Source organism: Drosophila sulfurigaster, chromosome 3, assembly GCF_023558435.1.
Source record: "Drosophila sulfurigaster albostrigata strain 15112-1811.04 chromosome 3, ASM2355843v2, whole genome shotgun sequence".
Taxonomy (NCBI): Eukaryota; Metazoa; Arthropoda; class Insecta; order Diptera; family Drosophilidae; genus Drosophila; species Drosophila sulfurigaster.
In genome coordinates this window covers 15,376,331-15,503,386 of record NC_084883.1, presented here as the reverse complement: position 1 = coordinate 15,503,386, position 127,056 = coordinate 15,376,331, and the positions used below count along the sequence as shown (strand labels likewise).

At 38.9% G+C, this 127,056-nt stretch overlaps 19 protein-coding genes across 23 annotated transcripts; 10 read left to right on the top strand and 9 right to left on the bottom strand.

The window, feature by feature from the left end:
• Nucleotides 1–4,077: 4,077 nt before the first annotated feature.
• Nucleotides 4,078–9,226, top strand: LOC133843362 (uncharacterized). Of its 2 annotated transcripts, none has more exons than XM_062276870.1 (3): nucleotides 4,078–4,497; nucleotides 7,765–7,938; nucleotides 8,044–9,226. In XM_062276870.1, exons 1-3 carry the CDS (start codon nucleotides 4,437–4,439, stop codon nucleotides 8,331–8,333), a joined length of 525 nt encoding a protein of 174 aa, XP_062132854.1. In that variant the 5' UTR covers nucleotides 4,078–4,436; the 3' UTR covers nucleotides 8,334–9,226. The 2 variants fall into 2 exon arrangements, with proteins under 2 accessions (XP_062132854.1, XP_062132852.1); XM_062276868.1 differs by having other exon boundaries at nucleotides 4,079–4,497; nucleotides 7,759–7,938.
• Nucleotides 9,227–11,852: 2,626 nt separating this feature from the next.
• On the bottom strand, nucleotides 11,853–13,526 carry LOC133845260 (KH domain-containing, RNA-binding, signal transduction-associated protein 3). The gene is made up of 6 exons (XM_062279660.1): nucleotides 13,280–13,526; nucleotides 13,101–13,222; nucleotides 12,671–13,035; nucleotides 12,530–12,616; nucleotides 12,298–12,383; nucleotides 11,853–12,057 (listed from the first exon to the last, which is right to left on the bottom strand). Exons 1-6 carry the CDS (start codon nucleotides 13,434–13,436, stop codon nucleotides 11,918–11,920), a joined length of 957 nt encoding a protein of 318 aa, XP_062135644.1. The 5' UTR covers nucleotides 13,437–13,526; the 3' UTR covers nucleotides 11,853–11,917.
• A 99-nt stretch (nucleotides 13,527–13,625) lies between these two features.
• Nucleotides 13,626–14,857, top strand: LOC133845264 (DNA polymerase epsilon subunit 4). The gene is made up of 2 exons (XM_062279663.1): nucleotides 13,626–13,890; nucleotides 13,960–14,857. The coding sequence occupies exons 1-2, from the start codon at nucleotides 13,698–13,700 to the stop codon at nucleotides 14,247–14,249; spliced, it is 483 nt and encodes a 160-aa protein (XP_062135647.1). The 5' UTR covers nucleotides 13,626–13,697; the 3' UTR covers nucleotides 14,250–14,857.
• A 173-nt stretch (nucleotides 14,858–15,030) lies between these two features.
• LOC133845257 (KH domain-containing, RNA-binding, signal transduction-associated protein 2) lies at nucleotides 15,031–17,779 on the bottom strand. The gene is given in 6 exon segments (XM_062279657.1): nucleotides 15,031–15,548; nucleotides 16,284–16,468; nucleotides 16,542–16,643; nucleotides 16,757–16,995; nucleotides 16,997–17,262; nucleotides 17,316–17,779. Coding segments are annotated over 6 exon segments (1,203 nt in total). The 5' UTR covers nucleotides 17,581–17,779; the 3' UTR covers nucleotides 15,031–15,402.
• Nucleotides 17,780–17,918: 139 nt separating this feature from the next.
• On the top strand, nucleotides 17,919–20,625 carry LOC133845259 (KH domain-containing, RNA-binding, signal transduction-associated protein 1). Its single transcript, XM_062279659.1, is given in 5 exon segments — nucleotides 17,919–18,397; nucleotides 18,522–18,682; nucleotides 18,684–19,105; nucleotides 19,166–19,275; nucleotides 19,343–20,625. Coding segments are annotated over 5 exon segments (1,197 nt in total). The 5' UTR covers nucleotides 17,919–18,135; the 3' UTR covers nucleotides 19,585–20,625.
• A 977-nt stretch (nucleotides 20,626–21,602) lies between these two features.
• On the bottom strand, nucleotides 21,603–22,978 carry LOC133845258 (small ribosomal subunit protein mS29). Its single transcript, XM_062279658.1, has one exon. The coding sequence runs from the start codon at nucleotides 22,896–22,898 to the stop codon at nucleotides 21,696–21,698; it is 1,203 nt and encodes a 400-aa protein (XP_062135642.1). The 5' UTR covers nucleotides 22,899–22,978; the 3' UTR covers nucleotides 21,603–21,695.
• A 420-nt stretch (nucleotides 22,979–23,398) lies between these two features.
• On the top strand, nucleotides 23,399–24,021 carry LOC133845265 (uncharacterized). 3 transcript variants are annotated; one of them, XM_062279666.1, is made up of 2 exons: nucleotides 23,399–23,715; nucleotides 23,772–24,021. In XM_062279666.1, exons 1-2 carry the CDS (start codon nucleotides 23,536–23,538, stop codon nucleotides 23,967–23,969), a joined length of 378 nt encoding a protein of 125 aa, XP_062135650.1. In that variant the 5' UTR covers nucleotides 23,399–23,535; the 3' UTR covers nucleotides 23,970–24,021. The 3 variants fall into 3 exon arrangements, with proteins under 3 accessions (XP_062135650.1, XP_062135649.1, XP_062135651.1); XM_062279665.1 differs by having other exon boundaries at nucleotides 23,411–23,715; nucleotides 23,766–24,021; XM_062279667.1 differs by having other exon boundaries at nucleotides 23,417–23,715; nucleotides 23,783–24,021.
• On the bottom strand, nucleotides 23,815–26,801 carry LOC133845752 (uncharacterized). The gene is made up of 5 exons (XM_062280312.1): nucleotides 26,773–26,801; nucleotides 25,784–26,010; nucleotides 25,175–25,725; nucleotides 24,681–24,798; nucleotides 23,815–24,625 (listed from the first exon to the last, which is right to left on the bottom strand). Exons 1-5 carry the CDS (start codon nucleotides 26,799–26,801, stop codon nucleotides 24,030–24,032), a joined length of 1,521 nt encoding a protein of 506 aa, XP_062136296.1. The 3' UTR covers nucleotides 23,815–24,029.
• On the bottom strand, nucleotides 26,574–28,515 carry LOC133845262 (probable palmitoyltransferase ZDHHC24). Its single transcript, XM_062279661.1, has 3 exons — nucleotides 27,824–28,515; nucleotides 26,773–27,764; nucleotides 26,574–26,715 (listed from the first exon to the last, which is right to left on the bottom strand). The coding sequence occupies exons 1-2, from the start codon at nucleotides 28,053–28,055 to the stop codon at nucleotides 27,154–27,156; spliced, it is 843 nt and encodes a 280-aa protein (XP_062135645.1). The 5' UTR covers nucleotides 28,056–28,515; the 3' UTR covers nucleotides 26,574–26,715; nucleotides 26,773–27,153.
• Nucleotides 28,516–28,631: 116 nt separating this feature from the next.
• LOC133845252 (pickpocket protein 28) lies at nucleotides 28,632–31,799 on the top strand. Its single transcript, XM_062279654.1, has 8 exons — nucleotides 28,632–28,892; nucleotides 28,944–29,200; nucleotides 29,253–29,453; nucleotides 29,506–29,796; nucleotides 30,239–30,345; nucleotides 30,402–30,490; nucleotides 30,558–31,143; nucleotides 31,217–31,799. Exons 2-8 carry the CDS (start codon nucleotides 29,061–29,063, stop codon nucleotides 31,525–31,527), a joined length of 1,725 nt encoding a protein of 574 aa, XP_062135638.1. The 5' UTR covers nucleotides 28,632–28,892; nucleotides 28,944–29,060; the 3' UTR covers nucleotides 31,528–31,799.
• Nucleotides 31,800–43,801: 12,002 nt separating this feature from the next.
• Nucleotides 43,802–44,677, top strand: LOC133842073 (transcription initiation factor TFIID subunit 7-like). 2 transcript variants are annotated; one of them, XM_062274987.1, is made up of 3 exons: nucleotides 43,802–44,084; nucleotides 44,140–44,268; nucleotides 44,329–44,677. In XM_062274987.1, exons 1-3 carry the CDS (start codon nucleotides 43,986–43,988, stop codon nucleotides 44,662–44,664), a joined length of 564 nt encoding a protein of 187 aa, XP_062130971.1. In that variant the 5' UTR covers nucleotides 43,802–43,985; the 3' UTR covers nucleotides 44,665–44,677. The 2 variants fall into 2 exon arrangements, with proteins under 2 accessions (XP_062130971.1, XP_062130970.1); XM_062274986.1 differs by having other exon boundaries at nucleotides 43,818–44,084; nucleotides 44,140–44,677.
• A 24,788-nt stretch (nucleotides 44,678–69,465) lies between these two features.
• Nucleotides 69,466–92,814, top strand: LOC133840210 (RNA-binding protein asd-2). The gene is made up of 8 exons (XM_062271910.1): nucleotides 69,466–70,586; nucleotides 77,782–77,857; nucleotides 84,686–84,771; nucleotides 84,858–85,121; nucleotides 88,346–88,823; nucleotides 90,493–90,750; nucleotides 90,841–90,997; nucleotides 91,081–92,814. The coding sequence occupies exons 2-8, from the start codon at nucleotides 77,803–77,805 to the stop codon at nucleotides 91,178–91,180; spliced, it is 1,398 nt and encodes a 465-aa protein (XP_062127894.1). The 5' UTR covers nucleotides 69,466–70,586; nucleotides 77,782–77,802; the 3' UTR covers nucleotides 91,181–92,814.
• Nucleotides 92,815–93,962: 1,148 nt separating this feature from the next.
• Nucleotides 93,963–96,745, top strand: LOC133840207 (probable chitinase 10). Its single transcript, XM_062271908.1, has 4 exons — nucleotides 93,963–94,167; nucleotides 94,223–94,402; nucleotides 94,457–94,721; nucleotides 94,784–96,745. Exons 1-4 carry the CDS (start codon nucleotides 94,098–94,100, stop codon nucleotides 95,685–95,687), a joined length of 1,419 nt encoding a protein of 472 aa, XP_062127892.1. The 5' UTR covers nucleotides 93,963–94,097; the 3' UTR covers nucleotides 95,688–96,745.
• LOC133840209 (chitinase-3-like protein 1) lies at nucleotides 95,381–97,241 on the bottom strand. Its single transcript, XM_062271909.1, has 2 exons — nucleotides 97,132–97,241; nucleotides 95,381–97,072 (listed from the first exon to the last, which is right to left on the bottom strand). The coding sequence occupies exons 1-2, from the start codon at nucleotides 97,199–97,201 to the stop codon at nucleotides 95,745–95,747; spliced, it is 1,398 nt and encodes a 465-aa protein (XP_062127893.1). The 5' UTR covers nucleotides 97,202–97,241; the 3' UTR covers nucleotides 95,381–95,744.
• Nucleotides 97,242–97,328: 87 nt separating this feature from the next.
• Nucleotides 97,329–97,913, bottom strand: LOC133840213 (large ribosomal subunit protein mL54). The gene is made up of 2 exons (XM_062271914.1): nucleotides 97,760–97,913; nucleotides 97,329–97,695 (listed from the first exon to the last, which is right to left on the bottom strand). The coding sequence occupies exons 1-2, from the start codon at nucleotides 97,853–97,855 to the stop codon at nucleotides 97,534–97,536; spliced, it is 258 nt and encodes an 85-aa protein (XP_062127898.1). The 5' UTR covers nucleotides 97,856–97,913; the 3' UTR covers nucleotides 97,329–97,533.
• A 57-nt stretch (nucleotides 97,914–97,970) lies between these two features.
• On the top strand, nucleotides 97,971–99,080 carry LOC133840212 (uncharacterized). Its single transcript, XM_062271913.1, has 2 exons — nucleotides 97,971–98,475; nucleotides 98,531–99,080. The coding sequence occupies exons 1-2, from the start codon at nucleotides 98,304–98,306 to the stop codon at nucleotides 98,962–98,964; spliced, it is 606 nt and encodes a 201-aa protein (XP_062127897.1). The 5' UTR covers nucleotides 97,971–98,303; the 3' UTR covers nucleotides 98,965–99,080.
• A 544-nt stretch (nucleotides 99,081–99,624) lies between these two features.
• LOC133840211 (F-actin-capping protein subunit alpha) lies at nucleotides 99,625–101,668 on the bottom strand. Its single transcript, XM_062271911.1, has 3 exons — nucleotides 101,164–101,668; nucleotides 100,459–100,628; nucleotides 99,625–100,394 (listed from the first exon to the last, which is right to left on the bottom strand). Exons 1-3 carry the CDS (start codon nucleotides 101,402–101,404, stop codon nucleotides 99,945–99,947), a joined length of 861 nt encoding a protein of 286 aa, XP_062127895.1. The 5' UTR covers nucleotides 101,405–101,668; the 3' UTR covers nucleotides 99,625–99,944.
• Nucleotides 101,669–102,475: 807 nt separating this feature from the next.
• LOC133840534 (DE-cadherin) lies at nucleotides 102,476–110,776 on the top strand. The gene is made up of 2 exons (XM_062272420.1): nucleotides 102,476–104,313; nucleotides 105,778–110,776. Exons 1-2 carry the CDS (start codon nucleotides 103,585–103,587, stop codon nucleotides 109,687–109,689), a joined length of 4,641 nt encoding a protein of 1,546 aa, XP_062128404.1. The 5' UTR covers nucleotides 102,476–103,584; the 3' UTR covers nucleotides 109,690–110,776.
• A 7,425-nt stretch (nucleotides 110,777–118,201) lies between these two features.
• On the bottom strand, nucleotides 118,202–119,369 carry LOC133843587 (probable transaldolase). Its single transcript, XM_062277208.1, has one exon. It carries the CDS (start codon nucleotides 119,267–119,269, stop codon nucleotides 118,208–118,210), a length of 1,062 nt encoding a protein of 353 aa, XP_062133192.1. The 5' UTR covers nucleotides 119,270–119,369; the 3' UTR covers nucleotides 118,202–118,207.
• Nucleotides 119,370–127,056: the final 7,687 nt, after the last annotated feature.

Below are 127,056 nucleotides of genomic sequence, written 5' to 3'. Positions count from 1 at the left end.
TGCTTGGAAATATACTCAAAATACATTTTAAATGTTTTTTAACAAAATCATGTGCTAGGAACTGAAATTAAAATTGCCAAATTTTAAGTATTATTAGCATACTACACAAAAATGGAAAGATCTCGAATTTCGATAGCGAAAGATCTCGAAAGTAAAATGAGAATTGAATTCAAATAAAATTGAAATTGAAATATCAATATCTTAACCCCATTTTCTTTTTTGTTTTCGTTCTCGGTTTTTCTAATTCAGGGAAGTCAAATTATATTCGTTGGATTTGCAATTTGCTGTTTCTTGAATTTGAAAATGTGTGAAGTTTGGCAAAAATAATAATTTTGAAAAAAACGCAACTTAACAAAATTCATTTCACTTCATTCATTTAATATTTTAAGAAGTTTGTTGCTTGAAACAAATAAACAGTCTCAAGAACGCAAAACCCAAATCCCGCATCGTTAGCTTTTTAATGATTTTATAAGGTCTACGCGGTCCAAGGTATAAATCTATAAATAAATATAAAATAAATAATATAATATAAAGCTATAAATCTGAATTCGTACAAAAACCAAAATTTTTACAAAGCAAAACTTTACCATTAAGAGATAAGAAAAATCAATAATATTTTATTAAAAATTTCAAAGATTGCAAATGTGTCATAAATTAAATACTTTAAGAATGTTCTACAATAGAATTTTATATTTTGTAAACAATTCTTGGAAATATATTAAGAGTCTATTAAAAAAAAAAATTGAATAGTATTGTGATTAGAATTGAAATTGCATAAATCTAAATATATAGTATTCACATAAATATATAAAAATATGTAAATAAGATAATACACAATGCAAGTGAATTGTATTAAATGAAATAAGTATTCTCCTCACACAAATGAATAATTAATTAGCCGCAGTTAAGTTAAGAATGCAACTGTATCTTTGGTTGTAATACTCGAACACACCCATAAACTCACACTCAGAAAGACTCAAAAAGATTCATATCCATGCGAAGCATATGTAGGTTAAATTTGAGGCAATCGGTTAGCAATTAATTTGGCATTCAACTCGAAATGGCATAAGAAATGTAATTATATCATGTTTATCTCATTTCAGCATTCTTGTGCTAAATTCTTTGTATTGGGTATTGGGCAGCGCCTCCCATTCAGTGTGCAAATATGGAATCGTCTCATGCTCGTTAACTCCACATGCTGCATCTCTGTGACTCCTACTCCGCCTTCTCCTTCTCCTCTTACTTTCTCAGAATGTCTGCAGCATCCCGAGATACATTTTCCAGTTGACGATGAAGTCGCAGATACTGTTGCAGTTGTAGATGCAGTTTGAGCATTTGCTTAATGAAATCGCGACGTTCCCAGCGATTTGTATGGGAAGCCCGTTGATTGCCTTTGGTAAGCACTGTGATTTACTTACAAAAAACTGGAGTGGCATGGCGTCTGTGTGGTTGACTCTGCGGTTTGCCGTTGACGTTGTTCATTTAGGGGTCGTTTTGTTGTTGTAAACGCATCCTACGGATACGAGAGTGCACTTGCAGCGGCAAGATATGACGCTGACAGTGGCAACAACAGCAGCAGCAACAGCGAATTGTTTGTGCTCATGTGGACACATGTAATGTGCAACATGCAACATTTGCTGATATGTTCAACGCTGAAGCGAGACAAACAAACAATTAAAATTAATCTACGACCATAAAACAAAGTGTGTATTGTACGAATGCGAGTATTTCTCTCCTTCCTCAGCTTGCATTATGCATTATGAATTCACACACACACACACACACACACACATTTAGAGTGTGTGTTGTTTGTGTTGTCTTCTGCTTAGGGGGGGCAACTGGTTGAATGGCTGAGTTGGCTGCGCTTGGGTGCCAAGTTTGTAAACATCCGCAAATGCAGATTTGGGGTCCACGTCTGGCCAGCGGCAGAGATTGTCTGAGATTTGTGGCAGACGAAGACGGAGACGAAGAGACGTTGCACAGTGCACAGTGCACATGTTGCATGTTCGCGCCTGCAGCTCCAGCAATCCAGAGGATATTAATCAAATATTTATATTTACACGTAGACAACAAGCAACAACCACACATTCACATTGTTGGGAGGCGACGGCGGCACTCACCAAATTTCCCAGAATTTTCTTTACAACTTTGGAAACAAATTAATCAAACAAACAACAACGACAATTTGTGTATGAAAGTGTGTGTGTGTATACGGGTGTGTGCGTGTGTGCTTGTGAGTTAAAAGCTGCGCGCTGTCAGCATTAAGAACCCAACACAGATCTGTATCTGCATCTGCATCTAGTACGTTTGCCTTTTCATCTTAGTCGTCGCGCAGACTCCATTTGTATCACATTCCCCCCCTCGCCATGCCCCCTGCTGTAATCAGCAGCAAAGAGAGCGCAGCATTGTTAAGAGAGCGACAGTCGGCAATATTCGGCATAGTTGGCAACGCGACGCAGCCACATCTCTTTTTGTGTGTGGGTGCTTTTGGTCGGGGGTTGTTTTGTCTGCGGCTTCCGCGAATTGAGCAGTTCGTGATGAGTGGAAAACAGGAGCCATCGTCAACGACGACACCGCCATGGCAACGTCAACTAATTTAATTGCTTGGAATTTGAAGTGTTGGCAAATGCGCCAAAGCATTTTAAATCTCCCACTGAAAAACAAACACACACACACATACATTTTCCATTCACATAATTCGAAGAGAACAATTATCGTGTGATTAACGAACTGGAAATACGCTGCTAATGCTGATTGTGACAGGTTCAAGCTGTCATAAACTATTTAATAATCGAGCTGGTTTTCTTGTTTAAATAATTAAGCACTATATCGATAAATATGGTATTATAGTAATTATTTTACTAGGAAATGCATCATATAATTCAACCTTGAAGAGAATAAATTTAATTTAGTTATTTGTACCTTATTTATTCTTTTATTATTATAATAATAGTAATACGGTTGATTCTCTTTTATTTATTTATTACAGCAATTTTGGTAATAAGCTTATTTTTCTTTAATGATTTTAATTATATTTATATTAAAACAAGTATTTTTCTAAAAAAATTTATCATCTAATATAAAGCTTATCAAGGTTAAACTCCATCTTAAGAAGAATCGTATTTCTTTAATAATAATCTGTTTCTAGGAAACTGGGGAACAATTTTTATTTATTATGTTATACTAAATTTTTCATTTTAAATACTAATTTTTGAATATTTCAATATTATAATGTGTAAAAGAGAAATCTTCATTTCATAATTTGCTCTTGTATTTATAAGCAAATTTATTAACTATGAATATTAAATAATTTTACCTAAGTCCTTTAAATCTTTATATTCTATAAAATATCATACATTGTCTGCAGCCTGGCATTGTTGAAGCATCACTTTACAGAAACATTCTGCAAATTAAGTATTTTTCCCTAATGGGGTCTTTAATTTCCTCGAAACTCTATAAATATAATCAAATGATTTCTTTTAAATAGAACCCGATAATATGCTATCGCATTGACCTAGGCGTCACACAATACGAGAATTTAAAGTATGTGAGTTTGTGAGTATGTTATATGTGAATACTCTTCATAAGTTAAAAGTTTTACGACATTTAGGCCACGGACTGGCTGGGGACATGTTGATTGCTGTTGTTGTTGTTGCTGCTGTTATTTTTCGCTTGCATCGCGACTTTAACTTCATTTTGTGGCTCCCTTTCTTTATGCTTGTTTTCTTTTCTGTTTTTTTTTTCGCTTGTCGATGGAATCATTTGCGCATGGGCATGCGGTGAATACGAAATGGGGAAGCTAAAATGCGATTGTCGAATGAGTGAGAACATTTAGAGCGCGACGCGACGCGAAAGAGACTGAGTGAGAAAATGAAAATAGCTGTGCATCTCCAATATCCTGAACACATGGTTGGAGCTGAAAATGCGCCAAATTTCCAATTGGGCAGCAAGTCTGCGAGCGCGCGCTGTGCTGTGTGAGTCATCGTCATCATCCATTCGCATAGTTTTCGTTTATTTCCTTTTTCTGTGTATGTGTGTGTTGTGTTGTGTTGTTATGCTGCTCCTCGAGTTCATTTGGCATTCGCGAGCAGTCAGTACAACACGGTTCGTGGTCCGCTCCGCTGCTGCTGCTCTCTAAAAGGCAAAAGCATCAACATCGGCAACATCATCATCGGCAACGGCAACTGCAACAGCAACAGCAACAGTCGCACACAACCCACGCACAGTTTTTAGTGTCTCAGTGTCGCTGAGTGTGAACGGGTTTCTCTCGTCTCTCGGTTCTTGTTTCGCACAAAACGACAACGAAAAATAAAAGAAAAAAGCATAACAACAACAGAGCGGAAAAGTGAAAAGAAAAGAATTTCGATTTGGACACTACACGACATTATCATAATTACATTTCTGCCATCTATATTATCTGGCCCCAAACAAACAAAATGCCGACAATGAAGCATCTGCTGCTGTTGTCAGTTATCATCGCATCCCTGCATCTGGCAGGTATGAAGTGAAGAACATCCTCAAATTACATTTTAGATAGAGTTGAACTGATTAATACATAACTCATCATTTCATATACACTTAAAATCTGTTTAATATTCTCGAATCTCATCGGCATTAATTTTAGAATTATTCAAGCATACTGCAAGTCCAATCGCTCGCTCACGCACAAACATTCATGCGAACACTCATACGCACTCGTTCGTATTTATAGCAGCATCTGTTTTCGGGTTTTGGCATTCAGACTTTTTGCGACTATATAGATTAACTTTGGCTACATCTGGAACCAAAACAAAACACATAGCAACTATATTCATATAGAAAATCATTGAACAAATTGGGATCAACAGCCATTTGGTTTGTTTTTTCTGATTAACAATTAACATGCCACGCATAATGAGATGAACACCCATTTTTAGCTTATCAATCATACGTCACGTTGACAGATCAACCAATTGGACAACGAGTTCTGTTATGTTCTGTTCAAATCTCTGTCAAGAGTGAATCTAATAAAATGTGTTTGATGTGTGTGGCTTTCTATAGCCATAGTGAACATAGACTTTGTGATTTTCTTTATCCAACAATGCATACGCATTGTATAATCTCAAGATTACAGCTAAGCGATATAGAAAAAATGAGAGTCCTTAAACCAAGTGGCTACTTTTTATACATATAAGCCATTTGTAGCACATGCATTCCATACAAACTGCTGACTGTGCAACGCTCAAGAAATCGATGGATTAACCCTGCCCTGCCTATGGCTTTAACCCTGCTGCTGTCAGAGCCAAAAAACCAACTACACTGCACTTTATGCATATTTCTCGTATTTACATTTGAGATAAAGATGACAGTCTTTGATAGTGTGTTTGCTTACTCAAGTTTAAAGCATTGTTGGCTAGGAATTAAAGATGTGTTAAAGTAAATAAGCTGTAAAGCAAAATCAGGTCAACTGATCTTTGGAGCATCCACAAAAAAGTGTTGCATACTTTTGGGTGCCATATTAAATTTGCCTAATACAAGTCAAGTATAATTATCTACTACTTCCTTTTGCTACGGTGACTAATCACCTCGACTATAAACGCGCCTATAATAATAAGCATAAATTATAATATCGTTTGACATTAATAGGCACAACGTCTTCGACGTGTCTTGGACTCACAAATTTCGCATAGTTTATTAGAATAGCTATGAATAAGCATTCAAATAATGCTTATGCATGCATATAAAGTTACATATTCGCCATTCCGTATGGCTCGAGATCCAAAAAACACTTATCTACATCATGGTCACGTACTTGGGAGCCACAAGTGAAGAGACTTTCCTTACAAACCCGCCGCAAACATGAGCCCAACATAACAACAACGATGATGGGAAACGCGTCTTGGCAGCCGAATGACAATTTTTTTTATTTTTTTTATTCTTTTTATTATATTTGGAACCCACTTGTAGCTGCCACTGTTGTACATTGTTATGTGTATCTATTGTGTGTAATTGTGAGTTTATGCGTGTGTGTGTGAGTATAGACAAATTAGTGCCAACGACAGAATCATCCATGGAATGGGGCAATGAGCACATTGTTAAAAATATCAACATGATTAAAGTGGCTTTGAATAATTAAGCCATAGGGAGACCCAACCGGAGCTGACCAAATGAGTACGCATCCGAAACGGGGGTTATCCAACAAGAATGAATATCTTTACGAGTTAATTGCTATTCACTAATAACTTCTACTCAATGTCTTCATCATTGAAGTGATAATTTCTTCGTCAATTGACTTTGACATTGCACTAGATATCCTAAGTTGCATGTAAAGAAATTGAAAATAAGTTGCACTATTAATTAGAGAAATTTATGTTAGAATTATGCTTTATTCAGAAAAGATATATAAAATTTAATGAAGTGCGGCAAAAAGGATTAGAATCTGACTAAGACAATAAATATGTGAATTGAATTAGTCGATTTCCTTAATTATCCAATTTAAAGAAAGTGGTAGGTGTATAAAATTAGCCAGCAGAAGCTTCACGGAAGAATAAAATGCTATTCATCAGCAGTTTTCCAAGTTTTTAGAAAATGGATAGATGCAAAATATTGCTATAATAATGTTAATATAAAAGTTGAACTTATAATATTAATAGTTTGCATAGACTTTCAATCAGAGAAGTTCACTAAGAAAGCTCTTTCATGTGTATTTTAATGATTAATTTATGGAAAACATATTAAAAATAATAAATATGAAAATGTCATTCACAAAATGCGAAATGGTCCATAAAGTAAACACCTTAAAGGTTATTTCATTTAATCTTATTATCTTAAATTGGCAAGGAAACCCATAAACTAAGACGGTATAGTTAAGGAACAGTTTTGTCTATCTGTTGACTTGGCCAATAGCTGAGCCACTGACCCAATTCAATACGTGTGCATGTGTGAGTGTCTTAATAAACTAAACTAATAACCACAAAATGGCACGCTGTGTGTGTGTGTGTGTGTGTGTGTGTTATAAACGTTTGCCAATTTGTGGGGACCAAGAGGCGATGATGGACTAAAAGTGCAAATGACGCAAGCAATTCGAATACATACGGGTGAATTCTTCAATGTGAGTTCTGAATACTCGCGTCGCTGAAGAACCTTGGCGTAAATCAATAGAATATCCACACAGTGTCCGTGTCCATGTCTATGTCCGTGTCGACAATGGGGGAGTGTGCCCCAATGTCCAATGTCCGTTGTCCGATGAAATCCCGAAAACTCCTGACTGACAATTCCCGTGTGTTGAAGCTGTTATTCCATAAACGAATGGTGACCTCGAAGCGCTGTGACATGGCATGTGAAGACACGGGAATATTCGAGTGAGTGAGAGCTAGTGAGTGTATTCGAGTATACTCGAATACCCGCAATACAAATGGGCGTTGACACGCTGTGGAGCTGCCACTTGGAGCTGCGCCCTTTTCCTAATGGTTTTATGTTGTCGTCTTCGTCGTCGTCGTCGTCGTAGGGGGGCGAGTCAGGGAAGTGGAAGTGGTAGCCAAAGCTTAGGCCCAGTTCTGATATATGGGGGTTAAGCTCGATTATCGCGCGGCACGAAAATCTCTGGATTTGTTCAAAATGTTTGTAGAGTGGTTTTCCCAATGCATAATTGGGCCTTAATTACGCCGAATCCGAGGTGGACGGACAGCTATCTCTCGTGTGTTGACCTTGCCTCGCCCAGTTCGTTCAGCTACCGCCAATATAAACTAATCCATACTTCCCTCTCTCTCTCACACACAGTTTCAGCCCATACTAGCGAAGATTATTACGATGACACTGAAGCACCGCAACAGCCCGGAAATTTGGAAAAGGTAACAGAGGCCCCCATAAAACCCTTCTTTAAGGAGGGGCACGCCATTGTCTATGCGAATCGCAGTGCGGAACGTGTGAAACTCGATTGCCCAGTTCAAAACTATGATGGTAGGATACGCAAAATTCAATGGGTGTTGCTCATCACCCGCCTCCAAATTAGACTTTTGACACTGATTACGACATTTCGTGCTTTTGTGTTTTTGACTCATTCAGGCAATCATCATGTGATTATGTGGTATCAGGATGGATCGGCGATTTCCAGTGGCAACAAGTCGATGGCCAAAGACATCACCATCGACGATCGCTTCACCCTCACCGTACCCCTGGAGAATGCCACCCATTACAACTTTTCCTGTCTAGTTCAACCGCACGAAGTGCGACGATATGTCACCATTCAGTACCAGACCGCAAGTGGTGCTTCATCCATAAGCTGGCCAGCTGTGATGGGTTGCATATTTGTGGTTGCCACGGCGTTCCTGCATCCTGCAACACCTCGCTACTGAAGCGCTTGCATGTGGCACACATTTAACCAACAACCAACTGCACCACCGGCACTTGAACTACCTTGCAGTAGGATTAGACTAACTATGATCTATGTATTGTAATTACTTGGAACTGCGCACAGTCAGAGGCGAGCTTGGAGCTTCAGTTGTTGTTCGGCCTGTTTTCGAGTTCGAGTTCGATTCGAATTCCTTGGTTGTCCTTCAGTGGGACTTCAGACGATGGCTTATCTAGTTAAATGTTAGGTGTTGCTTTATTACTAGTAGTTTAGACCTAAGAGATCATATATACATATATACTCCAATATATATAGTATGTTTCTAATTTTAGATGGTTTGTATGTGTATATAGTATACGAGTCCAGACATCTCTATGTTTATGTTCATGTTAAAGCTACTACTTTTCCGACTCTCAAAGGTATTATCTTATTTCCACTCTTTATATCAAATTTCTAAACTGCTCTCAAAGCTACAAAGCTACAATACATTTCTGCAAGCCTAACCAAATATATAACGCAACAAATCGGCCTTAAAACATATAAATATTTGCCTTAGAATTCAAAGAATATAAAACATATTTAACTAAAAAAAAGTTTAAGATAATAAAGCTAGAATGAATGATCAAATTTACTGCAGCATTTTTAAAGTTCAATTATAGAAAGGATGCCTTGAAGGTCTTCTAAATCATTGAAAGAACCCATAACAAAGATCTTTGGTTTAGAATAATCAGTTAAAGAGCAACGAAGATTCAAAAAAGTATCTCAAGCAAGTTTATGCTAAGCTTTAAGTTGTATTCATACATACATAGTATTTTGTTGAACAGTTTTTTAGTGTCTTACAAGTAACTTTGCAATTCCCTAAAAGAGTATAATAAAAATGAGCTTCTATAAACAAGATCTGCTGTCTTATTGAATTATCCTTTATCCGTTTAGCTGGGCTACTGAAGATGCAGACTGCTGATGAGCTAATGAGTGAACTGTTTGTGTTGCAATCAATGCAGAACGAACATTTCAGTTCTCATATTGTTGTGTTTCTTCAATGTGTTGCAATCGGCACTGCGAACCCACCCTTATATAGGGGCTATAGAAATCCATAGGGCACGCTGTGTTCTTCGCTGACAACCGAAATGAATAGGGGCGGCTGAAGACGAAAAAACACCCGCCGCGTTGCAAGCGAGAGGGGAAGCAGCTCGACGTACTCTGTCGCACACGTGCTGAAGGTTCTTTAGCCAGCTGCAGCTTGTGGGTAGGAATTCCGCAATGTGCGCAGGACATGCCAGCCATATGGCAACGGAGGCAAACACAATGGGCCACGACCACTAAGAGAAGCAGAAGCAGAAACAGAACCAGAGAACCACAACTCTGCCAGGGTGGTGGAACCGACCGACTGAGACAGCGACTGCGGCAGCGACACAAGCCAAGCGCGGCTCAGAAACATGTTTCATTTCCTGCAGGCGACAGTCGAGAACGGAACTGCAGCCAGGACACACTTCTAGTCATCGATCCAAAAATCTGTGCAGCTGCATTTAAGCAAGGTAATTACACATTTCACACAGCACGAATTCAGATCATTCAACACAACTCCACTGCAGATGATTCCACAAACTGAAGACATTGAAACTGCGCCGGTTTATCTACAGAGTGGCAAGAGCGACTGTGAAGAAAGTCGCTGTAATCAGCTGCAGACAGCAGCAGAAGTTTATCGCAGAATCCTAGAGAGATTGCAGAGGGAGCAACAATATCAGAATGCACAAACCCAACACGAGGAAACTCTCAAACAGATCTGGATCGCAAGTTTTACAGGAGGCAATATATATTATCGGGCATAGCACGATATAAAGAAGAAAGGAGTAATGCCCACATATGAAGTTTTGAATTTTATACAATTATCAATTTAGTTTTAAGATATTCAGCTAAAAGAACCAAATGAAAATGTTATTGTAATATAAGAAACAAGTATTTTATTTTATTAAAGATATATTTTATTGCTAAACTACTTGTAAACTATTTTTATACCCGCTACCCATAGGATAGAAAGGAAATGTATATAACAGGCAGAAGTCTTGACTAACAGCCGACTATGCATAGAGATGTCCATCTGTCCGTACGAAATACTAGATCGCAGAGTCTATAAGCCATAAAGCAATAACAGCAGTTGTTATTATCAACACAGATTAAGTTTTTATGTTTTGCCTCGCCCACGCACGATTTTTGGTTCATACAACAAGACAGTCTATAATTCGTGAAATGTTTTCGATCCGCTTAAAATTATAGATAATTTTAAAAATGATTCCATATAACAAAAAACGGGGTCTTCTTTAATTATCTTGCCAAATGTAATTGTACTCTATGGTATATATTGAATGACATAGTATATCGAAGTACCAAAAATAATGTTAATTTGAGATACTTGACTGTTTTGCTTTTATTGAAAATTATTAACGGATAGCTCATAGTCGAGCACACTCAAAATGTGTATGCTTCAATTATAAAACCTTAATTCTAAAATCAAAGTCAAAGATGTGAATATTTTGTTTAATTCAGATTTTATTAAAAATGCAGTTTTTTTATTTAATCAATTACAATAACGTACGTACCTTTCTCCTTTACCTTGACGGTATTAAATACATAAATTATCATAACGCCCATTACTTGCAATAACTGGCTGAGATCTTAAGTGTGATTATCCTTGGCAACTTGCTGTTCTCAACAAATGATCTCAGCTAGCTGGAAAAGTAATTAGTTGGGTCAAAAACTATTACATTGAATATAAAATAATTGTTATTGTGCTGAGCATGTTATTTATTCACTCAAATTTAATAGTTTTATAAATGTTTATTAACTTATTGTAATATGCGCATATTTTTGTTTGTTATTAACTTTAACTTTTTCATTGATAATTCAATATATTTAAAGTGATCAGAAAATCATTTGGTTTATAAACAATTTGGGTAAACAGGGCTCAGTTATATAATTTATATATTTCAGTTTATATTTTCTATTGCTAGTGACAAAAATCATGTGAGGGGCTTTTATTTAAGTATCTATTATAATCAAATATATTTATAGCTGCTTTAAATATTTTATTTGATATTGTTTTTTTTTCGATTGTTTTTATTTTACTTATTTATATAATTTGAAAGTAATAAAGTAATGGATTGGCTTTTGGATTTTGCTCACGACGCTTAAGGGACAGAAATATGAGAAATACTTACAGTGTCTGAGATAATGAGCGGAACGTGAACATTTCATATTTTCATATTGAATTGGAAGTCAATTAAAAACTTTTATAAGTATGTATATTCCATTTCATTTATGTATTATTATTGATATTTTTTTAGCATTGGGCATGGGTAATTCTTTTCAAAATTGTTTTCGTCCAAGGCCAAAACAAATTGAAACGATTTTTTCGTATAAATTATTCATTAATATTATTATTCTTAATAGATTTTTTTTTGTTGTTGTTGTTTTTTTATTTTTTTTTTAACTATTACATCATTTTGTTTGTAGTATTATCATTAGGTTTATTGTATGTATATGTAATTTCATATTTAATTTGTTTTTTTTTTTGTCTCTGATCACTTGCGTTTATTTATACTTCTTGAGTATGGTATACGTATTGGGTTTATAAGATTTGATGGGCGGTTCGCGCATACGTTTCATGTCAGTTTGATAGGGCTGAGGCCGTTTATATGCAGCTGCGTTTGTTGGTATTATTGATGGGCGTGCTATAAAATTTATGCATTTTTTTTATATTATATTATACGAGATTAGAATCGAGTAGGTATACATGAAGTTATAAATAGAAAATTTGTTATGGTAAAATTAATTGTAGTCATTCAGTTGAAATGTATATTTAATATTTGATCAGCTTTATTTGTGTTTACCCCAAAAGCCCAAATAAAAGATATAATATCTACATATATAAGGACATCTAAATGGAAAGATTGGTTAATTAATTGACTTACGTTTAGTGTATTCATATCCAGATGGAGCCCCACGCTTGGCCATTCTATGATCGTATTCGTAGGCCACCTCCTCAGCCTCTTCCGCTCTAGAAATAACAACAAGAAATCAACAATCGAGGAAAATTTAAACGAAAGGCGAAAGCTCAAATATTGTCGACGCTGCAGCGAGTTCAAATCGTTATCCGTGGCATTCAAAATAATTATTTAAAATTATACTTTACAAGTAACTTACTCGGGCGGATTTTCCGCTGTTCTCTTGATGAGATTCAAGTATTTTGGTGCACCGCTGCTGCCGCCGAACTTTTTATCGAAAACCGATCTGTAATTCCAAATATGATTACTATATTGTCATTAATAGATCAACAATGCTTACCTGTAAGCCTCCAGGTTGGGCCCGTGTATGTTTTTGGCAGATTCCGGATCCATTTCCATCAGTTCACGCAACTGTTCGTGGGAGACTTCGTCGTTTTTGTCTGGAATTAGATACTTACGGATCTCGGCGAGAGCGTACGCTATGCGAGCATAGCACTCGGCTGGCGTTGCCACTGTGCTCACCTCGAGGAAGAGATCCTTCTGCAGATGGGCATAGCGAGGATCCCCGGAATTTCGCAGCTGTTCCTCCTTGCTGCGATCACGTATCGAGCTGCGTCCTTTGATGGCAATCTTGCATTGTGTTTCATCCTGCAGGCGTCGCAATGAATTGCCTTTGGGCCCCAAGATTTTGCCAGTGAAATTGAACTACAAACAAAATATGTAAAATTCATTCAACAAATTCGTAGTCATGCTGCGTCTTTGACATTTACCTTTGGATACTGTTTAACAGGTACGAACACTTTCTGCGTGATTTTCATGGGCTTCTGCTTGTAGACATCTGCGTAGAATTCACGGCCAGGAATACGACCAGTACAGTAAACACGATCCACAGCTGCAAGCAATTTTAATTAATCACAATAGCCTGTTGTTGTTTGTTCACAAATCGCACCTTCGTCAATCAACAGGGCGCACAATGGAAACTCGGCGGACAAACGTTGACGCTCCTCGTCTAAATCGGCCAAGAACTTTTGGGCCACTTCGTTTAAACGTGGCTGATGCTCATGTGGAGCTGGTTTCTCATTAAATTCACTATTTGAACTATCCATAATGATAAAACGTTTTAATAAAAATTCAAGTGAAAATTCTGTATAATAGTTTGCAACGCACTCTGCTTCTTCGCACAAAATTTATCATGCTATCGAAAATGGCTTCGACAAACGATACTTTTTGATTTACTATTCTTATCGATTGACGGTGTGGTGTAGTAGAGTAATATATCGATACTTTTGGCGCCGGCAAAACAGTCTGCGTTGTTTCTCTAGCGCATAAAGGAGCGAAATAAAAAACAATTATTGTCAATCAACAAAATGGCAAGTGAAGATTTATTTCCAAATGAGTTAACGGAGGAGACTGACTTGGCACAGGAGTTGCAAGGGAGTGAAGAGTTGATGGACCACGAAAACGGCAACAACGACGACTACGATGATGATGAGAAAGCGACTGACGAAGATGGCACAACAACAAATGTGGCCACCAATGGCAAAGAATTGAGTAAAACAAGTTAGTAGATATCTCAAAGTGTCTATCAGATGTGAGCTTCATATTAATTGAACGTATGTTCTATTTTAGCTACGAACGGTGGCAAGTCAGCTGAACACGAACATGAAGCAAAATTAACCCAGTTGCCTATGGCTCGCATTCGCAACATAATGAAACTCGATCCAGACCTGCAAATCGCATCGAATGAAGCTGTTTTCGCCGTAACCCGGGCTGTAGAATTATTTATCGAGTCCTTGGCGCGCGAGTCCTTCTCATATACGGCACAGTCGAAGAAGAAGACTGTGCAGAAAAGAGACGTCGAACTAGCGATATCCGCCGTCGATAGTCTTATGTTCCTGGATGGTGCCATGAATTTTTAAATACAATTCGCTTATTTTAGTTATGTGATAATAAAGTTGTTTATAAGAAAAGGCCATGTTTAGTTTGGTTGAATTATAATTGGTATTTATTTGGGATAGTGTCTGTTGTTCCACGAACAGTGAGAGAGAGAAGTATGTAGAATTAAAATAAGTATTAAATTTTATTCATTCTATTGTGAATGCGCACATTGAGGGTTATAATTTATAAATAATAATTAAGTATGTAGTATATTAAACAATTATAGATTATCATCATTGATCAGTTACCGACGTTACAACATTCAAATACGCATTTATATTTTGTGTACAACGTTGAACGCTCTGAATTTACAACGAAGCCGGGAGAAAATTGGGTTTTTCTTTAAATTTATGTTTCTTCATTTTTGTTTTTGTTTTGCATGTTTTATTTTTATTGAAGCCGTTTTTCATACTTACTTTGTCGTTGGGCGTTTCTGTTATTTATGCTTTATTGTTTATTTAATTTGTTCTGCTCATAAACTTATTTGAAAAATAATTCCAAAACTTACGCTAACATTTCTTTAGAATAATTATAGGATTTGTTTACTTTTCTTATATGGGGGTGTGTGAGTGTGTATAATGATTTGTTGTCTTTTGTCTAAAAGTTTTCTGATTGTAAAATTGGTTAACTAATTTATTGTGAATTGCATTTAACGATGTTTTGACAAATACTTTAAACTTTGCTTTTTTGTATTTAATTTTTTTTTTCGTTTCCTATGTTTGTTGCATTATTATTATTTGTTGTTTGTGGGTTTGAATTGCGTTTTGTTTTTCTTTTCTTTTTGTTTTTTTTTGGTTTGAACACAAATTAAATATTTTGAAACATGGTACTATAAAATAGGTTTTGCTTTATCATTTTGTTTTGGATTTCGATTATAGTAGATATTTATAAGTAAGTGTATGCATAGATTTGATGTATTATTGGTTGGATTATTAGACATTAAACATTTTTGTAGTTTGGGTGTTTTTTCTTATTTTTGTTTTCGCATTGATTTTAAATGGAATTTTTTTTTTTGTTGTTGTCGCAGTTGGTGCTGGAAAGACTAACTCTTAACTTTGTTGATTGGTTGTTTGTTTTTACTTTTTTTCTTGTTTTTGTTTTTGCTTTGTGAAATATATATATATAGTATGTGAATTAGCGCATTTTTGGGTATGGAGCCGAGCGATAACGCACGCTTTCACGAGAACGTGATCCAGTTTCATAGTGAGCCGATGAATGTGATCCCGAGCCCGATGTTGTTGGTCTATATGACGATGAAGAACGACCGTTGCTTGGTTTTGCTATTTTGGAAAGAATTTTTATTGTTGTTTAGATTTTTTCAGTGTCTGTTTGTCTCTGTGCTTGATTTCTTTTTTTTTTTAATTTGAATTGGTTAAATTTTCTTTTGTTTTCATAGTTGTCTTAAGATACATAAAAAAAATAAAAATATTTTGTTGTTTAACCGGTTTTGAATGCACTACCCCCAGTAAATAGTTAATTCATTTGATTTGGTACTTTTTTTCTCTTTGTTTTGCATATAAAATTGTCAATTACAATTAGAATTTGATGTGTTATCACAGTTGGTTTTGAAGTAGGTAAGATTGGTATTTATTTTGATGGATGAGTATTGGATAGTATTGCATTAAATGTGTGTTTGAAATGCTTTTGTACGAATGTTTGTTAGTAGTAATAGTTTGAGTTTGAGATTGATATTGATATCGAGATTGTGATTTTCGGTCGTAATATAATTAAGTTGATCGCCAGCTCTTTAGGCATAGTGCATTTAAAATCTTGTTAAATATATATAGAGGACAGGCTTCTTCCGTTTGAATTTGAATTTCGAGTCGCGTTTTAACTTTTTTGTATTTAATTTGGTTTTACATTTTTTTTTTTGTATTTTTTACTCTTTTTAATTCTTTTTTGTTGCTGTAAAATGGTTTTTGGTTTCAACAGTTGCGCGCGGATTATTTATGAGTCGTTTGAAAACAGTCCTGCTGCGGGAAAGATATGAATTAACTTAATACGACTGCGCTTACCTGGATAGGCCGCCGGGTAGGATGAGGAAGACGAGTGTGGATGATACTCACGGCGGTAATCCCTCTCATACGAACTGCTGTCGTACTGAGCGTGATGACTCGAGTGCTTCGACGATTGCGTCGGTGGCGGGGTCGCATATCGATCATACTCCCCATGGTGATCATATAATTCATGGTCCCGCGATCTAAACATTTTTTGAGAAGTCGCATTGTGTTAGACATGTACAAGATAGCTACAATTGATCTTTGCTAGCTTACCTATGAGCTTTAACAATGCCATAGTTGGGATCGTCCATAACATATCGCGCTTTTTCGAGAATCGAATATACCTTCGGCTTAGATGTCGCTGGCGGAGGTGTGCTTTAATAAATCGGAAATAATGGAAAACGAATAAATTTAAAATTAAATTCTTAAATATCTATCTAATTGGAATTGGATTATTCCTTAAATAAACAAATATTTATGCAATTTACCGAGTACTGTAAGCGCCGTGCTCGCCGTATGATTTGGAGTAGTGATGAGATTTCTTATACATACGCTCCTTGCCGTCCATTTCGCGCAGTTGCTCAAGACGAATGTCGTCATTGGCATCAGGTATCATGAATTTGCGTATTTCACACAGGGCATAACCAAGGCGGTGATATGCCTCAGCTGGTGGTGCCACTGTGGATATCTCTACGTGCAGATCTCTGCTGAGATGTGCATACTTTGGGATTACCCGAGCTGCGCAGCTCCTCCTCCTTGCCATGATCTCGCATGGAGTTGCGTCCCATGACGACCATCTTGCAGAGCGTTTCCTCTTGCAGCTGTCGCAGTGTATTGCCCTTGGGACCCAGTATTTTGCCGACAAAATTGAATTTTGGATACTCTTTGATGGGGAAGAGGACTTTCTGAGCCACTCTTATTGGCTTTTCACTATACACATTAGCGTATATCTCAGGTTTTGGAATGCGACCGCTCACCAGTATTTTTTCAACCTCTGCCAAATAACCGTATTAGGGATGTATAGAATCTTACGATTTTCTAACTTACCATCGTCCAGCAGACGCTTTGTTATAATGTTCTTTTTCTCTAGCGTCTTCTTCTCCATCAAACATTCCTGCAGGTACGCATTGGTTTTCTCATTCAGCTGTGGCGTATCGTGCAACGGCGTGTGACTCGTTGCATGTCCATGGCTGCCGTCGACTTCTGGGGCATCTGCTGCACTGCCGGTGCCGGCGGCTTCATCATCACGTCGCTTGCGCTTGTAGTCGGCAGCGGTGTCTTCATTGTAGTCTCTGTCATAGTCTCGCGGCATTTTAGTTCAATTTCTTGTTAATTCTAAGTGGAAATGTGCGAAACACTCAACAAATGCTTGGCAAAAACTTTGGTCAACACGTATTAATTCAATGCACAAATTTAATTTGTTGTTTTTTTTATTGTTTTATATTAGGGCGAAAAAAATTTTCTTTTCTCTATGGGGAGGTCAGGGTGACCGCAGTAGAATTTACCAAACGTACTAACTTAAGATGCACAATATACCAAATATACTGTCTATCGCTGCTATCGTTCGATAGATATGCAAATTTGTAGTTGCTAAATTGGGCTTGTCAGGGCTGGGCAAGCATTGCGATGGAAAGAAGCTAGCGCGTTTTTCCCACTTTTGCTAGATATGTACACACTTTGATGGAAAAAGAGAGAAAAAATTAGGGCCACAAAGAGGTTGCAAACATATTTGATAAATTCAAATTGAATTGACTGCTCGGCGACGAGGCCATTTAGATAAAAACGCGCCACGCACTGTGCCGACACCAATTTTGGTAAGATTCGTCGCATCAATTAACTACGGGCGCCGTTAGGGAAAGCAGGACAAATGGCGGAAAACGGAATGCGTGTGGGCCCAGGGTCATCGTCGGCGGCAGCAGCGGCGGCAGCAGCAGTCAGTGTAAATGCAGGTGCCAGCAATGGTGAGCATGAGAATGAACAACACAATGCGACGACTGCTTCTGGTGAGAACGAGAAGACTCAGCCGGCGCGCCTAAATGAGTCGGCTCAGAAATATATGCAGGAACTGATGAGCGAGCGATCGCGCATGGAGAATCAGTTTCCATTGGCCGTAAAACTAATTGACGAAGGTAATGAAATCGATTTGCCAACATCTCAGTGTGTGTACACACTGATTGTAATGTGTGTGTGTGTGTGTGTGTGTGTGTAATTATATACTAAATAGTTTGTGTACACATTAAAATGATCTTGCAGCTTTGGAGCGAGTGCAGCTAAATGGTCGCATACCAACGAGAGATCAATATGCCGATGTGTATCAGCAGCGAACGATCAAATTGTCGCAGAAGGTGCACGTGCCTATCAAGGATAAGAAATTCAACTATGTTGGCAAACTGCTTGGCCCCAAGGGCAACTCCCCTGCGCCGGCTGCAGGAGGAGACGCAGTGTAAAATCGTCATACTCGGCCGCTTCTCCATGAAGGATCGTGCCCGCGAGGAGGAGCTGCGCAACTCAGCGGACGCCAAATATGCCCACCTGAATCTTCCGCTCCACGTTGAGGTGTCGACAATTGCGCCACCCGCCGAGGCCTATGCCCGTGTTGCCTACGCCCTGGCCGAGATTAGGCGCTATTTAATACCCGACAAGCACGATGACATACGTCAGGAGCAGTACAGGGAGCTTATGGAAGACCCGGAGGCTGCTAAGAAGTTGACACTGCGCCAGTTGCAGCAGCAACAACAGCAGCAGCAGCAACAACAACAGCATCAGCAGCAGCAACAACAATCGGCTGCTGCTGGTGGCAATGGCAATGGAAACAATCGTTCTGGCGGCAACTACAGGTGAGTGTCCATCTAATCACACTTCAAGTGCCAAACTCATGTTTGTGTCTTCGCTCGTAGACAAAAGTTTCAGCAGCAATCGCACTATCATCACAACGACGAGACTGTCTATTATCGTTCACACAACACACACAATAACACTTACCACCAGCCAAAGCCCTATGTGCCAGGTGAGTGCATTCAATCTAACTACTTACATCCTTGTAGAACACTTCTAATCGAAGCTTTGTCTTACAGCTGCCCAGAGGGGCAACGCCATGCATACTACATTGCCGCCACAGGCAATTGTTCGGGCATCGCCGCCCGGCATGGTGGTGAGTGCGGCCAGTTTTAATGGACGCAATGCCGGCATGGGAAATGCCGGCGGTGGCATCATGACGAACAGCATTGTAGCTGCCACGGGAGGCGGTATTGGTGGCGCTGTGCCGCCCATACGACACTATCGCCCTGCCGCCCCCTATCAATTTGTCAAGAAATAATACAGAAGCAATGCTGCACCGACTGCCGCTCGCTGTTTGTTCACCATATTGTCATCGTCATCATTAACTCATCCAAATGCATGCCCCGCCTAGCAAATGTTGCATACATACCATGTTTAATGCATCTGCATGCGACGCCATCTGATTTGGGCTTTGATCATCGATTTAGGTGCAAGCCAAATCACTCACACAACACACACACACACACTGCTCCAAAGGTAGATGTAATAATTATAAATACAAAACACACATACACATTGATTTGTAACACGATTTGGAAAAGTGGAAAACCAACAGATAAAAAACCAAAACTGATCGAAACGAAAAACTAAAAAACAAAATGAGTAATGAGAATGTACGTATAAGAAACTAGCCTAAGTAGACGAATGCTCCAAATGAACAGACACCACACACACACACACACAATATACACCATACACACACTGCACACTATAAACACCAATACTAAGATTGGACTTTCGATTGAAAGAGGACACTCGTTAGATGCCATTTGCTATGATTAACTGTTTCCCTCAATTCATTCTTTTGAGCTGTGTGTTGGGCTCTGCGAGCATTTTGTGAATTGGTCATTCAGACGGACCCCAAGGTGTCTTGAGTTTTTAAATTTGTTTTGTTTTATTTAATAATAATCACACCTGACGCATTTCATTTCATATTTATACATATAATACTATAACATATTTAGTGCATACGTACGAATCAACTTGAAATATTTACTCTCATTCTACAATCAATATTTTAATTTCTTTCGTTAATGATGAGGAGGCTTTTTAATTTGTTACGTTGCACAATCGAAAAAACTGCAAATATTTTGTATTTTCTCTTTATTTTTTTTTTTGTATTTATGATTTTGAATGATTTGTATTTGCGTGTAGTTGAATATGATGTATCACATCCACACCGAGGCACATACAAAAAAAAAACATATACCTACATACATATAATCAAGCATACAATACATATTTACATAAATATAAACCAAAAACAAAAAAAAACAAGAAAAGGCAAAAAAATAAATAATGCAAACATGAATCTACACATATATCGGCGAAAGCCCGATCATATGACTACGATAATACAGCATCAAATAGCTTAGCATTATCACATCATACAAAAATAAATGAAAAATCAAGAAAATTAACTCCACATAAAAGCAAATAATATGAAAACGAAAATACATACATATAAAAATACATTTAATGAAAAACATGATAAGAAAGAATGCAAACCCACACATTATTGTTATTGTTGTTGAAAGCAACTAAAATTGTAATAGAATTATGCAAATATACATACAAAATATGATGACAATGTTAAATTGCAGCTTAGTTATTATTTGTGAACGAGACGCAAGATAAACCTACTATTTATACTTATACTTTTCAACTTCCGCACACCAAAAAATATTGCCTAAGATACGATTTGCATACCTCGAAGCTCGAAGTATCGAAAATCGTTTTTGCTTTATGCATTTCCCTAATGACAAATGAAAACAAACCAATCCTAACTATCATTGTATGTCGTAAGCACTCACAACATGTGTGAGATCTTTTTTTTTTTTGGTACTGTGTGTTCAGCGAGCTTCTGAAGCGCTAAAAACATAAAATTTCTATTCATTTGATGCATACAAACATCAACACATAAAGAAAGAAAACACACATCTATGCATAACACACACACATTATATTTTACAGTGCATTATTATATATTGCTGATTATCGTTAAATAAATTCCCAATTTGAATTGAATATATGTTGAATAAACTTTGATGAGAATCATTTTTTATTTCTTATACAGCCCGCACTCAAATTGATCGCAATTCAAATCTAAAATGGACACACAAGCATGTTAAATATATATATACAAGATATTTGTAAACTATTCCATTGGATTCAACAGGTACACAAAAAAGTTGAAAGTACTCGGAATAAGACAATAAAATATAGGTAGACTGCCGCAATCTTTTCTTCAGTTGAACAACAATACACATTCAGTGATTAATTTTACGATTTCGTTTATTTTATTTAATTACAGAGTGTATAAACTAATAACAAGTATCATAGATGATGACAAAGTCACTCTTAATCCATCTACAATCCTCTCACAAGCTGCATCAATGTGTAAGGATTCATATTGCTCATGAACTTGAGCTGCTTCTCAAAGCCTGGCGGCGTCTTCGAGATCCAGTGGCGATCCAAGTAGTAGTTGATGTAGCTCATGAATTCCTTCTCGGTGTAGTTCTCCACATGGATGGGCACAAATGGATCCAAATGCTCAAAGCCTTCCTTGCCCAGCAAATAGCGTGGCATATACGAATCCATGTAGCCCTCTGTCATTGCGATCTTATCCACGGACAGAATGCACACACCGTTCGTCCAGTCGTAATTGGTGATGTCGAGGAAGGGCTGTGTGAGCGTGATGCGATCCGGCGACACACGCTGCTTGTTGTCCGAGAAGATGCGTGTGATGGGATGGAAGAAGGCATTGAAACCATCGATGGCCACCATTATCTTGCATTGGTTGTTGGTGGCCAGTTGTTTCAGCTCCGCGATCAGCGCAGCTGTCGTTTCAGAGGCATACTTAATGCGAGCAATGCCATGCTCGATCAGCTCAATGAGCGAAGCTCCAGCTGGCGTGCTCTCTCGCTTACTCCACACGTATTCCTTGCTCGTCTTCAGCTGTAATTTCTGTAGTAATTGTGCGTTCTGATTCTTGAAATGCACCAGCCAAGCGGCCGCATCGAAAGGCAGATCAATGAAGCCTTCCTGGCCAGATGCATTGGCCGCCTCCTTGGGTCGTTTCATCCAATTGGGTGCCCAGGGTACGTGAACCAGCACAAAGTCGTTTAGGGCGCCATAATGCAGCACGTGGGCCATGGTCAGAGTCTTGCCTACACCATTCTCGCCATAGAGCACGTAACGCACAGCAGGCTTACTTAGATCAGCGTTCTTGATATACTGCAGCAGTTCCAGGGCAGGAGATCGCACCATGAGGCACGTTTCAGTAAAGGTCTTAATCTGTTGCTCGTACTGTTTTGGCAGGCCACCGCCCGTAAAGATCTGCTTCTTCTGCTCCACAGGTATCGTGTAGAACTTGGCCGACTGCAGCGCCGAGTGCTCGCCAGGATTGGCAACAGCTGTGCGAAATTCATCGAGGGCAGCTGCATCCAAAGCCGGTGCTACATTCGTAGACATCTCAGCGGTGCGACTGGCTGCTCCACTTACTATGGCATTTCGTTGAAGTTGCGTCGATATCCGCGAGAGGCTTCCAAGCTGTTTGCGAAACATTTTCATTAACAATTTACAGCTAAAGTTGTGGAGGAGCTCGCGGAACGTGTGTTATTTAATAATAAAAAGAGCGACTAGAGATGGCACTATAGATGCAATAATGTGAACATATAAATTGTATCGATACGAAGAGAAGAATATCGATGCAACGATATTTAAATTGTTAAGTGGACAAGTTGGGTGTTAACGTCAAAGTTACATAAACTTTACAACTTAAAAAAAAATTAGAGACTGCTTACAATAGCATTTTTTTTAAAATATGAAATGGAATAGTACTTTGCGGTAATTAAATACGGACATATCGATAACAATAACAAAACCGTCGATAATGCTATCAAAATAATCAATTAATGGTGTGTAGCGAAGTATGCTGCTTATATTCAAAAAGTTGGCCATAACGGACGTTTAAAATTTGAATTATTGAGTTGCATCATATATATGAGTATGATATTAAATGTGCCCATATTACACATTCTTCTTAATTAGAAGGAGTATTTTGAGGCAGTTCAATTTAATTAATTAAATTCATTCTTCCCTTATCTGTTTAAGAAACACAAAATGTTTGAGTATCGCAAAATTAGCAGAATTGATAAGAATAACTATTCTGCTTCAATTGAAAGTTAGATTCTTTATTGTAACTAGAATGTCTCCTGTGATACTTCTGTCAATTTGCATCATTTATTTATTTGAATTTGTTGCTAAAATTGATGGTTTCTCCATTCAGTTTGGTTATCAGCATCCGGCTGCAGTGCCCATCCATGAAGTGGAGATTCGTTGGAAGAGTGGTGTGTACTATATGGACTTCGTTGACAATGCTAAACAAGTAAGTAAATTTTCCTATTTGTACGCATGCATATTTAACCCAATGACAAGAACAAGTTCAATTTTAGAATTAATCTGATATTGGTCTTTGATGAGAGTCAATTGGGATCTGGTGTTTTGACGGAGATAATGCGAGGTGGCATTGGCTTTAACTTTACAACATTGCGCTTGCGAAGCTTTTATTCCGATGGGTCGAAAGTAAAAAGTGCAAAGGTAACAGTTCTCATTTATGGGCTAGAGGAATCTCATGTATGATTTGTTTACAATTATCTTATAAATATATGCTCTCTGTTACTTTATTGCTGTTTGCAAAGTTTATTTTATAATTAGTCCCCCCAACTGAACTTGTTTTAACTGTGGGTTCCAGGAGTAACCATCTTCAGGCAGCTTGCTTTTGATAGTAGGAAACAACCAAGCCACATGCATTCGTTCTCCCAGCACAGTTCTCAAATTTCGATTGACTCCGAAATTATATTTATTTTGTAGATTCTTATTATGTTCACCAGATACTTCACCTGACATCATCATGGGCACATAATTCCAAAGTGCAGCAAATGCGAGAGTCAATAAAATTAAGTTGAGGACATAGAAAATCGTTACAAGCGAATCCAACAAATTGCTTATTAGGCTAAGAAATATGAACTTAAAGCCAGTAATTCTCCAAAGATAGATTGAATAATAGACGGTGGAATAGATTGATGCAACCATCAGATGGAACAAGAAACACATGAAATATCTATGATTTTGATGGCCAATGCAATAGCCAGAGAACATGCAGTGATGATCACGTCTCAAGATGCAGACACCACACAAATTACAGTGCCAGGATCTGGGAGGAGCCAAGCGATCGCAGCGATTGCAATGCTTCCAATCTTTAAAGTTTCCATTTGTTGCTTCCTTCACACGATCAGCTAAGAAATGACAATGTATTAGATTTTATCTCCTTTAATTTGAATACTAACTCACGATCTACACTGGTGTCGATGATCATGCATGCAATTAGGTTGCCCTCTATGTTGAGTACCAGAAAAATGCCCATTAGCAGATTAAAGACATATGCGAAGGTCCCTTTTTTCATGAATCGCTGGCAACAAATAGATTATCTCGTAGACGAAGATAATAGGCAGAAGAAGGCCTACGGCAAGGAAGCACAAACCTTCTTCAAGTTGTTGAGGTAAAGGATTCCGACGAAGCTTCATGCTTCAGGTATAAAGTATTTTAGTAGATTTTCTCAAAAATTTCTTAAATTTTGACAATGTGTTTGACTTTTTATTTATTTATTTGAGAATGCGTTTGAAGTGTAGCTTAAGTTTTATGTTATCTATCTTGCTAGAGATAACTGATGAAAATAATATTAATATATTTAATACAGACATCAATGTTATCAATCTTCAGTGTTTTTCCTGGAGTCTCCATGTGCAACCTTTTCCCAGTTATAACCATCCTCGGGTAATGGGCTATTGATGTAGGGAAAAAGCCAAGCGACGTGCATGCGTAGCCCAAAAAACGCTTTTCAAATTGTTAACAACTCTATTATGGTATTTCAACTCCACTTCCTTGTGACAACAGACATCACTGCGCCATAAAGTAGATGCATTCATAGATAGAATAGCTATGGAAAGGGTCACCAAAAGGAAGTTGAGTCCAAAGACAACAATCTGCAGAATTTCCCAAAATGTAAAATCAAACCAAGTCATAATAATCGATTGCCAGAAATTGAAATAGATTTTGCTATAGACTGATCCATTAAGTCTCCACATGTAAATCGCATTGTAGATCAACGAATGAACAGATCCAATGACTGTGTACAACACAAAGCACAAAAAGTATCTTTGATTCTGATGGCCCACACAATACCCTGTAAAGCCGCAGTGATGATGCCGTTTCAATATACACACACCGCAGGATTTGCAATGTCGAGATTTAGGAGGTGCTAACTTATCGCATATGTCGCAATGCTTCCACTCCAGACGCTCTTCGGTGCCATCAGGAGGAGGCACGGCGGTTTCAACTAAGGAAACTTATTCATAAGGAATGACTTCAGTGATTATATTCATTTAAATTCTTACAATCAACACTGGTATCCGTCATCATGCTGGCCAAAAAGTTGCCCTCAATATTAACTAACAGAAAGATGGCCAGTAAGCAAGTAAAAGTATGTGGAAGCCCGCCTGGTTCATGAATTGCTGGAAGAACAATCCAAATATCGTAGATCCAGCCAAGAGGCACAAGTACGGTCAGAGTTAGAAATAAAAAGAGAGAGGATCGTTTTTTGGGGAAATGGATTGCGACGGAGCTTCATGACGATTTATACTTTTGCGAAATTTATTTAGAAATATGTATAATTTGAGTGATTTTCTTTTATTGAGTTTACAGTCAAAAGTGAATGAAAACTTGATTAGAAGATCTAAAGTTTCCTCTACTTCGGAGAATTCGATGTCCAACTATAGCCATTATCAGGCAGTTCGCTTTTAACCAACGGCGACAGCAAAACCAAATGCATTCGATTGCCAAAAAACAGTTTGCAAATTGCGAATCACTCCATTATCATATGAAAATGATGGATTCTCTTTCTCTGCACACACTGCACCACGCAATATTATGGGACAATGATAGGATAATGCCATGACTGGGAAGATGAAAGCCATAAAGTGTAACATATAAACGCAGAGCTGCAAATTAATCCAAAGGTGACTGAGAAGTAAAATGGGACTCTTTATCACATTCCGGAAATCTTGATAGTTAATCACAATATAGCTCGTACTATAGATCGTTGCGAGGAATGCAATGATCGCCATGTTCAGCACAAAACAGAAGAAATATCGCTGATTCTGATGACCAATGCAACAACCCGAGAAAGAGCAATGATGATCGCGTTTTAATATACAAACTCCACATGCTTTACAATGCCAAGATCTGGGTGGTCCCAAGCGATTGCAGGCATCGCAATGTCGCCACTTGAGACGCTCTGAAGATTCTTCTGATGGTGGCTTTACGAGTTCTAATGCAGTGGACACAAGTGTGTTAATATGATTCTTTTACTCGGTGTGCTACTTACCATCTACACTGGTGTCCACCAGCATGCATGCCAAGAGATTACCTTCTACGTTAAATAACAGAAAGAGACCCGTTAAAATAGTGAAGAAATAGCCGAAGCTTCCTGGTTCATGGATTGCAGGAAGTACAATAATGATATCGTAAATGAAAACAACAGGCACGAGAAAACTTATTAAAAAGTAGCAAAAGAGTTCTTCTAGGCGTTGCGGCATAAAAGTTCGGCGAAATTCCATTCTTCTAAAGAGTTTATTCACGCAACAAAATACATATAATTTCGATGGTACATCAAAGTTGTTAAAGAATTCGCTTAAATTAGTGTTACAATCTTAACTTGTATTTTCAGTCTATCAGAAAATATATTGAAATTTTCCAATTTCCACAGCTAGCTGTTCTTTTTAGTTTCCGTACTCCAGCTGTAGCCATCGCTCGGCAGTTCGCTTTTGACCAACGGAGAGATCAAAACCAAGTGCATTCGCTTGCCAAAAACACTTTGCAAATTTGCATAGACTCCCTTATTATAATTGTGCTCCTTTCCGCTCTCCGCACAGACTTCGCCACGCATTACAATGGGCACATGATAGATCAATATAACAATCGAGTAAAGTAGAGCTAGAATGTTCAGGCTATAGAAGAGCAACTGTAGGTTCGACCAGAAGTTGCCTATGACCAGCATGAACATGGGACAAATGAGCTTAATCGCTGTTAACCATGTGCAATAGGTGGCGCCATTGAGCACCCACATGTAGTATGAGTTATAACTCAATGCATAGACTGATCCCACAAATAGGTAGAAGGTGAAGCACATGAAGAACCGATGATTATGTTGGCCAATGCAACAGGCTGTGAAGAGGCAATGATGATCACGCTTCAGTATGCAAACGCGGCACACTTTGCAGTGCCACGATCTGGGAGGTGCTAAACGGTCGCAGGTGCTGCAATGCCGCCAACCGTGTCGCTCCACAGCGCCCTCTGGCGGAGCTTTCCTGCGTTCACCTAGAATGGGGTCAGTGCAATGATTGATTGACTTTTTTAGTACTTTGACTTTTACTCACTATCGACGCTTGTGTCAATCACCATGCACGCAATCATGTTGGACTTGATGTTGAATAACAGAAACATTGCCATGAGGAAAGTGTAGGTGTGCAAAAAACCACCCGGCTCATGGATCGCTGGCAGCACAACAATAATTTCGAATATGAAAACAATTGGCAAAAATACGCCGATCACAAGGTAGCACAATGCATCGACCAAACGCCGGGGCAGCGGATTGCGTCGCACCTTCATGGTGAACCGACTCGAGTGGAACTGAAGCAGCTGATATTCATCCAATTCGGCACTCTCACAAACCGGTCGAACGTCACGTGTAGCTAACAGCTTTGAGCTTCCCAACGTGAGCTTTTTTTTTTTTTATCAATAAGTCAAAATAAAGTTGAGCGATATTGTGTCATATAAACAATTACGAATAATGTGTGAATTGCTCATAACTATCAGATATTCAATTATTCAATTATTGAGATGATTTTGTTGGCTGAAGAATATCGTTGAAATATTCTATTTTTATATTTCACATTCTTGATCAAAGTGGAAGAAACTACAACCATTTAAGCTTAATGATAAGCACTTGAGTAACCTTAAGAACTTTTCTTATCACAAAAATAACCCACATGTGAGCATAATGGGTTTCTTGCTCTACTTGTATTCTTGTTAGGGAATTATAAAATATATTTATTTGAAGTTGAAATGTCACACTAGATGCTTTGATAGTCTGATACGAGTAAATAGATAAAGTTCTGATATATAAATCATTTGGAAATACTAAACATATTAGCAATATATTTCAATTTAGAAATAATACCATAATTATTACTCATACTTAACAAGTAGTTCACTCTGTGGAATTAATAAACAAATCTGCAAAGTAATTGGAAATTAATGTGCTTAACATATTGGCATATTTGCGAATTTACCTCTAAAGTGTAGAGCAACTAATCCATAGTATTAGCTCGTAGACAGCTCAAACGTTAATTCTACTTGTATTATGCCAGGGTAAATAATAGGCTTAGCATAGGAGCCAAACATCAAGGAGATAAGTCAGTGCAAATGAAACCACAAATTAATCAGGTAAATTGCTGAAAGCATTTCAATCAATCGATTGCTCTAATTGTTTTCCAGAATACTCACACTTTAATTAGACGCAGTTAATTAGTTGGTGTAAAATGTTATTGCTTTACTGCTTAATACTGGTATATAAGCAGGACCTCTACAGAATAGACGTGCTTAGTTGTCGTCATGGCAGGCAAAGATAACAAACAAAAGACGTATTTGTTCTTGCTAAACAGTTTTCAGAATAGTTTGATAGTTTTCCTTAAGGAAACTGGACTTCACGGACTTAAGTTTGTGGGCGATGCGACGCTCAGCATCTGGGAGAGGTAATTGCATTTAATCAGTATTTATTTTTTATCGTTAATTGAAATTCTTCAGGTCGTTCTTTTTGATTGCTTTTGTGGTGGCTTTTGTGCTGACTTTCCAATTGATATCCAACATATACGATAAGTGGAACAGCACTCCAGTCATCATAGGCATTAGTCCACATGCCACATCTATACTAAGAGTGCCTTTTCCTGCCATCACCATATGCAACATGAACCAGGTGCAGCGCAGCAAAGTGTTTCAATACAGGGAGTAAGATGTGTTTTACTCGTAGATAGTTTTATAACCTTTAATTTTTATTTAGTGGCTCACAAGAGAGTGATCTGCTAAAAGTGCTATGCAGCGATGAGATGGAGGACACCGAAGAAACTACTGATGCGGAAAAGCTTGCCTTTTATGCTTCTTTGGCAAACAACACCTTGAAAATATCTGAATTTGTGACGAATCATTCACAGACTTGTGAACAGATGTTACGCTATTGCAGATTCAGTGCCATTGAATATAAGTGTTTGGAGTTATTTCGCCCGATTGTCACAGACGAAGGCCTTTGCTGTGTCTTTAATTTTCTGCCACCCGAGCGACTCTATAAGCGACAGTAAGTAATAACACGTATTTTTTTTACTAATTATAAGTAAAAAACAAGTATGTATTTGTAAAAACTTAACAGGCATCTATCTAAAAATGGTAATTAACATATATTTTATTGTCTAATAATTAACGAAGTCAACTTCTTTTGTACAGCTGATAATTGAAAACTTTCTTCAGACTTTGCCGGAATCTACACTAAAAACAGACCAGTTACAATCAAGAATATTCACTTAAAAATTATGTTCCAAAAATAAGACAATTTCAGGAACAAATTACAAAAACTAAGAACATTAGTCTGAAAAATAACAAATTCTCGAAATAAGAACGAAATATTAGCTTAGGTTTTAAGTTATATCTGAAATATTTAGCTACCATATTAAGTTGATTAACATTTAACAAAGTATCTTAAGTATCTAGCTAAGAATTTAATTTTTCATACCTTAAAATAGAGGCAGAAATTTAAGCTCCCGGGTTGGCAATGAGTCTGTGCCCTGGGATCCAGAGATTGGCTATCCCAAAGATTTGCCCAATCGTTATTATCCACGTCCTGCTGTGGGTAAGTGCATTGATATGCATATAACGCACGATGGTATTACTCTGGTTTCCCTTAAGGATCTGGAATAACAATGGGCTTTAGTGTTGTGCTCGATGCCCAATTGAATGAATACTTTTGTTCCTCCACGAATGGACCCGGCTTCAAGGTCTGTCAATAAACTGGTTGGACAATCGTTAAATATATACAATTTAATTTATGCTGCACGTTTTAAGCTGTTGTTTCACAACCCCATCACAACGCCCGATATGAAGGACGAAGGACTTGTCGTTGGCATTGGCTACGAGATGAACTTTCGCCTGGAGGTCAGCAGGTCAGAGGCCATGCCAAGCATTCGCTCCATTGCCATCAACAGTCGACAGTGCATTTTTATGGACGAGAGGAAGTTGCTGTATCACAACCATTACTCGCGCCGCAACTGCGAGAACGAATGCTATGCCAAGTTCCTTTACGAGGCGTGCGCCTGCATTCCCCACAAATATCCCCACATCTATCGGAATGCCAGTGTTTGCGCCGTGGGCGATACGATCTGTATTCGGCGGGCAATGCGACTCGAGAATGCCGCCCAAGCCGCCAAGTGTCGCAAGCAATGTTTGCCGGGCTGCTTTGATCTGTCCTACCTGGCGGATGCGTTATATTTTCCCCTTGCCAAGCGGGACTTTCGCATTGCCAATTCACTTGTTGCCTCCATGAACAAATCGTATTTGCTGGACAACATTGCGGTCGTGAACTTGTACTACAGGGAGTCAGCCTATTACGGCAGCATGAAGAACGTCTATATTGGATTGACCGAGTTCTTGTGTACGTAAGAGATTGCTGTTCTTGTAGTGTTTATGTGATGAGATGATATTAATAGTTTTGCTTGCATTTCCAGCAAATATCGGTGGTGTTATGGGACTGTTTATGGGATTCAGCGTCATCTCGTTAGCGGAAATGTTTTATTTCCTTATTTTGAAGCCCATCTCAGAGTTTATAGCCTGGAAACGTGGCAAATTGGTGGAAACGAAAGAGAATACCTTCGATGTGAATGCTGTTCAAGAGCTGACGAAGCAAAACCAAAACATCTGGCATACTAGAGAACTCTATCCCAAGGGATTCATGTCAAAGGCCATAGATGTCAGTGGTCAGTCAACAAAAGATGTATTCAAGCCAAGAAAACTCAAGTTACACAGAGCTTTCTACTAAATTGAATATTAAATTAAACACTACTATTTGTGTGTTGTCCGAGAAACTAGAATCTGCAGCATCATCGGTATAAATATTTGTTGCTTAACCCACAACGAAATAGGTCATCGTAGAAGCACATTTAAATGTCATGCTTGAGGTTGCAAGTGTCCCCGAGTTAATGGCGAAATCTATAATTATAATGAGTTTGCATTCTTGTGTTTATTAAAATCAACTACGCAATCCTACGCAATCCTAGCATATAAATTATTAAAGTTAAAGTTATTAAAGAATCTTGGCCTGAAAGTTGGGAAACTATCGATCCTTGCCCTTGGTTAATACTCGTACTCGTAGAAGAGAACTGTAAGTAATTTGTGTGAGCCAGCAGCTGTTCCAAATGATAACTACTTGTAAAAGAAGCGGAATACTGATTTCAATTAAGAGTTCCGAGATTAAATAAGCAGCCTTTTCCCCTTTTGTTTCCGTGCTCAACATTTTCGAGGTACTTGATGCGAGTAGTTGGCATTTGGTCTATGTACTCGTCCTTTGGTTATTTATTATATTTTATGCCAATAAGCGCATTTAGCTAAATTGCTTTTCTGTAACTAGAAGTTCTCTTTTCCACTTCAGCAGTATCTACGGCACTGAGTGCGCTTTGGTGCGCTCTTAAAGTTGCCAATTTTGCTTTAGATACACACGAATATACCACACAGCAAAACACACAGCACACTTTTACGACTTGAAATTGTGGAGCTTCACATATGGAGTCTAGTATTGTGTATGTGCTAGAGTACAGACGCGCTACAATACATACAGTTATGCTCGCACTTGGAACATTTTTACAATTTTCTCAAACATGGCACATTTCATACTTACGCTTCGGCTTTAATTGCTGACCTACACACAAAGTGACTAATTTTGTTCATGCATAACATACTTAGACTGCAGCGAGGGTGGCTCGATGAGTACTTAATCAATTGCGAAAGGAGTTGATCAAGAAGTTAATTTAAATTCTGTTGACTCTTTCAGCTACTACCTATATAATTATAGAATATGCTAGGTAAAAAAGTGTCATTCATTATCATTGTTATTGAAAATATGCATTGAAAATGAAGTAAATAATTATGAGCTGCATTTTAATACCAGGAATCGGGTCTTAATTGTTTTGGGTCTAAATTGGTTTAGCTGTCAATATGGTATATTTTGTACTCTATGGTATATTTTCAATATATTACAATATCGATATACCAAATATAGCCTTCTGTTTGTTACTTTGTTGTATATTTTCGATATATGTATTTGTAGAATATAGTTTTGTTGAAAATGGTTATCGCACAGTCGTGCATACTCGCCTATAGCTTTGTTTATAATTTTAAAATTGTATATAAAACTTTAAAATTAATTTTGTTGCAGAAATTATAGCATTATATCAACATAAAATATCACATCGTAATCATTCTTTATATTACCATTACCATAAATATTGCATTTGAATAAATTAAATTTGTTTTTGATTTTAAATAATATCATTTTGGTTATTTATACTTACAAAATTATACAATTTATGTTAAATTGCCTTAAGGTTTGAAAATTGTCATTTTATGCGACTTAAATATTTATGTATTTGTTTGAAGTCCACTATTTTAAATTTAAAAATAGCATAATATTAATAACTTTAAAGAATCTTGTAGTTAACAATATTAAATTAACAATTGTAAATTCTTAAAAAATTATAAATTAATAATGAAAAATTTAAAACTCATAATTAAAACATATTTGTTTTGCATACCTCAAGATATACTTGGTACTTGCAATTATTTAAAATTGCATCTTTGAGCTACCCTCGTTACTATATGATTTGTGTCTCTGTAAATTTGTGAAGCTCGCTCAGCCCACTTTCATAATTTTGGGTAGCAGACGCCTGCGGTGCAGAGGCAGCAGCAGCAGTGCGTGTTGGCGATGGGCAACTGGGAGGCGAAAAGGCGGTTTGGTTCATAAGTATGAGGATGAGGAGGCAGACTGCTGCTAAAAATAGAGGGAGGCGACTGGAGATGGTTACAGAGTGGGTTAAAGGGTGGGGGGGTTGGTGTTGGGCAAACCGAATGAAATGCATTCTTGCATTTCAAGACAATTTGCGAAATTGCAACGCTTGATGCTTCCACGTGCATTGCATCTGTTTTTTGCTCGGTGTTTTTATGGCAAGTCAACAATGTGGCCAAGATACGAATGAGAACAACAACTACAACAACAGCAACAACAATAACGGGCAAGTACAAGATAAAAACAACGACAACGACAGACGGCAACAAATAAGAAGAACTAGAGCTGATGTAGCTGGCGAGGCGAATGTGTATGGGGTTAGCGCATGGGTTAGGGTGAGGATAAGGATTTGAGGTTGGGGTTGGGGTTGGGTTAGGGGACTTGGCGAAACTAAAGTAAAATAAAGTAAAGTAAACGAAGGACAGGCAACTCAGCTTTCAGCTTTCAACGATGACAACTAGTGTAAATGATTACGACGTGTTCACGGAATTCTATACATCCTGCAGGGCAGCGCCATAAGTGTCAGGAACAGAACTGGATTCAATTCTTTATGGCGTTGTTATCGAGCCAATGGCAGTTACCCAGTTTGCTAGTTGCCACTAGCCAGTTAGCAGTTCTTCCCTCCCCCACTTTGGGGGAACGGACAGGGAAAGCTTTGGCTTTAAATGAAAAATGATCACATTAAACTTGCAGAGAACTGAAGCAAGAAACAAAATAGCAAAGCGTATTTCAACTAGTTGGTTAAATGAAATATTTATATTATCGTATATAATATTATTACACCCATCCACCCACACCCAAAGCGAGAGCGAGAGAGAGAGAGGGAGAGAAGGCAGACGGATATGGGGCAAATACACACACACGAGTTGTAGTAATTAACATCCAATTTCCAAGTAAAGTTGTCAAGTTAACAATGAAGTTTTGTGCCACACACACACACACACACACACAGACACAACAGGAGCTGGAGCATAGAAGGCGAAGCCAGAACAGTTCAACAACTAGACGGAGGTCGGGTTTGATTAAGGTATAAATAATTTATGCTGGTTTTGTTATGCTGCATGGCATCATTCAGTAGTTGGATGTGTGGCCCGGGGACGCCTGTAAGCCTTAAGCATTGTCAACTTTATGACATTCCAGCTGCTGTGTCTCCTTTATGGCTTGCTTATGCACACACACACATACATACACACACACACATCCTCGACTACATATTCATCAAAGTTGTTGTGCAGTTGGGAGCATGTCTTCTTAAATATGACTGCTGCACAACAATCTTGTAAGTGTGTGTGTGTGAGTGCCCTAAACACGTTGCTAGTTCAAATTCTACTTAGGTGCTTCTACTGCCTCTGCTGCTGCTGCTGTTGCAAGCGCCCAGAAGTTGCATGCGGAAAAGCAATTAAAACTTCTCGACTTCGGAAATGTTCTTTCATATTTCATGATGTCTTTTCCTCAATAATGATACTCATTCCCCGATTGTACATGTCAAAACACTTTCCTTCGTCACCTAATCTTATGAGCAACTTGCTAGCAAACACTTCAAGGTCCTCATTAATAATCCAACACAGTTGTGAAATGTGTTCAAATTCAAAAATATAATTTTACGTTAGTTTCCGAAAATCCTTGACATAAGCGTAAAAGCTTATCATTTTCAAAAATGTTTTGATCCTGTCGACTTATAAGTATAATTAACAAAATATTTAACGAGGTACATTTTGTGCATTTGCACTAATTATTACATTCGGTTTGTAAGGATTAGCTCAGATTATAAGATTATATAAGCCACGAGGTCATCTAAGGATTGCACATTTCGAACACTTTTATCAGATGAAAAAAAAGTAATCTGCAGTTGAGTGACCTCGAATGTGAGATAATCACCACTCGCTTTCATCTTAAAATAAACGAAATAAATATACCAAAAAATATACCAAAGGCTATATATGGTATACTGATATACCATTACATATACCATAAAGTAAGCAACTAAGATTTGATAGGTGAAGTGACTAAAAGTCATATAAAATTGTTTTTTCAATAACGTATAAGATTTCTAAAATATATATACTTTATGGGGTCGGAGATGTTACATACGTTTTATTTAGTGAACAAATTATAAAACCCTTACACCAAATATGCAGCGAATAAATACTAAAATGTAGATCGCGAAATAAGAATAAAGTTTTCCATATTAATTAAATCACTAATGCAAATTCAAAAGTTCTTGGAAGAAGCAAAAGCTACATGTTAGATCCTAACTTTTGTTCCCAACTTCTGTGAATGACAAACTAGCCAAACACCTAATACAAAAAAAGTTTCTCTGAACTTTATCAGAGATTGATAATTTCATTAATTTAATTTAATTTTATTTTGTTCTCATTGACGCAATTTAAGTTTCAATGTGAAGTGGATTAAATTACGCTTTTGCTAATTTGACTTAATTGTATTTTAAAACAATTTATTCATACTTATGTAGACACGTTGGCGAGTTTGAAATTGCATTAATCTTCAAATAAATCGAATGCAGTTAAATTTAAAGCACTTTGCAGCAGTAAAAACTAGTATAAATATCATATAATTATTTGCCCCCTGGGAAAATTGACCATAATTTTGTTGTGCGTTGCAAAATTTACGATGCGAATAATGGATAAACTGTTGAGTGGTGATTTTCAGCGCTTGGAAGGGGAAATGGCAGCGAAAAAAAAATTGATGCTCATTTCTCTATTTTGGCATATTTGTTAAGTGAAGAAACTTGTTCGGTGCACTCCTTGGAAGGTAACTTTGATCACAACATTGAATTTAATGGCAACCACTTAGGGCGTAATATTCGCCATATGAGTGTGAGTGTTGGGTGTTAGGAGTATGAGTGGGAGGACGAATACCCGTATCTACTCGTAACATTTGGCTAATGGAACCTTCGAGCGAACGCTTGCTGTTTGCCCTCCATCACGGCTATAAAACGACAGCAATAACAGGTTGGCATACCAAACCCAAAACCAGCCACACAGACCCCAAACAGCTCCCAGTTGCCACCCATGTGTAATATTTTGCAGGTGAGCCAATGCCAAAGCTAACGCCAAAGCCCCGAAAAAAGGGTTGTAAGAATGCGACGAAGCCCCCCGAGGCAACGTTTAAATATTCGTAGAAAATATGCAAATTTGTCGTTGCAGCCACGCCCACCTCCTCCCACTTACCGCCTAATGCAGCAAATTGCATTTCAAATAAGGTAATTTTACACATGCACAGAGATATAACTATATATACATAGAGCGAGAGAGATAGAGAGAGAGAGAGAGCTCTAGCCTGGGGCAACCAAAATGTATTTCGGTTCGAATAGCACAGATAAAATTCATCGCAGTGTTTGCAGTTGGTTTCAGAGGAATAGAGGAGGCGAACGATGACGACACGAAGTTGGACAACTGGTAAGCCTGTCAGGCTGAATAATCATGACCATCAATCAGACGGTCAGTGGGTGCCCTGCACACCTCATTAGGCTAATCCCACAATTGCGCACGGACGCACAGACGGACAGACGGACACTCGAGCTCCTGCTCCTGCTCTGGCTGCTGCTCCTGCTCTGGCTCCTGTTACAAGTGAGTCGCATGAATCGGAAGCATTAGAGTAAAGGGGTAACGCAATTTCCCATGCGCTTAATAATATTTCATTATTACGAGTTGACTTGTGGCTGGGCATTTCAAATTGGCTGAGTGACTGTCTGCCCAAAACTGGGAGCGAAGATTGATCGTCAACTCTGTTAATTATCAGCCGAATTATCTGCAATGCACACTTGGCCTTTGCCCTGACCACACAAACAGTTAGTCAGTCAGACAGACAGACAGACAGACAGACAGACAAAGAGATAGCAAAGGTCAAAACTGTTCCCACACAAAAACTGTTCCCAGTTTTCCCAAGCGCAGACTCCGAGACTCGCTCGCTGCAGAAACGAGCACAGCATCCACACTCTTCAGAATGTGGCACACATAACTGTGCCCCCCAACTGGTAACAGTTCAGTGTGGCGATGCTATCGCAATGAACATGTTGTACTTGCCACCGCCGCTCGCCAACAGGTTGCAAGGCGCTGAAAAGTACGTAATTATCGAAGAGCCCTGCGAAACACTTGGTGAAAATGTTCTGCTTAAGATGCTTCCCGACTTAATTGACCCATAAATGCAGAAGTTGAGTGGTCAGAAGTACTACGATGCAGTAGAGACAGGCTTTTAATTTCTGACTTGCTGATTTCGGGTTTTCAGTATTCAGTTTTATGTACAAGCTTCCTTTCGACGTGTTTCAAATTGGTTTTCGCTTGAATCCCCATCAGTAACATCCGAACGTAATAGATAAAGTTATTGTTATAGTTTGCATGCACTGAAATTGATAACAATTGCTTATAAACAATTAATCAAAATGGTTTCTAGCAATTTCACAAAGTTTTTCACTTTGCCAAGCTCTTTTCTAGTTTAATCAAAAAGTTTTGTTGTTCTCTTTTTTGTGTGATTTTATCATGGATTATTTAAATTGGTTGTTGGTTGATTTTATTTGAGGAGTCATGCAAATATATAGAACTTTTGCATATATTATATGATTATGCATTGATCCAGAGAGAGTTATTTAAGTTTTACGACTCTCAACGTGCAAAATATTAACTTTATTTTATGTTTGCCGATTGCGTAGGCAAAGCTAGTTAAATATTCGCATATTTTTCGTGTTTACTGAACCGATTTTATTATTCCCATAACCATCCCAAAACATGCTATCGCAATTAAAAATACATCTCAATATTGTTAGATTCGCAGCAAATATGAATGATTTTATTCACCATTTGTATTTGTAGTTACATCTATTATTAATTTTCAATGTGTGTGTGCTCTTTAAATACACGCATTCTATAATAAACAATTTATCGCATTATTAACTATGGAAATTCGAATGGCTAAATGCCATGTCAATGACTCAGTTATGCGTGTCTCTTCAAATGTACTATAGGAGTACAAAAGTCGGCTTAAATTCGGCAATTTGACGGCTAATTAAATGAAATGCGAAGTGGACTGCAATTAAGGCAATTTCGGATTTTTGCTGCCCAAACGCGTGAAAGCCATAAAGCAAAAAGCAAGAGCAAAAAGGAAAATGGCAGACGGGAAAAGGCAGAAGGCAGAAGACAGAAAGCAAATGGAAAAGCTACTTCAATCGCTGGCACAATCAGAATCACAGATTTGTCCTAATCTCTTTGCTTTATCCTGCGTAGTAATAACTACTCGTACTTCTTGGCTTCAGTTTTGGCTTTTCCGCCTTTTTTCTTTGTGATGTACCCTGTACTCGCAAGTGTGTTAACTGAGGGGTATGCACAGCCTTCAATTTGTATTAATTTAATTCGCAGGGTAGTCACACACAAGGCCAGACTCACAACACGGTCTTTTGCCTTGCGTGACAGCTCATGTCTTGTTTATCTAAATCATCCGACTGTGTAAATGCCAAGCCTCGCATCCTGCCGTTGCTCTCCTCTATCCTCACTCCTCTGTTCCTTTGGCTGTGCTCGCACTCGAGAAGCGTGCGCCTGTCGGCATATGGCAATGAGCGGTGAATGACTCGTCGACTCTTCGCTGTGCAGCCCGTGAAGCTATGCAAAAATCTGTCAAACGTCACTTTGGCAACAATGCTGCTGCTGCTGCTGTGGCTGCTGCTGTTGCTGGTAGCTAGTGCTATGTTGAAGTGGATCTCGGTGCTCGTCACTTGCTACTTGGTACTCGGTTCTCTTGGCTGGGGTAATTACGGTTAGTACACAGCATCGTTGCACAATTTTGTAGCGAATGAGCAGTTGGCCTTGTTACTTGACTTGTTTGTGCAACATTTGACCTATCTACGGAGCGTGTGTTGCTTCTTTTGTCTACCACATTCCGCTATGCTATGCAACCTAAATCGGAAATTGATCAGAAATGCACAACAAACAGAGGAAACTTTACCCACAACGTTTCAGCGTTACGACAGTAGCGGACTAAGAGCTGTGAAGGTAGTTCGGGAAATTTAAATTAAATTCTAGTTAAGCGAAGTTATGGCAAACTACTTTTTTTTTTGCCATCACATTATGATGTTTTATTTTGTTGTGGTCTCTTTTTGATTTATAAATTTAGTGCGCCCCTGGGCTGATGTATCGCTATTTATCGGAAATTGCTTCAACTTGAGACAATGCCATCATATTGATGGCATTCTTTTTTGCCACAGTCAGCTAGCCCGAAGCCACGAATATAAGGATATAAGTTTATATAGTATGTAGAGAAGAGAGAGGCGGGCGTAAAAAAAATGAACGAGGAGACAAAACGAATATTACAAACTTTGTGAGCATCGCGGCACGTGCTTCGTGTTAAGGCAATCGAGAAAGTTTTGCGCGCTCGCACAATTTTTCGGGGGCTTCCCCCGGAACAAGACCAGAAGCTAAATAGCCAGCGGCTAAATTGACAGCTGTCTATGTAAACATGTGTAGAGTGAGAGTGTGAGAGAGCATCGTGGCAAAGCGATTATCACTATCGATACGTTCAGATTACTGGAAAATGACTGTCACATAGTTATGAAGTAAGTATTATATCAGAATCCGATTAAATGCGCTCTTGTCAGCGAGTTATTATGATGAGTTACACTTGAAATATGTTTAACTAGATTGAGTTACCAACTTTTACTACATTTGTTATGCGTGTGATATACTGTGTGTGTGTGTAATACCTGTGCTCAAATGCCGTTTAAACGCGCGTTTTCTCTCAAGGCTTTTGGGCAATTTCGTTGCGCTTTCTTCGTAATGATTCCCCAGTGTCTCTTTGCGCCGCAGGAAGCAAGCCAAATCAAATAATGGCCGGCGTTTAACAGTGCGTATGTATAGCTTGCCGCATGCCACATGCCGCATGCCACATGTGCCTCGTGTGTGACGCATACGCATTTGACTTTTGGGGATTACAGAGCTCAGCTTTTGACTAAGCTGCTTCCTGTTCTTGTTTTTGTTATTCTTGCTGCTTAGATCAGAGACAACGGGTCATAAAATGGGATCTAGGAAATCATCTCAGTTTGATTTGTGTTACACGATTATGATTTGTATTTCGAACTGTGCGCGCTTCTCTCACTTGCCTCGCCTCGTTAATCTTGATGCCATTTTACTTTATGGCCAGAGCGATTGCCGTGTTAACGCGATTGGACTGGCACAGTGGTATAAAATTTATATTCGGACTGTCGGAAACTAGCATCATGCTTCGGTTGAATTCTAAAGAGAGAAACAATCAATAATTAAAGTAAATAACTTTGTTGTGCTGCTCTGTGTAAACTTGCCAGCAATTTATTTCCCAATTCGCTTTTCAATTTCCCCCATCAATATTAAAATACCGTTTTCGTATGGCAGACAAACAACGGAAATTTGGTAAGTTAAATATTTAGTACCTTGTAGATTCAGTTCAGTTGAAGAAAATGTCGAAAGCTAATTACGGAATTCAGTTAACAGGCGATTTTATCAACGACTTTAAGCTAAGGAATCATAAGCACGAGTGCACTCAATTGAAGCTGTCTTACGAACAATTCTAGCTACAAATTCCTTGGTGTATTCACTGCATTCACCGCACACTTACACTCGCACTCACACCCACAATCGCAACCACACACTCGCACAATCAGAGACTAACGCTTACATTCACAATCACATTCAATTTTCGTCTATTCGGTGCTACTGTGCCGTGGGATCAATAAACCGAGCAGCGCTCGTGTGAAATGCTCCAAGCAATAAAGGCATCAAATGTTTGCTTACACATACGAGTATACTCGTTCATGAATAACACACTCACACACACTCACACACACACACACACACATCCGCATGTTTTCCTTTGTAGACTCGTAGTAGAAAAAAGAAAATATTTAGGTCCATCGTTTGTATGCAAATGCGGAGAACTGAAACGTGGCAAACCAGTCAAAATAAAAAAAATACAGAAAAGGGAAAGAAAAGAGCTGAGCAATTTGTGCAACGATGCCATTTCCATATAAATCTTCAATAATTTCTATTATTATGCATAATTGAAATTGATTTTGTTCTCAAATTGGAACACACGTCCTTCCTCCAACCGCCAATATTGGCAATTGGTCAGCTGGTCAGTCTGTAAATCCAAAATCCGGATACAGGAAACTTGCCAACATCTTGAAAAGATATGAGGAGGCAGAGGAAGGAGAGAAGGGAGGCGACCAGTGATAGATGACAGCTCCATTGAGTCAAGGAACAGCTGGCTGTTGTGTGTAGAGCTTGTTAGCCTGATTGATATTTAGCCGCAGGCTACCTGTAATCAAATGCCTTCTACACCACATTTTGCCGAGATTCCTTAAAGCAAGCAAACAGCAAAAAACAGAGGCATTAAAGCATCAGCAGCGGCATTAGCATTAGCGAAAATTTGTGAGAAGTTTTCATTTGTCAATTGCGGGCTGAAGGCAACGTCTATCCCGTTTCCTGTCCACTTGCCGCTGAGTGGCAACTTTTCAATATACGGAATGCGGCAGGCTACTTTACGACCACCGGGAAAATCCCCATGGCTGGCGCCATTGGCCTCATTCTGTCGGCAAATAATAGCAATCAAATGCCAGGGCTTCCCAACTGCCGTATACCGTATAGCGCATTTCGTATTCTATATATTTCGTATTCAAATGCTACTGCAAATTTAATAACAAATATAAATCATTTCCAGAGCTGACAGCTAAAGCACGCCCACATCCCAGTTCGCTCTCTTCTCTTTGTTTCTCTCTCTCTCTCTCTGCGTTTCTTTAGCTATCTATCTGGTCTCCATCTCGGCTTTCTCACCTCAAGTGTGCGGATGTGGGCTGCGGGACATTTGGCACTGCGTCCAAGACGGACGCACTAATGGCAGTGGCAGACACCAATAAGAGGCAATTTCTCATCTCGCCAGCTACACTTGAAGTGTTTGTTGCCCTGAAGAAGAGTGGAGATGGAGAAGGTGGCGGGGGGAATGTGTGTAAGTATTTTGGACGCCCCGAGGGGCGGACCAAAGTTCTCTTGCTGTCGTGTTAATTTTTTATCACTTTGAAATTAAAAAACAACACTTGGGAGTGGAATGGAGTGGAGTGGCGTGTCGTCCTTGTTGTCCTTTTTGGCCAGGCGGCTCCTGTCGCCACTGTTTCTTTTATTCTTTTTCAGTTTCTTTTTTTTTTTTTTGTAGCTAGACAGCGACTTGAGGCAACTTGTTCTGTTGTTGCTCTCCAGGGTCTGGGTCTGGATCTGGGTTTGGGCAAACATAAATAATTAACTTAATGCCATGTTGCCCATAAATTAGGCATGCCTGTCTCTCTGCATTTGACCAAAGGCCTCTCTCCGTGTTTGTACCGACAATACTTTGATTAACAGTCAACCACAAGTATTCCGATGCGGATGCGGAGACTGGATGCCTTCTACAAAGGCTGCCTTCTCGATTGCGGCCTATTTGCTATAGCCAATGCAATGCCAAATGCAATTTCAAGCAAATCAATTGAAAACACAAATCGCAATTGCCTTTCACTCAACTGCTTTCTCTCCCTTTCACCCTCTTTCTCTTAGTCTCTCCCTCTGTTTTGCTCTTTTCGCCCCTCAGCAACATTGTCCTTCTCCTCTTCATGGTAGCCATTCAATGGAGTTGAGATTTGTTTTGCATTGACCGCAAATTTCAATACAGTTTTGCGGCCAGCGTACAATTGTCGACCCCTTGCCAAGCTTCCCCTTCACAGTGGGTTAAAGTGGCAAAAATACTCTTTAAAAAAAATATTTTAAAGTTATGGGCAATGCATAAAATATACAATAGCTGTAATTTAAACAGATTTTTATTTTGATTAAGAACTCAAATCAAATGGGAATACATACATACATACATATATTCATTTTTGTTTATCGTCATTAATAATGATTAGTGTTGAGTAGTTTTTAAAAAGATCATAACTAATCATATTTTTAAAAACTACTCAACACTAATCAATATTAATGAAGAAAGTTTCTGAGATGATCGGAATGGTGCTATCCATAATAGATACTCATTAATATAGATTAATTTTGAAAAAACCTGAAAGGATTGCAACATTCTGATCGTTTCAGGAGATTTCTTCTCTAGCAATTAAGAATAATATCTAACATCATTTACATACCGCAACGATAATCATCTTTTACAGTCTCTGTTTTAATATCATATACATCTATTAAACAATTCAATTTACGAATAACTTTCGTCTCGCATTAATTCGTACATTATTTCAAAATTAACAAACAAGCCAAAAATCAGTACATTAAATGTCATGTATGTATGTTATTGACGTGACACTTGCCGATAACTGAAGGTCAGACGTTAATCAACACTTTTGCAATTAAGCTGTCAAAGCTGTCAAAAGTTTTCAGATTGTCGTCAGCATTAATACGTCTTGGGTTGGGGTCAAAAATTGAGCAGAAAATATGTTGGCGAATAATTACCAGAATTCGGAGCCGAGCTGTAGTGATGAAGAGACGAATGAAGTGGAATTGGAGGAACAGTTTATTATACGTTTTCCCGAAGTAAGTTGAATGCAAAATAAGAATGAAATTGAAATGAAATTTTTGCTTTTGGCAGGATATTGCTAAAAGTATACATGAAGCAATTACTGCTGGAAAAGTGAGCAATAAACTGTCATTACATTTAGATCTTGACTTTCGTTCGGCCATCGTCTTTGCGAACAACGAGATTTTACAGGGAAAATTGGTGCGATTACCGACAATTGTCGATAGCTATAAGACAACCGATAATGTGAATTTCTATAAGGTGGCCAACATAAGTGAAATGTTGATCTGCAATCGCGAGACAACGCAGCCTAGCAAGGAGGTAAGAATCGCCGGAGTGGAGCATATTGACGAGGAGAACGTTTTGCCACATGGCCTCACACCGCCGACAAGAAATATTCGTAAACGTTATCGCAAACATCACAAGAAGAAGTCGAAGAGCAACAAGCTATCAGAGCAGGAGACTCTTCACATGGTCAAGCGATTGATACGTGCCGATAAGGCAGCTATAAATGTCGACTTACATTTTAGTTCCGACAATGGCGATTCGGATGAAGAAGAATCCGAAAATGACTTTCAAGAAGTTAACACAGCATAAATAATAACTCACATTATATATCAACCAATGGAAATAAATATAATATGTGCTATCTGAAGAAGTTAACTATAATTTGTTGGGATTTGAATAATACCTAATTATATTAACCAATAAATACTATATAGATCCAAATTCTGATGATTTACAAATTGTATTAAATCTATGTTACTTCTATTACCAAACAGCTGGGAAAATGTTGCCCTAAAAAAAAACAATATATAACAAAACAGCTTTAGATAACATACCAATTTGAGCTCTATTACATTAAGCTACAGTAGAGCGTGCTAGACTGTGTGATACTCGCTGTCCATTTTCAATAAAAGCAAAACTGTATGTATATAAAAAAAGAAGCTATATTTTATGTATCAACATACTATTAGATTGAAAATATACCATATTCTTGAGTTTACAATTGTGTATAACATATAGCAATCTATATTGGTTCTTGTTATGATAATTGTTTCAATACTATTGAAATATTATTGCTTCTGCTTATGATTTTCAATTTGTTTTTGGAAATAGTTTCATTTTCTTATTGATTCTCTCTCACAAAAATAGTTTAGACCTATTTAAAGATATGTTAATTTAAATATATGAATATAATAGACTAAAAGCTATATTTTTTGTATCAACATAGTACTATATTCAAAATATAACAATATATGTATGTTGGTATCTAACAATATATATTGATTCTTTTTTTTATAATTAACTTTCAATTTGTTTTTGGAAATTTCGTTCAATTTTCTTAATGATTCTCTCTCACAGGAATAGTTTCGACTTATTTAACGATTTGTTATTTTAGATATATGAATATGCGATCGGGTTTATCTGATTTTAACCTATGGAACACACTGTGGCAGTGCCACAATCGTATATGCGGTTGAATCGGCATTAAAGATTTGTGTTGTGGCTTTGCAATGGCGCCAACGAGGTGCCTTGTACCTCGGGTGTGTGCGGTTCCCACTTTGTAATACTATTGTGTAGTTGTTGTTCTATTACAACTGTTGTTTTTGTAGTTGGTGCTGTGGTGGTGGCGGTTGCAGCTCTTGTTGTTGTTGGCACTGCAGGTGCTGCATTGGTTGTGTTTGTTCAGCTGTGTGTCAATTAACTGCAGGGTCGACCTAATTGTGTTGACGCCATTCGTTTAATCAAAGTTTAACGCCTGCACTTTGCGGCCTAATTGAAAACGCAAATTTTGGACAGATTGCAACTGGTTAAGTTTTGATATTGCACTTTGAGTAGTGTGGCATGTCTGTCACGTCTCTCGTTCGTCTGCCCCCCTCTCCTCGTCTTCTTAGATGTCATCTGCAGCTCATCTGAAGCTGCGTCTGATGGAGAAGCAGATGCAGATGTACATAGAAGCTGATGCTGATGATAATGATGATGATGATGACGCTGTCCCTGACCCAGATTGTGTCCACTTTTTTTTGGGGGGAGAAATAGGGGTAACAAGTTGAGAAAGTAGATTTTAATGAGATGCTTTGCAAATTTCGTGTTAGGGCGCAGCAATTTCCTTAAATTGCTAAAAGGAACTTCTGGAAAATGTTGCTCGTTTTGGCCTCATTAGCCTATTCATTGCCCAACGTCAATTAAATTGTTTAAACAATTTTCATTGAATGCATGTGTTTGTACTGCTCTTGTGGCTCTGTCTAACGTATAAGCGTTACTTGCAACACGAAAAGGCGCTGCCACCAAATTAATGAATATTTATGCGGGCACGTAAGTTCGTTATGCACTGGCAAGTGGCTACACTGAGCGAAATTTGTGGAAAGTTTGGTTATGAATTACCAAAGTAAATGTTGTGTTTTATAAAAGAAATATTATAAAGAACTTTTGTAATGTAATCTAATTTTTAGTGCACTCAATTTAGTTTGAATTTTGTTCAGTGTATGCAAAGTTACTCGCAGCAGCGACCTCTTGACATCTCACTGACCTCGTAAACCCTTGATACGCCTCCTGTCACCCATCACACCAGCTGTCGAGAACATAAACTTTCGTTGTCGTTGACGATGCTCCACTCCGCCCTCCCTCCCCTTCTGCACCCCCAAGCAAACCCCATCCTCCATTCTTGTTGCAACCTCCCACGTTCTTTAGGTAGTCTGTGTGCGCCGGGCAACTTTGCATATGATTACACGAAATTTGCATCACATTATTTTGTGTCTGATGTTGGTCCTGGACATGAACATGGACCTGAACTTCAACCAGGTTGTGCTCTCTACGCTGTGCCTCGTCCAAACTAACCCAACACCAGCTGAGAGTCGCAAACACGTGGCGCAGCATACAAATGAAGCCTGCAATATTTATTACTCGAGACCATCGCAACCGGGCTTAAGTAGTGGCAACTGTTTGCCATGCAGATAAATTGTTTATTTCGATGGACGAACCCAGATGAAGATGGGCGATAGAGTTTGGCGATGGATATAGAGATGGAGCAGCAGTTGAAGCTAAGTCAGATGTTGATGCTGCTGGCAGCAAATCGCCACAATTGATTGACTTCACGTTGCTTCGACTGTTGCTCAAACTGTTTTATTACCACGATCCCACGCAGTCAACGCATCGAAATGAATACTTCGATGAGCTGGAGAAATGCCTTTGATATGTTCGCTTTAAATTACGAGAATTCACTTTGCTCCTCAGCAGTTTATTATACGAGTACATCGTGCATCAATTGCCGCTGCCCCAGCTGTGAATTCAATTTTGTTTTCAACTACTACTATTTTAGCTTTAGAGTGGAGAAATATGTGGAAGTAACTTTGAGCAAGAGTGAAAATAACAATTGAATAAATAAATATTTATAAAAGCGAATGATAGATGGATTCTTAGGAATATTAGATTTATATTTGAAGAGGAATGAAATATTGATATTTGTAAATGCAAATAAAATTTAACTTTCTAAAAGCTTTGAGGATTTTTCGAACTTGAAACCATAATTCAAGATAGAAATATTATTGAAACTGAAACTATAGATTGAAAGTTTCCTCAACCAGAATTACCAGATTACAAAATTCATAAAACCCAAAAAAAACCGGATTGAAGAATTCTTGACACAAAATTTCGGTCATCAATTCATAATTTCCAAAAATTCTTTCCTTAAGATCCAAAAGCTCTGAAATTCAAACAATTGAACAATTGTCAATCTTGACAGAGCAAATCTCGTAATTCCCTTTCTCTCAAATTAGAACCTAATCTCCGTAGATGTCGCTGTGAATAGAAATTGATATTCCAGATACTTAGACAGTCGCATAGTTAACAATAGATGCATCTACTATATAGACAAGCGTTCGCTTTCAAGGCAATATCGATGGTGACAATACTTAGATATGCTCTATGCTCAATTATACGCAACCAATCTCAGAAAGGATTTGCTTGGATGGCTTTAAGCCATAAGCCAAGTCATCGATCGGGGTGAAAAGACTTGAATCTGCGCTGTTAAAGATTTAAATAATGCAAGCGATGCTGCAGATGTGCATGTGTGTGAGTGTGTGTGTGTGAGTCTCAAGGTGTTCAAATGCAAAGCGTGGCATGCACAATGCTCACATGCAGCGCGAGGGCAGCCAATTTCTGTGGCAGGAAAGGATATGGAAAACAGGAAGCGAAGCGTTGAGGGGGTAAGGAAAAGGGGGTTGAACACTTCAGACAGCAACGTATTCACAGAGGATGCCAAGCGTCACATTTTAATTCATGCAAGTGGCATGGATAGAGGAAGAAAACAGAGAAGAAGTTGGAGAGCAACACACGATGGAGGGAAAGAGAAGGTAAGAGAGGGAGAGCAAGAGAGAGAGAGAGAGAGAGAGAGAGAGAGAGAGAGAGTTCCCCCCTCCGAAGCATTGCTTGCACTTGACGCGCCTGTGAAGGATGCGGAAGAGTACTCGGTGCGCCCACTTGGGACAGGATTTATTGCCGTTTTCGGCTTCAGCTCGAAATTGAAAAGCAAACAAGCCGCTAACAAGGTGAAGCTTTCCCAGCTTGCGTCATTTTTTGTTGCTGTTTTTTTTTTTATTGTTGCTGTTGATGTTGTTGTTGCTGCCTCGTCGCGAGCCACTTCAATCTAAATTTGAAGTTCGATGCGACTCAGTTCGATTTGTGCTTCTATTCGATACGATACGATACGATGCGATTCGATTCGATTTTTGGTACGTGCTCGATAATCCTTGTTGTAGTCCTTTCGCACTCACACACTCCCAATCGCTTAGTGAAAGCAAAAGCCAAAGGACACACACACACACACACTATTGCAGCAAGTCCTTGTGCTTATCGCAACATTTTTGATTTCTCACGTATACTTATGGCTTTCTATGCGCACTTGTGTTTGTGTGTGTGTGTCGTTTGTACCATATATTTGTATTTGTGTTTGAGTACTCGCACTCTTCTCCTGCTCGCTGTCGTATTTTGTATTTGCAGCGAACACCATTAAATATCCAAGTGGCATGCAACATTTTTCTTGGTACACAAGACGAAAACGCTGTGGCATGGACAGCATGTTGTCCATTCCAACTCCAGGCTTTAAGCTATCTCCTCTCTTCGCTCACCTCTCACTCTCCTCTCCTGTCGCTATTTATTTCTCTCGCAGGACTTGTTTTCGGGGGGCAGCCGAAGACGAAGATATATATTTATTGGATTGAATTCAATCCACTTGGAATTTTCTTATTAATTTTCGTCGAACAATATTGCAAATGTTTTTTCGTTTTTTTGTTATAAAACAGACGACACCTTTTCAACGAAAATTGTGTTAAAATGGCAAACAATAGTGAGTGAGAATTAAATAAAAAGAGACAAAGTGACGCTTCTAGTTTTATTACGAGATGAACATGTTAAGACTTGTCAGTTTGGTGAATGAATGTAGTTGATTGCCTTTCATGCAGTTTCCAACTGCTGTGTTGACTGTTATCTCTTGGCCATTTCAACAACAGCAACAGCAACAGTACTTCTGACCTGGTTCGACATTTGGTAGAACAGAGCAAATGAAATGAATGGAAACGAAAGGAAAGCAAAGCAAAGTAATAGTGAAAGCACAGAGAAAGGAAGAAAATCAGTTGCAAAAGATACAACAACTGTGGTTGTTGTTGCTCCTGTTGTTGTTGTTGTTGGTGGGCCAACAACATAGTAGTATATAATCTTCAATTGCCATGCACTTATGCATTTTACAAGCAAAAGGGTTTCAAGGTTCTACAGCAAAGCGTAGAAGTAGAAGTTTTTATCCTTTCACTACAGCAGCATAACTCTCTGAGCACAGCAAAAGTGCAGCAAAAGTTTTTATTTATGAATGTGTTTTTGCACGGCGATAAAAACAAGTTACGCAAAAAGCACGTTCCCAACATTTAAGCAGAATTTCTGTGTTTTCTTTTTTTTTTTTTTTTTCTGTTTTTTTGATGGCACCCATTTCAGAGATTCATTGTATTCACACTCGTATTCGAGCGTGAAAGTTGCGTGAATGCATTAACTGGTTAAACACGAATAATGCGGTTCTGTTCTTGGTTCAGCAATCAAATGGACGAAACCCTTTTGTTCGCTATTTTCTGCCAAATTAGGGGCAATAAAACAGTCTTAAATTTATGGCACAATCATTGGATTATTCAGTTATCAAAATGGTCTACTCTCTACCTCTACGTGCGAAATGGAAGTGTTTGGCTGTGAAAGACACTCACACACATACACATACACACACACACACCCATACACAACATAGTATAGTAAAATACACACACCACGAATTTGGCAAAACAAAGGAACAAATAAATTGGCAGAGACCAAGTTTGCTCCTATTAAAACATAACAAACGCAAAAGTTACACAAAAGGAAACTTTTCTTTCTATTTGCAAGTTGTAAGCGCCCACTTGGGCCTCAACTGTAAATGGGGTATGCACGACTAACAGAAATTTTGTTAAAATCTATAAGAGATGAAATAATAAACAGCAACGTTTGCAGTGACAACTTTAAATTATTGCAATTGCAATTTTGTACTTTAATCAATTAGTTTTAAGTCGAGCTCGCCTGCTGCTCTTTGATTAAGGGGTATTGCTTGTTTCTAGCGCCTGCGGCCTTTGTCGGCTCTGTTATTTTAGAAAAGAAACTTGGGGCTCCCTTGTCTTGGCTTCTGTTCTATTCGGTTTGGTTCGCTTTCAGTTTTTGGCCTCAGCACAGGAGTAAGGTAACGCTAATGCCATGTGATGTTCTTGGCTACCAGCAGCTGACTGGTTGTTAGCTTAGCCTGGCTAACAATTGTGGGCGACCAGCGAACCGGAAGTTTGCTTCGACATACATAAGTTTAAATGATTTGCGCATACAACACACAAAAAAACCAAAAGCCCAAAAAAAAAGGTTCAAAGACGAAGTCAGCGTCCAATTCATTATAATGACATCAGCGCTTGGCCCTTTTTCTGCCAACATAATTGAGATTTAATGGGTAGCTAGACGAGTTTCTCGAAAATTTCCCTAACCACTTTTCATCCATCTTGTGTGCATTTTCATCTCATCTGTGTTCCGTACGGGCTCATTGGCCATTTTGTGCGCAGTTTACGAGAGCGATGAAAAAGTGAATGAATTTAACTAGTCGAATCCGATTACGAGCATTCTCTGTAAGCACCCGCAGCTATGTTTCTTTTGCTACCGCCCCCCCCACCAGTCTCCTTCTCTCTGGATCCTCCTCTAATTCAGTCAGTCTCTATCTTTTTGTGTGTCCCCACAAAAGGCGGCCCAAGGAAATGGCAATGGAAATGGGAATGAGAATGCGAATACGAATGGCGAATGGCAAAAAGCGCTGGCGGAAAATTGAAATTGCACACGAAGCGCGAAACGTTGCTAAACAAAAGCGAGACTGCTGGCAAATTTAGGAATCATTTGCTATCCCCAGGATAAAAGCACACACACACAAAAAAAAACAAAAACAGGCGAACAACAGCAGCAACAACACCGTTGAACAACAGCAACGTGAACAACACGAACGAACATGCAGGCCCATTGTGCAATTGGCGGTTGCCCATTTTGTGGGCAATAGCAGCGATGCAATCTAAAACTGGAACTGAAGCCAGCACTATAAAGCAGCAATTGCAAAATTGAGTTGGAGTTGGAGATGGCGTTGCAGCTGCAACTGGACAATAACCTGAGGCAAGCAGCTTGCAATGGCGTCCAGGCAAAGAGACATTTGTGTAATTATCTTTGTGCAGCAGTTACCAATTGTTGCAGAGACGTTAATAGAAACCAATATTAATGGCAAGTGCAGCTTGTAAATTTCCATTTAAATACAAACTGGTAAATAAGCTGCAGTCGATTGTGCTCAGCTGTGAGATAGCTCTTAATAAAGGCAAGCGAGTGTAGTATTATCGTTAAAATATACTAACTTTAAATACCGAAAAAATACTGAATTATACCGGAAACTTAATTCTGTTGCACTCAGTATATATAGATTGTCTTCAAACTAGTAAGAATCCTACAATAGATTCTGCTCGACTCTGAAATACCCGAAACCTGATTTCAAAAAATGAAACAAATACGTTATTATCATTAAAATATAGCAAATTTATGTATACAAAAAATACTACAAAACCCTGAAATTGATATTTAATATATCGATATACTTCTACATTCTTAATACCCCATATAGAGCAAAATATATCAAATTGATTTTATCATTGAAATATACATATCGAAAAATACTGAAATATAATGTAATTTACATTTGATTCTACGATATACTACTACATTCATAATATACCATATAGTACAAATTATATCAGATTGTCAACTAAATTAACTCAAAAAATGACATATTATCATTAAAATATACGAAGCATAAAAAGTTATTTCATGAATAACTTTTAAGATTTTTACCTAATCTTAACGCTATATTTTTTTGAGGTCGGAGTTGCCTGCTTCTATGTGTTACATACATTCCTTTTATACTATCCTTCTATGTGTAATGAGTATAAAAACCAAATATTCTACAAGAAATTGACGTTAATTACCATTGACCACTGCAACAATTTAAGTGTATAAAGAGGAGAAGCAGAAAGAGATTGGCAATCGAATAGCACAAAAGAGAGACGAATAGGTAAGCTTCTGTTAGAGATTAATTCGTTTTGTGGCAGCTGAAGTCACACAATCGCATATATTAGCATTGAAAAACAAAGAGAGAGAATGAGCGAGACAGAGAGAGAGAGAGATAGAGAGAGAAATGTGAGAGCTTTCAAATGAATCACCAGGCACTTGAAGTCAACGCCAGAAAATTGTAGCTGAAAATTGTAGCTGAACAAAATGGAATACTTATACTCGTCAGTAAAAACAATTTATTTGAAATGCTAAAGTGCTGAATGGGAATCCCCAAAAATTTAGCAGCCCACATGTAAAACAGGCATTAACATAGAATTCTAAGAAATTGTAAAATAATAATAATCATAATAAATTCTAAATTTGGGGAATGAGTATTTTTCATGGCCTCAATGTTGTCGGATATAAATATTTGCTGCGATGTAAATAAATATTTGCATATGTGTAATTAGGATGCAAAGAGCAGCTTAATCCTTAGCCAGAAAGTCGCGTAAATATTGCAAAACAATAAGCTAAACAGATCCGCATGAAAGTCATGCGTACTGCTGTTGACTATCGCTGGAAAGGCGGAAGCGGGAGCGGGAGCGGGAGCAGTGGGTGGCAAATAAAAACATTTAATTAAAATTTACCAGCTACATACATGAATAATTAAAATTTAATTTTCAGCAATATATATTACTCACACAAGCGCAAAGCGACATGCGAGAGACTGAGTGCAAGACCGAATGAGCGAATGAGAGAGTCTCTGACTCTATTGCAAAGCCAGGCCAACCCTCATACGCCCCGTTGTACCGCCTTTTACCTTGTCGCACGCCAACTTGTCACCTAAAATTTCAGATGACGGGACGCCCACAGAGGCCCAGGGCAAATGTAAAGGTAACATTCAGAGAGAGAGAGAGAGAGAGCACAGCAAAGCAAAAAAAAAACGCAGAAATAAAGCATTCTGTTCCCATTCAAGGCAGCCGCAGGGTCTCATCCTCATCCTTCTCCTTCCCTTCGACATCCCTTGCTGCTGCTGCTGTTGCAACTTCTGTTCAGTTTGAGAATTTGTTGTAATAATTGTTGTTTAGCTTCATTAAAAAAAGTCACAAATTCGTTTACTGGAATTTCATATGAAATTCCTTTTGTGAAAGGCATCTCCACACACAACGAAGGATTCTTTTTTTTATTTACAAAAGGACATGAAAAATTTATGGCGTTTGCCACACAATAAAAAACCAAAAATAACAGAAGAGAAAACAGCTCACAAAGTATAAGCACGAGTTCATAATGCCACTGAAGGGAGGGAAATAGGGAAATAAATATATTTGGACTCGTGGTCATAAAGTATTGAATTCCAACAGACCTCAAACTCAAATGGACAATAATTTCTCTCTGCTGTAATATTAAAATAGCACAAATGTCAAAAATAGAAAGACCTGTAAGAACAAACCAAAATAGATGGGGAATAAATTACATTCGAATTGTTGAAAAATTGGATTTCTAAAGTAAAGCAAAGTAAATTAAGAAAATCGATGTATATGCAAATATGATTGCTTAAAGACAAGTTGAACTTTCAACTAAACCTTTTAAAATTCTCATGACGAGCAATAATAATAAAATAAAATTAAAAATTGTTGTAAAATTTGTGCGAAATCTTTAAAATAGCACAAATGCTCAAAATGGAAAAGCATAAAGCAAAGGAACGAACGAAAGTAGATGGAGAATAAAATATTCGAATATGCAGAAAATTTGGATATATTTTAAGTAGATTTTACTGCAGGTCAATCAGATTTGCTTGGTTAACTAATAAATTCTTCAAACAACATATACAAATAACAAGCTGTAATATTAACTAAAACTTTCTGTAATTTTTATAACATTTAATTATGATAATGGCAAGCGCGAATATTGTGGTAATAAGTTAAATTTGATGCTGTGGTAAAAGTACTTTAAGAAGCACACATTCCAAAAACTTTAATATTTGTATGTAAGAACAGACATAAATAGATGGAGAATAAGAAGACTTGAATTAAAGATAATCGATGAGAAACTCAATATGATTTCTCGATTAAGTAATACAATTTTTAGAACATGATTCACAAACAGCAAGTTGTATTATTACTTGAACCTTATTATAATTTTCATGACGATTAATTATGATAATGGAAGGTCGAAAAGCAGTGGTAATATTGTGGCAATAAGGTTAAATTTGATGTTGCTGTAAAAGTTTGGGCGAGAACTTTTTGTTTTAAAGCGTGCTTCTGCATGGTGTGCAAACGTTTAATAAATATGCAAATGAGACACGAGGGAAATAAATAATTTAATTGATTTCATTAAAGGCGAAGCATCTGTCGATGACATCATCTACATACACACGTTACATACATATATATAGATACATATACTTATACCCATCCATAATCATATCGATTGCCATCGAGTGGCGTCTCCGGCTCGTAATTTGAGTTTTGCTGGAAATTGTCGCCGAGTGTCACTACATCTCATCGCTTCCTGCCTCCAGGCTGCTGTGACAGCTGTCTGGGTCGGACTCGAAGCAGTCTGGGACTGCGACTGCGACTGAGACTGCGACCGGGAGACTGCCGTCGAAGTCTGGGCGTGAGTCCTGCCAAGCGGGCTAACGAGATAAATTTCAGTTTGATGGCAAGTCACAGACGCAACTGCAAATAGCTTGAATGTAGCGTCAGGTAATATGATGGAGCTCTAGGGGAAGGAGCACACAGCACCCAAAAGAAAAAGCACAAAAGTGACGCCAATTTGAGCATCAATTTATGAACGCAATTTGAAATTATGGCCCAAGTGTGCCAGCAGCTGTCGACATGAATTATAAAGCCATCAAATCGCCTAAACAGTGTCCTTTTTAATTTTTCGACTGCTTCATTCTCTCTCTCCCTCTCTCTCTTGCGTTCTGCGTCTCCTCACGTAATTGTGCCATCTTGTAATCACAATAAGCATTAAGTTCCCTTTTTGTTCCAAGCACAAACAAAAGCTATCACAAGAAGCTTCTCCTGCTGCTCCTCGCTCTCCATTTCAATTCCAAATTTAACATTCAAATATTTACGAGTACTCGAATGTTAAGCGTGGCAGCTTTGTTGGCCAATTTCGTTCGAGAAATGCGATGCGCTGTGCAACGGGGCGTATGAGTTTTCTGAGTCTTCTTCTCGGTGCCCGCATTGCGCGATGACTCGAAACGCAAAACATATACCACCAGCAGTCATACACATGTCACTCGATCTGTCTCGGTTGTCCTAGACCATATAGTATCCTGGCATGGCTTTGATGACTCCTATTTCCACTCCGCATGTTTGCTGATACGCCAAAAAACAGAGTGGAAGCAACAGTCGACTGTTCGACTGCTCGACTGTAATATGTCTGTTCAAAGGCAGGATTAGAAATCAGCGTTTTTTAATTCGTCATACATAACGAGCACAGACAGAGACAGCAAGTGCCAGAGGAAGAGAAGAAGAGAGAGAGACAGAGGAAGACTCCTTTGGGGTCCTGGCGCCAGCAACTTCGACGAAAATAGAGTTGACTACATAGCATTACAACCACAAAAGGAGATGGAGAAAAGTCTGCAAAATATATTCTTGTTAATGGCTCTGATTTGAAATTCCATTCACATTTCAATTGTAATCACTTTTAAGATTTTTCTTGTATTTAATTCTAAATAATGATACAAGTTTGCTTTATTCTGTATCCCTTTTTTTGTTAAGATTTGTAACTCTCAAGCAAGCGGTTAGTATATTGAGAGTAATAACGTTTATTACTGTTGCGTTGCTTGAACTTTTCTGCTGCAAAGTCCACATAAAAAACGTGACCAAAGAGTACGCATGCATTAATTTCCCGCTTCCCTCATCCGTTCCATTTACAGTCTCAAAGCATCAATGTGTTCCCATTCCACACAGAGAGATATCCAAAGCACACACATATCCCTGCATTGATGTCAATTGTCGGAGGTGACATAAAAAGTGCGAACAACATTTTAAAACTCAAACAAAAGGAGAGGCATAGACGAAAAAAAACAAAAGAATGAGAAAAAAATGCGGCAAATCAAACAATGAAATTTGCAATGCTCTTTGTCATTGATTCCGGCGTAGCTTCGCTTCGTTGTGGAAGTCGCGTAACGAGGTCAAATGGAAATCGCCGCATTGGCATTAACTTTTGACACCATGATGATCATCACCATCATCATCATCATCATCATCATCCTGGAGGATGCTGTTCCTGCTGCTACCACACGATTAAGCAGTCAGCCATAGAAATATCACGCAACTAAACGAACAAAGAACCTTTCCCTTTCCGGCCGCGGGTGGAGATTCGATTGGTTTTAGCCAGTTGGCACCTCATTGCCATTTTGCCAGCTGTGACTGTTACTTGCCAGCTCAGCTCTAGGTGGAAATAGCGTAAAAGGGAAAGGGCAGGGAAAGAGAAGATACTCGAGCACGTCGGCTATGAAAAATCAACTTTTCCTCTTCCTCAACTGTGCTCTCTGCTGAATTTTTCGTTAAATGCGCGAGCATTGAGCACTTGACGTTTGCTTTTGTGTGTTTTCCTTTTTTTTTACTTCGTTTTCCCCCATTTGCAGCGGTAGCTTTTCTTTTATTTGTGCTTCGTGTACTTCCCTTTTTGCCAAATGAGTTCAATTGCATTACAAAGTCACTTCAATTGAGCGATCAGCAGTTATACTTAACAGTACGACCTGAACTGGACTCGAACTTGGACTCAAACTCGGACTCGAACTTGGACTGCGACTACGACTACGACTGCGACTCGAAAGTGTCCGTTTAACAATAACAGTTAAGTGAGTGTCAACCATGGTTGTTGTTTGGCTGTGTTGGCAAAAAGCTCTCAGTGCCAAAGTGCAAAGTTTTTCCAGTGTCAATTGTGGTTAATTGTTGTTTTAAAATTTGACATTTTCCACAATGAACAGCACTCAAGTGTACTTTGGTTGACTATTTAGCAGTTTAAACTGACGAAAAATGTAATTTAAGCTATAATGAAATTCTGTTGATTGAGCTTTCAGTTTAGGCGTTTCATTACCAAAGTGTGTGCATCAAGCTTTGGCCAACACCAACTAAACATAGTAGATCAATAGGACTTTGTTATTTTGTCTGATATTCTCTTTGTGTTCAACAAGAGAGAACAACAGGTAATCAATTCTCTCATTGGTTATGGCTGGGTTTCATGTGCAATCAGCCTACCACACAAAGCGAAAGCTGATTAAATTTTCTTTACGCAACTCTGAACATTGGGCATGATTAAAACTTAAATGCCAGAGACTAGAATGCACAATAAGCTGCCCATAAACTATGGATAGTTGCACACACACACATAGAGATACAAACAAACACATATCTAAACAGTTTATTTGCATAAACTGGGCATAGATAAAATTTGAGTTATGGTAACAAAGCAACAAGCTGCTCTCTCTATGGAAGGGATGTGGCAGCAGGCAATAGAAAAGTTTCAACAATTGAATACAATTTGAAACAATTGAAAAACTTGATTGAAGAGTGCATCAATTAAGGCCATATTTGCTGACCTGCATATTTTACTACTATTTATGTATGTTATACGCTCTTATGCCGAATAAGCAAATACTCTTCTGCATAGGAAAAAGGGCAACTACAAAATGCGATGTACAAATAAATGCTAGGATGCCTTGATTACTTCCGCTTAAATTGAGAGGCAGTAAAATTAAAATATACATATGCAGTGCAAGTGTGACGCCCACTCATCGATTGAATGTCCATGGGAATAACCGACCACAAGTGTGAAAATCCTTGAATTATTGAACAGCAAAGGAAAGCATGCCGTCATTATAGTTGCACCTTGCTCTTGCGTTTGCTCTTTGTTCCCTGCTCTGACGCTGACTGTGACTGTGACTCGCAGCCAGATAACCGCAATTACATATGCACATTCATGCGAATGTGAATGCCACTTGCTGCTGCTGTGGATGCTGCTGCCACAGTCATTGCTGCATGTGAATGCATTTCATACTCAAACTCACACTCACACTCACACTTGGACTCCCACTTGCATTCATACTCAAACTCGTGGTTTGTGGGCACCGACTGTGGGTTCGGCTGCGTTTTTTGAGCACATCCACTCCCACTCTCCCACTCTCACTCTCTGAGTGCCACTTGAGTTTGCCACAATTTTAATTGACATCCACATTTTGGCTTTGAATGCAAGCGCCTGCCATGCGTCAATTGCGTCCTGTGGCGACATCTGAATTTGAAATCGCAACAGAAAAACAGCATTTGAATTCGCATTAAAATTTTGCGCATTCGAGTTTCTGTTACTGTTTGTTTATGTGACATGAAATCCAAATTGATATTGAAGTTTTCGAATGGCAATTTAGCAACTTCGGCACATTTGATAAATGGTTAATAGCTCATTGCTCAATCAGTCGCTGGTAGGCCGAGACTTAATGAGAAGTGCAATCGATATCACGATTGCAATTGCCCATTGCCATTGCCATTGTGATTACGTATGCAAGTGCACTCATATTAGCCAAGCTCAACCTAAGTGCAGACAATGCATCACTAAGATCTATGCGTTGCTAATGAACGATGTGCTTCAACTCTGTCTTTCCCTTTTACTCTGTCTCTCTTACTCTGTCTCTCTCTCTGTCTCAGAGTGTGTGGAAATATTGTTTTGACCTTTCAACTCTGGGCAGGAAACGAATGCATATGTAAATGTGCTTGTGTAAACACAAATAATTATATATATATTCGAGTTGAGTGGCATTCAATTTCAGACAGACTATCCAAATGATGCACCACTTGGCGTATGAGCGATTATTGTATACCAAGAAATTTATGCACAATAAGTATACAACATGTATTCACATATCCATGTACTCTGAGTGCAGCAATTGTATTGTGTATTGTATTATGTATTGTCCGCTATTAATTGCAGTAGTTATTTCAATTTGATAGTCTATACGATGATTTCATCAATTACTCGTAATTAAATGCGAGCAGTAGTTGGGAGTTTCGAAACAATGCCTTGATTAAGCTTAAATTTATAAAATGAATTGAATTAAATTTTGCAGAGCATAACTGAAAACAAACTATAGTTTGTATTTTTAATATAGTTAGAATACAAATGTATACTATTTTAATTATTTAATTTTAATTTTACTGTAAAATTATGTCGAATAATTTGTGTGTTAAAATATAACAAATAACGCGAAAATTGCTGTTTTATTTTTGATAACTAAATATTAGGTTGTTTGGTAATGATATATCGGTTTTTTTTATTGATTTTTGACGACGATTTTAACATAGTTAGCATTGTCCGATTTAAGTGCTATATGTACCGTTGCATAAACTGCATATACGATTGTTTGTTAATTGAATATTCTGTGTAGAATGTGTCTCTAAAAAATGGACACTCAATCAAAAAGGGGAATTTGAAACTATAAATATTCATTTTCTATAGTAGTAATATAAAATTCGTCGAAATATTGTGCCAATGATACCAACTAATCAAACAAGAACTTATACATCAAATTGGTGAAATTATTAATGACCACAAAATACATACAATTGGTTTATGAAATTATTTGTTCTCTTCAAATTCAATAGAAAATTGCTAATGTAAAGGAAGAACCTTTATTAAATTTGTATTTTCTATGTTCCCAACAAAATCTTAGTTATCAAACTGCTTTACAAATTTTAGACAAACTAAAAATATACAAATGGTTAACGTAGTTACTCAGTCTAGTTTGCCAATAAAATTTGTATTTTATAAATAAGAAATAAGAAGTTTCGCACAGTCGTTGAACATTTTGTGTTCATAATTTAACTTAAGTATTGAATCGAATTTATGCAATCCCATAAACAAGCATAAAAACACTTTAAATAAATGCGAAAGAACACATTTCAATAAACCGAAAGTCAGAAACAAAAACTCCAACAATAAAACTACAGTATTATATACTATAGAATACAAAATTACAGAACAGAACGGTAAGCTTGCACTCGTGTATAAAGTGTTTTAATTGTTAATACTTTTAAGCAATGCTTGGCATTAAAAGGGCAATCGCTGCAAATAGGTTCAGTGTTGGTTTTTCTTCACAATTTCGTCTTGTTTGTTTGCATTTACGCCGTATTTTCCATTCACGTCGAATAAAAGCTGAAAAAATATATATGGCTGTAAAGCCTCTGCTCTGTTCTGTTCTTTTTTGTTATTTTTGTTGGTTTTTTTTTTCGTGTGCGGCAACCCGAAAAGCTCGAGAAAAAATGCATGTAAACACTATCAAAGCAAATGAATGCTGAAAAATAAGGTCAAAACATAATTCGATACACCGAAGTGCATATACCTTACACATTTTGCTGGCAATTGCAGAAACTAGATAATGATTTACGAAAGGATTGAGTTGAGCCCATGTTGAGTGAGCTCTCAGCAGAGTTGGCTAAGTTTTTCTTGAGCTAGCCAACTTGGCTGTCGAGTCAAGTTGAGCAGCTGAAGTGCTTTGGACAGGGCAAAAGCGAAGGAGCAAAACAATCATAAAGCGAAACAATCACAATAAATGCTGAAATCCTTTACACTGCAGGTTGGCAGCAGGTTGGAATGGAGTGGTATGGAATGGTATGGAATGGCATAGAATGGAATGGAATGGCTTTTGCGGTCCTGTGGCCATTCCTTTCAGATAAAGGGTTAAAGTATTTAAAGCCGCATTTCGTATCCGCAGGAGGGCCAATTCCAGGCCATTAGCTAATGAGAATTTCGTCGTCGTCACATTCGAAGTGCTTGCTTTTTATTATCGGAAAACGTTGATGTCCTTAGAAGCAGCGTGCTGACAAAAGGATCTCACCTTTGTTTGGAATTTAATTAATAAAGAAAAAATACGATGACAAAAAAAAAACGAATGTCGCTTCATCTTGGTCCATTGAACAATCACATACGATGTCCGTGTCCACATCGACGTCGGCTATCAGAGAATGCATTTCAATTTAACTTGCTCCATAAACGTACCGCAGGCTCCGCTTTCCGCTTCCCGCTTCCTGTTTCCTCTCACACGCTTGCTTCGCTGCTCTTCTGACACTGGTGAGTTAATCAAGGCTTCGGTAATTTCGAAAAGAGTGTGAAGTGTTGGTCGAGACTCAATGGAGTGTGTTATATGCGCTGTACACACAGCTGGTCACCGACCACCAACTGCCCCCCCCGCTACAACCCCAACTCCAACTCGAGCCCAGCATGCCCATCGTTCGCCACTTCATCAAACCCACAATGAATTGCGCACAAGCTTTTGGCTGTGTTGATGTGAACGTGGATGTCGATGCGGATGAGAATGTGTGAAAATGGAGGCGAGGCGTGTCCGGATGAAGGCTGAGGAATCAACGCTGCTATATGGTGACTCAGTCTACATCTCCGAGTCCGAGTGCGAGTCCGAGTCCAAGTCCGTCGCTCGCTTAAGTGTTTTACAATGCTCTCACAAAGCTCACATCATTCATGTCCAACGCAGGCCGTAATATTTGCCCAAGGCCGTAATAGCTCCATGCCGACCACGTACATCTCAATGAACTACGTTCATACATATGAATATATTCGCAATCTGTGAGTGTGTGTGTGTGAGAGTGAGTGTGTGTCGTTTCAGCTGACAGCTTGGCCAGTGGTCGGCCCTTCAATGCATATGAATCAAGTGGAGGTAATTGAAAATCAAAACCAGTAAAAATCCAAATGCTGCCTCAGCTGAGTCAAGACATCAGTAAACCAATTTTCAGCTTTTGACACATTCAAACTGGGTATTATGGCAGCTCAGCGGAGCTTGAAGCTTCAAGCATTCTACTCATAATTTGTTGTACTTTATAGATCAACTCTTAGTATAACAAGTAAAATACCGTATCTAATATGTCGTTGCAGTGCACGACTGGTAGATGCTCTTCTTTAAGTTATATGTATTATATAAAAATTAAAAATTGTACTATACTATATTATAGCTAAATAATCAACTTCTTTTTAAAGCAGTCAATCACTCTTTAAAAACTAATATAACGGTACGTTTTATTATCATCTCGTAATTCAAAATTTGTATTAATCTACAACTATAAATTTACTTCAACAACAATAAGTTAAAAAGATCAGTATGCGTTATGTTCACAACAAAATTTGAATCATTTACTTATAAGAAAAATGTGTAGGTTCTAAACACACCAACTTTGTGCTGTAAAAAAAAACACAAAATAATAGTTCTGTCAAATGTAACTGAATAAAAAAAAGTATGCAACATTCGGTTACTCTAATCAGAGTCAGCAGATGTCATTGTAGCGTTGCACTAGTTGTAGCAAAAACAGTTGCAACTGCAGCAGTTGCTGTTGTGCTGTTGGCTAAACATAAATGGCGACACACATGACAACGGTCAAATGCGACAAGGAGGAATAATAGCGCAAAAATTACGGAGGCAAGGATCTCGCAAGGTATGCGAACAGATTCGGAAGGATCGCGCAAGAATCGCGTAAGAATCACGGAAGGATTCCGATACAATTGCGAAAGGATCGCGCAAAGATCGTGGAAAAGTCGGTGAGTTGTAAATTTTCCCGTGAATTTATTCTTTTCAAATAATTCATTATTCCTGGTAGTTCAAAGTGAATCGAAAAAAATATGCAACACTCGGTTACTCTAAGCAAACGCTAAATTAGTTGATCGTCCTTGAGGTCACTATGTAGAGCGTGTGCAACAGCTGTCGTTGTAGCGTTGCACTAGCTGTGGCAGTAGCAGTTGCAAGTGCAGCAATTGCTGTTGGCTGTTGGCTGCTGACTGTTGCTGGTGCAGGAAGTGTGGCAAGTGCGTTCAAGTGTCAAAACATAACTGGCGACACACATCCGAAACATGACAAAGCCCAGTTGCGACATGGAGACGGAATAAGTGTACCGCGCCTCTTTGCCCTTCGCCTTTCGCCCTTTCGGACTTTATAACCACCTGACCACTTTGCATGTGCACTGTGACACTTAACAGACAATTAAGTTGCTGACCCACACACGCACAAAGAGACTGTCAGCCAGAGGGGAATGAGAGACAGCGAGAGATGGCGGGGGAGGGGAAGGGGGAAACAATTCGTGAACAATTCACAACAATGCACTTGAACCACACCCATGGCAGGCACTGTTGGGGCGCTGGTATTTTTCATAATTAATCCAACAACTGCCGGTGGCATTTCCGAGAGTTTTTAGCCACTGCTTGGCGGTGGGGTGTTGTTGTTGGAAAAGCATTCGCCATTTCAAGACAATTTGCAAAATTGCAGGCTGCTGCCGCTGCCGCTTGTCGTTTGCCGTTTTCTGTTTGCCGTTTTCTGTTTGCTCTGTGTTTTCCACGTGGTTTTCCGTGTGTTTTCCATTCACCCAGCTCAGTCGACAGCCCTTTTGGACCCTAAACAAAATGGAGGCCAAACTGCAATTGCTTTGCAGCAGCCAAGAGGGAGAAAAGGAGAAGAAGCAACTTCAGCTGAAGCAGAGAAATCTCTGTTGAGAGAGAACGGGAACGGGAACGGGAATGAGAAGAAGAATGAGAAAGAGAGGCAGTCAAAAAAGTGTGGAGCACTTTGACTGCGCCTTAGGGCGAGCTGCCTGCCTAATCCGCTTTGGTATGTCTGGGGCGCTTGATGTCAAATTTGCAGGCAACTCTCGGGTCGTTTTCAGTTACAGTTTTTAGTTGTTTCCCTTCCCCCCACTGCATTTTGCTCGCCTCTTCTCTGTTCATAAAGCTTTGCTCTCTGCCTCTCTGCCCAACGGCCATAAAAAGTTTTTGACGCGCGGCATGTTCAGGCAGCAAGTTTTCCATTGTAGGAAACTTTAATCCCGCTTAAATTATAAATGGCACATTTGGCTTCTATCTCCAGCCCTAGCTCAGCCGCAGAGCATGGTTCCCCTCAACCACCATCCCCTTCGTCTTCTATGTTGCGCCTATGTGTTGGGATGAGATTGTCAAGCTTTGGCAACGCTCGAGTGCCTGACAACTTTATGTGTGTTGTCGCAAGCTTGCCACAGTGGCAAACACAAAACACTTTGTAGCCTTTATTTCGTGAGCTGTGCGAAGCGAGCCGCAAGAAATGCACTGCACTAAACAAAACTTTACGACTAGTGCGGCTACTGCAGAACTGCAATATTACTAGTGTTAGTACTTTACTATCTTCTACTCTACTACTAAGTATATTTTACTCTGCTACTCTACTAACACTGTTACTCTACTAAGTCTCTTCTTGGCTTCTTGGGAGCTGCAAACTGCGTCGAACTCACTGACTTTACAGATGGCATAAATTTGTTATTCCCTCTCACTGTCTATCTGTCAACCACTCTCTTTCACTCTGAGTGTCTTTCTCTGGGGTATTTCCACATAGAGTTCTCATATGATGAATTATGATGCTCTGTCTCTGCTCCCTTCCCAATGCAGTGTCCTCGCCTGCTGCAGGAAATCAATTAAAACTTTGCTCTTGTCCCTGGCAATTCAGCAAGGAGTATGACAACATAGCAACCTGGATGTTCGCCGTCCATTTTTTTTTTTTGCCGGGCGGGGACAACACTTCAACATGCCATTCAACGGCATGTCTGACATGATGCGACACTGACAGTTAAAGCTAATTAAACAGTTTGTGAAGCACAATTAATGACACACGTTCCCCTTTATCCACCCATCTTGCATGTGTTTTTTATACTGCTGACATGACTAACATCTAGGATTACATTAACATTTGATTTACATAAAATTCAAGCATTCGCTGTGCTCTCTCAACAATGTCAACAGTGAGTGTTACTTCAAACTTCAAAGCAGATACTTCAATCATCGCTGCAAAACGGGGTCAAACCACAAACGAATCAGTTTACTTTTTAATAATTCAGCGCTTTAAATTTTCATTTACTTTTTTCATTTTTAAAATAAATATTGCAACTCATAAAAAAACTTTATATTAAATTATTATGAATTAGTTTACATTTCAGGTATTTTAAATGTTTTTTCTTTAATACCACCTCTAATAGATAAATGAAATTAACTAAAAGTTCTTTAAATATTTATTTTGTTCAATAAAGCAACGAATGACAAAACTTAGCAAGTATTTTGTAGCATTAAGAGTAATGGCATAATAAATAATTCCGACAGCAAGGTCACGAATATTACAATTTATGTCATAGAATTGCACACATGCTTTTATTTATTTTCAATTTATATGCTAACCGCAGGCCAATTCAATGGAATTATGCCGCTTGCTGTGGCGCATCCTCAACTAATGCTGGAGTGTGAATAGTTCATTTGTTTTTTAATAAAATTATAGTAGAAACAAGACTGCTGGATTGCACTCAAATTTAATATAGATTTAACCATATACAGAGAGAAAAATCTAGGTTAAAACAAAACTGATTTAAGATTTTTTCGATCTTAAAAATAACAATCATGAAATAAGATTTTTAGATGAACACAATATTAAATCAAGATTTTTATGCTAAATTTACATTTTAAGATTAAAAATATATTCTTTTAAGATTGAAAAGTAGATTGCAACTATTGAATTAAGATCTTTTCCATATTACAAAAATAATTGTGTTCATGTTTATTAAAATGTTGGAGTTCTCTTCCTTTAAAATTAGAACCCAAATTCTGTTGCTCTTGCTGATTCCTTAACAAGCAGAAATGCTCCTCGTGTTAAACTCGAGTCGGCTATTGTATCTAAAAAAAGTTGTAAATGTTACAAATGTGAACTAATAATAACAAAAGTAAATAGTTAAAAAAGATTAAAATGTAATCTACTTTTTTATTTGATTTATGTTAAACAATCTAAATTTAAGATTGTTTGATCTTTATTTAAGATTTTGCATTCTTGGTTTAAGATTTTTTCATTTTAGAAACAAGATTATAATATTGAATTTCAAGTCTGGTTAATCTAAAATTTTTTTAAATTTTTGATCTTGATTTAAGAATAAACCTTCTTGGTTGATTTTTACAAGATTGATTCAAGATTGTATTCTTCATTTTAACACGTTTTTTCTTTCTGTGTAGTTAGGTTCAGACTAACTTTAAAAATATTCAAAATTTCCTGCTATGCAACTCGTGTATGCGAGTATTAAAAAATATATGTGAAGTGGCGAGTTTTAGGCCCCCCTTTAGACAAAATATATAACAACACTTTCGGGTGTAATAATACGCCTTGGGCGCGAGTTTATTACATTTTTTTTGCTTGACCAAATTAAGCTGTTGGCATTTAGTTTAGTTGTGTAACGTTATTTACTATACGTTATTTTTTTCTATTTCTTGACTTTGGCCTCGTAAAACAATTTGAGTACAGAGGAAAGGAGAGAAGAGGAGAAACATAGGAGCCCATGGCCAAAATTTTAATTAGAGTACACCACGCAAACATGGCAAGGGTTGTGGACTGGTCGTCACGCTGCGTCCACAGTGGCAACAACAGCATCATCGTAGCATCAGCATCAACGCCGAGAAAACGATACTTTACGGTCTCCATTTCAGCACACAATGTTTATGTTTGTTTGTCATACATAGGAGAGTCCCAGGCGCATTGAACGGTATCCAAATAGGGCCCCTAGCGTATTGTGCTCGGTGCTGGAAGTGGAAGTGGATGCTCTGCTGTGAACGATGTGCTCGAGTATGTTAACCATGGTCATAGAGTTGAGTTGAGTTGAGTCGAGAAGAGTTGAGTTGAGTTGAGTTGAGTCGAGCATTCGCCAAAAAAGGATAACGACATACTCTACTTGAAACCGACGCGTCGTGTGTTGGCCACAATCAGCCCACAAAAGCTGCTGTTGTTCTACCTTTTTATTTCCCTGAAATACCTCTGATAACTTGAATGCAAATTTATTCTGCCAATGGCTCACAACAGATCGATGCAATGTGGCCAAAATTAAATTACAACAACAACTAGAACAATGGTTCTGCTGTATTTTCCTCTTTTTTCAATTGCAGCAATGCACTCGATATCGCATGTTAACCATATAAACTGTAATATATGCGTTTTGATTTGCATATTGATGCAGTGCTGTAAGTGCTAGTAAACAAATGTAATCAAGGTTGTTGAGTCCCTTTGGGAGTATATAGAAAGAAAAGTGAATTTCAGTTAATTTTTTTGTTGGACATATGAAATGTTTACACTTTGTTATCAAAACGCTTTTGAGAATTCTTGTGCTGAATAAATCAATACAAGGGTGAACATAAATTAAATAAATACACGACTTGAATAAACAAATACGAAGGTAAATATAAATTCAATTAAAAATTGATTTGAATATCGATGCAGTCCCGTAAGTTTTAGTATTTTAAAATGCAATTCTAATCAAGGTATTGAGGGAATTCTAATAATCGATATCGTATAATAACTATATTAGATGTAGTACATAGGTTTGATTTGTTAGTTAATTTCGTGTTTCAAGTGCAAGGAAACAATTATAATCACGATAGTTGCTTTCCTTTAGAGGTCTCTATAAAATATTGATATCGTACATTAACCATATAAAATAAGTAATTTAAGTTTCTCCATTTGAGGCGTCCAAATTAAATAAATCTATGTAAAAATAATTACAAGCTGAAATGTATACATTTGCATGTCGATTTCGTGGCTTGTAAATAATTTTAATCAAAGTTGTTGAGTTGCCTTAGATGCAAAGATAGACAAATTTTTGCTAAAGAACTAAAGTAAAGACTCAATATTTTAAGCAAACCACATGAAATACTTAAGCCTTTTATATTAACGTACCTCCTTTTGAATAAGACTGTTTCTTCACTTTAATAAAGAAATATGAAAATTTCAATTTCGTATTTAAGTAAACAACAAACTAGTTAACAATTGTAATCAAAGTTTTTGAGATCCTTTAGAGGTGCTTCGAAGTCAGCTGAACTTTAGCTAAGGTGTTATATTTAACCTTATAAAATATTTAAACTTTGTTGTTAAACTAATAATTTTGTTTATAATTATACAATTATGCTTATGTTATTATTTACCTTTTTATTTATATTTATTTATGTATTAAATGCTAAATTTAATTATACAGTAAAGAAAGTACTGACTACTGAGGCTTTCGAATCATTTAAATGAATGTATATCAAATTAATAAAAAGTTTATATGGTATATACTACTATGGTATTAATTTTGTATATTAATATCGTGTATTAAGTGTCAGTTATCAATTGTAAACAAGCTTGTTGCGTTCCTTTGGAAATACTATACATATAATATCATCAAGGATAAGGGAACTGCAGCTGAAGTATTTTGACAACCCCCCAGTTTGTAGTTGATTACACTTTGCCCTCCGTTTTCGTCTCCAATTTCAGACATTTGCACAGGAATTAACGATAATCGTCATTTAACTTTCCAGCACGAAAAGTTTTGCCATTTTACAGCATTAGCAGCATTTGCACAAGTTGCGTCAGGGAATCACTTTTTGTAACGTCTCAAATTATAGTGCTAATTATTGTGTGCGTTTATTTCTTACGAGGTGACAACTCTGGCCAACTGGGGGGTTAAGTGAATACCGTTACGTTTCCACTTAAACCCCTTAAGCCATTTAATCCGCAGCTCATATTCAGCTTGATTATTATTGTTGGTATTATTAGTGTTATCTCGGTTGACTTCTTGTCGAGTTGAAAGTGGATTTTAAAGCATAACGGAAACTGTACGCAACTGTTCCCAGTATAATAGCAAGAGATTCCTGCGATGGAATGCGCAGACTCGTCGTCAGCATCCACAGCCTCAGATAGGTTTTTGTTTTGGGCCATGCAAGACTTCAGATTCAGTTGCGCGCTGGTCTCTCGACGGAACGGTTCACCAAACGGTAAAACGGTCGTGAAAATCATCAGATGAGATGTGCTCGGTAACTGGGAACGCTGTGGCGCTATTGTAGTTGCTATTGCATTCATTCAGTTCGGTTCGTAAGCGGTTCGGTTCGGTTCACTTCAGTTCTGTGTCGTACTGTGCTGTTCTGTGCTGTTCAGGTGTTTGGCGCCAAGCTGCCCATTTCGACGCGTCGCAGAGACAAATTGTTTATCTTGTGTCAAGTGCTAGGAACACATTGCCGCAGCCCTTTCCGCCCACCCGAGCTCTCTCTGGCTCTCGCTCTTCCACTCACTCTCTCTTGAGGGGAGCCTATGTCCTGGACCAGACTACTTTCTCGGGCTTAACTGCCAGGCAGTGAAAGTTGTCGCTGACGGTTGTCCTCTTCTTCTTCTTGTTTTTGTTGTTGTTGTTGTGGGTGCCGTGTGGCGCCGTCTGCGGAGTACTTAGCCAAACAGTTGGGACACAGCAGTCGCTATTACTACAGCTGTTTGCTGTTGTTGTTGCTGTTGTTGTTGTTATTGTCGTTGATGTCGTCGCGGCGCGCGCTTTGCTCTCGTGCGGTTCCCCAATCGGATGACATTATCTGAGGCCCGCGGGATATATCTGCAGTGTTGTCTTTGTTGTTGTTTTTTGTCAGACAGACTTAAATTAAAAGCGAGCAAAGTCTTCGCACCTCGGGCACGCCCACAACACCCAAGCAGAAGCAGAAACACAAGCGGAAGCAGAAGTCAAGCCAAACCAAAAACGAACCCACTCCAACGACAACCGACAACCAACAACAACAATCGACTCACCACCCCCAACCCAACCCAACCCCACAGCCCTTGGGGGGCCATGCATCTTTAATCAGCCCTGATGAATTTGGTGGATGTGCAAATGTTTGCAGCGAATGAATAAAGCATTAAATAAGCACTTCCAGGCATTTGTCAACGCGACGCAACGCAACAGCAAAGTGAAAATTAAAGTGAGTCGCGCAAAAATTGAGATAAATGTTACACAATTAAAGCAGCATTTCAAGCGGATTACTTTAACTGCGCTACAAGAACAACTTTTGCATATTTGAAATCAAACGCATAAATAATATTTAATCTGGTAAGTTACGCATACAAAACTTTTTGTAGTTGAATAAATTAACTACGGAAAATACCAAAGTCATTGCTTTGCAAAAGTAAATTCAATCGCATTTTTATCATGATAACAAAGCGAGTTTAGAAAGTTCTATTAATGGACATTATATAGAATAATATAACTGCTATTTTATGCATAAAGTTTTCCAGCCTTAATGGACAGGTTCAGTTAATACATATCCCTTATTATTGCTAAGCTATTCCAGTTATTTTTGCCGCTGCCCTTCCAGATTAATTTGCCTTTTTTAGTTATTTATGCGTATTATTAAGTAGGCAAGTATTTGCATCCTTTGGGATTCCGAAAAAGGAGCCCACGCCAATCCCCCAGTGACCATTTCTCAAAAACAAAACTTGCATGTCTGAGAAGCCAGCTGCCAGCTGCCAACTGCTTCTGGCAATCCATTCTGTTCTGTCCCCGGCGTTTGGTTTGCTTATTGGCTTTGCCTTTAATAGTCGGCAATCGGGTATATTTACATTGCAGAACGAGTGTTGTCTCATTAGCCTAGATTTGCTTGTTGTACACTTTCATTTATATGCATTAAATATCCAGAAGTACATTGTTATTACACACACACGCATACACTTTTCGACTTCAGGTCATCAATTTGAATTACAGATTAAATGAAATATACCGAACGAGACTGGAAGTGTAACAACTTAATTACTGCTGGGAAATCGCCTTAATTATTTACTTAACCACCGCAAAATGCAGATAGCCGATGGCCCATTGAATGTCCACATCCTCCTATATGCATATAATACACAGATATGTGTGCTATATATATAAGTATACATATATATATTGTAGGTGCTCACATAGCCACCTATTTGGACAGACTCCCCGTGGGCGCTGTAAACGAGAATGGATGTTTGTAATTGCTTCTGATTTATCTCAATCTCATTGCCGACAGCCGAGGGGGGAGGCAAACACAAACGGCAAAGGGAAGCTGAAGAGGGAGAGTGGGAGTGGGAGAGGAATGATGATGTGGGCGTGGGTGTGAAAGTGGCTTGCCATTTGTTTACTGATCTCAGCTGAGGCTTGACAAAAATAAAACTAATTTAGATAAATTATGAGCAAAAATGCTTATGCTTATTGATGTCCCCTAATTTGGCCCCTCAATTGCATCGTAAACTACACTTTAATTTGACTTAATAGAGGCTTTTAGCTTGAGAGCGAGATGCTTTAAAAATGCTCAGAACTGAATTTGGCAAAATCATGAATAAATTCGCCCATATATATTCGTTTATAATGTATTCGGCTCAAAGGGGCCTTTTTTTGTGGCCAACACGGTGCAACCACATTTGCGGACAATAAAGGCAAAACTTTTGCTTTGTGTGTGGCTATTTCTATATGTATTGTGCATTACTTTATTATCAACACACACAACCACACACACACACACTTACATAAATGTAAGAGTATGTATGTGATTATGGGCAGAGGTCGGATTTCGATGCCCCAAAAAGGTTGAGAGGCCACTCAACTATTTTTGTGCTTCATTTGAGGCAACTAACCGCAAAACTTTGCGACATTCTACAGCCTTAAAGTGGTTACACCTACTGCCAAATAAAAAAAAAAAAACAACAGCCAAGCACAGGCTTACAAGTTTCATTTTAAATACATTTAAATTTCTATTTATTCAACGATTTCATAAAAAATTTCCATCATTCGTTTATTTGCAGATCCATCTCAGCAATTTTTGCAATTGGCACAAAAAGTGCTCGAAATATTTATTAACGAACTATTCTAAAGTTTCTTCGATGCAAAAAAAAAAAGAATTGGCATGTTTTCAATTTATTTTGCATTTCTCGCTTCGCATTGTGTTTTCCTTTTTGTGTTCTTGGCATTTCCCATTAAACACCCTGTATTTATTGGAAATGAATAAAGAAAAGAGCAGTGTAGATAGCAATTTATAACTATAGAATTTATTGTAAATAATTCTATTGTTTTTCGGATTTGTCTATTTAACTATCTAAATAAACATATAATTGTTTGATTATCCTTTATAAAATTTTATTGTTTTAGAGAGTATCTGCATCTGCATAATCAACGCATTGAAAATCTTTGAGCATTTTATAAGGGAAGTCTATTTTAACTTTAGAATTTATGGTAAATAAGTCTATTATTATTTCTTCTTCCCTCTTGATTTATTTAGTCTCATAACTAAGTCAATCTTTTATGCGATTTAATAATTATCAGATAATAATGAGAAAAAACCTTAATGTTATTAAGAATACTTTATCAAATATCAAATTTTACAGAGCATCTGCTAGTTGTACCTTTGAGTTTATGGCATATTTTACTTGTTTTTCCAAATTAATTGGTTAGCGTTTGTGAAACAATTTCCGGTCAGGAATTTCAGTTGCATCTCGAGGAAATAAAAACAAAAACAACGCTGTAGAAACACAAGCTATAGTATAGAAAAGCAAGAGGAGGAGGAGGTGGAGTCAGGCAACAACTAATTGTGGTGGAGATGGAATGGAATGAATGCAAATCAGAGTGGGAATTGCATATACTCTACTCTCTCTACTACATACACAAAATATATATTTCAATTTTGCACTCATATGCACAAACAGATGAGCAAATAAGCAAATATACCAAACAGTTGAATAGATCGCAATGGGTAATAGGAGAGAGGATAGAGGATAGAGGAGGACATTTTGACGCTGCGTTGGGCATTTGTGCAGCAGAATACAAACCCTGATGCTATTTCCTATGCATTGACTGACTGAAATTTATGGAATTCCAAATGTTGACACAAACACAAATAATTTAAATGCTGTGTGAAGCTGACGAAATTCTCATATGTTATTCTCATTCCCCATGCTCAGCATATTCCCATCTGTATGTTGCACCTGACTGTCCGTCCGTCTGTCTGTCTGTCTGTCTGTCCGTCTGTCTGCCTCTTTGTGTGTTTGTGTGCATTTTGCCAGCGGCACGTGCGGCATCTCTTTGAGCCCTCAGCTTCCAGTGCATTTCACACGACACACGAAATTCGAGTGGGCCTCTTTTTCACCTACACAACTAGAACTACATCCAGAACTATGTTAGGAGCTACAGGACTCTCCACCTGGTTGACCCAGGTGTGTGTTCTCCAACATGCTGGCATCTCTATGCATCCACATATACATCTACATTTGTATATGTATATATACTCCATCAGCGTCTGCATTTGCATTTCCATTTGTGTTGTTGCCGAATCCACGGACACGCCCCCTTGTGCCTCCTCCTTCTCATCGCGCTGCAATGTTGGCTTGAATAAATTATCCATGTTCGCTGTTTTGCATACGAGTTTTTCCAGAACTAGTTCTCTCTATGTGTGTATGTGTGTGTGTGTGTGTGCTGGCAGCACTTTAAAGCAAAAGCTAAAACGTGCATTTTATGCGAAATTTATACGTTGTTCTGGCGATTAACTCACCCGAGGAAATGCCATGGAAATGCTTTGGAACTTCATTTGAATGCTATCCCTCCAAAAATTGGCAGCTTCTCTCGCAGTTATTATCGTTATTCTCATTATCATTAATGCTGAGTTACCTCATTTGCAAGTGGCGTGAACGGCGGCAATTATAATTGATAACACGATAGTTGCATTAATTTGGATAACAACAATTTCGTGTAAATGTCGCTTATTGTTATTGCTGTTATTGTTGTGGTTGTCGTTGTTGTTGTTGTCGTTGTTGTTGTTGTCTTTGTTGTTGTTTTCCTGTTGCTGGCTAGCCGCAGTCACAGCATCAAACGCAGCCTCAGCCCCTGTTTCTGTTTCTGTTGCTGTTTCTGTTTCTGGCAGAACCGAGAAGTGCCGCTCGGCAATCACGGCTTTCCTAAATCCTCTTCATTGTATTCAAATTTCTTTATCCCTTATAATGCCAACCCACTTTTATAATGTCTCGGGCTTATTTTCCCCTTCCGTTGCCATCGAATTCTCATCCTCGTCCTTCTCCCCGCTCTGTCCCTATCTCCTGTACACGGTGCTTCGTTGCTTCGGCTTCTTCGTTTTATGGTTCATGTTCATGTCTTCTTTATCTAAATCATCCAACTGTGTAAATATTTGCCTCGCTTCCTGCATTCCATCCTCGTTATCCTTAAATCGTGCGTGCGAAGCTATACAAAGTGACGACCGAGAGTGCAAGAAGAGGCAGAAGCAGAGCAGCAGCAGAAGCAAAAGCAGCAGCAGCTGAACCCACCGACCGACCGACCATCCACACAGTCGACCAACCGACCCACTAACCCACCGAACCGGCGAACGAACACAGGACTATATTCTGGGTTAAATTTTGCATATAAAAGACGGCGGCGCTCCTGCGACTGTCGTCTTTGCAGCTTGCACAGTGGGCACAGAAAAACTGCACTGACAAGAATAGTAATTAAATATACTGTACTTTACTATACTATACTAGTAGTATATTATTTATATACTAGACCAAACAAATATGTATGTTACGTGCTTTACAATATTAATTTACTTTCTGAAGTCAGTAAGTTAATTTACATTCTCATATATTTGCGCAATCAACGAACTTGAACTTCTTTCTTTTTTGCGGTACTTTTGCAATTTGACTCAATCAATATTGGCATTAAAAGACAAACGTTTCATGTTTGATTGACAATCATATTTGATTAAGAACACACACAAAGTTGTTACAACTTTTGCCTCATCAAACATGGCAAAAGTTGAGAGTAAACAAATAAATAACGTATACGCACCATAGTACACAGTGCCAACAGTAAACAATAATCGCAGCATTAATCTGAAAATGCGCACAAATCCGTCAAACTCAGAGCCATCCAGTGTTTTGGCAGACGGAAAGCGGGAAAGCAGAGCGGAGCGCAGAGAGAGCGGCGAGGAGAGAACAAAAGCAAAAACCCAACAATGACAAACAACATTGCGAGAGATTGTCAGTACCGCGCCATCATTAATTTTAAGAACTCGCTGCCTCTGTCTCTGTGTTTCCATCTCTGTCGCCCATTCGCTTATCCTTTCGTCGATTTTTCAGGTAGTTGGCCTCAACTTTAATAGCTCAAACCTTTAGGGAGAGGTCGCGTTGGGTGACGAAACAAATGTTTCGCGTCATCATAAAAGGCAATTAGGCGGCATGACGCACAGGTTGATGGCGTCGAAAATGATATTATCTATAATATGATTGCTCATATTGCCGTACTCTAGAAATTAATGGGGCGTGCCGATAATTATCTAGCATTGCATCAAGCCCAAGGAACAGCTAGAAAACCAATTGGGGTCAAAAGAAGTTTGCAGATAAAATCAATTACATCAAGATTAGATTGATTTAAAACTATATTAATTGCTGAAATGTAAATAGCATATTATAATTGTCATTTTAATACAAATTTGCAAAAAAATTCAATACCAAGATGCATTTAGAATCATAGTATTTGCTCAACAGCTTATTAATATATTTTAAAGTGTATCAAACCAAATACAAACCTTAGCTTAACTTTAATTGCTCTGTATTTAGAATTCATTCAAAAATCAATTGCATGAAGATTGGTTTGATTTGAAATACCAGCTCAAATTTGCAAACAAATACGATTCAAATTAGACTATTTGCTTATGAGCTTATACACATATTTTACTGTGTTAGCTAAGTATTTAACAACAGATTATTTAAAGATTTCACTTGAAAGAGAACCGGCAACACAAAATATTTAAGTTCAGCACAGCTTTAAATACACTGAGAATGCAAATATACAAAATGTATTGATTTCTCTAATGTAAATATTATAATTTAATTTATCATTTCAGATTAAATTAAAGAGAAATAATATTAAGAAGCAATTCAAATATATTTATTTATCAAATGTAAATTGAATATTATAATTTATCATTTTAACACAATATTTGCAAACAGAAATAATACTAAGAAGCAATTAAAATTGGACTATTTGCTCATAAATATCTTTTAGTGTGTTAGCCAAGCATTTAACAACATGTGCTTATGGCTGAATGTCGCCCTTAAATTGCTCTTTCAGTATTTGCCAACGATGAAAACTGATACTTCACACACTCGCTGAAAAAAGAGGGGGCACAAATATTTTTGGGCAACCACGGGGAGCCAGAGAGTCTGTGTAACACAATAATGGCCAACACTGACAACATTGTTTACAAAGCATTGAACACGCCACTCGACATGAATTGTTTTATTAAACGGCTCATTGAAATTTATTTGTTTTAAAGATTTCTCTCGAACGAGAACCAAAAGCAAGGCAACAACTTTAACTAGGAATAGAGAATTCCTTAAAAAAAAGAAAGTAGGAAAGCTGCAGTCGAGTGAGCTCGACTGTTAGATACCCGCTGCCCATTTTGAATAAAAGCAAAACAGTGCGAAATTATACTTATAATATAATACCTAAAAATATTCCGCGAAATTGCTCAAAATATACCAGATGCTAAATGTAATCTGGTATATTTTGCACTCTATGAAATATTTTTAATGTAGTACTATATACCAAACTACATTCAAAGCTATAATATAGAGTGTAAAATATACCAAATTGTCAGCCAAAGCAACTAATATCCCTAGTAAGTAGGCGTTTTTGCCCATACAAAATATTTCTTATATAACTTATACAATTTTTATCCGATCGCAACCAAATTTTTAGGAATAGTAATGGCCTATTCCATTATAATAATAATATTATTGTCTGTACCAATCTGTAAACATAACAAGTGCTGTCGAGAATAAATTATATCTCAATATCTTATAATCTTTGAGATTTAGATGTGCATCACAGAGGCACAGACATGGCTATATGGCTATATCGTCTCGGCTGTTGACGCTGATCAAGAATGTATACGCTTTATAGGGTCGCAGATGCCTCCTTCTGCCAGTTACATACGTTTCCTGTCGTCACAAATTTATAATACCCTTTCGCCCTATGAGTAGTGGGTATAAAAATGCATAAAGGTTCCTTTGCCATAATGTTGGTTTACTTCTACTTCATCCACAAGTATTATCATAAAATGTTCTCTACAAAATGAAGAAAAAAATAAGTGAATCTTTGCAGTAAGCTATTTATACAAACTCCAGCCACATTGTGGGGGAGTGTAAGAAGATGAAGAAGTAGAAAAAAACTTGGAAATTCCCAAGTAAACTATTATTATGTACTTACATTGATTATTCACCTTCTTTGCTTGCAGTTGCTGAAATTTAAGCATAAAATGGAACCCAAATCCAGCTTAAGCTCACAGGAGGAACGTGCTCTTAAAAGTTCAGGTATGCAATCAAAATAAAACTTTTTTTTTATAAGTCGAGTCAAGTCTCTTGCAATTTGTGTTGTGTGCGCCCATCCCCTCTAAGTTGTACAGCGATGACATACAAGCTTTGATTTAATTTAGAAATTCTTAATAAATCGCTGCTGCATGTGATGACAAGTATAAAAACGAGAATAAAATGAAATGTCATAAATTATGCTTAAATTAATTCAACAAATTGTTGATAAAAACTGACAGATTTAAAGCACGATTAAAGACTTAATTGTATGTGAACTCTTTAGAAATATTAGAGCACAGTCGCATGTGTACTGAAAGTATTTGAATGAAACTCTGTTACTGGTATCTCAATTGTAGCCAAAAAGCAACTTCCCCCCAGCCACGAAGAACAATCAAAATATTCACCACCAACGTCGTCGTCGGGGCTGAAAAGAAATTCAAACAGAGTAAAATAAACTTGCGGCTGAGTTTGTGTATTTTGTGTGCGGACTCGACGCTTGCCACTAACTTGGGGGTATTTAGAGGGCCCCATGCCAGCAGAAGCAGAAGTATTCCGCTTGAGAGTTCCCATTCCGCTTTTTGCCAGCGATAACCACACGCTTGGCCGTGTTGTGGAAGCTGAAGCTGTGCTGAGCTAAGCAAACGTCAAGCGAAGCTGGCGAGATGTGAATTTTTCGCAGCGAGGTTTTTCCTTCGCCTTCTTCCTCTTTTTCCAGCTACCTTTTCGACTTGGACTTGTTTGCGCAAAAGTTAAGGAAGGACATAAAGCGACGGGCATCCTGCCGTCGTAAAAACTGTCGTCTCCATCGTCGTCGTCGTCGTCGTTCTGGCTGTTACCGATATCGAGAACCAAACATACTCGCACACTCACACATTCGCAGAAATTTAATCATAAGCACACAAGAGGATTACGTCATGCGGTGATAACCGTTGAAAAACAAAACTATTTGTCGTCTTTTCCTTTCATTTGAGCTCATTAGGGATCTGGCTTTAAAGCCCTGGTAAATCGCATTCGCTTTGAAGCTCCAACGATTCCTGCGATTCTAGTCTGGCATAGATACAACAAAAAAGTATCTAAGCATCTACATAAATCCGCCAGAACAGAACAGAGCTGAGCAGAACATAACATAACAAAACCAAACCAAACCGAACCGAACATAACATAGCAAAAACATATAGAATTCAAAAGACACACAAAAGGGTGTTTTTGTTTTGGTTTTCGTGTTTTCTGTTTTTTTGGGAGGGTGTTCGACTTTTTGTACACGAAACGAGTCTGGAAAAGTTTAAAATAACAATGTTTCAGCATTCGAAGAAAGGAGCGAGAGCAAAGGATACATTCGCAACGAGAGGGCAACTGTTGTTTGAATGTTTGATGTCCTCATCGTCATCGTCATCGTCGACGACGTCGTGTCGATGTCGGTGGCATGTAAGCTCTTGGGCAGCACATTTTTTGACTAACGAGCCGCATTTTGGTAATCCGTCCCTTGGGTATTTTCGCATGGAAATGCTAAACCGTAACCAAAACCGAGGTCTCCCGACCCGAAGACTGGTGACTGGAGTCTGGAGTCGCTGGCAAAGATAGAGAGATGCTTGGTTGGTTGGATGCCCCGCAAAAGACTTTCGCAAAACGATTAAATGAGCCATTGGCCATTGCCATGGCATTGATGCTTTGACTTTGACCCAGAGGCATTCTGGTACTTGGTTTGACTTGGGTTTCCTTTTTTATTTTCTCTGTTAACGCTTGGTTTTATTCTTCGAGATAAGCAGCAAGAAAGGAAGGAAGGACGAAAACAAAAATCGAATTAATACCGACAAAGCTTTAACACGCTCTTAACAGCACGCGACAAGGTTTTCTCATCAAAATAAAATATCCTATTCTAAGTGGATTCGTGAACAGCATATTCTACCCTTCTTAACGAGTGCGTATATATCTCTTTGGATTCGATTACACACTACTCCTTCGAACGTATATTGATGGAACGCTTTAACAAAGTTTTAAAAATGATTGATACTCTCGCATTTATCAGTTGTATTTTTCTTCTTTTTTTGGAAAACCAACTCGATTGTCACTTGGGTAAAAGCTTTTAAACTTAAGAAATGGAAACTGAAAACCTTTTGAAAAACGTGACTTTTGGTTTGCTGATCCATGTGCAATAAATCTTTAATCTATAAGTCAAAAGTTTTGTGAGAGCAGTAGATTAATAGTGGCCACGTCTGATTAGCATGAAAGGATCTATTGCCTTTAACCTCAACCCCGAAGGTTATGGCACTGCACTTATTTACTTAGGAAATGGAATTTGGATTTCGATTTTGTATTTGTATTTGGCCAAGTTGGACTTAAAGGCAGGTGTGTATTTGTGTCTGTGTGTGTGTGTGGCTTTTATTAAAGGCACATAAATCATGCTCGAGACGGCGTCATTGCACTGAAGAGGGTGCTGAATGATGACCCGGTGATGGGTGAAGTGAAGTGATGGGCAACTGGTCGACGGGGCAAACGGAACAACTGTATGTGTCGAGGGTCATTTGGGGAGGAGAAGAAACCCTCATGTTAACACAAGTGTCTGCCCCTCGGGCATGGGCCGTGTTGCAGGCGGCAGGCAGGCAACAGGCGGCCTCTGTCTGTGCACAGGAGGAGTCTGGGAGCAGAGTTTTCCGGACAAACAAATGACCTGGAAAAGCCAAACGAAAGCAAACACAAAAGAAATGGAAAAATATGGCAGTAAAATGCGAATAGCAATGCACAACAATGTTTCGCAAATGGAAACAATTGCAACGACTGAGCAAATGTTTAGCATCTGTCCTGGGGCCTCAGTTCTCAGGAAGTGCTCCTTTCCCCCATCTTCCATCTCGAATCTCAGATCTTGTGTAGCGTCTGCCACTTGTACGGGTACCGACAACGTTTATATTTCATGAATATTTCGTTTGTTGTTGTTGTGATTGTCGGAAGCAGAAATTAAGTTTGATTTCACATCGAGTGCTTATCTTTGAACCTTTGAACTTTAGCCAAGCGTGCCAAAAGTCCAACCCAGCTCAGCCTTTTTATTTTGAGGAGGGGGTTTTTGGCAGAGACAAATGCCAAGAGAACAACAACAGTTTAGCACCTTTTGCAGCCCGTATAAAAAAGCACTTAGTGCAATCTGATAAAAGTGGGGCAAGAAAATAGTTGGAACAGCAGTTTGCCCATAATGTGGGATGCCGGGATGGCGGGATGGCGCCCTGTGAAATGCATACCTAATTAGCTTAATGGCCTTTAGCCCATAAATTACACCAGATTAGGCTGCCAAAAAAATTTGCATTCCCGTGAAAGTTTTCGTAACCTAGCGACCAGTCGCGTTTTGCGTCCCTCTGATGGAATTATTATCATCGGTGGCTGGGAAAATGAGCGAAAAATGATTACAATTATTATTGTTTGTACTCGCATAATATTTCGGTGCGGTTGAGTTGAAAATCAATAAATGTCTGCCCGGTAAAATCAATTAAACTGTTTTTAATGCATATGCAATGCATAAAGCGGAAATTAATTACATAATTAGTTGAACACATAGCCACCCAATGGCAATATGCACGACGAAATGAAATTCATGTCAACCAACCAAATTTGCAACTACTACCATATTTCATATTGCCGCAGTTTAAAATTGATTAATTAAGCACATTTCCGCCACTACGATATGCGAAACACAATGCCACTTGATGTGCAAAGTAAATTACGTGCCGATAGATACAATTTAATAAATTTAATTATTAATAGCGATTGTTTGTACATATTCCCTTGCTAGATTTAAACAATGTTTGTCTGGAAATTACAACGTGCCACTAAAGCAAACATTGCTATGATAAAAATATGTAATAAATACTTGCCAATTATGTTTATAATTAATTAATTTTAAAGAGAGAAGAGAAATGGTCTATGCCACACATGATTGTTTGGCCCATTCGCTATTTATCTAAAATAAATAATTTATAATTTACAAAAAGTGACAAGTGAAATAATTAATTAGCTCTGGGCCGCAAAATAACAATGTAAATAAATAAACAAATAAATGCAAAGCAATGAGTGATATAAAACAATAGCAATTGGAATTGCTGAACATTTGATACAATTAGTTGCAAATGTATAGGGTTAATTTACTTTCTAAATTGATAATTTAATTTTCTCCAACAAAAAGATGAATTTCATTTCAGTTGTGTACTTTGCAAATGGCAGAAGAAACGCGTCTAATTAATCGAATTAATTAACTTAATTATGAGAAGAGAAAAGCCCTTTTTGGAGTGAATGAAGTGCTGAGTGTAATTAATCAGCAAGGCCAAGCGCAAAATGTATTCCCAAACATAAACAATGTTCAAATATGCATACCCTGCGTATACGTATTATTTTAAGCTTAATTTGCATGACACATACGCACCGTTGCCTAAATGCTTTTGTATTAAATTATGCAAAATACATGCGAAACTCAATGTGAGAGAGTGTTATGGTTGTATCTGTTAGCCAATGTGCGTAAATTTGGGACAGTCTAAGGGGTTTTGAGGGGTGTTGGGCAAAGTCTTTAGGCGGATGTTCTGTGGCATAAGGATGAAAGGCACCACGCTCACTGGGGAAATGATGGAGCGTGTTTTGATGTGGCAATGGCAACAATTAACACAAATAGGAGACACACACCATCAGAGACACAAAGACAGTCAGACAGGGCAGAAGGAAGAGGTGCATATTCAACTGCTCTTGCACTTACCGTTTGCCTGTTTATGCATTTGTCAGTACCAAAATAGCTGTGAGTACACGAATGTGTGTGTGTGTGTGTGTGTGTACGGGTGTGTGTGCCAGCAAAGTGCACTCACTCTGCTGACAACTGCAAACTACTTACGTATGTTACTGCCACTGACATGGCGACACATTCAGATTCAACCAAAGCTCCAGCCAGTCAGTCAGCGAGGCTCGCACTTGGGAACGAGCCAGCAGCAGTCGGATGGAGAGAGGGAGGAGGAGAGAGGAGGCAACGACTGCTGCAACGACAAAGGTGTTAAGAAAGCCATTTCGCCTGCTAATGAGTGTCGGTGTGTCATGTGTGTGAGTGTGTCGAGTCCTTGTCTTGGCTTCCCTTCTCTTCCCCTCCTTGCCTCGCCTTACCTTGCCGAGACTTGAGCTGAAGAGCAAACAAAAATGTTTTCATGTTTGGGCTTGTCAACAGATTTGTCCCTTCCCCAGTCCCGACCCAGCCACTGTCCTTCCTCCGGTCCAGGACTCGGTTCACATACAGCCAACAGCCTACAGAGTTTGTTGTGTGCAAAAGCATTTTGCTTAATTAGTTACAAACATCAAAACTGTGAATCCAAAAGGAATTATCCACATACCTAAGTTTTTAAGGGCTCGTCGTCTTCCTCGTCAGACACTTTGATTAAGGATGTCAGATAATCAGCCGTTAAGCACACGCTGTCAAAGTCACATTTATGCCTCATGTCACACAAAGATTTACTCACAAAATGGATATTTACCACATTTTGTGGTCAAATTAAGCGATAAGAAACTTGCTCAAGTGTCAAGGCGACACAATCTCAGTTTCGTAACTCTTTTTGACGCATAAACTTGTGTCTATCATAGATCATCTTGTTAAATATTCACATTTACAATTTACGACTACGTTCGCTGTCAAAGTGTCATTGGCAAATAACATTTACATGCATATTAAAAATGTATTTCCAAGTGAAGAGGCATTTTAATCAGTTAATAGGTATAACTGTCTGTCACTCAAATGCTACCACTACTACCACCAAATAAGTTGCATTAATATTTTGTGAAATTGTGACAGCTGTTTCGTCTGCACAATTTGCGTTATTATCAATAATTTGCTGGCCACTTTCCACACGAGTTCACTGTAAATTTCCGCATCATTTGAAACAATATGGATTCAAGGATGCCTCAAATGACATTGTGGCAATCGCAATAAATATTCAGAAGGTAGTGAAAGGGTATATTCGGTGGAGAAATGGAATATGTACATTTATACATATATATATACGAAATATAGTATAAGTTAAAAATATTTAGATATGTGTGTTTGTATGTTGAGAATGAAGGTGTTAAAACTTCTAAATAAATCTCATAATCATGCATTTAGAATTTATACAATAAGTTAAATTAATTACACTAAATTAATGAATAAAACAAACAAAATGTTTAATTTAAAAATATATTTCTATATCTAGTTTATCATTGTTCATCGGTCTTCAATATGTTAAATCAATGCAACCATAAATATTAAAAAATTTTATTAAAAAATGATATCAAATAAGAAATGATTATAAAAAGAATATGCGGATCCATCTGTCGTAAGAATTTCGTGAGTGTATTCAGATAAATAGTAATAAAAATGCTAATTCCAAAACTAATTGAATTAATATCAATTAATATATCAATAAAGAACAAACATATTTGAAAATATTTCTATATCTAGTTTCATTTTCTTTATTGATTTATATTATTTATTTTAACATTAAAGTGATCTTACATTAAAACTGCAACTCAGCGTCGACACAGTCCAAATATAAACATTAATATACAATTGCAAATTAAAAGATATCTGTAAATAAATACGTACTAAAATGAATGATTGTAATGAAATATTTGAATTTTTCATTCATACCTTTTAACAATTCTATATTTAATTTAAGTTTCTTATAAATTTAATCAACATTTAATAGCTTTAACAAATGATACCTAACTCTGATATATATACCCTATTTCATTGACCATTATTCCGTTTATTAATTACTTATTTTATGCGCTGTTAATGCCCCAACCGACTGTGAATTGAACATTGATGCTTTCTACTTGCAGAGAAACTCAAAATGCTGGATATAACGCGAGACAAGCCAGTGAAGGTGTCCGTTAAAGTGGCGGTCCCGGTGCGGGATCATCCCAAAGTGAGTGAAAGATGTGGTAATCATGGTTAATCATAATACTCAAGTTATTGTGTTTGTGTTTTTCCTTCTATCGTTTTGCTGCGCAGTTCAATTTTGTGGGCAAGCTGCTTGGTCCGAAGGGCAACTCAATGAAGCGTCTCCAGGAGGACACAATGTGCAAAATGGCCGTGCTGGGACGCGGCTCGATGCGCGACCGCCGGAAGGAGGAGGAGCTGCGAGCCAGTGGCGACAGCCGTTACGCCCATCTCTTTGAGGACCTGCACGTGGAGATTTCGACCTTTGCCGCGCCCGCCGAAGCACACGCGCGCATTGCCTACGCCCTGGCGGAAGTGCGTCGGTTTCTGGTTCCGGTAAGTGCCGTCCCTCTGCTCCCCTGCTCCCTGCTTTCCCCCCTTTCACCACTTGTCTGTCCCAATTGGCTTTTGTTGGTTTTTTCGGGGGGCGCAACCCCTTTTCTTCTTCGGCCAACTTAAAGTTGGCAGAGCACACACAAAGCATCTTAAAGTTGGCGAAGCACTAAACTTAATGGTACGTCGACAGCTGTGCCCGTGCTCTGACATCCAAAACGAGAGACACTTGAAGCTGTTGCCAGGTTGCAAGTTCCGAGTTGCAAGTTGCAAGCACGGAAAGGCTGGCACTCGTTATCGACTTCGGCTTCCGTGTTCTTGTGGCATCCACTGCGGCGGCTGCCTCCGTTGTGGCATGCCCCCCATCAGCTGCCAACATGGCAACATGCCTCCACGCGTCGCTGACGAAATTGCATTGTGCTGTAATTACATTTACCACCCACTCCATAAAATTTGCGGCCATTGCTGCCCTTTCAACTCCCCATCCCCCTCATCGCCTGCTGCTGTGTAACTGCTCTCCATTGTGTGGCGCTTGGCATGCTATCACAATGGCCAACGTCACCTGCATCGCATGTGCATCTTGAGTGCTTTCCCCTTTTACCCCCGTTTGACCACCGCATTGACCCGTGTCCAGTGGAGCAGGAAATACGTCCAACGCTTATTTCTCTCTGCTCAATGCACGTTTACAATCCTTGGGCTTCCATCACTCACATTCAACGGGCACGATAATATTTATTTATTTATTATTGCCTTGCACAACAGCATAAATAACACTTGTCTTATCTTCCATTGTGTTCAGTTCGAATAATTGCTGAAGCCAGCATTCCAGCATTTCACTTTATCAGGTCTGCATTTCTCAACTGAATTTAATATGAGCAGTGTTGCCATCTAAACTCTGACAAACTGACAACGATGTTAAGTTAAGATTGAAACCAAAGCATTAAGTTGTTGATAACTGCCTGGCGCATTGACTTTTAGTTTATAATGGAAAATAACGAATATTTGTATATAGTTTGGAGTACTAAAAGTAAGAACACTAACAATTGAACTAACTTTTTAACTAATCTGATATGCTTTTCGGTTTTAGATCAATATTGGTTAAATATCCCTAAATTCTAAATGTTTCATTTCTAAATGAGTGTATGATACATTTTACTTTACTTAATATATCATAAATTTTGTCACTTTACATTAAATATAACTATTTCTGATTCTGATAGACGATTTTAAGTAAATAATATATATTTTTAGCAGGTATGCTTTTCTCAACTCAATTTTTATATGCACATAGTTGCCACTTAAAATCTGTCAACGCTGTTCAGTCAAGATCTTAAAATATTCATTAAGCTTTTATTGGCTGCCTGACAAATTAGCGTGCAGTTTAAAGTCTATTTATTAAGTCTGCTGCTAACAACAGAATTTAATATCAAAGGTTTTGCCTAGCCAATAACAATGGTGTTATTGAAAAACTAATGCAATTTAACAACTAAATAAGTAATTGAATTACATCTTATTCTGACTATAAAAGACTGCTATTGACACTAAATGTAAAATGAGAACTCTACTCTACTTAGGCTAACCTCTGACAAAATGACAACACTATTTATTCAAGATCACAACCAACTAATGACTGCCTATCAAATTAACTTGTAGTTGGAAATGTATTTATCAAGTCAGCCTTTTTCAGCTAAAGTTAATATAGAGAATATTGCCAAACCTCTAAAAATCATTTAGTTGAAAAACTAATGCATTTTAACAACTAAATGAGTAATTGAATCCCACAACTTCACTCTATTGACACTAACTGTCAGGTGAATGTAAAATGACAACTCCTCTCTACTTTAGCTAACCTCTCACAAACTGGCAACGCTATTAATTCAAGATCACAACCAACTAATGACTGCCTGGTAAATTAACTTGTAGTTGGAAATGTATTTATCAAGTCTACTTTTCTGAGCTGAATTCAATATCAAGAGTGTTGCGTAAACTCTAACAATCGTGTAGTTGAAAAACTAATGCAATTTAACAACTAAATAAGTAATTGAATTACAACTTATTCTGACGATAACAGACTGTGCCTCGCTTCTGCTGACTATTGCACAGTTTACTAACTGTCAGGTAAATGTAAAATGAGAACTCCGCTTTAGTTTATTGCCAAAATGTTGGGGCACACCGCGACGCAACTGTCGTAACTTTGAAAGTATTTAGGAAACATGTGGTTTTCGAGTGGTTGCTTCGACGGCTCAAGCATATGATGTGGGTAACGTGGCATTGGCATCGTGGAACCCTCCTGGAAAAAGGCACCAAAACCTGCGACACGCAACTGTCAAGAACATAAATTCACTTTCGAGAGTCGCCCCAGAGTTTTGCTGATCTGATTACACAAAAATTTGCATAGAAATTATTTCAATTTTCTACACGTTGCTTCGAGTTGAAACATAAACCGTTTCAATTTAGATAAATATGCTGAGCGTGTGTGTGTGTGTGTGTGAATTTCCTTGGGGTGTGTGCATAAAGTTGGCCAATCCTTGTAAGCTGGAAAATTGTTTATGGCAGCTGCCAGTGCAATTTATGTGAAGGAATGTCATAAAAAAAATTGTGCGCTTGTGTGATTTCTAGTTGCGATGTCACATCTTTGCCTTCTGCACGAATGGAATCGAATGAAATTAATAGTTAGATATCCGACAAATTACTAATACGCCTTGGGGACTCGACTCTTTGAACTGAATGCGAAACTTGCTTAATGTGTCTAATGAAAAAAGTATGTGTGTGTGTGTGTGTGCACTTTCTCACACCCAAATGTGATGTGTATGCATGGCCATAATTGCATTAAAAGCAACCACACACACGTAAAAGAGATAAACTCACACACACACACCTTTACTCTGCTTCAACGCGCACGCAACTCGAGAGTGAGAGAGAGTGTGAATAGCTGAGTAGAAGTGAGAGTGAGACGAGGCTAAGTGACAAAGTCAGTGAACGAGTAAAGGATTTGTTCGGTATACATTGTGGAGTTGCGAGGCAGACGCTGGTGAATGGCGAATGGCCTCGCCAACTTTTAATTGACATCCAATAAAATTCGCATTTATTACGCGCCTGAATTAAATTTAATTGCTCGACGAAGCAGAACATACTGTAGATCTCATGACACATGCCTTCAGCAGCTGCCTTACGGCACAAATTGTTAATCTCTCTCTACTCCACTCTCTTTCTGCCTCTGTCTGCAGGACTACCATGACGATATACGACAGGAGCAGATGTGGGAAATGCAGGCACTGACATCGACGCCCACGCTGAGCCATCTCGACGACTCGCAGAGCCCGACAAACACGACTCGCGGCCTAGGCGGCGGCCTCGCCGACATGGACACGTCCAACGATGAGAAATCGGACAACGAAACCAGCGGCATGGATTGCCTTTCCCCGGACAAGCTCGACTGTGGTCAATCCTGCAGCAGCAGCGGCGGCGACACACAGCTCCAGCAACACCAACACCAACATCACCACCATCCACATCAGCATCATCAGCAGCAGCAACAGCAGCATCCACAGCAGCAGCAACAACAGCAGCAGCAGCATCATCATCATCAGCCAGCGCACTTCCATCAGCTATTGCAAACACATGGCGGAGCAAGTGCCGCCGCTGCGGCTGCCGCCTGTGGTGACCATCTAGCTGGACAGACAACCACTGCAACAGCAGCTGCTCGTGAGTATACTATATATACATACATAGTCTGCATTTCGCTGCAGCAAAATTAATGCAATTAGCACAAATGAGAAAGAGAGTGTGACAGAGAATCAGAATCAGAATCTGAATCACAATGACAATGACAATGCGACTGCACTTGAAAAATGAGATTCAAAATGAACTCGGACACATTGTCGCAATGGAAAACTGTGCTTTTAATTTGCATGAATTTATGGCAATATGCATTTTGGGAAGCATGATTTCCATATTAAGTTATGCGACTGCAATAAGAAAATATCGTTTTCTTCGTCTGTCTGTCTAAGCATTTGAATCTCTAACACCATTAAAGCTAAAGGCATCAAATAGAAAATACGAAGACTGTAAAAGCCAAAAGCATGAAATTTAAATAGAATATTATTTTGTTTTTTTATTATTTTTGAAAGAAATTTTTCGATAAGCTACTGTGACTATGATCAATAACATGTACAGAAGTGCTTACCTCAAAATTTAAATTAAATAAATGCACTCTTCGTTTGGGTACTTTTTCGAGAAAAATTCTTTAAGTTTTCACACTTTCTTAAAACAATACAATACTCTACAGAAACTTTTAGAAAAGTAGTAGAAACTATCAAAAACATTAGAAGGAGAAACAAGAATTTTAGACAAAAGAATGACAATTAAATAATTTACTACATTTTTCATTTTTTGCACAACAAAATATAATATATAAACCCTGGATAGTGTGAATAAAAGAATAATGTGATAAATTATTTATGTTTAAGACGGCAATTATCTTAGAAATAAAATAAAATTCATATTTCTACCCATAATTCTAAATTGCGCTCTAGAGGAAATAGCAAGTATTTCACAGTCGAACACGCTCATCAGCAGCTGCATGATATATTATCCTCATCTTGAATTAGCTAATTGTTTATTATATTAGCGTTTTAAATTTGCCGTCAAACGTCAAATAAACAGAAAGCATAAATAAATAAATAATGTGCGCTCCATGCAATCATAGCTAAATAGATAGAAAACAAAAATGAAACCAAATAAATATTTTGACACACACAGCATAAATGTTTCGTCACAAAAATGACTAGCGATAGTCGAGCACACTCATCTCTAGCTTTTTGAGTTGTTAACCTAACATAAAATAAATTAATCTTTTTGCTTGATTTTTAGAATTAAAAAACAAACATTATAAATATCTTCACATATATTCAATGGATCATTTATCCACTACTTTATAGCAATCAAGAAGGTATCTCACAGTCGAGCACACTCGCCTATAAATTTGTGATTTAGATTATTTATTAGCTTTAGAACTTTATAATAAAACAACATAAATAGTATCACACACAATTATAAACGCTCTACCTCGTAAGAGGTAATAGCAAGTAGGTATCTCACAGTGGAGCACACTCGTATCTAGCTTATTAAGTTGTTATTCAGACATGTAAAAATCAACTTTTTGCTTAATTATTAGCTTTAGAATTTTGGAATAACAAAATATAAATAGTTTTACATAAAATTCAATGGATGAATGCAATACTTCATAGCTATCGGGAAGGTATCTCACAGTCGAGCACACTTGTCCGTAGCTATCCGATGGATTGCCCCAACCTATAGCTAACGCAACAGTGTGTCGAACATCTTCTATTTCAACTGCCTGCTTCCGTTTCAGTTCACACCACAGCCATGGCGGTGGCACTGCAGCATCAGTTGACAGCTGCCGGCATCGGTGGACTGCTGAAGCCAGCGCAAGGTGTGGGCGTCGGAGTGGGCGGTGGCATGTCTGGACTGCCGACAGCACAGAGCAGCGCATCAGCTCTGCAGCTGGGGGGCAGCGAGGGAGATGCGAATGCGTCGACGTTGACGCTGCTTGATCCACCCGGAGCACTGTTGCATCCCGCGTTGCGCAACGTGAAGGCCATCAACATAGGTGAGGCTGGAAGCGATGTTGTGGATGGTCTAATTGGCCAGACGTTGCTCAACTTCAACTTCAACTCCAACTTCATATACACTCTTACAGGTGGCGGCCTTGGACGTAAGCGGCCGTTGCTGGGCGTCCCGAGGTCCGGAATGAATCCCACAAAGCGCACCGTGATGAGTTTGCTGGCGCGGGCCAAGAATTCGCAGTCACTGCACGCAGTCCGTCAACCCGTCGTCACCGCCACCAGTTTTGCCGAGTAATTAGAATTGTTGTTTTCCGTTTAATGATTATCGATTTGATTGCTTGACCTTAATTACATGTCTGATGGTGTGTGTGCAGGCCCCTGCAGATGCTGGCATCACCCTTCATCATTCCGCACCAGGGCATGGATCAGTCGATCATAGCGCTGCCCAAGGAGAGTCTCGCCCAAGGCGTCTAACCCTACGACTTCTATACGCTGCGCAGCACTGATGGTCCAACCTGACCGACTACAATTGCCCCGCCTCCTTCTTCTAAAGACACAAAAATACTCGTAAGTTAAGATTACCAAAAACCACATACCGCAATTTATGGAATAACCGATCAATCGATCGATAACAAATGTCGGAATATCGATACACACACACACACACGAGTGCTTTACAAGTTCCGATAACAAAATGCGAATCTATCGAGCGATGCTGCTTATCGACCGACCCAACTTGGGGACTAACGGTACACGTCTTTGAAGAAGCTCCAGAGGTAATACCGATACCAGAGAGCCTACTGTCTACACACGATTTGTTTTAAGCGAAATATAAATAAATGAAGCAAGTATTTTTAATGCGATGTTTTATTTCAAAAACCAACAAAAAATATTTGAAAAAAAAAAACTTTAAAACTTAAAGATAAATGATAAACAAAAGAAAACTAAAAACAAAAATGAAACCAAAAACCAAAAAAAAAAAAAAAAATGAAATGATAAACTAAATTAGAGTCAAATTAATGAAGAACTTCAATAGAATTACAATGTAAACGCAATTACTTTAAATAAATTACTTTAAACATATATACACACACATTTGCAAGTACCATATATACATACATATACATACACCAAATATACTTATATACACTACATGCATATATGTACTTAAATCTATATACTAAAAATGTGTTGAAGTAAAATGAAAACCCAAAAGAAAAAAAAACAAAATCTAAACACAAGCCACATAAACTGATAATAATTTTTGGAGTACTTTAATGCAGAAAATTAACAAAAGAGAGAGGAACAGAGTAAGAAAGCTCAGTACAAGAAAAGTGAAGCCAAACCAAAGATCATGAAAAAAAAACATTCACGAATATTCTTCCCAGAGAGAACCTAAAATTACTTTTTCGTAGGCTGAAAAAGAAAAAGAATAGTATCGAATCCTGGATTTAATTGATCACTGCGATCCCACCGCCTTCTGCTTGTTTCATATATTAAATCCAAATGTTGTTAATGGAAATGTTAGTGTTATAGGATGAATTATTCGGTTTCAGTTTCAACGCCTCAAACAAGCAAGTTGCAAAACATCGAAAACAAATGAATTCAACAGACCAATTCCAAATCTTTTCGCTGTCCCATCCGAGAAACACATAACATGAGCTTGAGAATTTTTCAACTTTGTTTTCTCAATTATTTTCTGAAAACATTTGCTACAAATTTATTGCGATTTCACAATAATCCGTAATTGTAATTGCTTAATGTTAATTATTGATAATAAATAAATAGAAATAATTGATTTCAAGAATATAATTATTAAATGAATTGGAAGTGAATTTATCTAATTTGCACAATACATGAAGTGAATTTAATCCAAGTGTTTGGCAATTAATTACGTGGCATTGATTCATGCAAAATGCAAAAAGCAAAACGATCAGATTTAAAATACTCGATATACACTTAAAGGAAATATGAATCTAAATGTGCACTCAATGCATTCATAGCTAAATATAATCGCAATACGAATACAAACCAAAAAATAAATAAAAAGAGAGAAAAACAAATACAAAAAAAAACAAAAAAAAAATACATACAAAACATAAATAGTATATGCATTAATGTTCAACAGTTTAATCAAAAGGCATATTTACAATTTACAATGAAATAATATGAAATATTGATATTAATATTGATGTTGAAACGAAAAGAAACGAACCGTGTAAAGTCCTAAAGAAAAAAAAAAACAAAACAAAACAAAAAACAAAAACAAAATGATTACTCGTACCTACATAAATACTTGCATGTAGAAACTCAACAAAAATATGAATATGCAACTTGAATTAAATACATAATTAATTAACCTAAAGAATTAAACACAGTATTGATGTGAGAAATTGCAGCTACACCACCACAGCTTCGAGCTATTCCAAAATAAATGCAATATTTTAAAAACAAAATGGCCTCTCTTCTGTCTTCAAGATGTCTAACGCCATTAACCGGAAATAGCGCTAGCATCTTTTATTTTCTCTAATGGAAAGGTTTATTCAGTAGATATCATTTTAGATTTTAGCAAAAGCACAATGACAACTATTGGATTGCATCAAATAATTATATGAATAGCAAATAGGAAAGTTTCTACAAATTTCCTTTTCTGGTATATTATAATTATGCTGCCATAAAGTATCGATTGAGTTACTATAACAACAGAAATTGATATTCATATTTTGTTCACGTAAGTACTATATATAAATAAAATACATACTCGCGTGAACCCGATAAATTTTTGGTTGTTGTTACAAATCAGCAATAATCGTAAAATTCGCTTCAATGTTTACACATTAACGTGCCGGATGCGACAGCCACATCACTTGCTTTTGGCCAGGTTCCTTTGGCAACACATTACGACATCGACGTAGAATCAACGAACTGAAATACAAATGTATGTTTTGTCGGCGGTATTACTTGGCTTTTTCCATAAAATTCATATCGTTTGTTTGTTTGTTTCTTTGTCGACTGTTTGCGTCGTGCTTTATTGCCGCATTTAATAAGCCATTAAAATTTGATTGCTCAAAAGTAAAATACACATAAAACGCGCATTTACCAAAACAAAACATACATATGGATTTTATATGCATGTAGGAATATTTAAATAATAATGTGGATTGACTTCTCTTGTTTGAAATGCAAAGGGTTCTTAAATTTTGGATAAATAACATCTGTAAGCAGGCGCTGACTTTAAGAATATATTATCTAAATTTAAAGCAATCCAAGTCAGATATTTTCGAAGAACTATCATCAAGTAAATTGAACACTAAATTCTACTAAAAGAATTATACGCATCTCTTAGTGCACAATTTTAAATTAAAAGTTGAATTTCAAGTAGCCAATAATTATGAAGTTGTTCTCTATATTCGTTCTATTGTCAGCTTGGCTGCTTTCTGCTCAAGCATCCAAGTCCGACTGTGAGTAAGAAAATCACTAATTAAAATTTAATATTGGTAAAGCGATGTCTTATAGATAATATCTTTTGCTACTGGGATGGCCAATCCAATATGCGCAAGTATCGTAGTGTTTATCAATATTGGGATGTTAATACGCAATATTGCACTCATCTGGTTTATGGCTCAACCTTGGGCTTAGATCCCGCTGGCTCCGGCAAAGTGGAGTTTGAATATCCAGAGGAATATATTGATTTCAGTAAGTTGCTATAAATGTTAAAGATATTAATATATCTAGCATTATTCATGGCAGATCATATGGCTAAATATAAGAACCTTAAGAATGTTCAAATCAAATCAATAATCTCGATTGGCAACTGGCGGGATCAATCGTCCTTGATTTCCGAAATGATATCAGATACTCGCAAGCGAGATCAATTCTACACATCACTCATTGGTGTGCTCTATAAGACCGGTGTTCAGGGCGTACAGATCAACTGGGGATTTCCAGCTCATCGTCACATGCACTCCAAGGATCGCGAGAACTTTGTGACATTTCTGCACGAGCTAAAGATTGTGTGAGTAAAGGACGAGAAAGAAACTTGGAATTCATTTAAAATCATCACCTTTCTCTCTATAGTCTAGATGAGCACAAGTTTATGCTTATGGTCGCTGTCTCTGCTCGGCTGGATGAGAAAACTCTGGCTGCCTACGATATTCCCAGCATAATGAAATATGCAGATTTTGTTAGCCTGCTTGTGCACAACCATCAGGATCCCTACAGTCGCCGATTGAGCTACAATGCTCCACTTTCGGGAGATAAGCTGAAGAGTGTTGAGAGCTGTGTCGCCCACTGGGTGAAGCACAGCAAGATGCCCTCGAAACTGCTACTGGCTATTCCATTGTTCGGACAGACCTACACAATGGCCTCCTCGAACACAACTGTGGGCTCAGCTAGCAAAGGACCTGGCCGACAGCAACAAGCTTCACTGCGTCCGGGTTACACAACCTTTGGCGAATTTTGCACCCAATCTGGCAAATGGCAAAGGAAATTCGATAATGTGACCCAAGTGCCGTATGCTTATAAGGACGATCAGTGGATCAGCTATGAAGATGGTCGCAGCATCAGCGCCAAAACACATGTGGTGGAGCAGCAGCATCTCGGTGGTGTCCTCGTTATGTCCCTCGATGCCGATGACACCCAAGCAGCATGTGGTGAACGCTTTGCCTTGTTGCGTGTTATCATTTCAATCATTGGGGATCCAGATACTTTGACCACGCAGGCAGCAACCACAGAGTCTACCGGTCTCTGTCCTCGCGATGGTTTCTTCCGCAATATGTGGGAATGCGATTTATACTACGAGTGTCGCGACACCAAGCGCTTTGATTACGAATGCGTCAAGGGATATTATTTCGATGAGAAGCTCGGTGAATGCCAGCCAGCCAGCCAGGTTGAGTGCAAGCAAAACTTTGTCACCTGGCGACCAGGTCAAAAGCTGTATAACTTTAAGAATCTGCCTCTGAATCTGAAGATTGTGCAGTAGCCAAGTTAACAAAATAAACACGCAAATGATTGTTCGGTAGTGATGTTAAAAAAAGCATCAGCATTTTACTAATTCGGCATAGTTGCAATTGCTGCTGTTGTAGTCATAACGTAGACCTGTAGGACAGTCAAAGTTGAACGTTGCCCCCTCATAACAGTAATAGAACTTTGAGCAATTCTTCTCATCCCGCACATAACCAACATCGCCTGGGCAGCGATATTCCTCTTCTTCTGTCTGCGGCTCAGCTTTCAGTCCTGTGGGTGTTTCCCTGCCAAAGAGCACACGATTAATTTGCTTCAGCAGCGGGTAACTGTTGTTGCCACAATTGCCCCGGAAGTCATCTGATTCCAATGACCAGACCATAACACCTGCCAATTGTTTGTCCACGGCATATTGTGTCTTAAGCATCAGGCTCTGTTCATTCTCATACCCCACCCAGCGGCGATCCTTGTAGGCATAAGGCACCTGTTGCTCAGTTTCCCATTCCTGCGACCACTGTTCCTTCTCCATCAAATGACACAGTTCATTGTAACTCAAGACGCCAGGCTCACGTGAGTAGGGTCCTGCAATGCCACGTCCAATGTGAGCCGAGCCTGGCTGATGATTCTCGGCAAGTGTCAAGGTAAATGTGCGTCCATAGAAGGGCACACCAAGTATTAGCTTCTCTGGTGGTGCTCCAGCATCCAACCAATACTTGATCGCCGCATCCACATTCAACTGCTTCTCACGCGGCGTCTTGTCATTGGGTCCGGCGTATAGAGGCGCATTAATACCGACTGTTGTGTCCCAAGGACCGTGCAGATCATAAGCCATGACGTTGATTAGATCCAAGTATGGCAAAATGGCTGGTATATCGTATGATTGCTCGGCCGAAAACTTAGCTGATCCCACAGCAGCTGTAAGTAGATAGCCAAATGGATCTAATCCCTCTTTAAGTTCCTTGAGAAACGTTATGTAGTTGGCACGATCATTGGTATTCGTCAGATTGTGTCGTTGTCCAGGATACTCCCAATCCAAGTCCAGTCCATCGAATCCATGGTGCTGCAGAAAATCGGTCACCTGCTCTATAAAAAGTGCCCTTTTCTCGGGATCACTGGCGACAATTGAGAATCGTTTGGAGCCCTCATTCCAGCCACCAACTGCCATCAATGTTTTCAATGTGGGATTCTTCAATTTGAGGGCATTGAACTTCTTAATGTTGCCCTTGCCACCGTTATCTTCCAGATCGAGATAGGGATCAATAATGCGTAGCTCTCCGCTCTCTTTAATGCCCATAAAAGCGTACACCAAATGTGTGCAGAGAAATGGATCTATGTTATCCACACCAAAGCTTCCCTTGTTGGGTCGATAGACTGCCCAAGTTCCCACATAACAGACGACGTGTTCTGCATAGCAAGTTGATGAGATTCAGGAAGAAGAATTATTCATTTGGAAACTAACTCACTTGTACTGTTTGAATCCGCTGCATTCGAGATGAACACCAAGCCAATAAATACTGCTAGTTGCAACCACATTTTACCTCACTCATCAGAAGCGGTATACAATAATAATTTAGTTTTCTAAAACATCTTCCCATTTTATACTTTTTCCCAAGCGAACAAAATACGATAACCGTTAAGTGCAAGACATTGTAAGATAAAATTGTATGTACATATGCTACAAACAACGTAGCAATAAAATTATCAATGTGTTTATTCTTTGCATCGAACAACAGCAAGGCAAATAAAACAATTTCATGTAAGACTTACATAAAATACCAATACATGATTCATATTCAAACAAGCGGTTGAAGGGCAAAGGCAAATTGCAGTGTGACCAGTACCAGCTTCCGCACAAAATGCATTACCTAAAACTTTTTCAGCATGGACAACTGATTGTTGCGTCGCAATGCCATTTTTCGCAATCGCCGCCAATACTGCTTGGTGTTGGGATCCAATTCGTCCAGCGGTACAATGCGTTCTGTGTTTAGCGTCCAAAGCCAGTCAGGGTACTCAGCATCTGGTTTGATCTGTATTGTAATGAAGTTTTCAAAGATTATCTAGCTTTCAGATGGTGCTTCCATTGAATCTCACCTTCACATCCTCGCCGGTTTTCATGTAGTTGCTGCCGCACACGTAGCTCACCAGCTTTTGGGCATCTGTCTCCACTGGTATCACCTTTTTCTCCATGACAGGTCCCAGCTTCCCGAGCTTCTTCTTTTTTGCCACCTTTTTAGAGGATTGTCATTACTTTTAACTCATCAATATTTTGTTTGATGCATGCAACTCACCTGCTGCTGAAGCTGCTGGTTTTGCCGCATAGTTGCGTGTTGCTTGTGAAATTATTGTTAAGCGTTGCCTCAGTAAGCTGACAGCCATATTTAAATTGTTCATAGTTGAAATTGTATATAAATTCAATGCGAATTGAAATTCAAAATTGCAAACACATTTTATTTACAAGACAACACACAATCCACACACCCGTTGTATAATAAGTGGTGCAACTGGCGGAGCACGGTCACACAGCAAAAGAAATTTATCGTAATCGTCCCTGTACCGGCAAATTTTCGATAACAATCAGTTTCATTTTGTTGCTTGTGTTATTATACAAGATTGCGCCCATGTTATTGTAGCAGACATGCCGTCAATTAAATTTCAAATACCGTCAAATAAAACGCTTGGCACCATTTGCGTTTATGGCGCCGTTGTCTCTATCTCGGCTGTCATGTACATGCGCTGGCGCCTTGAGGATCGAGTGCGCTCCGCTGAGTACTACAAACTTGCGCTCCAAACACTGCGACAACATAAAGGTATTCATAAATTAATAACGGCTCCTGACGATAAATTACTATAAATCGTTTGTAGGCGCTGTCGGATTGCTTGGAGAGCCCATCAAAGACAAGGGCTTCGACATATCGAATGTGAACAACACAGTCGATGGCAACAAGGCACAACTTGAGGTGACAGTGCGCGGTCCCAAAGATAAGGGCACCATATTCTTTTGGGCCACCAATAATGCGGAAAAAGGATGGTTGATTGATCGTTTGGAGCTGGAAACGAAACAACATCCGAATAAACGATTTCTGCTCAAGAAGCTGCAGGAAAACGGTCTGATTGGCAGCGACCAACAGCATTACTTGGAGCAGGAAAAACAGTTCCTCGAACAGCAACAAAGAAATTCGCAAGATCCTCAGCAGGAATCCTTTGCGCCCCGCAGTCATTCACAGCCACAGCCATTGCATAAGTCGGATGATCCGGAGCCATATATACAAACAGCCGAAGGAGGTCGCATGCGGTGAAAGATGAGCAGTGGTTTCATTCATTTATTCTCATTTAATTGCACTAATTAAGCATTTTCTTTTTACTAACGGTTTGTAATATTAATTTTAGTATACAAAATTTCTTAAAAACAAAACCCAAAAGTCTTCTGTAGTAACAAAAAACTTTCTTTCATTTTTGTTTTCTTGTTTATTATTATTATTAATTATTATTATTTTGCTTATGAAGCGCGCTTGTTAAGAATTGTAAGGCGCCGATTAAATGTTTTATGATTTTGTTGTAAATTTGCTTGCAATTGCATAGATGATTTTTTATTAACTGTTGAATTATTGTTTTAATTGTTAATAAAAACTTTATAAATTGTATTTATCGTTATTGTTATACTGTTACTGTTACGGTTTACTGTTTTTTTGCAAGGTGCCGACACTTAAAGAGAGATCGCGATCTCGTCTAAATACATTATAATACATTATAGAAAGTGCATGCGTACTAATAATAAGTAATAGTATAAAAAACACACATGCGCTTAATGCTTTAAGAGTTAAACGATAAATAAAGGCGACTGTTGGTGGCAATTGTGACTGTTGAATCGGAGTTGTTGATAGAACTTCAGGATCAAGCTAGAGATGCATTTAGTCCACTTTCATTCATGTAAGATCGTAATTGATAAGAATTGCATGTTTTCTTGTTTTGTTTGTATATGTATATAGATAGGTATATGTATGTATGATTTGTAAGCAAATAAAAAAGACAGTTATTACATAAGCGCCAACATTTAACGATCGTATATAGTGTATGATTCTTGCTGCGACTTTTCGCTCATTCTCAATCGGTTTCACTTCTCGCGCTTTGCCATTGCAAGTGGAAGACTGTTGGGTCTCTTAATATGCGACTGCGACTGCGCCGGCATTGCCATGGACATGTTTAGTTGGGATCTTGCTGGCGTGCCATTCACTTCCGCATCCGCTTCCGCTTCTGCTTCCGCTTGCTGCTCCTGTTCTTATTGCGTCTTCAGTTCTTTGCCAATGCTATACGATACGATTTTGCTCCAATCGATCTTGGTGCGGGTGATGGGCAACTGTCGCCGCATCGCCTTGAACGTGGTATCCGACATGCTCGAGTAGTTCTCCGAGATGGCCAGCTGATACTCGTTCTCAGCCTCCTCAATAAGGCGTATGACCTCCTTGGCCAATTGCTGTTCATTCGAAACGACAACGCTCTCGCGACAATCCTTAGAAGACACCAATTGCACATTGCCATCCTCATAGTAGTGAACCTGCACTTTTAAAACGCCCTTCAGTTCAGCGGTGCCGCTGCCCGCCTGGAAACTGACGTGCCACTGTGAACGCCATCTGCCATTCCAGTAGTTCTTCGGCTGGAACTGATGGTCTTCAATGCAAATGGTCAGTGTCACCTGGTTTCCCTGCGATTTGCCAAACACAGAGCTCACCTGCACATGGAAATACATAAATTAGACTTGTAATCTCACGTGAAGTAGAAATTTCAATACTTACGCCGTGCCTGTAGTGATTGGCAGTGTATGCAAGTGTTTCCAGATCCAAGGCGGCGCGCCATGACTCCGCATTGGCATCAGCCTCCAGATCCTGATAGTCGGACGCCTCTTTCCGTAGGTGGTCGTATTTGAAGGCTTGTTTTGTACGAGGATCGTAGAAGCGTCCGTTGCCTGCAAAACAATAACATTTAACGCAAACATATTTTCGTTATCAGTAATTGCAAATGGAAATCGACAATGATATCAAGGGGACATATGCGTGGCCTAGATAAAAATGCTACCAAGTTGGGCAGTTGATAAGCTGAATCTTTGTTTACCGCTGCATTTAATCAGTGAGTCAGAAATGAATGAAATCATGTTCGAGTTGAAGCGAAAGTTAACGTTCGCATAAATTTAGAATGCAGGTTATCATCTGAAACTAGCGACTAACTGATAGTAAACCGTTAACTTAAATGAAACTTTCAGCAAATCGATTTAATTGTCTGTTTGAAAACCGTTCACTAGAGGATGAGAAACTGTCAGTTATAAATGTGATATTAATGTGTATATTTTGCTCTGCGAAATTATGAGGGTAAGTTTTTTTTTGCTTTTGCCCATATTTGGTCGTCGCCTATCAAGCAAATTGATTTGGGGCACAACAATCCCATCTCCTCCCTCCCTTCGGCACCCCTCGAATGACGTAGCCCAAACTGTAAGCGATACGCACCCAAATCGTTGTACTCGGAGATGATGGCATTGTGTTCGCTGCCCTCGATACGCACTGGAGTCAACTGGTCTTTGTTATACTGCGAGAAGGCGTGGCTGGCGCCATCCTTGAGCAGAGCATCATTCTTGAGCAGCTCGCGGACATCGTTGAACACCTCGTTAAATTCACCAGGCGGCGCGTGCAATATAAAATCGGATACAATGCGTACTTTTTCCGAATCTGTAATCTGTGTCTGTTCCATTATTTCGTTCGTTTGGGTGATTCACGAATTTGGGGCAGTGTTTGGTTTTTTACTCTCGTCGCTGTTGTTTTTGTTGGACTACTATCGCCACTTGCGTTGTTCCCGTATGTGCGAGTTTGTCTTGAGTTCTAGCAGTTCTAAGTTGACTGCCGCAATATTGTATTTTACTAAATTATAGCTTTATAATTTAAAATATCAAAGCGAATTTGGTCTTTTGTTCTTTTTCAAGCAATTTTTAATGGTGACGACTGTAGAGATGAAGAAACATCGATGACATTACCGATGTTTCGATGTTTTTTGCTTTTTTTAAACATCGATTTTTTTATAGCAACCATCAATCTTTTGTGGCAGCCAAATAAAATAATTTAATGACTTAACCATCATAAGGAAATATTTAATACATCCCACAGATGATCTTAGCAAATTCGTCGCTCAGTTGCAAATCTATTAATTGACGTCGCAAATTTTTTGGTATTTTCTAATATTGAAATATTGTACGGCACAGTACAGTGAGACCGTAAAAGAGATTTTTGTATAATGTATATCTCAAGTTGTCATTTTAGAAATGTTGCTGCTGGTCACACTCCGAGAATACAAATAGAAAAAGCATTTAAAAAGCTTTTTATAAGAACAAAATGGTCGAAATCTTCTAAAAGTATAAGACGACGAGATCAACATCAGCAAAATAATGAAAGAAAACTATTATTTTAACGAAAACCGCAGGCTCAACTTTTTAAACGCATTTTAAAATCAATTAATTAATTTATAATAAATAATAATAATATTATATTCATAATAATATTATATTCATACGAAATTTGCAGTACGATTTACAATTAAAAAGTAACTAATTTAGTAAAATGATAAAGAATATTTATGGAGTTAAATTGTATATAATAAAGTCTCAGCCCGGTTGAGACAACCGTTGTTAACATTGTGAATTAAATGTTGAAACAGCAAACGATAACAATGAAATGAAATATGCCTATCGATGCATCGATATTTCTTAAGATACTTTGTCGCTTTGTCGCCGTGCTCATGAGTTTACCGCTCATTTGTCGGCTTGCCTCTCATTCTGTCTCTCGCTGTCGGACTGTACGGACGCTCTCGCGGCATTCGTGAATTTTTCTTGCTGTATCGCTTTTAACGGTTTTCCCAAACACGATCGTCAAGTTATTTGTGAATTAAAACAAACACCGGATTTACGTGCATATAAATCTAGCATTTTCGATTTCGAAAATAGTATACAAAATAAGTGAACAATTCGGAGAATTACCCATAAACGAAGCTGTCATTTGTGACTTCTTTGTAAACGTCAGTAAAAGCAGCAAAAGTGCCTTTTCTCTTACTCTGCAAACACACATAAGTATGTGTGTGTGTAAAGCTACGACGAGTTGGTAACAAATACAACTACAAGTGCAAGCAGACTTAACAACGCGCGCTCTCTCAGCCAACAAAACAACATCGTTGTGTGTGTACGCGCGCCTGCGTGTGTGTGAGTGAAACCACTTTTTACCTGGATTTACCTGTTTGTGCGAGTGAAATAAAGCCGAAGCGAAGAAGAGAAGAAGCGAACAAAGCGCAGTTGGCAATAAAGTGAATACCAAAGCAATGCTAGATTGAGTGAATGATATTTAAACATTCACCGAAATTAAAAAAACGCGAATGCATTTTGTATAAATAATAATACTAAAATTATTAATAAAACTGTGTGTGGCATTCGTTTCGTTTCGATTTGTCGGTGACTTAGTGAGCGATTGTTGTTTGTGTGCGTTGCCATGAAAATGCAGTCTAAACAAACCGCGAAGCACACGAACACAAACAAACAACGACAATTGTGAGAGAGAACGAAAGAGCTAGAGCGTGAGTGAGTGAACACGAGTATTCGAGTTCAATAGAAAAGCGTAAATTGAATTGTTGTGTGAAGCGGTGCACGCGGAAAGTGGAAAAGGAAGAGAAGAGCAACAGAGTGAGAACCTGTGATCTACACACACACACACACACACCTCAGAAAAATACTAAATAAAATACTAGCTGAAATACTGGGTGATTCATTTACAATATAAAAAGAAAAAAGTGTCTTTATGTCGTGATGATTTCAAATACATGAGTTCCGCGCACTTTCATCTCCCCCAAACAAAAGTCCCCTCCTCCAGTGTAACAGAATAAAATGCAATAAAATGTCGTTACAAGCGGACAACAACAACAACCACACCAACCGGGACAGCAACAACAACAACAATTACAATCGAAATAACAACACGAATTCAACGCAGCAACAACAAGAACAACAGCAACAGCAGCCACATCAGCAGCACAAGCGAAAATGTCGCAGTCAGCGACAAAGCTACAGCTACAGTTACACCTGCCCACAGCCGCGCCCCCTCACCAGGCTGATGGCTTTAGCGATAGTTATCGTTATCGCCATCATCTGCAATTCTCCCGCCCTGCTCGTTCAAGCCCTTCAAGCTAGTCCGAGTTCCAGCTCCCGTCTGAGTCCGAGTCACACGTCGACGCTTGGAGATAATCGCAAACCCGCCTTCGTCAATTGCAGCAAATATGCCCCGTCCGTGAAAGAAGAGCAACCAGAGAATACATATGTGTTCAGGGTGACGGCTGTGGATCCGGATCCAGATCAGGAGATACGCTACAGTCTCGTCCAGTCGGCGGCAGATCGCAGCAAGTTCGTTATTCATCCCACAACCGGTGTCATTATGACAGCTCACATTTTTGATCGCGATGAACCGATTCACGAGAAATTCGTCTTTGTCACGGTTCAGGCAACCGATAACGGTTTACCGCCCTTGGACGATGTTTGCACCTTCAATGTCACCATCGAGGACATTAACGATAATGCGCCCGTCTTCAATAAGGCATTCTACGATGAATCCATGTCCGAGAACACAAACGTAAGTACTTCTCAGTTAGTACGTGACCCATCTATGACCATCCATGCTCAGTGCTACGTGGGTCAAGCGTGCGGACCTCGGATTACTGCCGTTTGACCCTCAAAGTAGTCGCTGTGCGGACGGGCAAATCTGCTTTAACCCCAGACAACCTGAGTGACCAAACCTATGATCATAATGAACTCTGTTTAATGATTTTAATGCTCTTTGTAGTCATATTTTATCAGTCATACTCATTAGTCAGTTTTTTTACGATCTAGTATATTGAGCTTTACCTTTTAAGCTTAGTCATTTTTTACCTTTTGAATTTAGTCATTATTTTTTGTTTGTCTGACAGAGTTAATATCGGTTAAATGCAAAAGATCGAATTTGGCGATAATTTCAACTAATTATTTAATTGTGATGTACAGTAGAGAATATTATGTAGCACAATGATTGATATATTCAGAAACATAAACTAGATAATTTATCATAGTTTTTTGTTTTATAATTCGTAAAGAAAATAACTTTATCTTCCTATAGCGCCATTAAGGATAAAATGTTTGTTAAACTTAAGCAAAATAATAAATTTTTTTCTAATTAAAAGAACGGGTCCAGAAGATTTTTAAAATTTAATAAAAAACCGTTCAAATATCGAAACCCAGACGAATCTATTCTGTTAATTAGATACGCGAGCGACTTGCGAGATAAACAACTTCACTTGATCATGAGTATTTATAGAAAACAAATGCAGTCGAGCAGATTGTTTATTTTAGATAATGAATTCAGGAGCTTAAACATTTAGCTAGCCCTGTCTTCATTCGTAGAGCGAGGCTGCTGCGATGGTTGAAGATGCGTGGGTGTTGTACGCGTTGAACTGGAAAAGCTGGTTGGTTACTCGTTACTAGTTGCTGGTTGCTGGTTACTCTCTTCGGGCTAGAGTCACGTCAAGTCAAGTCACAGGTTGAGTTCATTGTTCGCATGGCTCGATGAGTCAATCGCGCGAAACCTTGAAACCTCTTCTCACGAAAGCTGCCAAACAAGTCTTCTCCTGGACGCAAAGTGACTCGTCTCAGCCAGCCAGCCACCTAGGGAAATACTAGCTATGTTGAGCTAGCAACGATTGCAAACTTTTGTTGTAGGCTGACTTAGAAAACACAAATGTCAGCGAGGGACCTTGAGAGAGTGCTAATGCTCTACATTTACACGCACTAGTCGAGAGTATTGATTATTTTAATGCGTTCAACTAAGCAAAAAAAAGACGCCTAGAATAGACCAAACACCCTTGGGGGTTCAGTCTTTAATAGTTCTTGCTACTGACAAGTAGGGAAAATCATAGGTTTTTTTGGTTATTTACTAGAAAAATGTGTAAAGTTAGAATTGGGATTTCTATATCTAAGAAGGGAAGTTTACTGCAGGTTTAGCTTTAGGGTCTTTCCCTCATATTTAAATGTCATCCAACCGAAATCGTTTGTCTTTTATTTGCAGGTCGACGCAGTGGTTATGTCGATCAGTGCCAGCGATTTTGATGATGGCAACAACAGCATTGTCGAGTACGAAATACTTATGGAGCGTGATTATGAATACTTTAAAATCGACAAGGAGTCGGGCATCATCTATTTGAAGCGTTCGATTGACAAGAGACCGGGACAAACTTACACGATCAATGTGCGTGCCTATAACTTAGGAAACGATCCCTTACAAGAGGCTCGTATCGAGGTGCGAATCCGTGTGGTCGAGTCATCGATAAAGCCACCCTCCTTTGTGGATCCCATTATGGAGCCCATCTATCTAAAGGAAGATCTCAATAATTTCTCTGTGCCGATTGTCACCCTGCGCGCAGTCTCTAACATGCCCGATAAACCAGAGGTGATCTTCGAACTGATCACTGGACGTACCGAGCAAACGAATGGCAAGAACACATTTGTATTCAATCAGATTGGCAACGAAGTTACAATTCGACTGGGCAAGAGTCTGGACTACGAGTCCATCACGTACTATTCGCTGACGATGAGTGTACGCAACACATTCGAGCTGGCTGCCGAGCACAACATCAAGATCATTGTCGAGGATGTCAACGATAATATTCCGTTCTTTACTGAGGTCAAGTCGGGCACGATATTGGAGAATGAACCGGAGGGCACACAGGTGATGCAAGTGCGTGCCTTTGACATGGATGGCACCGCTGCCAACAACAATGTCACATTCCAGCTGGACGACAACACGGAATATTTTGCCATCGATTTGTATACTGGTATCATCACAGCACGGATTCGATTTGATCGAGAGGAACGCGATTTTTACAATGTCAAAGTCAGGGCCACGGACAATTCGCCGTCAAGTCTGTTCAACACCGGGGAACATAATGTTGGCTATCAGGTGTTCCGCATCGCCATTGGTGATAAGAACGATCACGCGCCGCATTTCCAGCAAACGCACTATGTAGCCGACAAGTTGTTGGAGGATGCCAACACAAATTTCGAGGTGATCGAAGTAAAGGCTGAGGATGAGGATAATGCCTCGCAGATTTTGTACAGTATTGAAAGCGGCAATGTGGGCGATGCTTTTAAGATTGGCCTCAAGACTGGCAAGATTACTGTTAACCAGCGACTCGATTACGAGACCATCACCGAGTATGAGCTCAAGGTGCGCGCCTTTGACGGCATCTACGAAGATTTTGCCACAGTTACCGTTAAGATCGAAGATGTCAACGATAATCGACCTGTGTTCAAAGAGGAGTACAGCAAGACGATTCGCGAGGGTCCAGTGCTCTCCAACGATTGCATTCTGATCATTGAGGCCTATGATCCGGATATTAAGGATCGCAATGCCCCGCAACATATTGTATACTCTATTGTCAAGGAGGAGCACAGGAAGTTGCTGACTATTGATAATTCTGGCTGCTTGCGTCTGATTCAACCACTCGATCGAGATCCACCCAATGGACATAAGAGCTGGCAAGTGCTGATCGCGGCCAACGATCACGATGGCGAGGTCACAAGCCTCCAATCCGTGCAGCCCGTGGATATTACGCTGGAGGATATCAACGATAATGCTCCGTTCCTGGTCAATCATATGCCCGTCATCTGGCAGGAGAATCGTAATCCCGATAAAGTCGTGCAGCTGCTGGCCGATGACTACGATGAGCCGCAGAATGGACCGCCCTTCACCTTTGGCATTGACAGCGAAGCATCGTCGGACATCAAGACCAAGTTCAGCATCGACAATGATTATCTCTTTGCTAACGTGTTTTTCGATCGCGAGGAGCAAAAAGAGTACTTCATACCCATTAGGATCAGTGATTCCGGGGAGCCTAAACTGAGTGCGGTGAGCATACTGCATCTGATCATTGGCGATGTCAATGACAATGCCATGACGGAGGGCTCGTCCCGCATCTTTATGTACAACTACAAGGGTGAGGCACTGGACACGGATATCGGTCGCGTTTTTGTCGACGATCCCGATGACTGGGACTTGGACGACAAGACGTTCCAGTGGAAGAACGGTTATGCGCACGAACACTTCCGCCTCAATCCCAGCACCGGCATGATCACCATGCTCAAGGGCACACCTGAGGGCGAGTATTTGCTGGACTTTACAGTGACCGAGGTGTCGCCGTTGATCGAACGCCACGAGGTGGATGCCGATGTCACAGTGCTGATCAGAGAGTTGCCCGAGGAGGCGGTGGACAAGAGTGGCAGCATTCGCTTCGTCAATGTCACCAAGGAAGAGTTCATCAGCGTTAGCCGCGACGTGCAGGCGGATGACAACTTTTCGCTTAAGGATCGTCTACAGCATTCGTTGGCGCGACTCTTCAACACCTCCGTCACGAACGTGGATGTCTTTACGGTGGTGGAGAATGCCGACAATCGGCATCTGGATGTGCGCTATTCTGCCCATGGTTCTCCCTACTACGCACCCGAGAAGCTCAACGGTATTGTGGCCCAAAATCAACAGCGTCTTGAGCAAGATCTCGGTCTACAAATGTTGATGGTCAACATTGATGAGTGTTTGATCGAGCGGCTGAAGTGCGAGAGCTCCTGCTACAATCAGTTGACCAAGAGTTCGGTGCCCTATGTGATCTACTCCAACACCAGCTCCTTTGTGGGCGTCTATGCTTTTGTTCAGGCGCAATGCGGTTGCCAAGCGCCGCCTGCTACGGTGCACTGTCTCAACGGTGGGACACCACGCTTTGGCGATGACAACGCCTGCGACTGCGATGATGGCTTCACTGGCCCTCACTGCGAACTCGTCTCCGTGGGCTTCTATGGCAACGGACATGCCTTCTATGAGCCAATCGCCGCCTGCGACAACACGCGCATCAGCTTGGAGATTACGCCGCAACATGAGCAGGGACTGATCATGTATCTGGGACCGCTGCACTTCAATCCATTGCTGCCTCTGAGCGACTTCTTGGCCCTAGAACTGGATAAGGGTTATCCGGTGTTGAGCGTGGACTACGGCACAGGCATGGTGCGCATCAAACATAGTCACAGTCAACTGAAGCTGGGTCGCTCTTATCAGCTGGACATTCTACTGCAAAACGCCAGCGTCGAAATCAATGTGGACAATTGCCGTCTATCGACTTGCATGAGTCTCAGCGCTCCCCAAGGCTCCAACGAGTTCCTCAATGTAAATGCTCCTCTGGTGCTCGGCGGTGCTCCCGTGGATCTGGCGCAACTGGGACGTCAGCTCAACTGGACCCATGTGCCCAATCAGCAAGGCTTCTTTGGTTGTGTACGCAATCTGACTGTCAACGAATACACCTACAATCTCGGCATGCCAGCGCTCTCCACGAACATTGACAGCGGCTGCCAGCGAGCTGTGGCTGTGGCGGTTAGTTTTGGCATTGATCGTAACTTTATCATTGCGATCATCACGTGCATTGCCCTGTTGCTGATCATTCTGTTGGCTGTGGTGGTGCAGAAGAAGCAGAAGAACGGATGGCATGAGAAGGACATCGACGATATACGCGAAACAATCATCAACTACGAGGATGAGGGCGGCGGCGAACGCGACACCGACTATGATTTGAATGTGCTGCGCACTCAGCCCTTCTACGAGGAGAAATTGTACAAGGATCCACATACACTGCAATCGGGCATGCGGGATCCCAACGATATACCCGACATTGGGGACTTCCTCGGTGGTAAGAAGGAGAACTGTGATCGCGACACGGGCGCCTTCACTGTCGACGATGTGCGGCATTATGCGTACGAGGGCGATGGCAACTCTGACGGCAGTTTGTCGAGCTTGGCATCCTGCACCGATGATGGCGATCTCAATTTCGATTATCTATCCAATTTCGGACCACGCTTCCGCAAGCTGGCCGACATGTACGGCGAGGAGCCTTCCGACACCGATTCGAATGTGGATGACGAGCAGGGCTGGCGCATCTAAGCAAAAAGTATCCACGTTTGAAATTGGCGATATTGAAAAGACTTTTACGATTAGTTTTTGTGTGTAGGGCGGCATAGCCGAGATAGAGAGAGACTCCAATCGATCGATCGGCCTGTGTCGACGACAAGTCGTCCGCTCTTGTGGAAGACATTGCAAATATATATAAAACAAATTAGTAATAGGATTTTTTTATATAATTGAATGGAATGGTTGGTGTAGAATGGCATCGAATCGAATCGAGGAGGAGCATTGCAAGGGAACATCTCTTTTGTAACGTTTGTAATCGCAAAAAAGTGATCTTGATCTTACGTAAAGAAATCTTAAATCTAATACAAAAGTTAACTTAAATTTAGCGAAGCAACTGCGAACAAAGCTGGATCGTATTGTTGTCTGTATTTTTGCGACAAAAAATATAGAATAGAACACACAAATTGAAACAAACAATATAAATACATACACATATGTAGCATACACATGTAAGTTAGTAATGTTTAATAACAAAAACAACAAATTATGAAATGAAAATCAAAAGAAAACAGAAAATAACAAAAAAGAAATTCAACGAAAATTCCTACGAATAATATTATATGTTAAATGGAACAGATGGCATTTGTTTTTCGCATATTTCCAAGATGAACGTTTACAATTATTATGTAATTTAGTTTAATAATATGTTAATTTAATGTACAATTACTACAAAAGGCATTATGTTTAGGGCATAGACAAGAAACAAACTGGCAGCTAATGAAGCTCCTTCAAACTTCCGAGTAACACTTTAAACTAAACTCTAAGACAAGTCGATATAATCCATATTTTATAATTAATTTATATTCAAGAAAAACAAAAACGAAACAAAAAAAAAAAAATAACGACGGAAGTTTATTTCTTAAGTTATCGCTGTAAATGTATCTTATAAATATATTTACTTATATATTCTGGATATCAATCAAAAAACGAACTATCGAATCGAAGGATTTAGCTAGGCGCTGTAATTATGAAATATCACATACATATTCACATGTATGTAGAAATATATAGATATATATCTGTGTGTGTTCCATATATACAAATCGAAAGAATGAGAAAACAAAGTTTTATGTGAAAGAAAATGATTAATAATAACAATATTGATAAATAAATGCGATATATGTATTTTTTTTAAGTCGTTTTTCGTCGAGAGTCCTAAACTAAGCGAATTTTTTACATGCCAACACAGCTAAATAACTTCTACAAATTTATTTATATAAATAAATTGACAGAAATACACACACCAACACACACACATACAGACACAACAATTGTGTAAAAAAATAAACAAAAATGAAAAAAAATATTAAATGAAATTCTTTTTATTATTTTCCAATTAATCAATAGCGGGGTTCAAGATAAGCCCCTAGGTACTACGCAAGTATTGGGGATCGTTAATCTGAGTTGCAAAGGTCAGTGAGACCTGCAATTGATGAGATTGTCGGAAATATTTGTAAGAAACACGCAGCATTATTTCATTTCTTGCAGCTACAAAATCAACACAACATAGAACACAATTTTCTGTTCAAATACGAAACAAATGCGTCTTTCGACGACGACGACGCGGAGGAGGAGGAGGAGGCGGGTGCTCAATGGAAGTCATTGACTGGCCAAACAAGAGGGCCGCCAGCTACCGTTTGGCGTCGCGACGGCGTTGGAGGAAGAGGCCCATTATCTTATCAGCGGGTCGTGTGGAAAGTAGGCCGACGCGTCGCTGTGGCTTTTCAAATTATCTGAATGTTCAATGTGAATGTGAGTTGGTGAATAGTGAACAAATCGATTGGGGCACGAGCACAAATGAAACGCAACGAACCAAACTGGAGCAGTTGCCAATTGAAGTGCAGGTGCTTAGCTTCAAGCTTCGACTTAAGTTTCAATCCAGCTGATACAGATACTTTCCACTACTTCCTATACCCTATAAAAAAACAACAAAACAACGCTCGACTTCTGTGGCCACCAGATGGTCATAAATTATACGAAAATTGATTTTCAATTGGCTCTCGAGCGTATCAATAAAATTCTGCTGCGGGAGTAATTCAAGATTCCAGAAAAAAATGCCCCAAAAAAATAAAAACAATTACCCTCAAAAAAAGGCAACTTGAAAACGCTCAAAAAAGTATCTGAGAGTTTGTACTTGTAGGTCTGCTGTGGATTGCGGAAAGAACTGACAGATGCGTTTCTAACACTCGAACCAAATGTCGATAATAAAAACAGGAAAAAAACTGCAAAAATTCAAGCGAAAATGACAAGGCTTGGCTTCGTCAGAAACCAGGTAAAAGAAACGACGATCGAAGGGCTCGCTCGAGAGGAAGCTACACAAAAAAAATGGCTGTTGAATAATCAAATAACCGTCTGCTACCTGTTCGACGCAGCGCAGCTGCAGCTGCCGCACTCAGGTGAGCACTCTGGGCACGGGATAGGGATTGGGAAGGCGACTGCGACTGGGATGTTTAACCAATGGATTAACATAACAGTCGAGGCGAAAGAAACGCACAAAGCAAAGCAGCACAAAGAGGCAAAGGCAGAGGCAAAGGCGAAGGCAAGGCAAAGCCAGGCTGAGAGAACTCGGCTCGAATGCGATTCTCTTTTGTACCTGAGATCGTGTCCGCACACAACGACAGCAGCTGCAACAGTGTAAAGGTATCTCTCAGATACACACACAAAGCAAACACATTCACATACACACATAGAGAGGCCTGCTCGTTGTGGCTGTTAACGGAAAAATGAAAGCAAATCTTTGTAACGAACTTGGCCGCATGCAGAAAACCAGTATTTCAAACTGCTTTTTGGTCGAGGTGTGTATCTGTTGAATACTCGCTATCTTGCTTTGTGTTCTTGAGTGAAGTTTGAAGTTGGAAGTTCGAAGCGAGTGACTGAGTGAATGCGTGAGTGAGTGAGTGAGTGCACTCATTCATTCGCTTTTGCTTTGTGCGCTCATTCGCCAGCTGCCTTCGTTGCTCGGAAAGAGCGAGAGCGTTGATCAGCTTGAAGCCGAACATGTCACGCACGAAGATGCTATTGTCTTCAATATTGATGGGCACGTCTTGGCGTTTTACTACCTGTTGATGATGAGGAGGATGCTGCCGGCTGTCGCTGCCGGCAACTCGAACTGTTGCCGGTTTTGTGCTGTTCTTAGCCATCAGCGATCGCCTCTGCTCTTTGTCTAAGCTGAACGCTGCAATTTTGCATTGGCCTCGCTCACAGATTCTCCTCTCTGGAGAAGACCTCCTCTTGATTAATAACAGCAAACTGAACTGAACGTCGAGGAATGCCGCTGAGCTGAGCCGAGCTGAACTGAGTTCGGGCAAAGTACTCATTAACACTCGCTGGCTATTCATCACAATTTCAATTACCATTTGCGCGCTGTTGGTTGAAACATTGTCTGTCCAGAGAGCTGCTCTTAACAATGCTTTGCCATTGTGTTCAACTTACATTTGCCTAAAACTAGATTTTCTTGCTGATTACTTCGAACTGTGCTAAGGTTACACGATCTTTCTATTTTGTATTTTTTGATAACTGGCAAACAATTTCTATTTATATATTTTTTTTTATTATTTAAGTAATCCTCACTTGAATATTGAAATTGGTTTATTAATCATAATCTTGGGCTCGGCTGTTTATGGTAATTTTGTTGTTTATTTATTATAAGAAATGATCACACACAAAAGAAAATGCTTCCACATTTCAAAGTCATAATGCATGCGCTCTTCTCGCCCCATCCCCAACTATATCTCCAGCCATTTGGCCTTTTAAGACGACACTAATAACTCTATGAAGCGAGCTACGTGTTTGTTGTATCAAGTCGCTTATTAGTTGGCCAACATGTCGAATGCCAGCAGGTATCTGCAGCGCATAGAATACTGAGTATACGGCATAAAGAATCGATAATACAGATCGCTCATAAAGGGAAATTTTTCGTCAACTGCCTGAACAGAAGAAATGCTGTTCAACTCAAGACGTGACTGTCTGGCTTTGTCAACTGTTTAGTCAAGCTCGGCACGTACAGCAGCAAAGAACAAGAAAGAGAGAGAGACACTATATATGTGTATATGGATGATGTGCAGTGATCGAACACTTCACCTGCCAGCAGAAGAAAGAAACGAGTTTGTTGACAGTGACGCACATACAAAATCAAAACAATAAAATATGCAAATATTCAATCAGAAATTCATTCATGTGCAAATATGGCGGAATTTGCAACTGCTTGCAGATTTGCATGGAGCTGCACTGCTTGCACTGCTTCAGATAAGCAGTGCTCATTTAAGTCTTTCTCCTGTTTGTAGATCACATTTTAAAATATTTGAAAACACGCAACTGTTTTTCAATCACCAGCATTTTCTATTGTCGTCGTTTGCTAGCCACTTGCGCTGCAGCTTGAAGGCAAAAACGTGGTAAAACTAGTTTAAGACCATATTTTCTGCTTAAATTGCAATGTTTATACCCGCTACCCATAGGGTAGAAGGGTATTATAACTTTGTGCCGGCAGGAAATGTATGTAACAGGTAGAAGGAGGCATCTCCGACCCTATAAAGTATATATATTCTTGATCAGCGTCAACAGCCGAGACGATATAGCCATGTCCGTCTGTCCGTCTGTCCGTCTGTCCGTCTGTGTGTCTGTCCGTCCGTCCGTATGAACACCTAGATCTCAGAGACTATAAGAGATAGAGCTATAATTTTTTCGACAGCATTTGTTATGTTTGCACGCAGATCAAGTTTGTTTCAAATTTTTGCCACGCCCACTTCCGCCCCGCAAATCAAAAAATCGAATAACAAGCATAATTTTAAAGCTAGAGCTACGAATTTTGGTATATACAATAAGTACTGTAGTAGTTATGATTCCTGAAAATTTGGTTGCGATCAGATAAAAATTGTGGAAGTTATTAAAGAAATACTTTTGTATGGGCAAAACGCCTACTTACTAGGGGTCTGAGTTGCTTTGTCCGACAATCTGGCACATTGTGCCGTTTATAGTATATTTTGAATGGTGTACTATATCGATATACCAAATATACCATTTGGTATATTTTTAGTATTTTTTAGTATTTTCGGTATATGTATTTTGAAAATGATACCGCAATATTTTGCCTTTATTAAAAATGGGTAGTGGTATCTTACAGTCGAGCACACTCGACTGTAACTTTCTTACTTGTTTCCAAGTGATTCAGTTTTCAGCTGCGACTCTTGGCCACTTGCGACTTGGCTGAGTGTCTTGTCTGTGTTGTGGTTTGTGCCTGCCTCATTTGCATTCGTCGAGTGTGAATTTTTTCACCTTTTTTTGTTGCATCGACTTACAAAGAATTTGGAATTCGCAGAATTGCTTTTGCTGTTAGCTCCGCACCCTTTTCGCTACCCAACATTTTGCCATTGTCGACTGCTGTTTGAAATCAACCTGAATACCAAAAATAATAATATTGTATACTATTTATTTGTAGCATATGGCATGTGACATAATATCTGATTCGAGTGCAAATAAATCATTAAAATAGAAATAGAAATCCATACGCCAGCTGTCGTTAGTATTTTTCGGCATTAAAGTGCGCCAACAATTGTCGATTATTAATAGGAGAAATAAACGAAACCCACGAAATGCTTTTTGCACCCTCCCCGTGAACGAGATCCAAAAATAACCGCAGGGTTGGAATAATGTAGTGTAAGTGGACTTGCAGCTGAAGTCGAAGCATGGCCAAAAAAAAGTAAAGCGAAGAAAACAATGCATTCGGTTCGGTTTCCTTGTGTTTCAATGGCCCAGCGACAAACAATAAAATTAAAATGAAACTTCGCTGGAAACCCTACAAGTGAAATATGACCCTAATACAAATTAGAGTCCCCCCACACAGACATACAGCAACCCTCGCCATAAACAATGTTTTCTGAACAATGCAAACCGAAAAATGAGGAATTTCCTATAAAAGGAGTGCACAGAGGATTCGCATTCATTGGAACGATGAGATTCCCGCTTCCATTGAGTACAGCACAGAAACAGACTTGAGCTAAATAAATAAAATAAAATAATTTCCAGAGTTTCAGTTGGGTGCTACATAATTGTGATAACTGATAAGCGCACCGGATATCTAGGTCGTCTACTATACCTTCCGAGTGCATTTACAAACACGGCGATAATAAATATTTATAATGCATATGTGTGTGTTTGGGGAGGGTTATCATCGTTGCAAATGAGATATTGGAATTCCGTTGTAGAACGTTTATTTTAGATGTCGCACACAGTTTTGTGTTTGATCTCCTTGTCTGTCTGTCTGTCTGTCTGTCTGTCTGTCTGTGAGTGCATAATGCATGGACATGACTGTGGTTATGGATGAATGCCTCAATGGATGGATGGCTGGATGGATGGATGAATGTGCATGTGCCTCTCACTCTCTGACAGCTTTTGATGAATGCCGCTCTAGCTGGGACGTGCTGTGGTTCAATAGCGGTAAACGACAAGGTTATGGTACCCTTAGCCCGACAATCTTTATGTACAGAGTCTTTACCTGGGCGCCTGCTAATTTGTTTGTCATCGAACCTCACATTTGTACGGTAATTTGGAGGGCTGCAGAAAGCATTGAAAGCTTCGCTGAAACTTAATTGATGTTAACCATCTGAGGTGGGAGTTGAGAAAGTACAACAAAAGACAAAAAAAGAGTTCATTGATTGTGGAGAAAGGCAGAGGAAAGTAACTGTTCAATATATAACATAGCTGTAACAGCTGGTTAAAACTCTTTGAGACGTCGGAGCATTGAAACAGGCAACGGCGGTATTTTGTTCACTGGTTTTTGCTCAACTCTTAAAGGAAATTTTGTTCAAGAAAAGAAAAACGGGTCGAGGTATATAGTAACTACAAAATATGGCTTAGCTGCTGTTTGATTATAATGGTGAGCCGCAAATTGTGGGTTAGTTACTATTGAACCGGTATGGTGAACCACTTCGAAGAATATTTAAGAATTAAAATTGTTCATTGTGAGAAGTATCCTCAAAATATTTCCGATCAACACTTTTAAAAGCTTAATCAAATGAAGATGAACAAAGTCATACAAATAACAAGACGCTGAACTATTATTTTGAACCGCTTCGACCTAATACAAACTTTTATTGCAAACATTTTTGATATAAAAAACTTATAAAATATACGTACAACTTTGAAGAAGTTGGAGACATAGATAAAGAAAGAGAAAAGATAGTATTACACTGAACAAAATGCAATTTTGGGCACGTTTCGGTGCAATTACAAGCTGTGGCAACTGTACACCAAATATGAAGTCATGAGTCTTTAAGTATTATGTCTGTAACTAGATCTATATTATGATATGTGGCATGCGGTAACCTTATGTTAAGTCGTCTAGGCAAAAACTCATAAATCTGTGGCCGTTCAAATGTGTTCCGGGGTTTTGGCGACGCTGCAAAAATTCAAATCTCAACGGCAAAAAAACCAAGAAAAAGCAACGACGACGACATCGACGACTCGAAGGTTTCGCTGTAAAAAATTGCTTAATTGAAATAAAAGCAACAAACAGCGACGACAAATGGAAGTAAACAAAATAAAGACATTTGAGACAGCTAAGAAAAAATACAAACACAAAAAATAAATAATAAGAAATAAAAATAACAAAAACAAAGCTAACGAAAAAAATAAAAAATAGAGAAGTCGGCGAATTGGAGCAGCATTGGCTGCAAACCAACAAAACCAAGGCTGCCATCGTTTCTGGACTGGCGCGAGTAAAAGCCAACCCGTATATTGGCCACTCGCCGGTTGCCAACATACACAGCTAATAAACAATACGACAACAAAAAAAAGGCATTGACACACAAGCCACATACAGTTTGCGCTGGCCAAAAGTGAACGCTTCTAAGGCTGCCCAACAAAACTAGACCAGAGGTCGACCCGACCAAGCCAGCAAAGGAGCCTCGCTAGCTGTTGTCATAATATCAGAACAGATAATAATAGGTTGGAAAACTATTTCAATTACCACAAAACTCCTTCGCTTTATGAGGCACTTAAGACATCCGGGGCCACACAGCGCGAAATCTCGCACCAAAATGCAGCTGATAATCTCAAGTATAATGTTTCCCATGCACCAAGCACCACAGATACAAATGTATCTAGATACTTGGCATAGCTGCTTGGAGCAACGCAAGCATGGAGCATTTGACAAATTGGTCGATCATTTGGGAATTTGATGTCAGACTGGTCGGGCGCACAAAAAGACAAAGGCAAAGGCAACACGGCAAAGAGCAATTGGTCTATTGGTCTATTGTTATTTGAGACTCGCTCGAGGCAAAGGCAAAGCAATCCAATTGCAATGCGTGCGCTGTTTTCGATCCGCTTAGTACTGCATCACTGCCCCTCTCTTCTTGGTCAGAATGAAATTACAAATTGCTTTTTTACAGCGCGGCCCTTTTTAAGCTCTTTTTGTTATTTTTGCTATTTGCCGTTTGCCGCTTGTCGCTTAAGTGCGTGTCGCGGGGAGGAGAAAGAACCCACTTCTAGATTGTTTTTAATAGCTCAAATATTCTTTCATTAGATTCTCGAGTTTTACAGTGTCTGCGGCAAACTTACGAATGCCATCGGCTAATTTATCTGACGCCATCGCATCAGCATTGAGCACGTATCTGAATTGACTCTCGTCTATGCATACTTTCTTAATATCTGCTTTCTTGGCACATTCAACAGATAACTCTGGCTTCACTTCACTCTTATCGCACTCCAATTCCTGAAGCAGTGCAGGACTAATCGTCAAGAGATCACAGCCAGCCAATGCCTTGATCTGACCAATGTTTCTGAACGACGCACCCATCACTTGAGTCTTGTAGTCGAACTTCTTGTAGTAATTGTAGATCCTGGTGGTTGAGATTACACCCGGATCATTGTGTGGCTCGAATTTTTTGGTATCTGTGTTGGCCACATACCAATCGAAGATGCGACCCACAAATGGCGAAATCAGCGTAACTCCTGCCTCGGCACAAGCTATCGCCTGGGCCAGTGAGAACATTAGTGTTAGATTGCAGTGCACACCATGTTCCTTCTCCAGGATTTTGGCTGCTTGAATGCCCTCCCAGGTGGAGGCCAGCTTGATAAGAATACGCTTTTTATCCACTTTTAATTTACTATATAGCTCAATCAACTTCAGCGCCTTTGCCACACTTGCTTTTGTGTTGAACGAGAGGCGTGCATCGACTTCTGTCGACACTCTGCCAGGAATTATCTTGAGAATTTCACTGCCGAACAATACGGTTAGGTAATCAACAGTTTCCGATGCCTGTTGCGCTTTGGCTCCCTTTTGACACTTGCCATACTCGACTGCTTTGCATATTAACTTCAGATTGCTCTCTTTTGTGGATGCTGCCAGCACAATGGATGGATTTGTTGTGGCATCTGTTGCTTTATATTTTTTCAATTCTGCAAAGTCACTCGTATCAGCAACTATTGTGGTTACTTTCTGCAAATCTTTCAACGCAGACTTTTTCTCGCACTTGTTGGACATTAGACGTTGAATTTGTATGTTCCATAGTTTTGGCAATTTTACATCGGGTAATGCGCGTATTGCAAGTGTAGCCATTATTAAAAGAAAATATTACACTATTTAATTCAATTTAGAAAATACCATATTGCAGTGAATATAAAAGCAATGTCGATATTTTACAGCATTCGTGAGTACAACTGACACTTGATATCGATATCAAAGGAGATTTAAATTATGGCGATCAGCAAACTTAGTTTGGTTATCGATAATTATCGCACAAATGCAACGCTGTAACTGCAATAATCTTCGGTACCGCGACTGCTGAAAAGTGAAAAATGATTTATTTTAAATTGCGTAATTAAGTGTTTAGTTGAAATTAAACAGTGAATTATAGTGCCACACCTTTCTTCGGCTTTATACAACACAAATATGGGTTGCAGCTGCATTGGTGAGTCCAAAGAGCTTTCATTTTAGTTGCCACTGCATTTTGCATTTGTTTTTCGTTTGGCTTTGCTTTGATGTTTTGCTTTTGGTTTTGCGTATTTTGTTTTTCTGCGTAAATTGCATTTTACGCAGCGCTTAAGCTAAGAATGAGGTCACATGTCGTTGTCGCTGTTGCTTTGTAGTTTGCTGTTGGACTCTGGATTTGAGTTTAAGTTTGGCTTCAACCTGGGGCAGGGAAGAAGAGGAGAACTAGAGGCTAGCGCTGCCAAGGGGGCTACCAATGACTCTTTAAGTGCAATTGCCTATGGAAAAATATGTGAGTGTGCCGTAAAAATCTTTTCAAGTTTGCCGTTTAGTTGTCAGTTAATTTTGGTGGTGGACGTGCCACTGCAAGAGCCAAACTGATTGCAACGACGGACGGCAGCTTCAAAGCAACAGCTGACAGTGCACTTCCGCTTTTGCAGGCAGCCCAAAGCGCAGTGGAACACGTTGTTGGAAAGGGGAAGGGGGACTGGAAGTGGCGCGTGCGCACGCACATTCCAATGGGAAGCTTAAGCTACTATTTAGTTCATTTTTGTAGGCAGCTCAGCGCGCATTTAAATTTCAGTGGTTAAGCAAATTAAACGGCAATCGAGCCACAAAACTAAGAGCTAAAAGCCCACGCATGTTTTGCTGCGCATTTCTTTGGCTTTGTTTTTTTTTTTGTTTATTATAGTTGTTTTTTTTTATTGAACCGGAAACTCGTCACTGAAGCCGAAAAGCAAATGAAGCGCGAAATTCAAATAAACAACGAGTTTGAAAATCGTTCACACGAACCGAGCACAAACCTACAAAATTTCTGTTCAACTTGTTTAAACAGGCAACAAGGGCGAACGAAGATGGTTATGGTTATGGTTTTAAACCTAGGTTGGGCTCGTTGTTATGGAGACATTTTTCACATTAAGCGAAATTTGTTTTTACGAACCATTCAAGTTCGAATTCATAAAAATCGTACACATTTATTTCTTATCGGAGTATTTTCGATGTTGTTATTAAAGCACAAAAAGTTAAATTCAAATTATTTTTGCCTCTTGGGAAATATAGTTATTAATATGCAGAACTAATATTAGATTGATAGCGTGAATGTAGAGTAACGATCGCCTCGGGTCTGCTTGGAATTCTAAACAAAGCATAAAAATGCCATTAGAGTGGAGTAAACGAAAAACAATTTTGAGCTCTTGCGCTTGCAAATTTCACATAAATTAGAGCAGTAAAGTAGCGACTGAGTGTGTACAACTGCGAGACACCCTGTAAACTAAAATAACGATCAAATTATATAGGGGGGATACCAACTTGTTGTAAGCATTTAAAGAATTTACATTTAAAAGCAGTTTTTCATATTACAAATTAATTCTGAATAGATCACTACGCTGATAAACAGCATTTATACATAGTAGAATGATATTAATCAAATTTCTTACAAAAGTGCGAGAATAATTTGCATATAAACAGGGGAATTTGTATTCCCAGCAAGCGTTTTCTCATAGGGTTGAAATGGATGCTAAATTTGATCTAAAATAGTGGAAGGAAAGAATTTTGCTGCCTGTTGCATGCTTGTGTCCATTATTAACACATGATACTCTCGCTGTCAATGCACACGGGGTATTCGAATCTTTAAAGTGTTGGCCAAGCAAAGTTCCCACCAAATTGTTTATGGTTGCATCCGCAGCTCCAGGGCGAAAAGGTGCTTCCATATGGCAAATGGTTTGTTGCTAACAATTAGTTGCGCTTGCCTGGAGCTGCCAATGGATAAACAAACGAAAAAACACGCTCACTCACTTACTATATATATTGTATGTTATGTTGTGTTATGTATTTGGGTCCATTCATGTTAAAAAAGACTTGATGTTAATGCCAGACGGCTGCCACTAAAATTGTTTACTTTTGATTGCATTAGTTGAGCAATGTTTTTGTTATGCAAATCAAGTGGTGACATTCGTCAGCCAAGTTGACTGTTAAATAATCATAAACAAAACATAAACAATTGAAATTCTACAATTGTGTTTATTGTTGTCTGCTGCTGCTGTTGCTGTTGTTTCTGTGGGCGTGTTTCCTCTTATTGAAATTCCATTTTCATACGTTGTTGGTTGTGTGGAAAATGTGACCGAAAAAGGTCAATTACGCGACGTCATTTTGAGCACTTTCCCAGGCCCAAAAGGCAGCCAAGCGAAGCGGAACCTGGATATGAGGAATCAGCTCCCGTCCCGTCGCTTCATCGTTGTCGTAGCCAATGGCCACACCCCGCCGCCACCACAGCAAACATCCTAACGCGACCTCAACTTCACTTTACACACTCGACTGCATTTTGCCAGCAATTTTGTTCAACTCACATGCACCTACAAATTTTCGGGTTGCCTTCGCAACGCGTTGGACTCAACGTCCGTCATTATCTTGCCATGAACCAGCGTCATCAGACGAGGCACAGGTGTCATCCGCTTTTGCCCTGTTTATCAAGCGTTTCGTTGCACCTGCAGCTGCTTTAGACTGTTGAAATAAACACACATCGAACAACCCAAAAACGAAAAAACAACAACAAAAACCTTTGCTTAGCTACGCTAATTCTTTGACTGTTCTACAATTTCCACATAATTTACTCGAATCTGAACTTCAATTTGCAGCTCCAAATTAGGCAGCATACTCGATTACCAGTACGACCATTACGACTCAAATTACTCGACAATTCGGTTATTCGATACATTAACAAAGCGACAACATTTTGCTGATTAATTTTTTGAGAAAATTACCCAACAACAACGACAGCAGAGAGTAGAACGTTCAATGGTTTCATTGTGTTTCGCTTTTTTTTTTTTGCTCTTACCAATGACGTGAGTTCCATTTAATAATTAAGAAATAAATTCATTTCTTATCTTGTATATGAATATAGAGATACGGAAAGTCAATTCAAGTCTTGCCAACATTTGCATAAAATGTTAATTTCCAAATCAGCCCAAAAGTGACCCGCACACTCTAATCTGGTTTTCTTTTGATATGAAATCTGCTCTCTTCTCTAGCCTGAGACAATTTGGTAGCTGCTTTTCACACGCTGCATCGTGTCACATTTGGCAATGCCATTGTTTTAGTATTTTAATGTGGAGCGCAGAAAAACGAAATTAAGTTCAAAATTTACACAAAAAGATTCGCATTTTAACTCGTTTAAACCGTGTTTTAATGCGGTGAGAATTGCAGCTCATTTGTAGACTTTTTATTTAAAGGAAAATTAAATCATTTTTACTATTCGTATTTCTTAATATTTAAGGTTAGAAGTATAAAGATTTATATTATTTTGTAAATTCTATTTTCCATATTTTCTTAATGAATTGCAATAGGACTTTTAAAAGGTTTTTACTCAGTATAGATCGCAAAGGAAACAGTTTTCTTTCATTTTGTAAAATTGGAAACCCAAGTGGCACAATACTTCACCAGTTTGCCCCTATATGATCGCCTATCTGACTGATGTTATCTCCAGTCTGCCGACGACAGTTCTATAAATAGTATGCTCTACCTTTACCTGGTTGTTCAAACACAGATTGGCAAGAGAGCAAGCAAGCGAGAGAATGACGCAAACATAAACATGATGAATGCTCATAAGTAAACCTCGAATCATATCTTATCGCACTTAATTTTATCTCAACAACGGGATTGATAAGCAACTGCCAAGTGTTGGTAGTTTGTGCATCCAATGCTGTGCAATTGCAGCATATGAGTGTTCCAGCAACATCCGCTGCAACTCTTTGCCAGTTCGTTCAACCCGAACACGAAGCTCAGACCCTTCATCTGTCAAGTAATTACCAAACAAAAAGCGCAGGCTCAAAGCCAACAAAACAATAATGGAAAATAATAAAACTGGTAATAGTAAAACAAAAACCCTAAAGGGTAAATTGTGAATTCAAATGCAATGCGACAACAACTCTGCGTGCAACAAGCGAGTCGAGGCGGAGGTCAGACCCAGCCCCTGCTCCGCACCTCTTCAAAACAAGCTGAAGGGGTCAAGCGTGGTGGCCGACATGCAACATATGCCATGTGCCTCCTTTGGCCCCTTCCTGAGCTGCTCAGCTATGAGTCACGACGCTCGAAATTTCCCAATTCAAATCCCTGAAAATTGAGACACTGCAATTAAGCAGTCGACCAATCGACCCGACCTGATTCGACCGTTATACAACACTTCGATCCAGTTCCAGTTCCGAGTCACGTGCAAAGCAAAGCAAAGCGAAGCAGTTGTCTCGCTCTCCCTCTTTCTTATTCTCCTCTGTCTGTCTTATTCTTACTTATCGCAGCGTGTGGCGCATGCGCAACCTTAGGCTGGGCATGTCTCGGACTCCTTTTCAACGTTGTTGTTGTTGTTGTTGTTATTGTTCCTGCTGTTCTTGTTGTTGCCGTTGTTGCTAATTATGCGCAACAACAATAACAACAAGTTGCCGATTTGCAGTTTGCACAACTTTTTGGCTGCAGCTGCCAGCAGACTTTGCAGTTCTCTTTTTTTACTTCCACATTTTGTTTTGTATTTTTTTGATTTTACTTTTGCATTTTGTTTTGTTACCATTTGCTGCACACCCTGCTCTCTCTTTGCCCATCCCTTGCCTCACGGTGTCACCCCTCGTTGCACTCGAAATGTATTTTTGCCGCCACTTCAATGACTCTGAATATTCGAATATATTCACTCGCATTCACACATCTCAAGAGCAGCTGCTCCCGTCGAGCATTTGCAATTAGTTGTGCATTATATGGAAAGGGTTGCTCCACACCTATTGAAATAGTTTATTGTATTAACACTTCTATTGATAGCTGCGACAATCTGATCTTTAAATAGAATTAATCAAAACTATAACTGAATATTAATTTCAATTAAAGTTCTTCAGAGTTTCGAGTTTCGTTCAACTTATAGCAAATATCGATTGCAATAAATAAGTATTACATGAATGTAAGATAATATGATTATAATTAATTCTATGCTTTCCTCAATACAAATTTTAAGATTAAGATTTAAATTGCTTTGTTTTCTAAAGTGACAACCTGTACTGATAAACTAATTGAACTTATACATAACAGTTAATTCAAATTCTAAATTTGATATTCTATAGAGAAAGCTAATACCAAAGATTTTATCAGTTCTACTTAAATGTAGATTTAATTCAAATTCAAAGTTTGCTTTCCTGTAGTAGTTTTATTTTTTTAATGCAAGCACCAAGATAATAGTTTTTAAAGGCCGATTTTTGTAATATATTTTTATTAAATGCAAAAATGTAAATATTCATATAAATTCTATTCTTCGATATTCTCCACATATGTTTTTTGAAAGTCAACTCCAGCAGATTGCAGAGAGACTTCATTGTCGAATTGAAGTAAAACTCAACATCCCCTTAATAAAGTTCTTTGTTAACGAGTCTTTATCTTTAACGAAGTAATTACCGATTAATAGTTGAGTTCTTTAGGGAAGCATTAAAAAGAATATGCTTTTAAAGATAGCCATCAGTCATTTATTCGCAGATAAGAAATATGTTTTTAAACGAGATGTATGTTATGTTATGTTAACTATCCATGCTGTGCAATAACTTGCCTTTGGAAATTTCAGTTTCAAATATCTCTCCTGCTTGTTTGTTTTTCTAAACAGTTCCCAGGGGTAAAGATTTTCAGTCCTTGTTGACGTTCAAATGGCAATGACTTTCAGCGTCGGACAGCCAGACAAGACACTTAAGATAGAGCGGGGAAGGCGGGTAGCTGTGTGTGTGTGTGTGTGTGTGTGTGCAAGGGTGAGGTGACAACGTGCATCGTTTGGCTGGCGGACCTCCAATTAGACACATCCACAGCTAGAATCAGAATCTGAGTCTGAGAATCGGAATGGGAATGGGAATGGGAATGGGAATCAACATCAAGAACAGCAGACAACGGTCGGTTGGCGTCATCTAAATTAGCGCCAAAGTGCGCATTTAAATTTTATGACAGGAAAGTAAACAAGCTCAAAAGATGCATATAAGAAGTAGAAGGCAGACATGCAGACGTGTGTTGCATGTGGCAAGAACTACTTACGTGGAAGCGATGCCACCATGTCAGCATCCCCAGCCATTTGCCATGAAAAGCGAAAGCAAGTGCCATCATCAGACGCCGTCGTCCGTTCCTACTCCATACTCCCAACTTCTGCTACCGCTAGTTTTAATGTTTTGATTCCTGGTGTCGCTTAATGGGCAACTGCCACTGCCGCTTGCCACTGCCACAGGCTGTGGAAGGCGCAGACGCAGCCAGAAGATTTATGGGCAATTGTAAATCTCGTGCGTGTGCAGATGCAGATGTGGAAAGAGAGATGCAGCGATGAACTTCTGTTCGTCCCATGCACAAGGGGAACATCAAACAGAGTTGGGAGGGAGGGAAGGCAGAAGTATGCAAAGTTTATTATTAAGTTTTGATCGGGAAATATACACACATTGTATTAAAGTCTTAGTCTCTCTTGCATGCCCAAAAGTTGCATGGGCGTTTCTTTGCGCCTCCTCCTCCTACTCCCTTTTCCCCCGCTCGCTAGCCGATTGTTGATTCTCACAGGGCCATAAATAATATGGGCGCTCTTAATTAAAATCTTTGTATTAGCAGCATTGGGTTTGCCCATTTCTGTGAAATATTTCTCTGACACTTTGGTAAATGAATGCGCTTTGGTTTTTTGATAAATGCCCGGCACATTTTTGATAATTAATATGATTTTTATAGACATGCAGAGCGGGCATGACCCCCAAATAGACCAAAATCTGGAACACGAATCTGATTTTATTTGATTTGATTTGAATTGAATTGAGAGCGAGAGCGAGAGAGTGAGTGTAATAATTATAAGTACACAATATGCCGCCATGTCGAGAGTTGTTAATAGACCTCAGTTGAATTCCTAGAAACTCCTTCAGCCTGTTGTTCTATGTCAATATATCGCTGGTGGTGTAGCATGAGGCAAGTTCGCTGTCAATCACTGCGATTCCACAAAACAAAAAAGGGGCGAGTTTTAATTGAATTTGAAATAATCATGTGTGAGTTTCAGCTTGAGTCTCTCAGCTCTGACAGCTCAATGACGTTTCGAATCGAGCGACAACAACGACGACGACTACACGACGCATTTTGTAAGTGCCGCTTTGCCGCAATCCCGAGAATAATATTTAAAGTTTCTCATTCAGCTTTACCTCAAGATTCTCTCATCAATTGATTTTAGAATTGAAGTTTTGACACTCACGATTATACAAATGTTTTTAATCACGCTTGAAAATACTAAAAACACTAGGCGAAGCAGCTTTCATGTTTTATTGGTTTTATAGAAAAATATACTTTTTAAATAAAATAATATGAGAATATTTGCTTTGTATAGAATATAATTTCTACATAATGAAATATCACATTTATTATTAATCAAAGTTATTTGAAAAGAACAGATA

Bases quoted from the DNA above. Each gene is read 5' to 3' on its own strand.
- LOC133843362 (XM_062276868.1), top strand. From the start codon at position 4,437: ATGCCGACAATGAAGCATCTGCTGCTGTTGTCAGTTATCATCGCATCC. The intron at 4,498-7,758 runs GTATGAAGTGAA...TCTCACACACAG, and splicing joins CGCATCCCTGCATCTGGCAG to TTTCAGCCCATACTAGCGAA. The intron at 7,939-8,043 runs GTAGGATACGCA...TGACTCATTCAG, and splicing joins CCCAGTTCAAAACTATGATG to GCAATCATCATGTGATTATG.
- LOC133845260 (XM_062279660.1), bottom strand. From the start codon at position 13,436: ATGGATAGTTCAAATAGTGAATTTAATGAGAAACCAGCTCCACATGAG. The intron at 13,223-13,279 runs GTGCGATTTGTG...AATTGCTTGCAG, and splicing joins CGCCCTGTTGATTGACGAAG to CTGTGGATCGTGTTTACTGT. The intron at 13,036-13,100 runs GTAAATGTCAAA...TTTTGTTTGTAG, and splicing joins CTGTTAAACAGTATCCAAAG to TTCAATTTCACTGGCAAAAT.
- LOC133845264 (XM_062279663.1), top strand. From the start codon at position 13,698: ATGGCAAGTGAAGATTTATTTCCAAATGAGTTAACGGAGGAGACTGAC. The intron at 13,891-13,959 runs GTTAGTAGATAT...GTTCTATTTTAG, and splicing joins CAAAGAATTGAGTAAAACAA to CTACGAACGGTGGCAAGTCA.
- LOC133845258 (XM_062279658.1), bottom strand. From the start codon at position 22,898: ATGAAAATGTTTCGCAAACAGCTTGGAAGCCTCTCGCGGATATCGACG.
- LOC133845265 (XM_062279665.1), top strand. From the start codon at position 23,536: ATGTCTCCTGTGATACTTCTGTCAATTTGCATCATTTATTTATTTGAA. The intron at 23,716-23,765 runs GTAAGTAAATTT...CCCAATGACAAG, and splicing joins TCGTTGACAATGCTAAACAA to AACAAGTTCAATTTTAGAAT.
- LOC133845752 (XM_062280312.1), bottom strand. From the start codon at position 26,801: ATGCATGCTGGTGGACACCAGTGTAGATG. The intron at 25,726-25,783 runs GTAAGAATTTAA...AAGTTTCCTTAG, and splicing joins GACGGATACCAGTGTTGATT to TTGAAACCGCCGTGCCTCCT. The intron at 24,626-24,680 runs GTGAGTTAGTAT...GTCATTTCTTAG, and splicing joins CATCGACACCAGTGTAGATC to CTGATCGTGTGAAGGAAGCA.
- LOC133845262 (XM_062279661.1), bottom strand. From the start codon at position 28,055: ATGAAGGTGCGACGCAATCCGCTGCCCCGGCGTTTGGTCGATGCATTG. The intron at 27,765-27,823 runs GTGAGTAAAAGT...ACCCCATTCTAG, and splicing joins GATTGACACAAGCGTCGATA to GTGAACGCAGGAAAGCTCCG.
- LOC133845252 (XM_062279654.1), top strand. From the start codon at position 29,061: ATGGCAGGCAAAGATAACAAACAAAAGACGTATTTGTTCTTGCTAAAC. The intron at 29,454-29,505 runs GTAAGATGTGTT...ATTTTTATTTAG, and splicing joins AAAGTGTTTCAATACAGGGA to TGGCTCACAAGAGAGTGATC. The intron at 30,346-30,401 runs GTAAGTGCATTG...GTTTCCCTTAAG, and splicing joins TTATCCACGTCCTGCTGTGG to GATCTGGAATAACAATGGGC.
- LOC133842073 (XM_062274986.1), top strand. From the start codon at position 43,986: ATGTTGGCGAATAATTACCAGAATTCGGAGCCGAGCTGTAGTGATGAA. The intron at 44,085-44,139 runs GTAAGTTGAATG...TGCTTTTGGCAG, and splicing joins TTATTATACGTTTTCCCGAA to GATATTGCTAAAAGTATACA.
- LOC133840210 (XM_062271910.1), top strand. From the start codon at position 77,803: ATGGAACCCAAATCCAGCTTAAGCTCACAGGAGGAACGTGCTCTTAAA. The intron at 84,772-84,857 runs GTGAGTGAAAGA...TTTGCTGCGCAG, and splicing joins CGGTGCGGGATCATCCCAAA to TTCAATTTTGTGGGCAAGCT. The intron at 90,751-90,840 runs GTGAGGCTGGAA...ACACTCTTACAG, and splicing joins CGTGAAGGCCATCAACATAG to GTGGCGGCCTTGGACGTAAG.
- LOC133840207 (XM_062271908.1), top strand. From the start codon at position 94,098: ATGAAGTTGTTCTCTATATTCGTTCTATTGTCAGCTTGGCTGCTTTCT. The intron at 94,168-94,222 runs GTGAGTAAGAAA...GATGTCTTATAG, and splicing joins TCAAGCATCCAAGTCCGACT to ATAATATCTTTTGCTACTGG. The intron at 94,722-94,783 runs GTGAGTAAAGGA...TTCTCTCTATAG, and splicing joins CTGCACGAGCTAAAGATTGT to TCTAGATGAGCACAAGTTTA.
- LOC133840209 (XM_062271909.1), bottom strand. From the start codon at position 97,201: ATGTGGTTGCAACTAGCAGTATTTATTGGCTTGGTGTTCATCTCGAAT. The intron at 97,073-97,131 runs GTGAGTTAGTTT...CTTGCTATGCAG, and splicing joins AGCGGATTCAAACAGTACAA to AACACGTCGTCTGTTATGTG.
- LOC133840213 (XM_062271914.1), bottom strand. From the start codon at position 97,855: ATGGAGAAAAAGGTGATACCAGTGGAGACAGATGCCCAAAAGCTGGTG. The intron at 97,696-97,759 runs GTGAGATTCAAT...ATTACAATACAG, and splicing joins AAACCGGCGAGGATGTGAAG to ATCAAACCAGATGCTGAGTA.
- LOC133840212 (XM_062271913.1), top strand. From the start codon at position 98,304: ATGCCGTCAATTAAATTTCAAATACCGTCAAATAAAACGCTTGGCACC. The intron at 98,476-98,530 runs GTATTCATAAAT...AATCGTTTGTAG, and splicing joins AACACTGCGACAACATAAAG to GCGCTGTCGGATTGCTTGGA.
- LOC133840211 (XM_062271911.1), bottom strand. From the start codon at position 101,404: ATGGAACAGACACAGATTACAGATTCGGAAAAAGTACGCATTGTATCC. The intron at 100,629-101,163 runs GTGCGTATCGCT...ATTGTTTTGCAG, and splicing joins CTCCGAGTACAACGATTTGG to GCAACGGACGCTTCTACGAT. The intron at 100,395-100,458 runs GTAAGTATTGAA...TTCCATGTGCAG, and splicing joins CCAATCACTACAGGCACGGC to GTGAGCTCTGTGTTTGGCAA.
- LOC133840534 (XM_062272420.1), top strand. From the start codon at position 103,585: ATGTCGTTACAAGCGGACAACAACAACAACCACACCAACCGGGACAGC. The intron at 104,314-105,777 runs GTAAGTACTTCT...TTTTATTTGCAG, and splicing joins CCATGTCCGAGAACACAAAC to GTCGACGCAGTGGTTATGTC.
- LOC133843587 (XM_062277208.1), bottom strand. From the start codon at position 119,269: ATGGCTACACTTGCAATACGCGCATTACCCGATGTAAAATTGCCAAAA.